At 35.7% G+C, this 144,179-nt stretch overlaps 6 protein-coding genes across 7 annotated transcripts; 2 read left to right on the forward strand and 4 right to left on the reverse strand.

Annotated features, from left to right (window-relative positions):
* The first annotated feature begins 3,872 nt into the window (after nucleotides 1-3,872).
* LOC142349959 (neuronal acetylcholine receptor subunit alpha-7-like) lies at nucleotides 3,873-12,801 on the forward strand. 2 transcript variants are annotated; one of them, XM_075401828.1, is made up of 3 exons: nucleotides 3,873-3,940; nucleotides 12,078-12,230; nucleotides 12,607-12,801. In XM_075401828.1, the coding sequence occupies exons 1-3, from the start codon at nucleotides 3,893-3,895 to the stop codon at nucleotides 12,607-12,609; spliced, it is 204 nt and encodes a 67-aa protein (XP_075257943.1). In that variant the 5' UTR covers nucleotides 3,873-3,892; the 3' UTR covers nucleotides 12,610-12,801. The 2 variants fall into 2 exon arrangements, with proteins under 2 accessions (XP_075257943.1, XP_075257942.1); XM_075401827.1 differs by lacking the exon at nucleotides 12,607-12,801 and having other exon boundaries at nucleotides 12,078-12,247.
* A 6,184-nt stretch (nucleotides 12,802-18,985) lies between these two features.
* Nucleotides 18,986-41,928, forward strand: LOC142349121 (uncharacterized). Its single transcript, XM_075400534.1, has 5 exons — nucleotides 18,986-18,989; nucleotides 20,618-20,749; nucleotides 21,376-21,540; nucleotides 23,408-23,625; nucleotides 41,602-41,928. The coding sequence occupies exons 1-5, from the start codon at nucleotides 18,986-18,988 to the stop codon at nucleotides 41,806-41,808; spliced, it is 726 nt and encodes a 241-aa protein (XP_075256649.1). The 3' UTR covers nucleotides 41,809-41,928.
* Nucleotides 41,929-45,027: 3,099 nt separating this feature from the next.
* Nucleotides 45,028-94,370, reverse strand: LOC142349845 (3-phosphoinositide-dependent protein kinase 1-like). Its single transcript, XM_075401658.1, has 4 exons — nucleotides 94,350-94,370; nucleotides 61,280-61,588; nucleotides 54,887-55,647; nucleotides 45,028-45,945 (listed from the first exon to the last, which is right to left on the reverse strand). Exons 2-4 carry the CDS (start codon nucleotides 61,540-61,542, stop codon nucleotides 45,197-45,199), a joined length of 1,773 nt encoding a protein of 590 aa, XP_075257773.1. The 5' UTR covers nucleotides 61,543-61,588; nucleotides 94,350-94,370; the 3' UTR covers nucleotides 45,028-45,196.
* On the reverse strand, nucleotides 61,827-69,099 carry LOC142349849 (ubiquitin-like protein NEDD8). Its single transcript, XM_075401662.1, has 2 exons — nucleotides 68,827-69,099; nucleotides 61,827-62,401 (listed from the first exon to the last, which is right to left on the reverse strand). Exons 1-2 carry the CDS (start codon nucleotides 68,971-68,973, stop codon nucleotides 62,285-62,287), a joined length of 264 nt encoding a protein of 87 aa, XP_075257777.1. The 5' UTR covers nucleotides 68,974-69,099; the 3' UTR covers nucleotides 61,827-62,284.
* Nucleotides 71,906-80,710, reverse strand: LOC142349239 (synaptosomal-associated protein 23-like). The gene is made up of 2 exons (XM_075400670.1): nucleotides 80,136-80,710; nucleotides 71,906-72,370 (listed from the first exon to the last, which is right to left on the reverse strand). The coding sequence occupies exons 1-2, from the start codon at nucleotides 80,625-80,627 to the stop codon at nucleotides 72,236-72,238; spliced, it is 627 nt and encodes a 208-aa protein (XP_075256785.1). The 5' UTR covers nucleotides 80,628-80,710; the 3' UTR covers nucleotides 71,906-72,235.
* On the reverse strand, nucleotides 81,578-104,080 carry LOC142349846 (actin-related protein 6-like). The gene is made up of 3 exons (XM_075401659.1): nucleotides 103,615-104,080; nucleotides 103,227-103,533; nucleotides 81,578-82,223 (listed from the first exon to the last, which is right to left on the reverse strand). Exons 1-3 carry the CDS (start codon nucleotides 103,896-103,898, stop codon nucleotides 81,627-81,629), a joined length of 1,188 nt encoding a protein of 395 aa, XP_075257774.1. The 5' UTR covers nucleotides 103,899-104,080; the 3' UTR covers nucleotides 81,578-81,626.
* Nucleotides 104,081-144,179: the final 40,099 nt, after the last annotated feature.

Genomic DNA, 144,179 nt, shown 5'->3' on the forward strand with positions numbered 1-144,179 from the left:
GTTGAATTTAGCGTTGATCTTACATAAATTCAACGCATTCAACACTAATCTTACATAATTTTGCGTTGAATTTTCGCGTAGATCTTACATATTTAGCGTTGAATTTTGGCGTTGATCTTACATATTTAGCGTTGAATTTAGCGTTGATCTTACATAAATTCAACGCATTCAACGCTAATCTTACATAATTTTGCGTTGATTTTTGGCGTAGATCTTACATACTTAGCGTTGAATTTTAGCGTAGATCTTACATATTTAGCGTTGAATTTAGCGTTGATCTTTCATAAATTCAACGCATTCAACGCTAATCTTACACAATTTTGCGTTGAATTTTGGCGTAGATCTTACATATTTAGCTTTGAATTTTGGCGTAGATCTTACGTATTTAGCGTTGAATTTTAGCGTTGATCTTACATATTTTCAACGCATTCAACGCTAATCTTACATAAATTTGCGTTGAATTTTGCGTAGATCTTACATGTTTAGCGTTGAATTTTAGCGTAAATCTTACATATTTAGCGTTGAATTTAGCGTTGATCTTACATAAATTCAACGCATTCAACGCTAATCTTACATAATTTTGCGTTGAATTTTGACGTAGATCTTAAATATTTAGCGTTGAATTTTGGCGTTGATCTTACATATTTGGCGTTGAATTTAGCGTTGATCTTACATAAATTCAACGCATTCAATGCTAATCTTACATAATTTTGCATTGAATTTTGGCGTAGATCTTACATATTTAGCGTTGAATTTTGGCGTAGATCTTACGTATTTAGCGTTGAATTTTAGCGTTGATCTTATATAATTTCAACGCATTCAACGCTAATCTTACATAATTTTGCATTGAATTTTGGCGCAGATCGCCGATTTCAAATTTTTTTTTTCAAAAATTAATTTTTTTAATTTTTCGATCCCCTATACTGCACAGGTGAGAAACGTGTAGTCAGCAAAAAATCACTTTTTAGTCCTCTTTTATAGAGCAAAATCAATTTCAGTCCATTTTACGATGTCAGAACTTTTTCAAGTTTTTTTTTCAAAAAATCAATTTTTTTTTCACTGTTTCGAGCCCTATATTGCAAAGATGAGATACATGACGTCAGAAAAAAATCCTTTTTAGTGCTCTTTGATAGTGCAAAATCCAATTCAGACCATTTTACGATTTCAAATTTTTCAAGTTTTTTTTCTTCAAAAGTTAATTTTTTTACTGTTTCGATCCCCTATACTGCACAGGTGAGAAAAGTGCAGTCAGCAAAAAATCACGTTTTAGTCCTCTTTTATAGAGCAAAATCCATTTCAGACCATTTTACGATTTCAGAACTTTTTCAGGTTTTTTTTCAAAAAATTAATTTTTTTTACTGTTTCGACCCCTTATACTGCACAGGTGAAAAAAATGAAGTCAGCAACAAAAAATCACTTTTTAGTGTTCTTTTATAGTGCAAAATCAATTTCAGACCATTTTAGGAATTCAAATTTTTTTTTTCAAAAATTAATTTTTTTAATTTTTCGATCCCCTATACTGCACAGGTGAGAAACGTGTAGTCAGCAAAAAATCACTTTTTAGTCCTCTTTTATAGAGCAAAATCAATTTCAGTCCATTTTACGATGTCAGAACTTTTTCAAGTTTTTTTTTCAAAAAATCAATTTTTTTTCACTGTTTCGAGCCCTATATTGCAAAGATGAGATACATGACGTCAGAAAAAAATCCTTTTTAGTGCTCTTTGATAGTGCAAAATCCAATTCAGACCATTTTACGATTTCAAATTTTTCAAGTTTTTTTTCTTCAAAAGTTAATTTTTTTTACTGTTTCGATCCCCTATACTGCACAGGTGAGAAAAGTGCAGTCAGCAAAAAATCACGTTTTAGTCCTCTTTTATAGAGCAAAATCCATTTCAGACCATTTTACGATTTCAGAACTTTTTCAAGTTTTTTTTCAAAAAATTAATTTTTTTTACTGTTTCGACCCCTTATACTGCACAGGTGAAAAAAATGAAGTCAGCAACAAAAAATCACTTTTTAGTGTTCTTTTATAGTGCAAAATCAATTTCAGACCATTTTAGGAATTCAAATTTTTTTCAAAACTTTTAAAAAAAATTAAAATTTTCCCAGTACGCCTCACATGGTAAATGCGTTGAATATGCTAAGTGAAATACTACGCAAAATCAACGCAAAATATGTAAGATCTACGCTAAATTCAACGCAAAATGTTTAAGATCTACGCTTTATAAGAATTGCGGCTCTTAAGGAAACCAAGGTACTCTGGCACAATGGTAGAAGAGGCGACAAGCAAACAGGAGGTCAGCAGTTCGAGTCCCATACGCAACTGGAGGTAAATAGTTCAAAGGGACGCTTTGTTTTTTTTTGTAAGATCAACGCTAAATTCAACGCTAAATATGTAAGATCTACGCAAAATTAAACGCTACATATGTAATATCTACGCTAAATTCAACGCTAAATATGTAAGATCTACGCTAAATTCAACGCTAAATATGTAAGATCTACGCTAAATTCAACGCTAAATATGTAAGATCTACGCAAAATTAAACGCTACATATGTAATATCTACGCTAAATTCAACGCTAAATATGTAAGATCTACGCTAAATTCAACGCTAAATATGTAAGATCTACGCTAAATTCAACGCTAAATATGTAAGATCTACGCTAAATTCAACGCTAAATATGTAAGATCTTCGCTAAACTCAACGCTAAATATATAAGATCTACGCTAAATTCAACGCTAATTATGTAAGATCAGCGGCAACTAGCGTTGACAAGTCGGAAAATCCACCGCAATTTTCTTACATAATTTTGCGTTGATTGCGTTGAATTTTTGTCCTCAAATTCAACGCATTCAACGCAAAATTATGTAAGAAAATTGCGGTGAATTTTCCGATTTGTCAACGCTAGTTGCCGCTGATCTTACATAATTTTGGCCAAATTCCTCGGCCCGGGTAGCAACAAATGAACAATTATGAGAAATTCTTTTCACCTTGTTTTTTGGTAACTATTTTAACCATAGTGCCGTTTTCCGGTTGCCCGTTTCAAGTTTTTTTTTCACACTTCGTTTCAAATATTTTATTTTTCAGTATATTTTTTCATATATCAATTTTTCTTAGCGGTTTTAACCAAATAACCCCTAAATTTGGTCTTCGGTAGTCTATCTATCAATGGTATCAAATGATATGAGCAGAAAACCCCTAACTACACATTTAACTCTCAATCTTAATTGGCGTTAGTTCTCTTAAAAGTTATTCAAAAAGGTAAGAGCTTCAATGAAACAGTAATGATTACTGTAGGATAAAGGAAAAATTCACAATAAGATTTTCTCTACTTTCAACTGTGCATATTTTTCCTAAGAGGTCACCTGCCCGTTGTTTATTTTGGGAAATTAGTGGGGGAAACCATTTCTTTAGGCAAATTGGTTTCTTTCTATTTACGTTTCTCAATTAAAACGAACAATTGCTTGCTTCAGAACTTTTATTACACACAACTATACCACAATAAGAAATAAATAGTTAAAAATTTTTCAATTTGATCTTTTACAGTCTTTGCTGGATTGATATCCGTTTTTCCTCATTTTCGTTATAACTATTGTTCTACCACGAAATAAATCGAGCCATTACTTCATTATTTATTCTGCTTCACAGTTTATTTAAATTATTCAATACTGTCTCCTATTAAAGATGGTCGCCAGACTATGGTCGAATTTTTATTTAATATTACCTGTGATTTTCCTTCACTTAGCAGTATTTTGTCAAATTTCGGCTGTTGTATGCAAAAGCAATGTTTCATCGCTGTATGTAGAGGAGTGTTCAAATGGAGTAGATGGAGAGATTAGACTGATGAACAAATTGAAGAGAGTTCTTCCTACTGCTTGGCCCCCTCTTGATATGGAAAACAAGACTGTTTATGTCTATATTGATCTGTTCAAACTACAGGTATGTATATAACACACTTGTTCCCCAACTCTCGAGACGGAGACAAAAGTAAGCTTTTTCTGGCAACAATCTTGCAAGATTAATTATTTTGCAAGAATCTTGCAAGATTAATTTTTTGCAAGATTCTTGCAAGATCTTGCCAGATTAACTCTAGGTCTCGACTGGGGCTTCAAAATTTTTGATCAATTGTTTGCCAAGGCTTGGCCAAGACTTGACAAATCTTGAGTCCGGTACTGACCAAGACATGACAAGTCTTGAGTGAAGTCTTGAACAAGACTTGAAAAATCTTAATTTTTGCGCAGTTAGGCAAAGTAGAGTTTTAAGAAGAAACTATTTATAACTAATACATATCAAAGCTAAAATAAGTAAACATTTATAGGGATAAAATTAATAATCTCACCAAGCTATTCCTGAAATGACCATATATCAAGTTCAAATGTCAATTGTCCCATATATTCACCATAAAACCTCATATTTTTCAATGATCCGAAAAAAGTGGCTTCGACTGGTATCTTTAGGCGATATCAGAAATTTTTATTTTCTATCAACGTCAATTTAAAGCCAATTTCATCTTTTTAACTTACCACAGACTAGAAGCAAAAGTAACTGTTCAAAAAAAATTTGAATAAAAGGACTAATTATGTTCAAGCCAATTGCACCCCCCCCCCCGACACCACTAACCATTACGTTGCGGAAATGCATTCGAAGACAACATAAAAACGAAAGAGGAGGTTAATAAACCGCACTTACTAAATGAAAACAATTAAAAACAGATTATCGGTAAAATGAAAATGAAAAATACAGCCAAATATACAGGCTTCTAAATATACAGCACAACAGCGCAGTTGTGAAACCGCGAAAGCGAATCAACGAAGTTTAAGTGGCTACGGTTCGTTTCAAAGTTTGACCAATTTTTTTCGTTTTTGTCCCCTATGTGCCACTTTTTTCTGTCAATAGTACTGTGACATTGCGGCACAAAATAAAGCAAAACAGACCAGTTAACTAACAGAAGGCACAAAAATCGCACAACATAAGGATATGGAGTTCAATCCTCAGCAATGCTTCACCATTTTATCCAATTTTGTTCTCTTATTCGGTGTCAAATTACATCATCTTCTATGTTCACCAATCGAACCAAAGTGTATACGGCCAGCATCACACCCAGTCAATTCAGGGCCTGAAACAACACTCTTAAATCTATCTTACTTCAAATGAGACAACCTTCTTTTCCTCTTTTTCTTTCTTTCTAAATTCGGCCAGCCGCTCTCCTAGTCATTTGGACGAACTGTTCAATTGCAATTAGTACACTGTTAGCATAATCAGAATCAGTATCCGTAATATTCGTTGCCTTCCAATCTTTCCTGTTTAACATTTTTTTTCTACATTCTGTTGATCAATTGAGACCATAAATAATCACCAATAGATCACGAAAACGTGTAATTATGTGCCACGCGCTGTTAGGTTCAGTGGTGTTATGACTCAGGTCATTGCAGCACTTTTAACTAAGCACTTCTTAATTTTGACATCTTTGTTCTGTTTTGAAGTCAAAGGAACGTTTGTTTTATCTTTTCATCTCTATTTTCAGTCACTAATTTTGAGCGTTTGTCCTTCTTAGACTGATTACTATTTCATAATACAAAAAATGGTTACTTTTTAAGTTTTCAGTTGGAAAGCTAAGTATCTGCTTTAAATATGCTGGAACTCAAATCACAATGTAACCCAAAAAGAAAAAACTGGAGATATGCGGCATCCTAGTTTGGTCCACTAACATGTCTACAAAATGTGGTCATCGGTTCGAAACTCATCGTGATGAAAATCCTTCCTTCTGTACTCTTTCCAACGATTCGAAACTCAGAATAACGCAACGATAAAGCGAAAACAACTTCAAATAGAGAGGACAATAGAAAAGTACACTAGTACCGATCAGTTTTCACACATCCATACAATGATGTTCAAGCACCACAAACGTACATCAAACTTTTAATCTCTTAAAATTGTTTCTTTGTTATTTATTTCGCAGTACATTTTACTTAACTTCAATACTGAAATTTCCGCTCACATCCTCTTCTACGATTTAGCCAAGTTATCGGGTCAATATCTTTTTGATATGTCAAGTTCAGTCAGTAGAAGCCCTCCATTGTGCTTGGAATGGCTGAGTGCACCTGAGGCAGGAGAAGAAATATAGTACAACAGGAACAGAAACTCAGGTTTAACAATGAACTTTTTTCTCAACGGTACTTTTAAACTAAAAATCTTTCTAAATGTGTATTAAACTTGTATTGCTGAATGGTTGTGCATTAGTTATCTTGTATATAGGGCTGATTGCATTGTACATAACTTTTTTCATTCCACCGAACTTTGTGGAAGTGCTCGTGTTGTTTCGTGCTTTTTTTCACTTTGAAAGTTGTTTAGGCAGGCCACAGTAATTGGCGGCCTGCTTCTTTCGTTACCATACGAAGGCAAACCAGCAATAAAACTTTCCTCAATAATTGGCAAGTACTTTTCATAATTGGCAAGTAAGTTCAAGTGTACTTTTCATTTTAGAATAAGTTAACTGAAGAAGAAAATGATAACATTGTTAAAACTTTCGCAAATTTGCACACTATAAATACATTGGCAAGTAGTTTTTACTCGCAAAAAATTTTTATTTAAAATCCGCATTTCGCATTTGTGGCCTCTACTTACTTTAATTCGTCGGCGAATCCAAGAAATAAGTCTGAAGCAGGCAAAATCCAGAGCTTGCTTCAAGAACACATTTTTGAAGATATCGAGAAAAAATTCTCGGAATAGTGCTAATTTACAGTTGATATTGATGCTGTAGTTTACTGGCCACTGAAGATGTATTCCATTAATTTGTTGGTCGCACAAAAGAAAGAGAAAAATTGCATATTTGAGTACAAGTTTCTTAAAAATTGGTTTCCCGTGAAGCAGTATTGTGAAAAGTGCCGATAATTGCAAAAATATTCCAATGAACATTTCTCTTCAAATCAAAATTCAGCTCATTGCCTAGAGTTTTTATAACTGATACCTCTGACTGGTAACGTACACAGACATTATTTAAATACTCTTTTTTCCAACTCATTAAGGGCGTCTACTGGTGCCAATTTTTTTGATTAAATTTACTCGTTTTCAATACAAGATTTCACTTTTTTTATGTCAATGCAATGTACGTCTGAAACATACTTTCGAACTTTGCGGACATAAGGCGGTGCCCTATATGGAATTTCCGGTCAGTGTTTTTCACTTTTAAACTGGATTTTGAAAAGCAAAAAATGACATTGACCGAAAAGTAAGGTTGACGGAAGCCCCATCGCAAAGTTTCCCGTGATTGGATTTCACATAAATTAGAACTGCATTTCACGCTTTTGCGGACTGGAAGCAATAATCACTTTTAAAAGAAGCAGCTTTTGATTTTAGTTGATTAGACCTGAAATACCTCCAAAAAATTACTAGATTTTACAAAGTACCGCCTGAATTTTGACCAATCAAGGAAATCATAATCCACTAAACATGAATGCTTAAGGTAAGAAAGTTGGGAACAAAAAAAAACAAAAATTATGCGGCAGAATAATTTTTCAAATAATCCTTATTTAAGTCTTCTATGTTTATTTTTACGTCATAGAGCTTTTAAGGGCGTGTATAGCCAAATCAGCTGCCTTTTTTTGTAAAATGAACATGAAGCAGATAATAGAAATACAGCGTGAAAACAGCAAAAAAATGGAAACAAAAAATCACTTTTAAAAACAGCTGAAATCGCTTTTAAATGAGTTGGCTCGAAATTTTACTAGAGTTCACAAGTTAGCACCAAAATGGTTCACTAAGAAATGAAGCATAGTCCACAAAACATCAAAACATAAGATGACGAAAATTGAGTATTTTGCAATTATTGATAAATATTCAATATGAATTATAAATAAATAAAAAATCTGCAAATAATGAGGAAAAAATATTTTTGCTCTTTATTTTGTTGTTTGGGATGCTGATCAATCAGTGCCCTAATTTTGGGCAATTAAATTATTTAGATGAACTCTGAATTTGAATAAGAGTATCTGATTTTGTTGCTTTTTTGTTTTGTCGCACTTTATTAAGAGAAAGTGACTGAGAGAAAAAAAATAAATTTCAAATTAAAAATGTTGAATTTGTTGTTTTATCGAGCAATTTAAGTAAGAGTTAATGAAAGTTGATCGGGATAGACATTTTCCTTATTGGTATAGAACTATCTAATAGAATGTTTAATCTAGTAAGTTCTCTTTTTGCGAAAAAACACTCGCAATAATTTTTGGTAGGCTAAACTTAATTTTCTCATATTCGACTCCTTTCAAAATGGAACAAAAATTTGTGAAGTTACCTTACAGCCAATTGCTAGTACTTTTCACATTTCTTTTATCCTATGTTTCAATTAAAGGGATTTAATTGCTTTGTCGAAACCACTTTTGCAAAACTTAACCACTTTACCCATTGATCAGATGTCTGCACCTAAAAACGGCAGCCAATTCCTTTGGAAATAGATTGTTTTTCTGTACCAGTAGTTGCTCTTAATGCTGATGAGAGTTCTATATTCTTTTTATTTTGATATGTATCACTAGTCAAAAAGCACGCGACTGCTTGTGAATAAAAATATGTTGAAATTATGAAAGAAAAAAGAAATTTTTGCTCCATTTAGTTTTCCTCGGTCAGTTATTTGCGGCAATTATTTTTGGAGCAATTACTAGAAAAGGCCAGAATGCAGAAAAATTTTGCATTCTGGTCTTTTCACATGAACATAGTTGTAATTTTGTTTCGCAGTTTTCAATTTTTTATTGTTATGCAAGGGTTCATTCTTGTTTCATAATCATTACTTTTTGTAATGCGAAAGCTTCATCTTGTTGAAAAGACTTTTTTCAGACAGTCAGACCAGAAATCTAAACAAAGGCTAATTCAATAAGCTAACAATTTTGTCGGTTGATAAAATATTTTTGTGCTTATTTACCTCAAGAGGTATACTGAATGACAGTTGATCTTTTGTCAACTTCTGAATTTCTGCAAGGCTCAACAGTGAGGGGCCTCTGTCGCCCAGAAGATCGATCAATCAAAATAAACCAAAGGTTTTGAATTGGTGAAGCAAGCGTTAATTTGTTACTGTGCTTTTTCCCCTCTTCCACTCTTGTATGTTGTTACAAATTAGATTGCCTTGAAATAAGTTAATTCACAATAGGGCTCGTAATATCAATTCTAGTTATATGGATAACACAGGTAAGAGAATTAATTGCACGTCAATGGAAAAGACAAATTTAAGACAGTTTATATTAGTAATGAAAAAATAACACCAATATCCGTGTTTCACTTCCCAAATGAATTAAATCAAAAACGCACACAGTATCCCAACTGGTCTTGCGATTGCAAACTTGCAGAATTCAATCTCAATCTCAATCTCTTCTCTGCTTTTGACACTATCTTTGAAAAATTAGTCCCACTAAACCAACTGCTTTTTCTCACGTGTGCGAAAAATCTCTCCTGTGTCCAAACTTCCGAAATTTTCCCAAAATCTCCAAAGTCTGACAAAATTTCTCTGTGTCGCTTCATTTTAAATTCAACCAATAACCTCTGATCTTAAGAAAACAAATTTAATCTCTGAAGTAAACATTGCAACTTACACTTGAAATTGTCACATTCTGTAGGAGGGCTTTGTTTGCTATGCAAACAAACCAAAATCAAGTTATGCTCTGCCATTCAATTGCTTCTAACCCACGACCTTTGGACTTTTATGTAAACAAACCCACTCCGCTTTATCTGATATATGCACTTGACATATCAATGCATAGTAAACATTGAACGTTGCTCTGAAGAGTTCTTATTCTCTATTTCCACCATCAAATTAACTAGCTGCCATCAATCCCTGTCAGAAATCACGTGTTGAATAAATATTAAACTCAAACCTAAACCAAAGAACAATTGTAATTCTGAGTTTTCACAACCTTTCATGCAATTCCCCGTTTAAAAACCACCGAAAACTCTAATACTCCTAAAGGCTCACAATTTGACCTCTAGGGGTCATCCAAATGTCACCTGTCCAAAATGAGGGGTCAAGCTGATAAAACTAATAATTGTCACGGAAAGTTTTCTCATAGTTGCAACTGCCTACAAAATTTCAAGGCCTAACTCTCACTAGAATACGAGCAATGAACGCGCATACTTTTCATTGACCTCCTGGATGACTCCAAAATTCCAAACTTAATAACTCGCGAAGTAGTGGTCAAAACGTGTTCGGATAAATTTTCTGAGTAAATATATGGTGCCACCAACTTGCCTACCAAGTTTCATGACCAACGGATCAGCCGTTGCGAGTTGTTTGTATTTTGAAAATTGTTAAATTGAGTCAAGGGTGCCGAAACCCGAAAAATCCGAGTTCGTCAGAATTGACCGGGATGGGTATTTTTTGTCACTAACTGCCTCATGTTATCACATTATTACCATTTTAAAGTGATTCGGCCGTCCAAAAAGGCCAATTTCCGGTTTTCGGGACTCGGGTTATCCCGAAGCTCCGACTTCCGGTCATACCCGGAAGTTAAAAATAGCACCAATAGAAAGCACTTGAAAAGTTACACTAACCCTCCAAAAATCATAAAGCTGCTACCAATACTCCCCGAGCCATTCTTATCTTACTTTCCGAAGCACCGGCGTGCGATAGTCCCGTGCAGGTTGGGGGGCTAATCTGACGTCAAAATCGGATTCCTCGTACCCAAATTAGTCTATCCTCCAATTTTCAGGTCAATCAGACTTCAACTTTTCGAGAAATTACTATTTCATTTTAGGTACTATCTTCCGGCAAAAACAGCCTATTTACCGCAGAATACCCAAAAACTTATCCTAACTCTTTTCCGTGATAATCTCATACATTGCTCTTGACTTAATATCCATTGCAACCCTTAATTAGCCTTATATCATACTCAAACAGTCATTTTTCTATTTAAAATATCGAAAATCACGCTATTTTAGGTGTTAATAGATCCCGTTGGGCGGTCGGATTGGCCCGAAAAGTATACCAGCTTGAAAGGACCATTAAGTGTACCTGACATTAAAATTTGGCAAACGTCCAATGAATATAACTCTACATGGGGGATGCGGTTTAGATCTGCTAGGTGGTATTTTGAAAAACTGATAAATTGCCTTTTTATTTACTCTAAACCAAAAAAACTCTACTTAATTAACTCAGATCGAAAAAGTGTAACAGACCGTGCATCCCTATTATATATGGACAATCATTACGGGAACATCCCCACAAATTTTCAGAGTCCAACGATGAATATAACTTAAAGAGTTGATAGTACCAGGTTTTGGGTGCCCCTTATTTTGCAAACTCAAAATCGCACTGTTAGTTACTTCAAATTGAAATTCCAATTCTGTTCAAAGTATCTAGTTCACTTCAAATGTTCGCTCTCTATTTTACTTCTAAATTTAAATCACTCATTTCGACTTTGGCCTGATGCACAAATACAATTTTGCTAATTCAACTAAATATTTTGACAGCTCGATATGCTTTTGTTCATCAATTTGTTTGCTTAAGATATATCACTCAACTACCCTCTCTGGTGCCTTCGCAACAATAACCCTTTAAGAAAGAACGCTTATTTCAAACACCTAATTAACTTGTCTAAGTTGACCCAAATTATCTAACTTACTCGCAGTATCCACTCATGACACTTTACTGCATTCTACATCTTTCATAAACTACAATCATAATGAAGGAAAGTTTCGGTAATAAGAAATAAATTAGCTTGTATTAACTCCATTCATTTGCAACTGTTTGCAATTAAAATGTTCACAATTAATCAGCTAGTGCAGAAATGGCTATAGAAAAATCGTGAAATACCATGTTGAGTTTCCTCAGTTTAACTTACCCGCAGCAGGTCTTCTGAGCCGTGATGCAATTTTGTCAAATTTTCTATTTTTTTGTTTGTTTTCGGCAAAAAACAACGGCCAATTTCAAACCAAGTTTTTAGCTTTCAAAAATAATATTTTTCCTCATACAGCACAATCGCTGCTTTCCGAGGCAATTTAAATATTTCTTTCTTTCTCAGAAACAAACTGCGTTTTATAAATCGGATCAACGAAAAACGAAGATAAAATGTGTGTATCTATGAGACTGTGTGGGTTGCAGGAAGTGGACGAGAAAGACGGATTGTGGGTGGCGAAATTGTTCCTCTATTACTATTACTACTCTCACAGTGCTAGATGGAACAGTTCGGACTACAATGACGGAACCCTCACTGCTTTCTTTGTACCACAGGGCACCTTCTGGACACCCGACATCGTATGATTTCATCTGACTTCAAAAATATTTGGACTTTTTTTCTTTTGGTCACATTGATGGCAAAGTATATTTGCACCCTCAGGCGCATTATTTACTTTAGACATAGCAACATAGCAATCAGTTCAGCGCGCAATTTGTTCACAAACTTCGTTTATTACTAGTTGTTTTTATTCTGAAAATAGAACCATTGCCCGGACAAATAACATTTGGAGGGAAAAGGACAAATGGACCTAGGAAAAAATGAATGTTTCAACCAATTTCGCAGGTTTCATTTTACATGTGTAATTCATTATTTTGTAGGAGAAGTGAAATTGTATTTTTTGTATTGTTTTGACTATTTTTTTAATCAAAAATGGGGCAAGAACATTTGTTCTAGTGATACGGGAAGCATCTCTTCTGAAGTACGCGGCATTTGATCACCAAGTGGTCTATGATACGGGACTAGTTTTGGGATGGTCATCTTTAGTACTCTATCAACTGTCTTGTGGTCTAGACGTGTCCGAATTCCCTTACGATGAACAGACTTGCTACATCACCATATCTCCATATGCTTCTACAGAAAATAATTTCTACATTGGTCAGTTGATGCACAACCAGATTGAGGCCGCAGACCGAAGTGACCTCTGTTCCGAAGTGACCATCTAGACCATGTTCACTGGGCATCGTACATAGTCTTCATAAATAATTGAGCAGACGAAAGTCAGGACAACGGTCTGGAACTTCTCTGATCAGAGGTCATTTTAGTCTGGGACAGTCTGATCAATGGTCATTTCCGTCTGGAACATATAATATGGGCAGTCTCAAGAAATTTTTGGGCATATTCTCAAGTAATTGAGCGCGATAGCCAAGAGGTAACACTTCTGCTGGTCACTATACCAATGATTGACGGGTTCAGTTCACTGGGTGAAGCGCGAAACAATCAACGCGACTTTGAGTTCTCATTTAAACAAGGCTCCAGGTTGACCACTGCCTGATCACTCCTGGTTGCAATGGTGCTACTGTAACAACCCAACTGTGGTATTAGCTAACTCCACATACTGCTCTAAAATTAGAGCTTCGATAACTTGAACCTACTATCTCCAGAACTGCGGCCAGGCATGCAAGTAGAAGCTTTGGTAGCTTGATATACCACAGGCTGGATCATTACAGCACCACCATAGTCATCGCTGAACTGAAAAACTTGCAAGCAACTTGGAAGCAATCATGCAAGTGAATGCAAACGGGCACCAAGTTGCTTGCAAGATTCTTGCAAGTTTTTCGATTCACTTGCAAGAATCTTGCAAGCTTATCGATTCACTTGCAAGATTTTTGCAAGCTTTTCGATTCATCTTGCAAGATTACTTGCAAGATTAATCGAAAAGCTTGCAAAATGAATAGAAAAGCTTGCAAGAATCTTGCAAGCTTTTCTATTTAAATGCTGAGGAAAGGGGGCAAAAGCAGAAAGGGTGCAGATTTTTGCAGCAGTAAACTTGTCTTAGCTTTTGCATGAGCCTTTTTAGCTTCTTTACGACTGCAATAAGATCCTCTATTACCGATAGGATAGGTAACAAAATATTCCAACTGGTTGTTTCTTTATAAATATTTTGTTTGATTAAAAAATGAGAGGAAGATTGAAAGTGTTTATTTTTGTCAGTTTCTATAGTAGATTAATTAATCTTAAAAAGACGGATTTGGTTGGCTCAAGATGTCTCTAGCTATTTGTCGATAATTTGTTTTTGAATTCAAAATCTTGCAAGAAACTTGCAAGATTCTTGAAAGATTTCACATTCAAAAGACGTTTACTGAAAAAGTCAATTAGGTTCAGTTTTGCTGATCAGAAATTCTGATATCAGTCATTTCATTTGGTTTTCAGTTAGTTCTAGCTACCAAAAATACAAAGATAAAATTTCCAGTATTCAAAAACTTGCAAGATTCTTGGAAAACTATTGCAAGATTTTGAATCCAGGCTAATTTTTTTTTACTGATTTCGGTTTTGGTAATTCGTTCAGTAAACAATAATTTGCTTCAAAGATGTTTTCTAAAACATTTGTAACCTGATTTATTTTTTTGTCTTGATTGATATCTTGAAAGGTTCTTTCAAGAACCTTGCAAGTTTTGAATCAGCTTGCAAGATTCTTGCAAGCTTTATAATAACTCATCACAAGGGCAAAAAGAAATTTCCGAAAAACAGTAAAAACAGGAAAGGAGTATTCGAGTTGCAATTGTATCCGAAAAGCAATCTTATTGGATTAGTTTATCGGATCTACTTTTTTTTAGTGGAAGTAATGCTTTTTTATTCCGAAGCAATCTCGCTACCAATACAACTGATAGGTATCTAGTTAGAAATACAGAGCGTTTCCATTAACACAACTATAGGGCTCAAACAAGAGACGTTAGAAGAGAATTAAATTTGAAATTAAGTTCGAAGACAAAGAATTTTACAGTTGAGAGGTGGTTTTTGTGAAAACATGACATCCTCCATAGACAGGACGTAAATCATATGAGCAAATAGTAATTCATCGGCGCTTAAGTAGCCATCAAAAATTGGTGGAGATTATCGTCTGTACCACATATCCTCCTATAAAACATATAACCAAGAAATGAACTTAAAAATATATTCAATGGAAAGCTTAAGCGAATGCAAAGAATGATTGAAGATTATAAAGGGCGATAGTTTTGAATAAGTTTTCTTAGGTTAAATTCGATTCTCGGCATTAAAAACCAACAAGATAACTTCCTGTGTACAATCGTCGTACAACGGTTTGATGGGCTTGCAACAGACGAATTTTTGAATCTGGGGGCTGCCTATAGAAAAATTAAAATCTGTCTCTTCCACAGCGGGTCTTGAACTTCCTTCCCAAATTATTGTCGCGATTACCAAAATTTGTTTGCTTCTTCGTCGTTTCAGTGGGTTGTCAGAAAGCTCAATCACACTGCAAAAAAAAGTTAACTATCATAACCGTAGAAATTTTTGTGTTGTCCCGGTAGATGTTGATGTAATCGCAGATTTCAGGGGATCATCTGAAAGAGATGTGCTATTGCGTCAATTACCAATTGAGTTTGGCTTCGAGGCCTTTCTCGAAGACATAAAATTTGAGATGTTTGAATTAGTGGAACTGATTTTGGATGTTTTGTCAGCTTGTTGATGTCCTGTTTTCGTCTCAACTCTGAATTTTTCTTCCGTTCTATAATGTTCTGACTAAGTTTTTCTTCAGTTAGCTTTTCATAAGGGAAATTTCTTTTTTGTGCTTACACCCACTTTGTGCGTTTTTGGGCACTTTCGGCTCCGTTGACAATTTTTGAGATGTCGCTATTGCGAACAATCTCCAATCTCCCGTACAACGGGTTCTTCAATTGCCAAGTCAAAATGTGTCTCCCTTCTGTCGTTACCCAACTATTGTCATCAAGATGATTGACCACGAGAACCAGATAGTTGTCTAAGTAGTGATACAAGACTTCTTCAAATGTTAAATTTGTACATTTAGGTTGTGTAATTACTTTACTGATTGGCGTGTTTGGTGGTCTACCAAGATGAGCTTGGAAAAGTGATGTCGTTTGCTCACAGATGCATAATTGAATTGGTATACTATTGATATAACTGACAATTTTATTGAAAAACTGTACGGTTTACATCCTAGTTTCATGCATGCTAAACGTCTTTTTGATTGTCTGCTTTAGTTTTTCAAATAAAACTACAGCTCTATGATCATTTGCTGGGGCAAGATTTCTTTTATGATAACTATTTTTGCAGAAGGATTTAACTTTTTTTTCCTATTAAACATCTTACTTGATCTAGGTATATGTTCAGAAAATCGGTAACTTTGTATGTAGTCTTCCAATAACTGTACCACACTTGGACCGTTTGTTTTTTCAAATAATTCTATTGTTATTTTTAGATATTCAGAAAATCATTTGATACATACTGACAATTAAATATCTATTCTTTCTCATTTGTAGAGGGACCGTCGATGTCTAATTGAACTTATTTTTTCGGGTCCGAATATCGATCGTGTGGTTTAAAAGGTGACGCTGATATAAGTGATTGACGATTCTTACCTGTGTCAGTGCGAGGTTTGAATTTGGAGGCCGTTATCAAACCCTCGTTGCATGTAATGGCAGAAAGCGTATAGTCTCAGGGAGACCATTCCCCAACTTCCTCAATGAGTTAAATGTAGAGACTCTAAAACGGCCACCCGGATGCACTTGGTAGCCGCGATCCGTTCGTCATTGCGCACACAATTTGAATGGACGTGATGATTGCGTCAATAGGAGTGGAGGTAGCGGTTCAAATTTTTGCCGCTTTGCTCATCGTTTCGTAGTATACACTCGCTCCCCATTTTCAGGGCTGCGTTTTTACCAGCTGAGTTGTTTGGCAACTGAGGGCAGAAAATAAAAAGTAGTGGTTTACTTTGCAGGCATCACTGGCGCTGATGGAATGTAAACAACCAGACCCATTTAGTAATCGGCATGAGTTTAATGTCGAAGAAATGGACATAATCAACCAAAACAACGTGACAATCTGCTACAATAGGGTTTTTTTAAACCAAGTTTTCTCATATTAGACAATAGTGCTCTATGAACTGTAGTAACGGTGAAAAATGGCATTTTTCTAAAGACGATTTAAAATATTTAAAAAATTTATACACGGTACCACTCCTAACACTTCTAATTAGTGGAGGATATATCTCTCTTCATTGCTACTGAGGAAACGTGATTCGAAAGCTTTTAATTACCAAACAATAGGAGAACGGTGTTTTAATGCCGCTCCAAATCTCGACCGTGAAGCGTCGCACTTTATCCACGATTCCTGGTTTCGATTATAGTTTGTATTTTTGGTGGCCTCTGCAACTTCTATTTTAATGTGCTGGAAATGTGATTTTTAATTGTCATTCAATTCAAAAATTTTTGTTCCTTTTCAATAAGGGAACTAACAGTTGACACAATTGTGACAAGTGAGGAAGGATTTTTCACTTACTATTGCACTGAACCTAAGACTGATCGAAACTGTCTTAGTTTTTTAGATACTGATAAGTTTAAGATAGCTGATGTTTTTGATTCAAGTGGGGATATGGCATATTGAGTGAATTTATATCCAAGCCATTTAGGTTCCATTTTTGCAAAACGTCTTTTTGCTAAATTTGACTGTAGATTATCTTCATGCACTTTTTAAGACATTTGTAGACTATCTCTATGTGATCTTCTTGTGATCCTCCTTTAGCACTAATGATATCATCTAGAAATCAACGTGCATTTATTAAATTAGTTATCGATTAGTCCACTGTCTTCTGGAATGCTGATTGCATGTCCTTCAAACAATTAAAACCAGTTAGAAAACGACATTGACCTGTATGTATATTCATCACTTATAATTTATATAATGGCATGGCAGTTCCGGGTCTAAATTTAATTGGCTCAATGCCTATTTTATATCCAAATTCGTGAAAGAAGCTATTTGATCTGTTGGGTTTGAGTTGATATTTTGTTGAATAGTTTCAATTAAATTATCAAATTTGGGAAAATGAATTTTAATTTTATGGATTAAATTGTTTGAAATTTTTGAATCAAGTGCGAGTTTAACTGTTAGGCTTTCTTTACGGTAGTACGAACAGGAGAAACTTTTTTTTAATCAGAACGACTTACTGAAATTACATTTTTTTTCAATCTATCAATTTCATACGTTAACTAACTTTTGTAGATTAGTAGGGACCCGTCGTCTTTTGCGTAGTTGTGAAGTTCCTATGAACTTAGGATTTGACATAGTGTTTGAGGGACTTACCAATACAAGAGCTGAGCTCTGCAAATCATTAGCTATTTGAATTCATATGTGGATTTGATAATGAGAAAATTTAATTATTTAGTTTCATTGTTTCAACGAGTGATTTAACTGCGAAAAAGAGCTCTTACAATGATTATTGGTCTATGTACATCCTCTATCACAATAAAAAATGTTTTTAGTCAAACTATAATCAAAATGGTCCCGACTATTTTGATTATATCATTGGAAAACTTTCTTCGGTTGTTAGTCGCGCGGAAAGTTAGACAATAGCTTCGATCATCACCCATAGTGTTTGCATTTGCCAGATTCTTAAAAATGAGTGTGCAAACGCTACCCAATTTCACCAGAACTCTGGTTTGTATGTAACCGAACTCGACTTGAAGCTAAAGTGGTTGAATCTCTCTTCAATTCCAAGTTTTTATTAAAAGAGCTAGACAATTGTCCTTTGTGTAATCAAAGTCTGCGTAAAAGTTCGCATCGTATAAATTGTGTTGTCTTTTCGAGGATTCGATTTGATTGTCCTGTTTATCCTTTGTCGCTCAGCCTGTTGCATTTTCCGATGCTTTATCTTTAACTGTATTCACTCTTGGTTTGAGTTTCCAATTATTGGCTTTTGGTTTTCCACAAACTTTTGCGAAGTGAGTCCTAGTCCCACAGTTTCGCGTGTTGCCGCATTTTGGACAATGATTCGGTCCTTTGATGGATTGCTGTTTTTGAGATAAAAATTAGATGCGTTGTTGGTGGCTCCATTTTCTTTGGTAGTATTGACTGAAAGATTTGAATCAGAATTGCTTGCTGCAGGTGTACCAGCAATTTCTAACCAATTCTGGATTCCGTCTTGTAATTTTAATGATAATTTTAGCGCTTTTTAGGGGCAATAGTCTCCTTCGACAGTTCCTGTTGACTTTTTCCCTCCAGCTTATTTATTATGAACAATCCCTCGTGATTTCTAAGGTAACAATTTAGTGATAACTCTCGTAAGCAACAATAGAGTTCCGCAATGGGTTTGCCTCTGAGTTGCTTACAAGTGAGGAAAACATATCTCTCGAAAATTATATTACGTTGTTTCGTAAAAATGTCGTCCAATTTATCCCAGACTTCCCGTGTCGTCATTTTAATAAGTTGATAGTTGGATTCCTGTGAACAGAATATTTTTCGTCCCTACGCTCTGAGACTTGAGTACGAGAAGGGAACCGAATTGTTGTCACACAATTGCCAAGGGCGATACCCACAGAGGATTCAATTTGATTCAGCTTTTGAACATTTGTTCAGCCAACTATTTCTGAGCTACTCAATTCTTACACGTAAACTTCTTTTGCTCTCACAGGAGGCTCCAACATAGGTTTTTCCCAGAGCGGTTTCAATTCCAAAAAAGCGCGTTGTTTGGTTGCTGACTGCGCCAAGTATTTTTGTTCTGGTAAGAAGTCTTAGTATTGCAAATCTAGCCGAAAAGCAATCTTATTTGAATGGTGTTACGAATCCTCTTTTTATAGCTATAGAAAAACTATTGCTTTTTTATTCCAAAGCAATCTTGCTACTAATATACTTGACGTTTATCTAGTTGGCAACATTTTCATTAGCCTAGCTTTAAGCCTCAAAAAAGAGACGTCAGAGGAGAGCTAAATCTGAAATTGAATTTGGAGGCAATGAAATTTGCAATTGAAAAGTGGGTTGTTTTGAAATCATAACTCCCTCCCAAGACAGGAGGTAAATCTAAAACAAGTAAACAATTATTAGTTCATCTGCGCTAAAGTCATCAATATAATTTGGTACAGATTCACATCTGTACCACAATGGTATTCAGAAAATTTGCAGCTTCCTCTTGCACTTCTGCACGACCTTTACAAATACTTCACAAAACAATAGTATGTTATTATATTAATTATCTATGCGTGTCATTGAAGTAAACCGATTACAGTCCGTTGCCGTGTTTATATTGTCATGTTTTAGGATATTGGAATTTACGTACCAAAATGGCGTTTAATAGCCTCCTAATTTTCTTAATACACATACTGCTCCGATTTTTCTTTCTTAGAACAATTATTCTTATTTCCTTTATATGGAAATAACTGCTCGATGGCGGGTTTAAGAAATCGAAATGTAAGCGCGAGTCATTCTGAAGCACTCTTACCCATGTGTAAAAATTATAAAACGGATTCCACTTAATAATCCAAGTATATTTATTCGGCTCTTATTTTTGCCAAAATGAAAATAGCAACAAACTGTGATGCCAAATTTTTTCGGTTGCAGCTGTGTAATCAAATGTTTATAAATTGCTTGCATAGAGTTTAACATATTCCCGCAAATTTGGTGCTAAAATTTTTGGGCACACCAAAGACTTTTTGCAATATTCCGAGTCTCTAAATGGGCGAATTTGAGGTTGAACGCATGCTTTGTTTTATAACAATGTTATCTGTTTAGAAACCGGAAAAGCTGTCCATTTAAATATGACATACAATTTTTCTCCAAATAACTGTCAACAAAATTGTACGAAACTTTTAACCTCTGTTTTTATTATTAATCTTTTATTCGCCTTTTTTCTCAGCAAATGAAGTTTGCCGATATTTTTTTGCCTTTTTGAAAAAAATGAAACCATTATTTTAAAATTTTTAACTGTAATTTGTTCTTCCAGATACTGAAGATTTCTATTTTCCACACAACGACACTCACAGGCCACGACTCCCACTACAGTACTACATTGAGAATGAACAGTGGGAACTGATCAGGCCAGTCCAGATTCTTGAGGCCAATTTGACGTTTCACGGTCAGAATAGTCGCCAGAATCTGGTTGTGAAAGTTGGAATGAGAAGACGACCCATGTTCTACCAGATGATATTTGTGTACCCCTCTGTTCTGTTGTATACACTTTCCCTCATCACATTCTTCATTCCACCAGATTCAGGGAAGTTGCTCTCGAATTTCCATTTTCTTTTGTTATAAATATTCGATTTTTCTAGTTTTCACGTGAAGTTTAGGTGTAAGATGTCGTTCAATCCTCGTTCTTTATCTTGTAAATTATAAACTGGAGCGCTCAAGCTATGTTCCCAGACAAAAGCCCATATGTCGAAACCTAAAAAAATGTCGTGCTTTCAAGATTTCACAGTCTTATGTTGCAAGATATTGGCAGCAGATATTCAAATAGCATGGCTAATTCAGGACATAAAAGAATTATGGCAGTTTTTCTGGGTAATTTTGCATGACAGTTGAATATAATTTTTTGTGTGAGGGATCCCTGTTTCTGAAAACTTTCTTTTACCCACATGTACGGTACCAAGCAACTTTATTTCGCCGTCTATAATTGTGCAAAAAATTTTCAACTCTTCTGAAGTTCCGGTTGTTTGCTTTCAGAACATTAACACTTTGGACATTAATGTATAACTTTATTTTTAGGAGAGAAGATCTCGTTCACAGTGACAATTCTGTTGACAGAGATAGTGTCAATTAGTTCTATAGTGGATGTGGTCCCTGCCTCCTCCAACAATGTCCCCCTCATCATATACTTCATTGCAACTGTCACTCTACACCTCTCGTGTACATGCATCGTTGCTGCCACAGGTTTCAATACCATTAATTTACTACTCGATGCACCATTTCGTTCCTTTTTTGCATTTTTGCTCCGAAATTTTGCCGAGATCAATGACAATGCAAATATCACCGACCAAATTGCCGTTCTTTCGTCGCTGATTTTGTCAAGCATCTTTATGCGCAATCTAGCGGCAATAACAATGTGAAAAAACAGCGACATTACCGAGTATATATACTTGAGGAAATGTGCTTTTTGTCATGTAATGACTAATTTAATCTTGACGATGAAACTTTAAAAAGATTTCAGAAGTTGAACCTTTCAACCTATCCGGCGGTCCACAAAAGTCTGTCAACTGTTATGCAGTTAAGTCATGTTTTTTCACAGTATTTTAAGCGCCAGAGGTTTGGCAACCAGGATCAATGTGTTTGAGACGTTTATAGCATCAGTCCTAAAACACGTACACTATAACAAAAAACCCCGAAATTTTAGCCTGAAACTCTGAACGTATGCAGAATGTGTTTAGGAAAATATTTCCTATGATTAATTAACCGATTTTATAAAAAAGTAATTTTGAACCAGTTAAATGACATATTAGGCGATGTTAAAATATCCAATGCCATAACACTTTATTAATACATTGTTTTTCGATTTGGTTTTGCTTTCGAACAACCCAATCACCAAGGTTAATGGATATGAGAAGCTTGATTTTTCATACTTAAGCGGATGATACAGCTTGATCTTATGTTCGATTGCGATATCATATCGCAATCCACGGGCCGCTGAGGCATTACCATGGCCAGCAAAGTATGGCCAATTGCACAGACTAGCCTTACACTCAAAATGGGCACATATAATATTGTAATTTATCACACTAATGTGCTGTGGTGATAATCTTTGTGATAATTTGAACAATGAGATAAAGCATTGGGCATATTTTGAGTGTTTTGGCGTTTATTTACATTTGTCTTGACATCGATTCAACCATAGCGTAACTTTTTGAGTGCTGGTTCAGTTGCGTTGTGTTCATTACTCCGTAATTCATGCAATACTCGTCCATTTATTACACATACATAATTACACAAATGCACACAAATACATACATATACAGTTCAAACAAAATTCAAAAACTCATATCCAAAAGCTGCTAATGTTTATCTGTTTTTTTATTACTGTTGAATACCAAAATTGGCAGTCAGCCAAAATAGTAATTATCGCTATTTAAGGGCCAAAAAAATAGAATTAAGGAAAAATGTCATAGGCAAAGTATTATTGGAATTCGTTGGCCATCACTTATGTCTAGTTTTGCCAAAGATTGTGAAGAGGGGCATCTTTTTGCGATGAACTGTTAGGATAAGTTTTCATTTGACCTTGTGACCTCAAGAAAACATCATTCAGTTGCCTTTTTAAAAACAGATTCCTAAACTGTCAAAAATAGTTTAGATTTTCCCAATTTTTGTTGTGCAAATTTAGTGGCGAATAAATTTGTGCAATGAACCTAAGATTTCCAGGTCAAAATTTTGGCATCAGTAATATAAACAAACTAAAACCTTTGAAATTTCACCAAGGTTCAAAATCTTTTAATTGGGTGGATTGATAATCGAATTGCAGCTTGCTATCATACATATCAATTCATCAAAACCTGCCAAATTATTTTTTCAATTTTTTCCAACAAAACTTACAAGGAATATTAAAAGAAATTAAAATACAAAGTTCAGTTCAATTTTTTAATATTTTTTTCGACAGCTCGTGCGGTGTTTATCTAACTGCTTCGCGTGATTTTGAAATATCATATTTTTGCATATAATATCTGTATGTTTCGATCATCTGTAAACTTTAATCAAATTTGCTTCCCAGTTGTTTAAATTAAAGTACTGAGTGAGTCAATAATCTTTTCAGTTGTAAACATTTACTACAACAGTTCTTTCGTGACGATGTACGGATTCTTGCAAAGAGCCGTCAGCAGTCCCTATGTGTTCCTCCTATTTCTCAAACCATGTCCTGTCCCTCCCAAAACCAGCAGTGAAAGAAAGGGCGAGGCATCAATGAAAGGAACCCATCGCGATACCTCACCAAACATCAGCTCTGTGATTGGGAGCAGGGATACCACGAGAACGGTAAACCAGCCCATTTAAAATAATATTAACTTTAATTCTTTAGCTCAGGAAAAGATTTCAACAGAAGAGATGCGAAATTCTGCAATAGAAATGTTGATAATCAACTCCAAAGATCAGAAAAGGCAAGAACAGATTGCCTAACTTTAATAAAGCAAGCTATGATTATTCGCAGCTTAAAAATTTGAGCCGAGTATGGGACTTTTTCATGTGAACTAAGAACATAAAGTTAATTGACACATAAGCCAGCCACGATGGGTTGGTATGAAACTTTATTTAAAATTTGTTATAAATGTTATCTAAAAGTTTCGAAAAATTTGCATTAATTACTTTATCAGTTACAGGAGCGAGAGGCAAAATAAACCAAATGAGAACAGCACAGATTGTTCTCTCTCTTCCATTTCTGTTCTAGTTGCTCATAAAAATATTTTCAATAACAGGAACTGTAGATTGTCAAGAAGACAGCCTCAATAGCTTCCTAGACATGTAGTCACAAAACAATAATAGTAAAACAAAACCTAAGAAACTAAGACCAAACGAGCCGCGCTGTCTCATCTTGATTTAGACTTAACTTTCTTTTGGAAGCTGCCCTCAAATAACGTTCCCTATCTTTTTTGCAGATGTCCCTATATAAGAAAGGCGGAAAAAGACTAATCAAATGCAGTTTTGCGTAAATTATGCGCCTGTTCCAATTGCAAGGAGAGTGATTTATAACAAGGGGGTTCGATAATGTGCGTACACACATAATGTTCCGACCCCGCTCATCCACATTTTTGACTTAATTGGCAACCAAATGATGAAGAGATAGAAAATTTTCGAAATTATACGTCGTCCAATAAACCACTAATGGAACACAATATTGCCACGCTAGAGGACCGATGAAACTTGTTGTTATTAGGACTACTAGAAAACACAATAATAAAAATCAAAAAACAAACACTAATTATGACCAAAACTCGATGTCAATAACAAAATCAATCTCGCCTCAGAAAAATTCTGAACCAAACAAATTAACCTAAATTTTAATAGAAAAGATATGGGACCTCTCCTCAATGCTACCGGGTAACAGGTCGACAAAAAAGATGAAAAAATTGCGAAGTTCAAAAATACTTTTCTATTTTTGCAAAAAAATATTTGCAAAATCATTATTATCGTTGGATATCAACTAAAACCACTAAAATATTCATTTATATCTTCATTAGAAAAAATTGGGACTTGCCAATAACCCGTGTACGTCTAAATCACTACAAAAAAAGACATATACCGGCAAAATTAAAAGTTTCAATTTAACTTCAGTGTTTGTGTTTGTATTTGTTCCCATTTCTACGTGGTCCTTTTATAAGGAAGACCTCTTGATGATCAGCTGAGAAGCAAGTGATGATACACAGTTCTCTCAAATAATATATTATTATATTGCCTTCAAAACTGTGGTGTCGTGGAACTGTTTGTGAAGTTTTGGCTTCTTTAATTGTGGTTATTTTGTAGTCTAGTGACGTAGTTTCATTTAGAAAAAGCGCAATGGGCTTCTCGAGATGTTGCAAAATGATCCATCTCTTTGAATGTTTATGTCTGTTTTGACTTCTGGAAAGGTTTGTTTTCAAAAATTTAATTTGTTTTTTGGGCTTTGCCAGTTTTTTAAAATCGTTTCTCGGTCGATTCACGGCTTAGACTCTGTAAAGACATGTCACAATTCATTTCCAAGGAGCTCAAATTTAATCTTTATAACAGTTTTGGCTTGAATCAATTAAATGTTGGCTATTACAAAAACTAGGATATTTGGTAAAATGTTTGAGTTTTTATATTTGTATATTTCAAAGGATTCTGATTTTCTTATTAAATTTGAAAAAAATGGTAGATCCCATTGGCTTTGAAATTGATAAAATGCTCAATTGAACATTTTTACGCCCTCAGTGACAATATTATGCGTTTAACAGCTTCACTGCAATTTTTGAAAGCCAATGGGCCTATCAGTTTTGCTATAGTTTATGAAGAAAACCAAAATCCTTTGAAATGTACAAATACATTAAAATCTCAAACATTTTTTTAAATCTCATAGAACAGCAGTAACAGAGCCAACAAACAAATGGTTGAAGCAAAAACCGTTATAAAGATAAATTTATAGCTCACTGGAAAGGTGTCATGACGTGTCTTTACAAAGACTATGCAATAAATCGAACAAAAAAACTGTTTAAGAAATGGCAAATCTCCAAAACCCAATTAAGTTTTTGAAAACAAATATTTTCAGAAAACACAGCAAAAAAGGAGATGGATTAACTTGCAATACCTCAGGAAGCCGATTGCGACTTTTCTTAATTAGACTAATTCACGTGACTACAAAGTAACAACAAATATAGAAGCCAACACTTCACATACAATTTCACGACACCACAGTGTTCAAGGCATTACAATTTTAAATGGTTTTTTTAAAGAACTGTATATCATCACTTGCTCTCTTGATCATCAACTGGTCTTCCTTATAAAAAAGACTACTTAGAAACGACCTCAAATTGAACTCAAAGAATAAACAGAATATAATCTCGAAATTTTTTATGAACCAACAGAAAACATATTGTTTGATTCAAAAAAGTAGTTGAGACTTCTTTTTAGCGAGATCGATTTACTTTGTAACAAAATGAGATCAAAAAAAGACAATTAAATTTCTATGAAAGTCATTAAAACAAAACGCCATAAGCCAAAATTTTAAAATAGGTTCAGTTAAATGTGCTGGGGACGCAATTTAGACCTATCATTATCAGGTATTTGATGTATATCAACAAAAAAAGAAAAATATAGACAAAATTAAAAAAATTACTAAAGTTTGCGAGAGAAATTTTGTTTCAGCAAAAAAGCATTAACGTTTTCAGATACGCTCTTTTGTGCATTTTCCTCACTTTGCTTTCCTTCAATTGGGCCTGACAATAATTTGATAATTCGCCGAGGAATGAAAAAGAAATTTATAAAATTGTGCAATTATGCCTCAAAATCAAAAACAATTTTTGAAAATCGTAGTATCAAAAACAAGATTTCATTTGTTAAAAAACCTGTTACAGATGATAATTGAGAAATTAAGTTTCCTCTTGTTTTTAACGAGACTAAATCAAAAGTTGTGAGAAATCAGATGAAAAAGTGGCGACGTTCAAAAGTTCAACTTCATTTTCTTAAAACAGACATATTCCAAAGTCATAGGAACCATTAGGTAACAACTAAAAGCATTTTTTCTTTCATACCTCTCAATAGAGCCTAATTGAAGTTCTGATTTGGGAGACTAAGTCATTTGACTACAAAAAAAATATAACAAAGGACAGCAAAATGTAACAATCCATAAATATTTAAGAAAACAATTGGTCAGAGCCATAAAAACCATGAGCTTAACTTTGAAACCATATTTATTATTCGTTTGGCCTCAATTTTTATAAATACTGTCTGTCAAAAATTGAGCCCTGAATTCAAATTCTTGTCAGCACATTACTTAAAAACTATAAATGCAGAAATATTTTGGAAAAAAAAGGCCGTGTCCCGCTAAAATCTGAAAAACTTTTACCGTAAGGATCCACGATGATATCAAAATACGCCCTAATTTTCATTTGCGTCTAAAGAAACGCTGAGTTCTTCAAATGCTTGCAAAATAGATCAATTTTTAAATAAATTTTTTCAGCATATCAAAAAACCAATGCATTTTAACTATCGAGCCAAAAGTTGCAAAAACTGACAAAAAGTACAACTCCAGAAGGCTCTTAAAGCCAGTGGGTGTACAACTAGCTCTCTTTTTGAGCGTACAAAGATTGTGACCGCAGTTTTAAGATGTGTACTTCTAGCAAATTTACAGAAATTGGGCTAACTAAAGCATCGGCAATTGCAAAAAATAAGCCTTATCTCTGGCCAAAAAATTCGGAATTCAGCAAACCTCCTATCTTTAAAGATAAAATCAATAACACTACCATAACAATTTTAACATACTTCAGCAAATTTGACTAAAAGTTGATAAAAAAACGGAAAATGTAAATGAAAACAACAAAAAATCGTCTACTATTGACAAAAACTTTAAACCTCCATAACTCCCTGTAAATTGAGTAAAAATGACATTGTTTTTTTTCCATTTTTTACGCTAGAGTGGCTGCCTAATGATATTATTCACAACTTTCTACGAAGACTATATCGATCGGCCAAAATTGACGGACCAAAAACCCACATTCTTGACTTAATTGTCCAACAAATGGCGACTACAGATATACATAAATAGATGTTTGTGTAAAAAAAATTGTTTCAAACCCAAACTACTAAGCTTAATTGTATATTGCCTAGCCGAATCAGAGAGATGATGATACCAGCCATATGTAAGACTACAAGACAACAGAAACGACAAAACAAACAAGAACAAAAGAATCTTTATGGCAAAAACTCAATATCTAATTTTAAAAGCACAAAGTAACTGAAAAAGCTTTCAGCTAAAACCTAAGCCACACCCATGCACTACTTGTCAAATGCAAAACAGATGGTACCTGCTCATAATGTGGCTAGATAACAAGTCGATACTAAAAAAGGGGCGAAGTTCAAAATTCATCAAATTTTATAATATCGAATAATATCAAAATAAACAAAATCAATTAGCGTTTAACTATTAAACTTTATTGTTTCACCAAATAGTCGTCAAGGGCTATATGTTTGGTAGACTACGCCATAGGAGAGGACAAAATATAGCTTCGGTTAAAAAAATAAATAAAAATTTACAAATATTTTAAAAACACATTGTTCAAGCCTTAAGGTTATTAGCTTTTATCTAAAAATTATACGTTTTTATTTTAATTATAACATTTACTGTTTTAGTTATTACATAAACTTTCATATGTTCTCTTGGGTCTCATTAGAAGGTTAATGGCTTGGGTCTCATTTGGCTTGTCACTAACCCGAAATTGTAAAGGAAGAAAAAAAAACAAAGCAAAATTTACCATTCACAAAGTTTTTAATAAAACGCATAGTCACCAAGGTCAGCTGTAATATAAGCCTTATGAAGAGTTCAAAGTTTGAAACACAAGAATATGGAGGGAACCACTCATTGATGAGAATATGCTTCAGGTTGACGAAAAGAAAAACAAAAGAGGAAAAGATCTAAAAAGTTGTAAAAATATTGAAAGCAAATAAAATCAAAATTATCAAAGCCCCTAGCTGAAAATTGACCTTGTTATATAGGTTTAGTAGCCCCATCAAAAGGAGGCTATTAATACCTGTCCTTAATCAGTAAAATCCTTACAACAACGTAGCAAAAAAAACAGTTACAGAGAAAACCAGAGTTTAGAAAAATGCGAGAGAAAAGTGTTGAAGTCATTTGAAAAAAAGTTATTCGGTGACAGATTTTGAATATTCTAATTTGATATCTTTGGGCATTAGAAATGACTATGGGATCTCTCAATATAGTGATCAGAGCCATTAGAACCAGGAACTCTCAACGGAAAGCGTTAAACAGGTTAACTGATACCCGGAAGCTAATGATTGCAAGCCAATGAAATCAATAATTAAACAGAATGTTTCTTAAAAGGAAAAAATAAAAAAAAATAGAAAATTGCTCGAAGAAAGAATCAAAGCCAATTATGTCAACAACCACTATCTGATCATTTTCGTTGTGTTCAACTGAGAGTCTTTTCAACAGCAAAAGGAAACTTCAATATTAAAATGAGGTGACAAGACTTCAAAATGAATCACAAAATTGAACAAATGTTCAAAAATCGAAAAATTTATGAAACCTTGCAGCATCAAAATCATACGACCAAGATCTAGCTGATGAAACTGCATAGTGGAACGAACATTATTTGGACTGACAGACAAGGTCCTCGAACTGAGTTTAAAAACGGTTAATCTTCATTTTTTTAATGAAAATATGTTAAAATTCTGAATAACCATTAGGAAAGCATTCAAAGCATTTGGTAGGCTCACTTATTCCTCCTGAGAAAACCAATTGATTTTATCAATTAACAAGGGTAAAACGTTGGACTCCAAAAATGCAACAAACATGGGCAAAAACAAAATTTCAAAAACACAAAAACTCACTGCCTCGCCTTGGAAACGGAAACATTAGACTTATTGACAACTTTTAAATGCTTCTCCAAATACTCCCAGCCCCCCACTAAACCCCTCATTCCCAGCAACTTTTTGAAAAACAGGAAAAAATTAGAAAATTTGACGAAAACTTCTCGTGTAATAATTCGCAAAACTGTACTCTTATTTCAATTTTAATTAGAGTTTAAACCCCTTTGTACCGTTTTGTTCTCTAAATAAACAAGGCGGCTCGGTAATGTGCAATGGCACATAAGGTTCCGACCCCGCCCATCCACAATTTTGGCATAATTGTCTACCAAATGAGGAACAGATAGAAAAACCCAAAAAATATTTTTGCGAATCCCAAAAAAGCCCAAGTCTTTTTCAAAAAATTCTGTATGAACGATAAGATAACCTCCAAAACAAATAACTCAGTGGAGTAAAAATTGATGCATTAGATTGCTGTAATATGTCAATATTAAGAAAGCGAGTCAAAACGAACAGCAAAATCAAACAACAACAACAACAAACATTAATTACATCAAAAAATTTATGTACCTCTTAAAAACTAAATTTAATAACAAAGTCAACATACCGTCAGATAAACCTGAAACTAAATAAAAATAACTTATAAATCACCAGAAAACATATGCGACCAGTCCATAAAAAGGTTTGGTAACAATTATACAAAAAAGAACAAAAACAGTAAAGTAAAATTTAACTTATTTTTTTGAAACAATTAACTTCAAAGTAATAAACACCATTAGGAATAAATTAATATTACCACAAATTTGCGATTACCACTGCTTTTATAGAAGGGCATTAGGACCTGACCTTATTCATTTTTTAGAGCGGCTAAAAAGAACAACAAAGAACAAACAAAATTTCAATTGAAACTTGCCAGAAAACGCTGTCAAAACCGTCAAGCCAAATTTTGGCAGTCAAAATATATTTGATTGCGCGTTTTTCAAACAGCTATAATGTAGTACGTGGCCATTCATTAGTAAGACTAGGTAACAAGTAGACAAAAAAGCGAAGTGCTAAATTATGTAATACTTCTATTTTTTTTTCGAAATAAAATTACATTCAATGTCATGAAAGGCATTAATTACAAAAAGAGCTATTTAAATATCGTCGTTTATTCATGAAAAGGAAACCCTCGAGACCTGTAATTATCCAGAATATTTCTTGCATCTACAAAAAGAACGTCAAATATGACAAAAATCAAATTAATTTACTTTTTTTGTGTGAAAAAGCGGTGTCGAAGCCAGTAAGGTCATAACAAAATCTTTAAAAAAAAGATTTTGGGACACCAATCCTTTTTATTCCCTTGACACCCATAATGTCATATTTGACCTGTAATCAACTAACGAGATTAGGTAACAAAAAGAAACATAAAAAGAACAAAATTGCGAAGTTAAAAAAGTTTTTTTTTTAATTTTGGAAAACGATGGGTTTAAAAGTCATAAAAGCCATCAGCTATCTGCTAAAATCAGAATATCGGTTTTTCTATTCTTCCATGAAAAGCCAATGAAAGCTATCACTATACAGGAAATTTCATACCACCGAAACGACAAAGTATAAATGACAGTTAAGACAAAATTAAAAAATTCAATTGATTTCTTCAAGAAAGAGGCGTCGAGGCCATTAAAACAATGATTTATATCTTTCAGGATTTTAATATGTTTAATTGTGCTTTAATTTGAATGCCAATAAGGTTACATGAGAACTGTCAATAATGTGATAATGTGACAAAATTAGAAAACGTGAAAAACTGGCAAATATCAAAACAAACAAAAATCTAAAATCTTGTAGTATCAAAGCCAGAAAACAATATTTTCAGGCTTAAAACTGCAACCGAGAATAAATGTTAACTCAGTAGAAAGAAGAAGCAGTCTTTTTTGCTGACACTAAGCTGGAAGTTGAACAAATTAAGAAAAAAATAGAGGAAAAGTTAATTAAGCCATTATTTATTGAAAAGTCATTTATTTTTTAAGAAACGACCATAAACTTTCGATTAAAAAACTAAATGCATTAGCCTGGAGCTGTTTAGCAAGCGAATTGGTTGGACCTATCACTCCTGAGCTTTGATTTGATATGTTCTGTTCTTTATTATTAAAAAAAAGTCTTTTTTTTTTAAAAAAAAGACCGACTGATTACAACCCGATTTTTTTTGGGTTGTAACAGTCCAAGAATGGCCTAAAACTACCCCTGTTAATACTTATTGTCCGTTAAGAACAATTGATTTTTCGAATGTTGTAGATATAGATAATTTCTGAGTTGAAACTCAAAATAAATTTTGCATTTTTGATAATCAACGAGTAAAGTTAGCAAAAAACGGCAAAGTTTTAACTACAAGGCACTCTCTGCGGACTCTGAAGTAGAAATAGCCCCCCTCTGAGTCTACAAAGATTGTATGAGTGTTGTTTGGGGGTGTACTGTAGGCAAATTTAATCAAAGTGGACTAAAGTAGCTTATTTCGTGCTGTTGTTGATGAAAAAGGCTAAATTTTGAAATGTTTATCCAGATTTTTTGACCAAAAAATTAAATCAAAACAATCAACAATGCTTGTTCGTCTTCAAAAATAAAATCAACGACACTATTCTTAAAAATTATAACAAATTTTAGCAAAATTGACGAAAATTTAGGCAAAAATTCCGGAAAATGTGAATAAAAACAACGTGAATTCACTCTTCTTTTCTCAGAAGTTTAAGCCTCGATAACTCCCTGTAGAAAACGAAAATTAAAAAAATCTTTTTAATTCCATATTCTACGCTGGACGAGCTTTCTAATGATACCAGTCTCAACTCTCTACGATGAATATATCGAGCGGCGAAAATTCACGGAACAAAAAAAAACATAGCAGGACAAGTCCTGAAATACAATTCAAAGAATTGAATGAAAAACGCAGACGTACTCTACCTGACCAGCAGATCAATAGAACAATGCCAGCCAAAACACAAAAGTCATCAAAGAATTGAGAAACTAAAAGAATCAAAACTAAACAAAAACAAACTCATTGCTAAAACTCTCGAAGCTTTTAAACCTAAGGCAAAATTTTTTTTCCCTTTAAAAACACCTATTACCAAAAATATCAACAGCAATTTTTGTTTCTGAAATCGGTCCAGTATTATATCTGCAAGACCTGAAAAATATTCATTGGCCCTTGAAGATCGATTAACTCGAAAATGACCAAAAAATTAAAAAAAAAATCAATTGCAAATTAAAAGGAATGTTGCTGAAAATTGTGATATAAAATTCTTCAGAATCATTTTTCTGTCTCTAGAGGCTATCCGGTAACCCAATTGCAAGCTTTAAAAAACTCATTGGCTCATAGATCGATAGGCAATAACTTTTAGAAAAAATTTCAAATTTCAAAAAAAAGCTCTTCGTTCTATTAAAATGTTGAAAGTCATTCAATTGCCCCTAGCAACTATTCAATAACATACTGTTAAACCCTGAATGCGGTTACCTGGCTACTGAGGCAAGAAAAAATAAATAATACAAATGTTTTTAAAAAAAATAGCAAATTCTATCAAAAAATTTCTAAAAGTCGAAAGGTTAAATTGTTGAAAATAAATCCATTGAAACTAAAAACCATGCAGTAACAGTAACTTTTTTATCAGAATGTGCTATAGGTTTTCTTGCACTTGAGAATGGACGAATATCAAAAATTGACAAAAACATTAGGAAACATTAAAAAAAATGAAGATCTTATAAAAAAAAATGCTATAACTCGAGACATTAAAAACTTAAAAAGCATTCCATTGTTACTAGCAACTATGCAGTGCCTTATTCACAAAACTCAAAAGAGATTAACTGGTCCCTGAAACTGGAAAAACTTAAAAAAATGATGAACATTTTCAAAAACTTAAAAAAAATGCAAATTTGTTCAAAAAAATTGCTAAATTTTGTGATATTCAAAAGTTGAAACCTGTTCCATGGCAACTAAAATTTTTTCAGTAACTTATTATCCAACCCCTAATAAAGTTTTCTTGCCCCTGGGACTCAAACAACTTGAATGATGACAATAAATATGTCAAAAAACATGAAAAATTTTTGACTTTTGTCAAAAACTTTTGTCAAAAAATGCTAAAATTCATGATGTCAAAAAGTTGAAAACCGTTCCATTACCACAAGGAACTGTGCAGTAATCTATCATCAAAACCTTTATCAAAACCTAGAGGAGGTTTCGTGACAACTAGGGCTAAAAAACTCAAAAAATGACAAAAATTTTTGAAAAACCTGAAAAAAATTGCAAAAGTTAGTATCATTTTGTGTGTTTGTGTTTGTAGTACCGCGACATATAGCTCATAAATTGGTCATAACAAGCAATTTTGTATCGCAAAAGGCCTTCATCAGCTTTTAAAAACTTCAACCTAAGACTAATCAAACAAAAATCTCAAAAAAATCACAAAAAACATCTAAAATTGCACCATTTTGAGCCGAAAAACTTCTAAAAATGACCTTTTAACCTTAAATTAAGGCCATCCCAGCAGCTGCACCACTATACGCACTTGAAGGACTACTAAAGTCCATTTTGGGCCTCTAATGAAACTTAATGCCCGCTGGGCTTTACCTGTTTATCCCGTTTTGAAAGATCAAAGTCATTGAAAAATGTGTGAACACATCTTAAAAAAAAAAACAGCGCACCAATACAATTCAAATTCTTTGAATTGTAAAAAACCCAGTTGAGTATATAGTTCCTCCCCCCTCAAGAGGGTCGGAACAATTAGCACTTGAATCTTATCCCCCCTCGGGCCTTGTGTCCAGCACTCCTCGTGTCAGGGTACTAAGTCCCTCGGGGCGCTAAGATTCATGAGCTAACATATACCTGTCCATCCACAGTGGCATGATGTGTAGTTAAATTCTTCGTAGCCAAATCAAATAGATATTATCTGACTTCTCTCTAACTTCTCATTAGATACTCATTAGAAAAATCTATCCATAACGCCCAGTTTAATGCACCCATCATTTTTTTGTGCAGATCGAGTCTTGGCTAGTCTCGCATCAATCTATTAGAAAACTTTCAGAGCAGCAGATATTGTTAAGAGATTATGGGTTGCCTTCAACTTATTACGTGCACTGTTTGCCAGCTGTTTTTTATCGAGAGTCAAATTCTTAAAATTTTATCTCGGGCTATGTGGATGTCGATAAAAAATTTGTATCACAGTTGTCGTAGTTGAAGATAAAGTTGACTAGAACCACAAAGCGATAATTAAATACTTGCTCAAAAGTTTTTGTCAAGTTCGAGGTGGGGTAAATTTCTCTAACTAAATTACATGTTCAAGCACACTACTAAGGTCGACCCAGTCTTTTCATAGACGACCCTTGATTTTTTTCATGCCCAATATTGATAGACCGTTGTGATACCTCTTGCTGTGGAGGTATGTAATCGAGCCACGAATGCGCTGTACATTATCTGAATTGGATTCGAGGCGCGAATCTAATGTATTACTAAATTTTTGGATTAATGTAAACTAAAATTAAATGATTGCAAGAAATTATTCAATTTTTAATGACATAGTTTTTTGCAGAGTTTAAATTTGATTCTCGGCGTCAAAGACGCTCAAATTAATCTCTCTTGCATAGTCATCATAATCATATTCCTCCGGGGACCAAGTACCAATCGGTGGAGGTGCGGGAGGACTGACTACTGACAGTTCAGAAGACGTATCGAGCGCAGGTGGTTGAAGCGCTTCTTCTTGGATTACCGTCTCGATGACGGGATTGGTGGATTTGTGCCGCTTTGACGCAGAAACAGAGTCATCGCTGACCGAACACACCGAACTCTCGAGGCCGAAATAATCTGGGGCCTTTCGGGTACGTTTCCATTTAGATGTGGAAGGCGAGGCGGTTGACGATGTGACTGATGACGCAGCAACTGATGAGGCATTGGAGGTGTTTAATGTAATAGATGATTGACGCGATCGATTTCTCCCCGCTTGAGACTTTTTGGGCTTGCAGGAGGACATAACTTTGAGATAACTTTTGAGATAATGCTGTTTGCGGATGAGATCCTAGAAGCAGCGTCAGACTGAGTAGGTCGGTGTCTGATCTTGATTTCTCCCCGATATTTTTTCTTCAAATCTTTTGTGTGCTGAGCGATCTTTTCTTGTCTTATCGTAAGGGAAAGTACGTCGTTGAGCATACTGCCAAAGGTCAGTGTTGCGCTCGGCACGAGTTCCGAACTTGGCAATGTCATTGTTCCTGACTCTAACTTCAGGGACTCCGGGTTCCTTGATGACAGTTGTTGTGGGCGAAGTTCTCACAACAGTGCTACCTGGGGCCATGTCTCCCTAAGTCCTTGTAGGTCCCTTTTTGACTGTTCTGAAGCTCTTCGGGCTAACTTGACTTCTAAGGATCGCTCAGTCCGCAGAATCGGGTTATTCAATTTGGGGTGCATAATAAGTCGTGAGATGGATTTAATTTTGTCCTCATTGTACCTCCGGCCTGCGTCCACTTGAGCTTTTTGCATCGCCTCCTCTATAGGGATGTCACTGGGGTCACCAGTCACCAAGCCATTGTCATCTAGATAGTCCTCCACGGGAACTGGGTCTGCGTCTAAATAGTGGTGTAGAATGTTTTCATATGATAATTTTGACGACTTGGGTATTGTACTAATATTACTTAGTGGTGTGTTTGGCTTTCTTCCAAAATGTGCTTGGAAAGGTGTTACGTTTGTTGTCTTTTGTTTACATGTGCATAATTGATATACTATTGACTTAATTGCTTCTTTAATTGTGAATGTGTTATTTCTACTATCTAATTTCATGCATCTTAGTCGCCTTTTAATTGTTTGTATCAAACGCTCTAGTAATCCAATGGCTCTATGATTGTTAGCAGGAGCAGTGATAATGTTAATGTTATGTTGTTCACAGAATTTCTTTACTTTATATCCAATTAAACAACGTGCTTGATCTAATCTAATGTTTCGAGGATCACCATGTATTTGAATATATTCATCTAAAAATTTAATTACATTAGGCCCATTAGCTTTATCAAAAACTTTTACTGTAAGGTATTTAGAAAAACGGTCAATACATGCGAGGAAAAGTATGTCTTGATCTTTTTCATTCGTAATAGGACCACCGAAGTCAATTTGTATTTCTTCATTAGGTTCTGAAAAACTTAATAAAGGCTTCCATTTCGACGCCGAAACGATGGGTTTGAGGTTCTTACCAATATCAGTACAAGGCTTGCACTGGGCAGCCTTATTAAGGATCTCGCGGTGCATGTATGGCCAGAACGCATATTGCCCAAGGGTAATCAAACCCCAGCAGCCAGGGTGGGTGAGGTGGAGACTTTCTAAAACAGCGTCCTGAATTGAATGTGGCATTGCCACAAGTTCGTCGACGCAGACGCAGCCTGACCTAACATGTAGGACCCTCCAATAGGAAAAAAGATAGGGGTTCACCTCCTTGCATCGTTGGGCGTCGTTTCGAAGACTACAGTCTCGCACTTCTTTGAGCACTGCATCCTTGCTTGTTAGTACAGCTAAGAACACTTTAGTGAACAATTGCGAGCGGTTTGTTCTCAAATATCTCTTCTTTTGAGAGTTCAAGGTGCGGTGAAGTTTGACCAACCTTAGAGGAAAGCGTGGAATTAACTGCCGAATTCGGCGCTGACTGGAAGGTTACCCTACTGTGCGTAGGAGGAGTTTGAGGATTTGAATTCGGGCTACTCATTATTGCGTTAGCGTTTGAGTGTATTTGTGTTGTGTTTGTTTGCAAATTAGAATTTGTTTTGAGTTGTGTTGCGTCTGTTATTAGATTAGATTTGGAGCGGATTTGTTCTGCATTTGCAGTATTATCAGGAAGCAACTGAGTTGTATTACGATTAATCGCAGAAAGCAAATTGGAATAGTTTGTTGAGTGAGGATGTGAGGCACGTGTGGAATGTGTGTGATTGACGCTGCTAAAGTGCTGTGATTGGCAGTTTTGCTGTGTGGTATTTACGAGAAATGCTGCAATAGCGTCACGAATAAAGGTAATTGTTGCTACCGCAAATTCCTCGTCATATTTGTTTAACTTTTGCTTCTTGATTTGGTTGGCGAGAAATGTAATCTACCAGCCCTATTTTTGCGCCTGGTATATGTTCAATATTAAAGTCAAAAGGTAAAAGACGGTCTACTCAACGGGTTAAACGACTATTATATGATTTGTTAGATCGGTGTTTTTTCATAATAGAATGTAGTGCTCGATGATCTGTGATGATTGTGAATGATTTGCCAAAAAAAATATTAAAAGTATTCTACGGACCACACAACCCCTAATAATTCTAGTTCATTGATGCTGTTACGTTCCACGTTTGATTTCAGGAAACGAGACGAAATGCAACCGTATGCCAACCTGTCGGTGAACGCTGTTCTAATGCTGCCCCTAATCCAGCTCCAGATGCATCGCATTTGATCCGGGTTTCCAAATGTGGATTATAATGTGTATTTTCTGTTGCGTTTGCGACTTTATTTTTAATTGATTGGAAATGAGTTTCAATTTCATCATTCCAAACAAATTTCGTATTGTTTTTAAGCAATGGTCGAAGTGTGTGGCATAGTTGAGACAAGTTAGGGATGAATTTACCTAGGTAAGGAACTGAACCTAAGAATGATCGTAATTGTTAAAAAATTTTAGGTGCTGTTAAATTTAAAATTGCTGCTGTTTTAGTTTCAAGTGCTGCGATTCCTGATTGAGTAATTTTATGGGCTAACCATTCTATTACTGGTTTAGCGAAATGACATTTAGGTAAATTTATTCTCAAATTATCGTCGTCCAATTTTTCAAGCATTTGTAAACTAAATTTAAAGGATCGTCTTTAGAGCCGCGGCTGACTATTATAATATCATCTAAGAAACAATGAGTATTACTTAGTCCGACTAGTGTATAGACCATTACTTTTTGGAATGCCGCTGGCATGTCAGTTAACCCGTAAAATCCTGTAATGAAGCGTTATGTACCAGTACCCTCACCACTAATAATATTAAAGTTGCAATGCGTAGCCGTTTCTGGTTCTAAATTAAGTTGGCTGTATGCGTATTTCCAATCCAGTGTTGAAAAGTATGCTGTTTCATGTGACGCGTTTGTGTTTAGATTTTGTTGGATTGCGTCAATTAAGTTGTCTATATTAGGCATTTGATATTTATTTTTATGGATAGATTTATTCAAGATTTTTAAGTCTAGGGCTAGTTTAACTGTTTTATCTCTTTTTACCGTGATAACTATAGGTGAGATGAAATTTTTATCTGAACAACTGTTTAATTTTATGATATGCTTTTCTGCAAGAAGTTTTTAAGTTCGTCATTAACTAAGGGCTGCAGGTCAATTGGGACCCTACGGCCTTTTTGATGAGTAGGTGTAAAGTTTTTATGAACCATAGATTTAACTGAGTGTTTTAATGATTTACCGATTCTTGAGATTAGACCTGGGAAATCAAATGCTATCTGTATCTTGATTAAACATTGATTTTTATCAACATTTGCAACCTGTTTTGTTTGAGTGAGCGAAAGACCAAGTTGTGAGAACAGATCTCGTCCGATTATAGGTCTATGGCCACCTTTACTACTGTCACATTAAAACCCGTAGCTACCCAATCATTACATTTGATTAAAGTCTTGATCACTCCGATAGTTTTGATTGAATGATTAGAGAAATTTTGAGTTTGTGCATCTCTGGTGATTGTACCCAAAAGCTTTCTTTACAATCCGACACTACTGTAGTTGCGAGGCTTTTATTAATTATAGTGCAAACGCTTCCCAAATCCACTAAAGCTTTTGTACTGGCATTCCCGATGCAAATGTTTAAATTCGCTGGCTCCACTTCTCTAGTCTTGTTTGTTATTGATGGAGATTGTTGCAACACAATTGTCATCAGAATCATCGTAATCCGAATCGTAATTTGCATCGTAGATACTATGTTTTTGGAGCAATCTATCGATATGGCTAACTTGCTCTTCGACTGTTGCTGAAGTACCCACCGTTTCTGCCTCGGAAATGGAATCATCAACATTGTTTACTCTGGGTTTCGGCTTAAACGGATGTTTAGGTTTTCTACACACTTCCGCAAAGTGATTGGCAATTCTGCAGTTTTAGCAATTCTTCCAACGGGCAGGACAGTTTTGTCGATGAGCAGCTGACCACTCATAGCCACAGATTGGACAAATTGTAGGTTTTACCAAATGGCTCGTTGAAGGTCGCGATCTGTTCCAAGAACCTTGTATGTTGTTTATAGATGTAGTCGTGATTTCATTTGTAGTCTGATGAATGGTGGTTCCAGATATCTTCGACTGGTTCTGTATGCCCATCTCAATATGGCCACTTCTAATGCCTTCTTAGCCGTTCTTGTTCTTTTAGCAGTTCTCTCTGAATCTCACCGTCTTGCATATTCGCTATGAAAACATCCCGAATGATGGATTCTTCGTGACTTCCTAGATCGCAGTTCAAAGACAGTTCCCGGAGACAACCATAGAACTTTTCCACGGGTTCTCTTTTTAATTGTTTCCTGGTTAGAAGGCACAACGGTCCAAAGTTATATTTCGCTGCTTTGTAAATACCTGATCTAGACTCTCCCAAAGATCCTTTGTAGTTACCCGATCAATCTGGATATTTGGTTTTTTGGGAAACAAATATTCGACTTCCATCCCGAGACTAAGATAAGTCAGAGAAACAGCTTTGTTGTCGCTAAACTTCCAGGGCGTGTCGCCGCACAATATCCCTGCGAGTTCTATTTTCTGACATCTATTTAGCCATGCATTCTTGAGTTGATCGTTCCTAGTTTTTCGATCTCTCTCACTCTGAGTCGTACTATATTCTACATTATCTTCGTAGATGGGTTCGGGAGGAAAAGTAACTTTGTCCGGAGGATCTTCGCGAAGAGTATCGATCGAAAAACCCTCTTTTGCTAGGATAGCCAGTTTCAACATTATCTGCCAACGATCCAATCTTAAGGGTGTTTCTAGAGTTGGTTTCTCCCAAAAGGGTTTGATTCCAAGGAGTGCACGTTCTTTGACTGCTGACTGCGCCATGTGATACCTCTCTCTGTGGAAGTATGTAATCGAGCCACGAATGCGCTGTAGATTATCTGAATTGGATTCGAGGCGCGAATCCAATGTATTACTAAATTGTTGGATATAGTGCTACAAATGTAGTTCTAATGTGACGACGTGGAATTCCTTCTCGAATCCACATAGGATTATTCTGACTGCAAAACTGAGAAGATTAAGAACAACTGAATTATGAGAAATAAGTTTAGCGAATGAATATTAACAAAGTGGGAAGTGTGAACAAACTGAAAACCTGACTTATTAGTCGGCGGTAAAATATACTGAAGTGAAATATGGTTAGAGATGACTTTTACTAGGACAAGGACAAACTTAAACTAATTTAGTACAAATTAACTGAATATGGTACAACCGTACCACAACCATGCTTTTTTCAGAGCCCACCCATGGTCGTTTCTTTCTCGATATTATCCACCGCCGTCTTCCGAAAATCGCCCACGTCTTTTTTTGTTTTATGTCTAGATATTTTATTTTGTATAATGCTACCGACAACACTAAATAAATTTTATGCATTAACGCATAGTTGCTAGTGGTCTATTTGCATAAGCTGACCCATCGTCTATCACAATGATCGGTCACTCAGGTTTATTCCCAATTATCGGTGGACAGTGGTCTCTTCATAGGTCAACTTTTCAGTTATTATTCATCGGAGAATCAGCTGAACCTTTCGGTTTACCTCAGCAAAGCTGACTAATAAGATATGATCTTCAAAATTAATTTTACCAGCCTTATAATGTCGAATTTTAACTACGTTAACCTGTCTGACATCAGCTTAGGCTATTAAATTCATAATCCATGCAAAATATACAATATATTGCAGGCGCAAGAACAGAGAGTAGTTCATGCCGGAAAAAATCAAAATGTGCCTCATTTACTGAAAACTTATAACTTCAGGTTATCAACAATTTCAAAAGCAGCCCTAATAATGCAGTGAGCAGACTTACCTCACCCGACAATTCAGACCCAATCATGGTAGATGACAGTGATGCAATGCTCCAATGGAAGTACCTTGCAACTATGGTCGACAGAATATTCTTCTTCGTTCACCTTTCTGTGATGACAACGCTCCTCCTTACATTCAGAATTCTATACAAGAACTGATAGCAATTATAACGCAGTAAAAATGATCTGGTTGTAATTGGTTAAATAGTTAACTCAAAATATCTTTGTTTGCGATTCACCGAACAAATTATATCAATTTTAATTAAGGTAATGTATGGATAGTGTTTTGGAAGGTGAAACTAGTTTTGTCCGAGGATTTGTTAGATAAGCATAGAATATTTAGATTAGCCTTTGAATATTTTAATTAAAAAACTGAAGTCAGGAAAAGTCTGCAGGAAAAGGCAGGAGAATAACAATCTGCGATATCTAACTTCTCAGCTCCACGATTATCGTTCTTTTTGGTCTGATACACTCATCATTGATCAAAATTGTTTAGGCATGAAAGACCGACAAAAAAGAAGCATGAGAAGACAAAGTGTAAAAGACAGAAAATAAAATCAAATCGGAATAATTGCACAGACGGAAATAACAGAACATTCAAGAAACAACCAAAAGCTCATTGAGACAAAAAAACATGTCTAAACCTTTTTTTGCAACCCGTAAACCTCTTTTGTAAAAGGTTTAGCAAACGTTTTTTTTAAAAATTAATAATCTTGAAAATCATGTTCCCTCCGAACTCAGGGCCTGCCTTTCCGTGATTAAAAGCTCACTTCAAATTTAATGCAGATGACTAGTATGGGCAACCCATGAGAAGATCAATTACACTCTGTCTCCTTGTCAAAATACTTAATTTATATTAGGCAAACAACTTTACTCCGATTAATAAGGAAATTGGAAGAAATGCAATGAAAGGAACATAATAAGAAATTAAGGGCATATTAAGATTAATTCTTCTATAATCAAAATTCATGCTCAACCATATTTTTCAAAAACATTTTCCCCCAAAAATTTTTATGCAAAAGTTCTGCAAACTCCGAGGATTGAATTTCAATTTTGCTTTAAAAAATTAGCTTTTCTATCAGATATTAGGAAAAGTCGGAGGAAATTAATGATGCTTTCAGATTTCAATTGATAATAATTGAGTTTTCAAAAGTAGTGGCAGCCTCACGATAATTAAGGTTCTCTTTAAGCTCTAAAACAATTAGACTTGCACTCGTTTTATTTAAAAGTTGTGTTTATACAAAACGGAAAATATTTCTGAGGCCGTAACAACTGAGGCAACCCGTTCCGCTTTATTGAGCTCTATATTAGTCTACAAAGTAGATGAAGCATCAAAATTTAACAAAAAAAGACTAGCGCTCGCCAGTCGTTTGAATTGCTTTCAAACGACTGACGCGCGGTTGGTTTCGTCAGTAATATCTACGGTTTCGGGAAGCTAGCTCTAGCTTAAATGAAGGGGTGTGCGAGCTGGAAGGCGTGGGGGTCAAACTCTAAGAACCACCCTTCAAACCATGAACTAATGACATTCATAATTTTTCCATTTTGCCTCGTAATTTTGATTGTTTCGATAAATCACTAGATGCTGTGAAATGAAAGCTGTTGAGTTTTTGTGAATATCATAGTTTTTTTAGAATTCTTAACATTACCGCATTGGTTACTTTTTGGAGACTCTTGTAATTCATGCAATTAGTAAACCGAGACATTTTTCCTTTTCTTCTGGGTTTTTCTTCCATGAAAGTAGCAGCGAAACATGATTTTGCGGACTATGGCCACCCTAATTTTCAAAAATCCATTGTGTAAAATTTAATTTCTGATGTTGCCCAAACTACTACCCGTTTTCAATGCTCTTCTTTTGTTTGAGTGTTTCAAATCTTCCTTGTAGATTGAGTGCTTCAAGATATGAATATCGATTACAATGACTAGATCTGTTTTTTTTTCTGAGATTTTAAATGAGATCTCAACTGTTGTCCGCATATCAAGCGTGTTTGTTTCCTTTTCAACATGTTTTTATCAAGACTCGAAGGACAATTTCTTTGAGTTGCATATTTTCCGCTGAGCACATTTTGACTTTGAGAACGCTTGTAAAAAAGAAATAATGTATTTTGATGTTGTACCTAGTTTGTTTCATGCTAGTTCAGTTTATCATTTCACACTTATTACTAGTGTCCTAATTTTAGCCGCGGAATACAAGTACAAACTTAATAACCTATTATTCGCGCGAGTTGTATCACGCATCCACTCAATTTACGTATCAATTTTTCGCACACAATGTAGCTCGATTTCGCATATAATCCACAATTAAGCCTAACTTAATTACTACTTATTTAATTAAGGCTTACATATTACTACTAGTAGTACTTTATTACTACTTATAGTACTTTATTACTACTTATTACTACTTTATTAGTACTATTTATTACTACTTATTAAAATTGGCCAGTCCCACATTGATATACAAAGCCTTTGATGTGCAAGGGATTTTTCGGAAAAAAATCAGTTTTTGTGGTTGCATGTATTTAAAGCACTTTAAAGCTTCAATTAAATCTTTATAAAAGTGCTTATTGCATGCTCAAAATGCTCGCGAATAATAGATACCTAAATTGAGTGGAAACGTACTACAAGATTTGTTACCTACTTTTCGCACCGAATGTTCTTTTATTTCGCAAAATTGGCGGAACCCCTTTTGCGAAAAGTAAGATACAAAGGATGTCATCTAATTTCGTTCATTTTATGTAACTAATTTTCGAGCCAATTTTACTAAGGCGGATACAACATAGTATGTTGTATGAGTTTTCTAATGAAACGATGCTCCAGTTCCCCGACAGCTATAAAGCCTATCTATCGAGTTTAATATCATCCGCCACACCAAATTTTTAGTTTCTTAGTATTGCAAAAAAATTTTCTGTGTGGGTTGCTTTGTCATTTGCTGCTATTATTAAATGTATTTTGTAAAGATGCATTTTTCAATCCGCTTGGGAGCTAATGAAGACGATGTTTACCCTGTGATAATCAGTTTAAATGGAAGGTCTGAACTAGCTGAGCGATTGCCTGAGAAGAATTCCCACCTGAGCTACTGCATTATAAAAATTTGAGCAACTAACCACTTCTCAAACAACAGGCACAGAGGTGGTTTTCAAGCAGCAAGAGGGCTCTACCTTCCTTAGTGGGCTTCCAATTATGCTATTGAAGCTTATTATACTTACAAAATTGAATTATTTTGGTATGAAACCGATTCCAACACACTTTTGATTTTACTACTAGTTCTCTACTGTCACCAATTACGAGCCGCAGCTTAAAATTCTGAAGGAGAGCTAATTATATGCTGAACAAGTGAACAATTCGAAAAAATGTTACTCTCAGCTATAATTTCTACAGCAATTAAAAAGACCAGAAAAAGCTAAATTAATTGTGTGGGACATTAGATGGTCAATTCCTCATTTGACATAAAAGAAATCTCTTTGCAATTGCAGTACAAAATGGAAAATTGAATTAACGAGATTGAACTTAATTTACATTCTGGCTTTTCAGCCCCGATCATCACTTCATTTCATCTGTTCGAAAGAGTTGTTTTCAATTGTTCAGTAGCATTGTTGATTTCTTGCTTAACTCTGTTAATTGTATCCACCCATTCTTTGGCATTCGAGTCCGGACATATCAAGTAATAAACCCTACCAGGCACGTGGATGAAAAATATCTTGTCATTCTTCAGTTCAGGGGTCAAACTGTCACACCACTTAATTTCACCCTTATGTTCTTTGTTTCTAGGGTCAATGTAGAGGAATATAGGTCCCTGTAGGAATAGAAACATTCTCCTCCGGGAGAAATATCCCACACGTTTATCAAGCAGACCCATTTTGATGATTAGCCTGTCTTTTGCAAATACGTCCCAAGGAGTTCCCTCTTTTTGGCTCTTCAGCATTGCGCGATACTGTTCCACTGAAATATTGCCCACACCCTGTTGTTGCAGCCTGAGGTTCGCCGAGGCCAACTGACCACTATCAATACTAACTGGAACCGGGTTTGCAATTTCCGCTGAACTTGTATTGTTATAATTTCGATTTGAGGTTGGTGTCGACGAATGAGCGAAAGAGTCTTCCATGGAATCGTCGAAACCTTTGAAGACATCGATCGGTCTGTCGTGCCAGTGGCTTCCTTGCTCGTCAACTTCTTCCTGGCTTTCGCTGATTTGGTTCAGGTTGCTGTCAGAGTATAGTTCCTCTTCACTTGCACTGACAGCGGGTAGAAACGGACGCAGAATTGGAGGTCGTTGAGTTAATAGAGAGTCGAAATCAATTTCTGTACAAAAAAAAACATACAAATTCCGTCAGTTGAGAGAAATTTTTGGAAGTCACACTTATCGCAATTGCAAAACGAAGGATGTCTCAAACCAGCTTCATCAGAATTCGCAGCAATTTATTGGTAGATTCAGCTAAATATCTCATCCACACAGATTCGATGATATTAAAATTCTTAGCCCACACAAAATAAGTTTCAAGCCGAGAGACTAACAAGAATTCTACCTAACTTTGCGACTGAACATAGGTAGCATAGAGTGGCGGACAACATTTTCAGGTCAAATTCAAAGACTCATGTCTTTCAAGGAATATAGCCTGATAATTGTCTTGTACAGTTGCTCTCTAATCAATTTCAATGAGTTTTCATTCTCAATGTAGATAGAAAAGTGACTGCAGAGGAAAGATTGTTACTGAGGTAAGTCTTTTATTCTCAAAAATTATGGCACGATTGAGCTGAAAACCATTCAAACACAGTAAAAAACGTCACCCACGCTGAAGTCAACGCAAAAATTGCTTATTGATCTCTTCCCGCGTTAAAACAGATGAACGTAAAACAAATTGACGACTACAAATTACCAAACACAGCCAGAAGACTCCTGAATTACAAACTTGACAGAGGTTTCACGTAACTACTCATTTACTTTAGAAAACTCTTTAATCAAGCAATTTAAACATACCCGGCAGATTGCCGGAAAATAGCCGCCGTTGATTCCAATAAGCATGATTGGGATCGAAAGAATAGAAGATATTGAAAAAAAAAGATTTTTGTACAAAAACATTTTTTAAGTCCGATTTATTTTGATGGTATTTCGTAGTTGAACAAAACGTACTTCTGTTTCTTAGAGAGGGGCTACTATCAATACCAATAAGCATTAGAGATGTCAACTAAGACGTATAGGAACGACGTTCAAATAGCGGGCATCTAAAATTGGGCTTTATGGGTTTATCCCGTTTCTACTTCTGACTTCAATTTTTTGTACTGACTCTGTTCATTTTGAATTGCTTTGCTGAGCAACTGATGTTTAAAATCACTTTTAGCAGAATGAGAGAAGAGAGAAACTAGCCTAGAGAAGTCAAAAAGATATCACGCAAAATGTTGAAAAAGCGGCAAAATGAGGTAAAGCGAAACATATTTTTATTCGACGAAGTAAAAAAACATAGCAGGACAAGTCCTGACGTACAATTCAAAGAATTTTCATTGACTAAACAGAAAAACCAGACCTAGAATGGACTAAGAGTGAATTGAGAAAACCATTTTTAAAAAATTCTGATAAAAAAATAAGAAAAAAAAACAGAAAATCAATGTGAAAATGCCGCATGTGAACAAAAAAAACCACTAACGAGAAATGAAATTTAATTCACACAAAAAACTAGGCCTAGAATGAGCTTTGAATGGATTGGGAAAACCATTTAGAAAAAATTCGATCCAAAAAATCGAAAAAACAGTAAAAATCAGAGTGAAATTGCCGCATGTGAACAAAAAACCACTACCGAGAAACCGAATTTTTGTTCAAACATCATTTTCTCACTCTACTTTAAAATTAGAGCGAAAAAAACTCACGCCGCAAAACCACTCGCTTTTTCGCTCCATTTCCTGTTTCGGCGTGACCAAATTCACTACTCCAATTTGACTTCAAAAATCATGAAAATGTGTGAACAGATCTTAAAAAAAAAGACAGCGCCCCAATACAATTCAAATTCTTTGAATTGTAAAAAAATAGGAGCACCATAATAGCCGGCTGAGAAGATGAGGGCGGCTATTAATAAAAAAAACAGAAAAAAACATCATGTCTGATGCCAAATTTTTTGAACTTAAGTTACCACGCCAGAACAAAAAATTCTCAAAACACCAAGTTTTCGCGCGGTCAATGATAGCAGAGACAGGTCAATTTAAAGTGTCATCCCTAATAATGGACAGTCAGATTGGAGCTTCACACAAGAAACCAACCACTCCTTTACTCTTCATTGGTACTCTTCAAGACTGCTCTTTGATTAATTTGAAATCAAAACAAAGAGCAAAATGCAAAATCTAATATGATTCTCAATAAAAATCCGAAGTTACAAAATTTTAACAAGAAAATCAGTGACACCGTTTTTGGTCAATCAGTGAAAAAAACACACAAAAACACTAACATCAAAACTCAGAAGACTAATACAATTTGATCGGGTAAACTCCTTTTAAAACACAGAGATCTAGATCAACAGTTGTATAAACAAAAACATAACCGACCAACGTCGCGCGAATTCCTCTCAAAAAAACGGCAAGCGGTTGACTTAGTCAGTAGCTAGCAACGGTTTAGTGAGGCTAGCTTTAGATTAATTGAAGGGGCGTAACGTGAGCACAGCGGGGGCGCAAAAGTGGCTTGGGTAGACTGATATGGGGGCGGATGTGGGATCAATTTATAAGAACCCCCCTTCACACCATAAGTATAAGTTTCAAAAACAGTTTCTGTTAATCGCAGACTTGAAGACTAGTGAGCTGAACGGCTCCAAGAGAACTTTATGCAAACTGGGCGCTACCTCTTTATCCCGTTTCTGAAGACAAAAGTTAAATGGGTCAGACAAAAAATCGGCCACGCAAAAAATTGCATAAAAGTGACAAACAGGATTAAAATACTTGCTACAAATTGCTTTTGAGAGATGATGACATTACGTCAACAGTAGCTGAAGTCCGGCATCAACACACACACACAGAGAGAGAGAGAGAGAGAGAGAGAGAGAGAGAGAGAAAGAGAGAGAGAGAGAGAGAGCGAGAGAGATAGTCAGAGATAAAACGTGAACGAGAAAGAGAAGGGAAAAACCCAAACCGACAGGGAGAGAAAGAGAGAGATAGTCAGGGATAAAACGTGAACGAGAAACAGAAGGGAAAAACCCAAACCGACAGGGAGAGAAAGAGAGATAGGGATATTTTCCATGATGGGATTCGACTCTGCAACTTCTAGTTTTCAAGCCTTGTTAGTTAAAAAAGTCAATAGAAAAAATTGAAAAAGGCAAAATTATAAACAAAAGTTTTCCAATTAGCAGTAAAACAAACTTTTTTTCGAAACCACTTTTTTTGGCTCGAGAGTTCTGTCAAGTTACCCATCTCAACTACTTACAAAAGTTTCATTGGCCAGAATTGGTCGTTAAAATCAGAAAAGGACAAAATTGAACTTCGAGAACAATTGCAAGTTTTATTAAAATATTGCTAAATTCAAGATATTAATATCTTAGAAACCATTTCATTGTCTCAAGAGACTATCCAGTATCCCTATTTCAAGTCGGAAAAAGTTTCACTGTTTCATAAAGATCCATACACTTGGAACCTGAAAATTTTCCGAAAATCTAAAAATATTTAAACTTTATTTAAACTTTATCCAAAGTTAAATAATATTGATTACCATTCCATTAACTCTATAAACTATGCAGCAGCTTATTATCAAATCTTGGAGAAGGTCCCAGGGCCCCTAGCGTCGAAAAAACATGAAAAAAATTGCATATACTTTAAAAATTGCCTAAATTCGTGATATTAAAATCTTGAAAAACATTTCATTACATCTATAAGCTATGCAGCAACATATTATTAAACCCTAGAGGAGTTTCTGTGGCTCTTGAGGATAGAGAAACCCAAAAAATGACAACAAATTTCAAAAAAACTTAAAAAATTGCAAGCTTTATTTATAAAAAATGCTAAAACTTGTGACATAAAAAAGTTGAAAATTATTCTATGACCAACAACAATTTTCAGTAACTTAATATCAAACCCTAACGGAGTTTTTTTGATTCTTGAAGTTCAAAAAACCTGAATAATGACTATAATTGATAAAAAATGAAAAATGGCAAAAATTGTCAAAAAAGCTTAAATTCGTGATGTTAAAATCTTGCACGACATTCCATTACATCTAAAATTATACAGAATCCTATTTTTGAACCCTGAGGGAGGTTCCTTGGCATTTGAGGCTGAAAAAATCTAAAAACGAAATCTAAAATCTAAAAAAATTTGTGACATTCAAAAGTTGAAAAACTATTCCATGGCCAAAAAAAATTGGCAGTAACTTATCAAACCCCTTAGGAAGTTTTCAGGCCCATGAGTCTGGAAAGACCTGAATAAGGAAAATAAATTTCAAAAAAAGTTGAAAAAAATGCACGTTTTGTCAAAAAAAAATGCTAAAATTCGTGATGTTCAAATGTTGAAACCATTTCATTACTACTAGACAATATGCAGTAACCTATTATTAAAACCTAGAGGAGGTTCCTTGGCACCTACGGCTAACAAAAATCAAAAATGTCAAAAATCTTGAAAAAAATTGTGCAAAATAGTATAAATTTGAGTGTTTTTAGCGAACGGTTGTTCGTCAGTAGCACCGAGGGTTGATGGGGTGGGAGGAAGGGGGGGGGGGGGGGGGTAGGCAACAGTTGGGTGGGGGGTAACAGCGCGGGGGTCAACAGTGCAGGGGTCTTCAACCTCTAAGAGCCGCCTTTCACACCATAAGTATAAGTCTCCAAAACAGTTTGAGCTGAAACAGAGCTAAAAGGCTCTAAGAGAACTTAATGTCCACTGAGCGCTACCTGTTTTTGAGGACGAAAAGTCAAAAGCGTCAGACGAAAAATCGGTCAAGCGAAAAATCGCATAGAAAAAAAGACCGACAGGACTAATATAATTGCTACAAACTTCGTTTGAGAGCAATTAACAAGACGAAAAAAATACAGAAAACTTCAAAAATAAATAATAACAGAGTGATCTGCCTCAATTCAATCAATTCATCAAAATATTCAAGATATTATTTAGATGCCTTCAATTGACCACAACTCTTCCTAAATGAAATGATCGAAAATTAAGTTTTGAGGAAAAATCAATTTGAAAGCGCGATAAGTAACATGTGACTAAAAACTTTTCTCGCAAATGAACGAAAGAATCGCCCCAATAATTATGAAAAATGAAATTCAGTCGAAAGAAGACATGAATGAAAAAATGGTGATTTGAAGTGAGCGTGACATCATATGGCCTTGAAAAAATGTTGACCAAAAAAATAAAAAAACGACTAATTGCGGGCGAATTGCTCTCGATCTAACGACAGGCGTGGTAAACATCTTTACATAAATCAGAGAACTTCTATGGGTGCAGAAAGCTCCGACAGGTGGGGGTCTTAACCGTGATCTCTAAAAACCAGTATAAGTTTTTAACTAATACGATATAACTGCTTCCACACTTTGGGTTCGTACGCACAGTTAATAACATTACAAATACTTGAAAATCAAGACTTCTCCCAAGCGGACAATTTGCTGCGCAGATGCCACACAGGCACAAAAAATGTTTCTCACTCAGCATTTCTCAGATTAATGTCTACACAAAACACCTTTTCTCCCATTTTGAGCTGACTGAATTAAATACTTGTTTTCACGTGCATCAATTACTTTTACATCCGGTGACATGTACGATTTAAAAACCAAGATGAAGACCAAGATGAAAGACTAACAAGGAGGCTCGGTAATGTGCGTTCTCACATAATGTTCCGACCCAGCTCATCCACATTCTTGACTAAATTGGCTACCAAATGAGTAGAGGTAGAAAACTTTCAAAAATATACAAACCGTTCGACAACCACTAATAGAACAAAATAATGCCACTTTAGAGGACCGATGAAACTTGCTGAGAGGACAACTAGAAAAAACAATCATAAAAATCAAATAAACATTAATTAGGATCAAAACTTGCTGTCTATTACAAAAAAACTAAAATCACATCAGATAAAGCCTAAACATAACAAATCATCCTATATTCTATTGGAAAAGATATGGGACCTGCCCTCAATGCGGCTGGGTAACAGGTCGACAAAAAGAGCAAAAACGGGGCGAAGATCAAAAACACGTTTCTTTTTTGGAAAACAATTAATTTCACTGATTAAAATCATTAAAAACTAACTGAAATCACTAAAATGTTCATTTATATCTCCTTAGGAAGCAATTGAGAACTATCATTATCCAGTTTACCTCACAAGATCACAGCCACAAAAAGAGGGACAAAGACCGCAAAACTGAAAAAAATCAAACTGTGCGCGAAAAAGAGTGAAGCCGTTAAAAGAATAAATTTGTCACTGAAAAATAGAAATGTTCAATTGCGCAATTTTTCGAAACCAAAGGAACCTGTCAACAATGTTTTAATCTAAAAAGAAAACAACAATTCTATAAAATGTAAAAATACGTAAAAATCAAATATTTTGAAAATGAAATCTCGTAGTGAAAAAGCCGGGAAACAAATGATTGAAACTATTTCCGTTATAAAGATTAAAGTATAGCTAACTGGAAACGGATTGTGATCTATCTTTACAAAAATTAAGCTACAAATCTAATAAAAAATATTTCAAAAAGCAAAGCTGAAAACTCTAATATGTTTTTGAAAACAAAAATTTATAAAAGTCATAACAGAAATAAAAAATCAATAAAGGGGTGTAACACCTCAGGAAGCCAATTGCACCTGTTAATAATGAGAATAAATCGCAAGATAAACAACAAATACAGGAAGAAGCAAAAACTTCAGAAACAATTTTACGACATCAGTGTTGAAGGCAATATGATAAGCTGAAGGATGTTATCTGCAAGAACAGTTAATCATCCATTGCTTCTCATCTGAATATCAGAGGATCTGCTTTATAAAAAATACCACCTAGAAATGACCCTAAAAAACCCTAAAAATTAACCGAATCGAAATTTCTGATAAAAGTAAAGGAAGCCCTTAGTCACAACATATAAACAACAGAGACATTAATGTTTGAATCAATAAAAGTAGGCAAGACTTCTTGTTAATAAGGTTGTCACACGATGGCAAAAATGAGTAAAAAGAGGACAGTTTATTAGAAAGTCATTAAAACAATTAGCTAAAAACTGAAATCGGTAGCTAAGTTCAATTACACTTCTTCGGGAAGCAATTGAGACCTATCATTATCAGGTATATGTCAAAAAGAAAGAAACAGGCAAAATCAACAAAAATTTGCGAGAGAACTGTCTCAGCCTATAAAAACACTATTCCACGAAACTTATCAACCTATTCAGTAGCCCCTTTTCAACAACGAGCATTCTTACAACACTGCAATCTTTCAATTGTACCTGTCAACAAAGTGACAATTCGGCAAAGAAACAAAACAAACCTATAAAATAAGCAATTATAACTTTTTTTTTAAAAAAACTCGTATTATCAAAACCATGAAACCATTAGTTAAAAACAAAACGGCTCCTAACATTAATTTGAAACCCAACAGAAATGTTTTGTGACCTGTCCTGACTGATACTACGCCAGAAGTTTAGAGAACTAAGATGAAATAAGGGCAATCTTCAAAGGTTCACCTATACTTTATTCCAAGCCATAGAAGACATTAGATAACAACTGAAAGCATTATCTAGGCTCACTTATAGCTCTTAAAGAAGCCCATTGGATCTTTGAATGGGGAGACTAGGTCATTGGCCTACAAAGAGTATAACAAATAAAAACAAAAAGCCTACACCTACAAATGCCGAAATATTTTGAACAAAAAGGCCCCGCTCGAATAAAACATTAACACTTTTACTGTAAGCATCCATGTTGAGATCAATCCCTGATATTGCTGCACGTCTAAGAAAACAATTAATTGTTCAAAAGGTTGCCAAATACATCAGTTTTTAAACAAAATTTTTCAGTATATCAAAAATAAATATTGCATTTTGTATAATTATCGAGTTCATATTTTCAAAAACAATTGATGAATATTACAGAAATTGGCAAAATTATAAATCCAGAAGCTCTTAAAGCCAGCGCGAGTACAATTAGGTCTTTTAGAGCATACGAAAGATATGTACGCAGTTTTAGGTGTCTACGTCCAGCAAGCTCAAAAGAAAAGGGGCTAAAAATGCATATTTTGTCCCATTTTGACGAAAAGGGTCTCAATTTTGAAAACTATAGCCAAAAAACTTGGATCGAACAATTCAGCATTCCTCCTGTATTTTCGAGTATTACACCAATAACACTCTCTTAATCAAAAAACTTAAAATCTTGATAACCTCCTGTAAAAAACGAAAATCAAAACATAGCTGGCAGATTGCCAGAAAAAAGCTACAAAAGCTTCGTAGATCAGCAGTCTTAAAAAACAGTAAAAAAGACAGACAAAAAATTCGTCTTTTCATTGAAGGCTGATACGTTATATTTTGATTAAAAATCTAAGTTTTTGCTGCCTCTATTAGCTGCTCTCTAATAACCTTCATTTAGATTGGCACACACCCATTTGACCTTATCTCTTTGAATTAAAGTAAATAAAAGTCAATTTCAAAGTGAGGAAGTCATTTTTGTGAGTGAGGTAGAACAAGTATGACCAAAAATTTAATCACGCAAATGAACAAAAAAACTCGCTCCACTAAGAGTGAAAAATGACGTCACGCACGCGCTTCAACTTAAATAGCATGAACGAATGAACAAAAAGCGGATTTGAAGTGGTTGTGACGTCATATGGTCGTTACAAAAATCGCGACGACGAAATAAAAAAACCAAGAGGCGGCCAATAATAGCCCAGCTATGACTTTGTGGCTATTAAAAAACTTTTTAATTCCACATGCTACGCTGGACGTGCTTTCTAATGATACCACTCACAACTCTCTACGATGATTATATCTATCGGCCAAATTTGACTGAACAAAAAAAACCCATTTGAGTATATAGTTCCTCCCTTCACTGAAGTTACAGCTCGGAACAATTATAGCTTTGCGGCTATTAAAAAGCCTCTCAAATATAATTCTTGTTCATTTTTCGGTTCGGGAACTTGGAAATCTCCTCCAACTTGTTCTGTTTGGTTCCTCCCGGCTTCATCTCTCTAACCAAGGTAACGTTGAACAAGCAGAGCTTTTCAAACTTATCCATGCACAATTTACACTTGGTTGCTCTTTTTCAATCTTTTCACTGATACTAGGAAGGATATCGGCAAGAAGAACGAAAAACTAACCATTAAAGAACATATGTTGTTTAACTGCCTCACAGCCACCCATCCTCGGATGACCCAGCCTAAGCTCCGGATCCAGCACTAAAAACTTCTCGACCAGATCCTTGGCCACCGGTGGAAACGCCTCGGGGAACGAGTAGTCCAAGTTTAGCACTTTATAAAACATCAAATACTCGGTCTCGTCCGAAAAAGGAGCTTCCCCAGCTAGGAACTGGAATATTATAGAACCCAGGGCAAAGTAGTCACAGGCTTCTGTGACAGGCTTGTTCTGCAATACCTCGGGTGATACGAATTGTGGCGATCCGACAAATGACGACTTCCGACCTCTTTCACCCGATTCGTTCTCGTCATGTTCGACCGTATTCCGCTGATCATCCCTGCCCTCGTTCAGATCTTTCGCCGTCCCGAAGTCAGTTAATAAAATATGATAGTCATGTTTGAGCAAAATATTAACTGGCTTCAGATCTCGGTGTAAAATAGATTGACTATGCAAGTACTGTAATGCGAGAACAACTTCTGCAATGTAGAACTTTGTACAGTTCATGTCGAATGATCCCAAACGTCGAAGAAAAGGTGCCATGTCACCCCTGATTGCAAGTGAGAGGACGAACACGACATCCTCCCCCGTGATGAAGCAGGCAATTAGTTCGGGTATTAAAGGATGACGTAATTTGCTCAGGATGTTCTTTTCACGCCTGAGACGGTCAACGATTTTCTTCTTCATGGCCTCTGCCCTGTTGCACATCTTCATGGCAAAACATTGCCTGAAATAAAAGGATAGAATGCGTTTCCATTTTGAGTTCTTCAACTCCAACAAAATTATGTTAATCGTGGCCAATCTTGTTCCTATTGTCGCATATTAAGTTGATTTAGTCAATTTGTGTGTAGTAGTAGAATAGAGAAAGCAAAAATCATACAACCCACATGTAGTGGGACTATACACCAATTAAAATTGAGAAAACCGAGAGGGCAGAGATTTTGATGTTTCCCAGCCAGTTTATTAGAGAAAGAACGCATTTATCCATCATCCAAATGTTACCTAAAAGATTTTTTATGAGGTTTGAGTTTACAGATGGAAAGGATAAAAAACCGACTAAAGCCGGGCGAAAATTGGCGAGCACTTGGCTTCATCAGTAGCTAGCGGCAGCTTCAGGGCGATAGCATTAGCTCAGCTGAGGGCGTTTCGGTGAGTTAAATAGTTAGAGACTAGTGAGCCATAAAGTTCTAAGAGAACTTAAGGCCCTCCGAGATTTACCTGTTTATCCCGTTTGAGGACGAAAATTCAAATACTCAGACAGAAAAAGGGGGTAGGTAGTTGAACGGGGGTATTAGGGAACAAGAGGAGGTGGATGGGTCCGGGGGTAGCTGGGTGTGTACGTGTGGGGGGGGGGGGGGGTAGGTAAGCGGGGTGACTGTATTTTGATTAGGGAGGACGGAGGGAAGACTGTTATGGGAAGAAAAGTTTCAAAAACATAGCTGGTATATTGTCAGAAAATAGCTGCAAAAGCTTCGGAGATCTGCAGTTTCAAAACGATACAGACAACGACCAAAGAAGAAACTTCTTTTTTTAAAGCTGATATGTTATAATTTGATAAGGAATCTGTTTAACTTTTCTGTTTGTAATTTGATTAGGGAGGACAGAGGGCAGACTGTTATGGGAAGAAAACTTTCAAAAACATAGCTGGTATATTGTCAGAGAATAGCTGCAAAAGCTTCGAAGATCTGCAGTTTCAAAACGATACAGACAAAGCCCAAAGAAGAAACTTCTTTTTTTTTTGAAGCTGATATGTTATAATTTGATAAGGAATCTGTTTAACTTTTCTGTTTGTAATTTGATTAGGGAGGACAGAGGGCAGACTGTTATGGGAAGAAAACTTTCAAAAACATAGCTGGTATATTGTCAGAGAATAGCTGCAAAAGCTTCGAAGATCTGCAGTTTCAAAACGATACAGACAAAGCCCAAAGAAGAAACTTCTTTTTTTTTTGAAGCTGATATGTTATAATTTGATAAGGATTCTGTTTAACTTTTCTGTTTGTAGTTTAATTAGGGAGGACGGAGGGCAGAATGGGAAGAGAAGTCTCAAAAACATAGCTGGTAGATTGTCAGAAAATAGCTGCAAAAGCTTCGAAGTTCTGCAGTCTCAAACAGTTACAGAAACAGACCAAAGAAGAAACTTCTTTTTGAATGCTGATATGTTATATTTTAATAAGGAATCTGTTTAACTTATTGCTGCTTCTATTAGCTGCTCCTATATAACCTAGAATTCGAGACACGCACTGAATTGACCTTATCTCTTTAAATTAAAGTTAAGAAAAGTCAATTTCCAAGAGAGGAAGTAATTATTGAGAGTGAGATAAGTCACGTGTGAAAATCAATCACGCGAATAAAAAATTCTCTCCTCTAAGAGTGATAAAAGCCTTTACAAAGGCAACTCATATGAAATTGCATGAACGAATGAATAAAAGCAGATTTGAAGTGATTGTGACGTCATGTGATCGTAACAAAAACCTTGAAATCTTCACAAAATAAAATAACAGCAGGACAACTCCCGCCCTGTAAGTAAAAAAAAAATTATCGACTAAACAAAACTAGACCTAGAAGAGACTATGAATGCATTGCCAAAACTATTAAAAAATTGACAAAAAAACAGAAAATCAATGTCAAAATACCGCATGTGAGCGAAAAATCAACAGCGAAAAACTAATTTTTGTTCAAACACCATTTTTACTCTGCTTTAAAACTAGAGCAAAAAATTTCAAGTAGCAAAGACACTCGTTTTTTTCTCGACTTCCTGCTTCAGCGTGACCAAAATCATCCCTCCTATTTAACAACAATCATGAAAATGTGTGAACTGATCTTAAAAAAAACATAACCAGAAGACTCAGGAATCTAATCGAGTTAAAAAGTAGTAGTAGCCAACTACTACCAATGAAACTACTAAATTCTTTCTATCATTGAAATTGAAACAACAAACGAAGGAAATTATCAGGGAAAAACAGATTATACAAATATTTTCTTGAAACTGTTTTGAAAAGCTTTTTTTTGGAAAATTTCTCGGAAAGCATTGTGTATAATAGGTCGTGAGTTCATTTTATTGTGTTCAACATATGATAGGGACATATAGCCAACGATACATATCGAAAAAGGAGAAATATACAGACAAAGGAAAAGAAAAGAACTGAAGAACAAAATCCAAAAATTTGAAGGTCAAATTCCAAAATTTTTTGGTTTCTGATGTTTGCTTGCCTAACTCTTCAGTTACTTCTACCTTTCGGAATATTTTTGTTAGGTTCATTTGTATCCTGAGTAAGGTTTTTAGGGTCTTAGGTGTAATTAGGGTCCTGGGTAGACTTTTTGTTACTAAGTGAAATCAAAGGTTTGATAACACATAATTTCATAAATTTAGTAATAATCTATAAAAAAAACAGTAAAAACCAGTTAAACGTTTTAGTAATATTCTCTAAAAAGAGCAGAGTCTCAGAATTTGTTCTCAACCCACTTTACGAAACAGTTACTGTTGATTAATTGAGCCACCAAAATTCTCGGGAAAATTGGAGCAAGAATTAGAAAAATTCAGATGATCATTTTATAAAAAAATGTGTTATCAAACCTTTCATTGATTTCACTTAGTAACAAACGGTCTACCCAGGCACCTAATTACTCAAATGAACCTAACAAAACTATTCCGAGAGGGAGAAAAAATTGAAGAAATAGGCAAGAAAACAACCTTCAAATGATATTAACAAAAAAAGGCAATTAAAACCCAAAGGAAAACTAATTTCAGCCACAAAAATTAACGCAGTCACTAAAAAAATGAAATAGAGTACAAAAACCGATTAGAAGGCTCATAAAACGGCGAAATCACAAACAGCTCAAGATTGTGAATAACACCAAAAACTTCATTTTACATAAGAATTTATCAAGGAAAACGACAGCGCGAACCACAAAATTGAAGAAATGAGCAAAAATTCAAAAAACAGACAATAACAGACAAAAATTTGCTCAATTTACTCGACTTTCAATTTAAACCGCGAAACACCCCAAATGCTATTCAAATATGAAGAATAGAAAGATTGCTGAAAGCTTAAAACAAGGCAAAATCATAAAAATGCCTAAAATCCACACCAGAAGTGTAAACGTCGCTTCAAATAGTTAAAAAAGCTTTCAAACGCACTATTATCGAATAAAAGAATTGAGCAAAACACTTTTGACTGAAAAAGTTGGAGTTAAAGCTATAAGCACTGCTTTCAAAAATTTCCGCTCGCTCGGTGAAGATTTTTTCACACCTAATTTTCTCGCTCTCTCTCTCACTCAAATAATCGACATGAACAAAAAAACCACTCTATTCTCTCAGCTCAAGAATTTGACCTAAACACTGTTTTCACGCATTTCACTTCCTGTTTCAAATACAATTCAACAAAAATACCGATCAAACACTTTAAAAAACGCTCCACCAATACTCCTATTCGAGTCGTAAAAATAGACGGCACCCCAATACAATTCAAATTCTTTGAATTGTCAAAAAACAAGAGAACGCCAATAATAGCTGCAGCTATCGCTTTGAGGCTATTTATAACCTTCTTGCAGTTGAATTTGAGCAGCAGTGGCTAATTACCACACTAAGTCACTAAGAGGTTAGAAACTATGTCACTTACAGTACAATGTTCGAAAACAAAGAACTCAAAGCCCAAGTCACATACAAACTTTCTTCAGCTAAAAAAACATGTAGAACACCAATACGCTTCTTCGAGTCAAGAAGAGCATTAAAACATAGCCGGAAAATTGCCGGAATAGCTGCGAAAGAATAGACTTGTGCCGTAAAATACAGATAGAAACAGATATGGAAAAAAGTTGTTGCGGCCAACTTTTATTCAAAGGCGGTGTATATTTGAGAACAATTTTGGGTGCAACAACTTTTTGGCGGATCAGAGGTTCGAACCCCAAATCCCCGGTGAAAGAACCAGCTGCATATACCACTAGGCTACACGTCCCTTATTTCTTATATTACAAACAAGGTATTTTAGCAAAAGACATAAACTCTGAATGCGAGCAATTCACGCAAAAAGCAAGAAATCGAGCGCGAAAAAGTGACTGAAAACGTGAAGCGACAGATTTTTCCAGAACAAAAGGTAAAACTAAAAAGAGCGTCACATGACGAAACAAAAACATAGCCGCAGAATTCAGGAAACCACCTGAAGAGTCGTCTTTGTGAAAGAATTACCATTAAAATCAACTGGTTCCTACTAAAGTTACCACTAAAAACAAAAACGAATTCAGTCAAAAAATGAAGATAGCCCATAAAACAAAGTGAACTAAAAAATTACATTACACCTATATATAAAATTTAATTTGTTGTATGCAATTGAAAATAAACCCGGCAGATTGCCGGAAAATAGCCGCCGTTGATTCCCATAACTACGATTGGGATTGAGAGAAAAAAAATAAAGAATGATCTTTGTAGGAAAACAATTTTAAAGTGCAAACCATTTTGTTATTAGGTAGTTGCACATACTCATGTTTTATAGTGAGAATACACGGGCTAGTATCAAAACAAATAAGCATTAGAGATGGTAAGTAAGACTTAACAGAACAAAGGTCGAGAAACGGGCATCTAAAACTGGGCTTCATAGGTTTAACCCGTTAAATTTTTAGTTCGACGAAGTGAAAAAAATAGGTGCGCTATAATAGCCGGCTGAAAAGCTGACGCGGCTATTAATCATCAAAGCACACGCGCAGCAAAAGTCTAGCCATGTTAGGCTACCAAAACTTTTGAGAATTTTGCAGTTGAAACCCATTATTAAGCTGTCCGAAACATTGTGCTATCAATTTAAGATTGTTGTATATTCATGCAGCATCGATTAAAATTTACTTCTACAAAAAACCCAGTTACAATAAAAAAATGGGCCGAATGGACAAAAACACGGCTAAAAACTGCCATCTATATGCGCCAATCTCTCAAAAATTTTTCAAAGTCAAAAAGTCATTCACTAAACGCAGCGCACGAACAATAAAACGTCTCTCGCTCAGAAGTTAGTTCACACGGCAATTTTACTCACTTTCACTATTAGGTCAAAACGCCGCTTGAACAAATAGTACTTCCGGTAAAAAAACCTTAAGAAAACCAATACTCCTCTTCCAGTCGTAACAAAAAACAAGAGCACGCAATATAGCTCCGCTCAGCTTACAGCTTTGCTATAACAATGGTTAAAGCAATTAAACGAGATACTCGGTCTTATTTTCAGTTTGCCCGTAGATTGTAACAATCATTTGAATATCGTGATATCACAAGGGCGCACACACGCTCGAAATACTGATAACGTGGATTATAACACGGGAAAGCTGGATAATAGCGGCCAAAATACCATCTCGTTAAGATTTTAGAGAAGTACTCTTACCCTGTAGTGCGTTCTCTAACTAATAGCACCGTTGAAAAAGCACCTTCGCCCAAAATTTTTCCATACTGGTAGCCGGACAAGCTCATCAGATTCATAGCCGGACGCGCCTCCTCTGGTGTCACGGGCGGGTTGGGGAGATTGGCGAAGGCATGCGGGGGGTTTTGAATGGGAGACAGCTCCGGCTCGGGTGCACTGACGGTGCCAGACTGGGGCGCTGTCTGGACTGTTGGCGGAGAACGAAAGTGTCTGTTTGACACACTCATAAGGATTTCAAGCTCCAGAAATTTCTTCCAAAGAGATCATTAAAACCTGAAATAGTTTATAAATTAATTCCACCAGGACTCAGTTCGATATTTCATAGTATACGCCATTTGTGTTTTAAAATTACCCGCACACACTTGTTAAGCATATTGCAATCTTTCCCACTACATCTAAGCCAATTAAGTAGGGCCAGAACCTACAGCCCTCAACCTCAACAATTAAAGGGGCTACAATTTGAGATGGGGTTATATTGCGAACGACCCGCTGTAATTTTTTTGAGAAAAAATTAACTGAGCCAACGGATTTCATGGTTTCATACTTACTGCAACAATTTATCATAAGCATTAACAAATCAGATCGCAACTAAATAAACATCTAGTCATCAAGTGTCTTTCCCATTAGAGCACTTACATAAAACTATAGCTCTCCATTACAGTACATTTATGGTATTTTGGGGGCTGTACGTTATGAGACCACTAAGCTTGGAGGGGTGGGTGGCCATTATGCGGAAAGACCCGTCATCAATTGTATATAACTATTGACGTTCAATTCGTTTGTAACAAGCCAAATAGATCACTTTCAAAATTCCACGGCGAGTGCTTGTAAATTGAACAGGTTTAAACTGATAAAGAATTTACTTGTTCATATATTTAGATTACACAGTAAAAGCGCACATCTACAGTTTCAGTCTGAACTATCAAATTGCATCAATACATATCTCTCAATGCCACTTTCAAAGGATGATCACGAGTAATGGTTGTTGAGTTCTGTTTGGGGTGAGCCTCCTCTAAGAGCAAGCACCAAATGCAGCACTGACCCACCCACGATTCTGTAGTACTCGGCTGTCTTGTCATCATTCATCTATCCAAAAACAAATATACGCCAGTACACAAAATAAATTCGATTATTTTCGGGCACTTTTCTCTTCTAACGATGATGTCGGATTTAAAACAATACATGCATGCATTAGGACGATTAGTTAGCAGATTGCCGGATAAAAGCAGCGATTGTCCGCGGTGACCTCCAGTCGGATAGAAATATGGATCTGTTTCGTTTACCCCGTGGATTTACCTTATGTTCACAACCATAGGTGGGCAAACTAATACGTTTTAAACACTTTTAATGTTTTTAAATTAAGAAAAGATGGAAAATTGAATTAAGAAGAAATGAAAAATTCAGCCACGTAATAAAACCTAAATTTGAAGAGATTGAACTATGCCTCACAAATCAAATATTTTTGGGAATAATGGTTCTCAAGTCTAAAAATTATTAGCTGTCCATTGAAGATCTCAAACAGGCGCAATTATGAACAATTAGAACACGTGTACCAACTTTTGAACAGCTGTTGTGAAAAAATCAATTTGTGAAAAAAACAGTGTGAACAGAGGTCAAACAGCCCTTTTTGCCCTCTTTGATAAAAAAAACACTTCCGAAAACGGGAAATTCTTTAATTTAGTAGGCTGAGAGTTTCACCTTTTCGACCACTATATTTCTCGCTCTTTTTATTGTTTCAAGGTGACTAAAATCACTACTCAAATTGGGTATTAAAATCCAAAATTGGATGAATACATTTTATAAATAAAACCGAGGACCAAACAATCGATACTCTTTCTATTGCATAAAAACATTGCAAGTCAGATCCTAAGCATCAGTTCAAAAGTTCATAACCACATTATTAGGTAAAACAGAAAAATCCACATTCACAAAAATTTGATTGAGAAGCTCAAAAAAAAATTAAATTAAACAAGAACAAAAAAATTGAAATCTGTTGCCTGATTCTGCTTCAAGGTATGAAAAAATTAACGCATAAAAATTGCTGGCTCATTTGCTCCCTTAAATGCTCCGTGCCTATAACTACCTGTAGCTTTACAAAGATGATAAAAATAAAAAAAAGCTGGAACCAAATCAAAGACGGCGAGAAAGCACCGGAAACAACTTGAAGATGGAAAAAAAAAAAAACTAAAACCACGAAAAAATCCCCAAGTGAGCGTGGAAAAACACACTTTAACTGATCATTGAGGAGATAAATACCACTAAGTTTGTCAACAAATAAAGAACGTAAGAAATTACTCAAAACAAGACCAATCTCGTAAATAATTAAAAATTCTGAGAAATTAGTAGTATTTGGAAAAATTTTCTTCCACTCTTCAAAGATAAAAAAGAAACTATGGAAGAAGCAGTCAACTGTAAAATAAACGAATTAAAAGGAACAAGAAAAATACCAACCATATTTTTAATACGAGAAATTATAAAAACGTATATGAGTTGAGAACAAATTGAAACAAAATAATGCAAGGATGGAATAAACATTTCACAACATACTAATTCTGCCTCTTAACAGCGAGAACAGTAACAGACTCATCGAATTTTCCAAACAACACAAGTTCAATTTAAAACCAATAGATCGAATTAAATCCGACTAACGTCAGGCAAAGTGCTCTTGAACGACAGGCGGCACAATTTAATTCAGAGGGGGCCGCAACCTAGATAAGAGGGTCTGCTTATAAGACACTGAATCATTAACCACTCGTGGTTAACGATTCAGTCTATTGTGCCCGAGGTGTGGGTTTTTGACCATCAGGTCTTTGTAATAGCTTATCTTCACAAAGTTGTTTTAGCAGCACATTTAATTTCAGAAAAAAAAACAATTTAGGTCACGCAAAGATCAAGTCAAGCTTGAAAAAGCCAATCAAAAAGTGAAAACGAAAGAATGTTTCAGGAAAAAACGGCCAGGCGCAAATTTTGCATTAAAAACAAGTTTACAATGATTGCTTCGAACTCCGTTCGAAAGCAATTAAAAATAAGAAGGAACTGCAGCAGAAAAATTTAGAAATAAACTAAATTTTGAGCTAATATTATAATGATGATGCAACACCGTAAGAAATTGTAAACCGACTATAGAACAGGGAGAAGTTCTCGTTTTCGTTAGCAGTTATCATACGTTGCAAACTGCTGGAAAATAAATTTTAATAATTCAGAACGCAATTAGAAAGAACATCATTTTTTTCGCAACAGTAACGGACTTTTAAAAATTCTGCGATATCGCCTGCAAAGTGCCAGATACTTTGCCGAGTTGACAATATTGTTTCCAGAAAAATTAACACATGTAAGCTATATATTTTTTTTATAATCATAAGAATTAACAATTAACTTGGTTACCATGACTAGGTTTATAAAACAGCACATCACCAGTTTAATAAATCAATTTTCAACAGTTCATTTCAGTTTTCCAGATATGAAATATATGTTTCTATTTTCCCCACTTTGGTCAGGTAAGAATAAAAAATTCATATTTAATTAAATTTAATCAATCGTGTTTTCATTTGGAATAGTAAAACCCACACAATCGGTTATTTAACTAGGATAGTGGAACCCACACTATTTGGTTTGCAAATGGGATACTGAAACCCACACAATCGAAGGTCAGGAGACATTAAGGAGGTTTCTTTTCCTTGCAGCTGGCTCACAGTTCTGCGCTTCCTGCTATCAACATTATAGCGTTTCCTCGCATTAGTGTGGCCGAAACCGATTGCTCAAGCCTGCTGAAAGCAACTGACACACCAGCTGAGTACAAACTTCTGTTGTCAGTGAGCAGAGCTATTCGCTTCAATGTCTTTCTGATCAATTCAGAGAGTCCTCCAAATGATTCAAAAGCCATGGGAATAAATTGAACACCTATGTTGGCACATTGTTGGGAATATTGCTCCAACTTCCTGTCTTCCGCAGCTCTCAGGGCAAAACCAGACTTCCTCGCCGCATTCGAAATAATACTGGGTTGCAGTGGGGATGTAATGGTTATATCCAGAGCTGCCGGTTGCCCAACAGACCAAAACGGTAAATACACATCTCCAGGTCGACAATTTGTTTCTGGTATCAGGTTTTTCTGCTCGCAAACTGGTGACAGGTTGGCAGCGCTGCAAGCGGAAAAAAAATTGTCCCTAAGTCGGTCGTGTCGCGAAATCATATCACCCCGCCCATGACAAGCAACAGCATGATAACCGAGTGTATCCAAAGATCCTGTTTTACAATATGGACACTTCCTTTCTATTTCATATATGGGAGCTCCCAGTCTGTACTTCACAGTTGCACGAAAATCGTTGGAAAAGAGATGGAGGCCGAGAGCCGGTATGGGAGCTTCCGATAACCATGCTCTTGATTGAGGCATAGAGAGTGACAAAAAACGAGCTTTTTCTGATGTTTGATTTTCAATTAATTTATTGAGAGCAATTTTGTCTAGGACTTCCTGTATTTTGCTTTGAGTAAGCTGCGATATTGACAAAACCATTTATTTCTTCAATCATTTTGGTAAAAGTGTGACCTGTTGTCGTACTTTGGCCAGTTATAAGCTCCACTAATGTAGCAGACTGCGATATCGAACCAATATAGGCTGCTTTTATCTGAGACGCTCGTCGGATTCCAATTCCAGTCTTATTGATAGACAAACGTGCTTGATGCCATGATTCATTGGACAAGACTGTTCCCAGTATATTCTCGAAAGTTGTCCTTTGAAGCGAGTCAAATTCCTCAAAAAGATTTACAGCTTCCACTGATGGTGTATTGCAGCGCAGTGAATACACCATTTTTGGTGCAACCAGCCAAATACGTAAATGCCAAGAGCACAATGTGGGTCCTTTATGTACTCGAGGTTCTCCAGTAATTTTTCGATCTTTTGGACACGTTTCTGTATCGAGGAAGCAACGAATCGGAGTTATCCAACAACAGAACCCAGTATTTCAAGTCCCTCTCTACTGTTTTCTAATTCTGCTATCGATCGTGTTCAGAGCTCCTTTTGACCAGACTTCACATTTGTCTCTTCTGAGTTCTAGGCCGCAAGTTTTGCCCGGGACAGTCAATATATCTACAGCCTCGTTCAGTTCGTGTTTTGTTCCAGCAATAATACCATCGTCAAGGTACCAATCAACGGTGCTGGGTAAGATTAGTTATTATTGATTCAATCTCTTCTATTATAGGCCACAAGGTTAGGGAGAACAAGAGAACACAAGGGATCTCCTTGTTGCACTCCAGATTGACTCGTTACAGATTTGTTACTATAAGAAAGATGACTGTGCTGTGAGTAGCAATATATGGCAAATAATGCAAGACTCGGCATTAATGTAACAGCTGCATTTGGAATTTGACTTCGTTTAAAGGAATTGAAGGCGTTTTTAAAATTGATCTGTAATATTCCTGCATCCTGTGAAAGCTGCAATTTCTCAAATGTAATTTTGGCCGCGTGTATGATACTTCCGGCTCCACCCTTTACACCTACACCAAGTTGTTTAGATGAGAACAGTTCGGCCGACTCCGTTTGTGTTTGTTTGGCTATGCATTTTGCAAACGAACGTCGCAAGACCTCGCCCACAGCTATCGGACGTACACCACCCTTTATTTCTTTAAAGCAGCTAAAGAAGCACTGCAGAAAACTGGTGCCACTGACACAGGGAGCTGACCTCTGCTGGCCAAATTCACAAGCTTTGTTATGCTTGTAATAGCTTTTTTAGATTGATCAGAAGCAGCGCAATTAACTGCGTGCAAAAGGTGTTCAGGGTACATTTTCGATGAACAGCAGCTGAGAAATTGGGGAAGGCTTCTATTTGGCCAAACACAGTTGGCTCATCAAACTGATGAGCTTGGGAGCTGTAATCTTGATATTGCAGCCGAGGTTGTTCTTCCAGAGGGTGTAGAGTTTTGGGCTCTGAATGTTTGGATAGTATCTGGCGCTACGCCATAGGTTGACAGAATTTTTGCTGTTCTCCCGAATTGGCCTTGGAGGCACAGCGCCTTGGCACGAGCTGCAAGTGCTTCTATGGTTTCAGTAACGGTTTTTCCTGATTGCCTCATCGATGCAGCTTCATACCAAAGTCCGGCGTAGTCCCCCGCTTTCCTGCGCTCAAACCGTTTTGACAATAAGTTTTCCTGATTTTGTTTGTTTCTTTCCACCGCTATTAGATGCTCGTAATATGCATCTACTAATGGCAAACGGCTTCTTCCAGTTTTGTGTGAAGTTTGGCTGTGAGATACATACCTCGATAGTTTTGGTGAGAACGTCAGACCAACTGAGTCGAAATTTGACCGGTATGTAACGTAGTGTGGGAATCTGTTTCTTGCAAATTGTTTCCAAGTCTGGCAGTCTAATAGGATCCATGTTTGATGCACCAGGACTGACCTCTGTGCTACTTAAACTTGTTTCTGTTTCGCCAGTCAAAACTATCTCGTCAATGCGGGCTGCTATATCACGTGGAATCTTTTTTGAGTTTGACAGTAAGGAGCTAAATTGAGCGTTTGACCTAATGGATCGTGAGCACACCCATTCATCAATTTGTGGTCCCCAACTTGAATAACTGATTTTAGTTCTGTTGTTTTTGTGGCTTTTCACAGTTAACAGTTATTTTAAAAAGTCTGTCTTTTCTATCAGGATAAAACAGCACTGTATTAAAAGGAACTTGAAAACGGGGTGTCAGAGTCTTCAACTGTCAAGTTGCTCATTGACTGTGTTAATCCAGAGGATTGGTCTCCTTCACTTAAGCTATAAAACAGTTTCTCCTTAACTGGATGTTAATATTCCAGAGCCTCAACAAGTAATGGGGGAGGTATCTCTCATAAAGTAGCGCTTAAAACTTGAGAAATGATCTACCGACTGAATTCCCAAAATCGAACAAAACCTTTGTCCACGACTAAATTAAAAGTGGAATTTTTTAACTTATTTTCTGACAACGTAAACAAGTATAAAAACGACTGACACAATTCGCGAGCTGCCAAATAGACTTGCCAGGTCCCAATATCAAGATGGTAGAACCAGTGCGAAAACAACGACAAAAATTTAAAAACGAAGAAGAAACAACGAATATTAAGGATTCATGCACCTCAGAACAAAGTCAAAGTAAAAAAGTGTTTGAAAAATTTTGAGTTTGAAAAAATCGGGACCGGAACAGAAACCAATGGCAAATAAGAGAATCGCCCAAATCGATAGCTTGAGCGAAAAATCATCTCTGTCATGTAATCATCTTTGGCTAAGAAATCACAGAAGAGACAAAACAAAAGAGCACGTCGAAGTACTGGAGTTTGATGAGTTAAAACTTCCGAGCAGTGATTCCGCTTATATCCCACCCAAATGATAGGATTTTATTTTTATAGCTTTTTACTGTCGCTTTTTATTTTTTAAAAACTGTACGAAGACAGAATATCCAACAGTTAGTTCATATAATCTGGTGAAAAAGCTCGTGATGCCGTTGGGCGAGACTACTTGATGAAGTACAAAAACATAAGCGATGTGTACGTGAATATACCTGTTTTCCTGCAAAAATGAGTCTCTGCTGTGGGGGTGGGATGCCTTCCTTTTCCTCGACCCTCTCCTTTATTCTTTCCACTTTGTCATTGGGCTCTATGTCAATCTCGATCTCCTTGCCAGTCAACGTCTTCACTTTTATCAACATTCTTTAAAGATTTTTCTCTCCTTTTTCTTCTTATCGATGATGGTTAGTCAGAAATTGTTTTAACTGCACGAAACCCGAATTTCGGTTGACAAGATCAATTTGTTTCAATGACAACCAATCAGACGCTATCTGAAATAAATAAAATTTTTAGTAATAATTGTTAAATAATGGCTGCCGTTATAGCAAACACTTCTTCCGGTGTCTCTCAGCTCAAGAAATCTCAATTCTTCAAGCCTCTGATTACTCAACTGGTCAAAAAATGACTGGCAGATATTTTTAATTATAGATTTAGGTCAAAAATTCAATTTATGCAAAGCGAAATACAACAAAACTATCCAGTTGACTATCATCTCAGCACCTAATTGCAGTGCCTATTGACATAAACGTTCCAAAACTGAAACCAGTGGCTCCTACAGTTTTCATAGACTGGGCGGCTATTTTGGCAGGTGTGAATCCGGCCTTAATCAGACCAGGTACTCCGAATAGACTGAAAAGGACCCCGGCAGCCGAGCCAACTCCCAGTCCCATGATGAAGCCCATTTGGACCCTCTGGAAACAAGACCCCTGCTGCTGTGCAGGTCTTCTCTGACCTCCACCGACTGGCATCAATCTAATTAAAATCTGAAAGTTCACTTGTCAAGTTACTATGATCAATCTTCTATATTGTGGTTGTTTGGATCTATTTCTTTGTCCGAGCAATATTTGTGCAATTTTTGGTTTAATTATCACATTGGCAAAATTGTCCTGACACGCTAATACCAATGTCAGCTAGCAAACACTCAATAAACTTTATAAAACCTAAAGAAATATGACTATCGGTTCAACCCGCTTCTTTTGATTTTGCTCTTCTGACTTTGACCGTATTCACTACATTGCGTAATTCAATGCTTGAAAGAATTTAAAATCCATTCAGTTGAATGAGTGAGAAGTAAGTCGGAAGTCAAACGTGAAAATCGTGTTATATGTAAATCGAAAAACGTGATGTAAAGGTAAAGCAAATTAAAAAACATAGCCGGACAAGTCCTGACGTACAATTCAAAGAATTTTCATTGACTAAACAAAAACTAGACCTAGAACGGACTATGAGTGACTTGGAAAAACCATTTCTAAAAATGAGAAAAAACAAAATTTCTAGCGGGAACAAAAACCACTAGCGAGAAATGCAAATTTGATTCTAACAAAAACTAGGCCTAGAATGAACTATGAATGGATTGGGAAAACCATTTAGAAAAAAGTCCGATCCAAAAGATTGAAAAAACAGTAAAAACCAAAGTGAATAAAAGCCGCATGTGAATAAAAAACCACTCGCGAGAAAGCGAATTTTTGTTCAAACACCGTTTTTTCTCACTTTATTTTAAAATTAGAGTGAAAAAATTTTGCGCCGCAAAACCACTCGCTTTTTCGCACCATTTCCTGTTTCGGCGTGACCAAAATCACTACTCCAATTTGACTTCAAAAATCATGAAAATGTGTGAACAGATCTTTAAAAAAGACAGCGCCCCACGCCCCAATACAATCCAAATTCTTTGAATTGTAAAAAGGAGAGCGGCTAAACAATAGCCGTTGAGAGGCAGACGGCGGCCATTAATCAAGTTCTTTAATATTCGAAAAGCGCCGATAACTGTGCGCAGTTAAGTTCAGAACAACGTTAATTTCATTAAAAAAATCATTGCAGTGATTAAATTGGTTCTCATTTGATTGGCGTCCAGTCAAAATACGGAGAGCAGTAGTACGAAGCGGCGATTCTTTATTTTCGCGAGAGAAAGCAAACATTTATTGCAATTTTCAAATAAGCAGATTGGTATTCAAAATAATACGTTTCGTTTTTCTACTGAAGAAAAAATGAGCAAAAGCTTAGGGTGAAAGACGGCAATTTTTTTGAAAATATTTGCTGCTTTGTTACAAAACTAAATTCGTACAAATCTTTAATCTTCATCAAAAGATTTTAGCCTTACATTCGTTTACAATTTCTAATTTGGATGTCTTCGAATTCAAAAAATCTACTTCTTGCGAACTGAAGCAAATACACCGCAAACAATCTACCTTCTTTCCTACCTAAGCGTTTGCTCATTTGCTCATCAATCGAAAACCCAACGCATTATATTCAATACCATTTTTTTACTTTGAAACTAGCAACAGAAGTTCGCTTTTTCTAATGAAACCAAACATCGCTCTGTTCTACTGCTCTCTATGTTTTCACTGGATGCCAATCAACTGATAACTAATTTCATTTGAACTGAACTTTATTTCTAATCAAATGTTTGGATACCGAAGTGTCGTGTTCTTTTTTTTCCATGAGTCGAAATCCTAATACAATTATCCAGAAAAAAAGAAGACTGACATACTAAATTATGTAAGAATGGAGCGCCTGAAGGCGTGAAAAGGCAGAGGAAATGGAAAAAAAACTTAAGAGCATTTATCTTCGCGAAAACAAAAAGGTACTAGTATCTGTTCAAGGATTGATTCAGTTCTCATAAGCTGTCGAACAGGAACAGTATCCCATTCATATCAAAATTATCAGTCCCACAAAATTGACATTCGATCGGACAAACTTGACATGTTCTTAATAATTAGAAAGTTAGAACAATTTGAAATACAGAAAAAGTTTTGCAAAAGCGCCATGTTCCTCAATACTCCCCGTTCCATTTTGATGACATAATCAAAAATCTCATCATTTTTAAAAGTATATCTCAATAATTTTATACATTTAGAGGTCATATCTTGGTTTAAATTCATTGATTGGATTCAATTTGTGAGCAGCATTCCATAAACGAGAACGTTAACACTTGATTTCGCTACATTGCTCTCGTTGGAGTGATCTCGATTGCTTTGAAAGCTGGATTCAGTGTGTTGAACTTTTATACCTTAGCCAATCTATCAATATCTTAACAGTATCAATACTAGGGTTCAGATTGTCTCAAAGTTGAAAAAGTTACCAAAAATATGAAATTTATATCATGTACAAACAAAATAGATTTCAAATAGAGAAGAAAAAGGCAACCATGTAAGTGATTAACATTCTGATGATAGTCTGAGCAACAATAAGGCACATTAATTGAAGATGAAGTTGCTAAAAGAACCCGCACCTGTTTCATCTAAGAGGGTGAAAATATATAATCTTATCACCACACAAGATTGCTGTTACGTAATTACTATTCTATATCCAATAACTTCCAATCATAATCCAATTAATTTTTATTTTTATAATAGCAACTGAAATTAGATATTAGCTCTTCTTCAGCTGATATTGGTTCTTGATATGCTATCTGCTCAAAACATTGGCAGCGTGTCTGTCCGATAGTTCGACATTCTCTTTATTTTTCGCCGCTTTCACATTCACCCGATCAATCATCTCGTTTTGGGTTTCGATCTCATTGCCCATTACTTTTGCTTTCACCTAAAAGTCAACGTTTATAGCTGCTTAACATTTGAAATACTGCCTGGCACACTTTTTCACTGCAACAAAAATTTAATCGCCGACTTTTGTATTACCACTCACCGCGACTACGAAAATTCATGTAACTGTTTATTCGATCTTGTCTGAAAAAAATTATCTGCAGCCCCTTTAAAATAACTTAAAACCGTGCCTACAAATGACTTATACAGACACTCGGTAATGGGGACGAAACATGAGCTTAGCGGCTATTCTTGTTCAGCCACATTTGATAGATTGTTTTAATTCACATAAAAAGCTGTAGATAAAAGCTTTAATCCATAGATCCAAGCGTGGAATTTTTTAATCTGCTATTACGGCGAACAATTGTTTAGCGATTTCAAAATTCTTATCTTTTAAAAAGATAGGAAGTGGGAAATTACCAAACAACATTTTTTATTCAACTAAATTGAAAGCCCCTGCTCAAGCTCGTTTCACTGCAAAAATACTATTTACCTTTTCAAGAAAATTTCTATCAATTTACATTCTTATATACTTTTATAACTCCATTGCATGAATAAAAGCGCCCGAAAACATAGGTTTCAAATTTACTAATTAGTGTACAAAGAATGTTTCAAGTTCTTTCCAAAATTGGTCCCTTATCATCTTGGACACTTCTTCAGATAGGTTTCCTTAAAAACAAAAACATAGCCGGCAGATTGCCGGAAAATAGCCGCCTGTGACCTAACAAGAATTGAAACAACTAAAGAAATAAGATTGACAGATCGACCACCAGCTTTTTAATAGACCACTAGACTTTTTGGGTTAGATTCGGACTGTCATTTTTATGAGACACATTTGCTCTACAAGGAAAAAGCCCTAATGGAGCCTTTTCAAAATTAATATTCGATATTAAAACTCAAGACTCTATTACTCAGGAATTAGGGCATATAAATTTGGCACTACTTAGATGCACACAATTGACCTTTAATTAGTAAATGTTCTAAAATTTAAAGTTCCATAAGTGAGTTGAAAAATCATTTTTTAGTGAGTTAAGTCACGCAATTGACCTAAAAGCAGAAATGACGTCACGATCACAAATTTTAACTGTAAAGCAGAAGTCACTGAAGTCATTGAAAAAGTCAATTCCAAGAAGTCAGGGTAAGACGAAACAAAAATCTGTTAGAAGAAATAAAAATCCGACCCAAAAAATTGAAAAAACAATAAAAACCAAACTGAAATTGCCGCATGTGAACAAAAACCACTAGCGAGAAAGTGAACTTATGTTCAAACACCGTTTTCTCACTCTACCATAAAATTAGAGCGAAAAATTTTCACGCCGCAAAACCACTCGCTTTTTCGCACCATTTCCTGTTTCGGCGTGACCAAAATCACTACTCCAATTTGACTTCAAAAATCATGAAAATGTGTGAACAAACTTGAAAAAAAGACAGTGCCCCAATACAATTCAAATTCTTTGATTTCTTAAAAAAAACCAGGAGCGCAATAATAGCCACCTGGAATTGCTGACACGGCTTTTAATAATAAAAGAACGAGAAAACTTCCTCAGTGACTCAAAAGGCAAGCGACAATGACACGTTTCATTCACAAGCAATCGTTAATACAAAGTGAGCATAGGATTTTCATTGTCTTCCACACAACAAATTCGTTGATAAAATCTTTTATCATTGTTTCTCTGTTCTACAGAAACAAAATATTTTTCCCACAAATCTGAGAAGTGAAGTAAAAAACGGGAAGTTTTCTAAATGAGTTCAAAAGAAAAAATTTGAAGTTTGAAATTTGAACTTTAAGAAGCGTTTAGTTGCATTCCCAAAACAGAAAAACCTGTTATATGAATTTATGAGCAAATTCAATTCATTCCGAAATTTAATAACATCAGAATAAAAGATGTTTTGGCAGGGTTGCGTCTTCTGGAGTTTATCTAAGCTGCCCACAGAGGTGATTTCTGTCGACCAAGATTTTAAAATCATGAAGAGTACTTCTTTTTAATTATCGCTATTTTCCCTCCTCACTTTTATCTCCTGTTAAAACCCTTTCCAAATTGTCTAAAGAGAAATTCCGAAACATTAGCCCTAGTTATAGTAACCCAATCAGTATGATATATCTGATAAATGTTCGTACTATTGATATCACAACTTAAGACAAATAAGAACAAAATAACAGTTCCGTGCTTTACTAACCAGAAAATTTAACCGAGTTGCCAACAGAACCCTTTTTGTGATCTTACAGCAAAATAACAATCTCAAAATGCCTAGTTCCACTAGACAGCGTACTTCTGCATCAAAAAAAAACTCTACACCAAAGGTCCGCTACAACAGTGGTTGCTATTTTGCTGTTGAATCGACAATTACTTCATTTGTTTGCCTATGCGAACATACTTTATCCTTAAATTTAAAGGTCATCTTTGGTACTTATTCAACAGTCAAATACCAAGGAAGAAGGATTTTTTAGGTTAAACAATCTGATGTCAAAATAAATAAAATAAACTAATATAACGCGTTCCTAAAGTAAGCAAATTGGATCCATAGCCAATTTAAACTATCAGCAAAAATACCTTTCTAAACCACCCAAAAACTATTAAATCGCATGCAGTAGGTAAACGTTAAAGATCTTCCAACATTCCCCGTACTAAAATTCAACAGAACCACAATTTTTCAGAGGTCAAAAATTTGAGCTCAAAGGTTTTTTCGGGGGGTCAATATATCATTCGGAAGTGTTCAGGGTTGTTATAAAAATATTGTCGCGCAATACGCTTTTATAGGTGCACTTAACTACCAAATTTTGCAGCCCAACTCCAATTATCACACAAGCAGTTCATGCACAACCTTCTAGTGGTTATTCAGCAGGTGACAAAACATCAAAAAGGTCATAGCTCGTAATCAAAGAAAATCAAAGAAAAACCATAACACAAAAATTGAGAACGATGTGCCCATTTTTCATTTGAAATGCATTGTCAGACTCTTAAAAACAGTGGTATCAATTTCAGGAACTTAAAATTAACACAGCATCAACTAAAAACTATTTCTACAAAAACCAAATTACAAACAAGAAAACTGTGACAATTGGACGAAAAACGGTAAAAACTCATGTACGCGCCATTCTGTCAAAAACACTTTTCAAAGTCAAAAAGCCATTCAAGAACGCAGCGCATGATCAAAAACCAGAAAAAATTAGTTCACACTTCAACTTTACAATTTTCGCTAAAAGTCAAAACACTGTCTGAACAAATAGTACTTCCGGTAAACAAAGCATAGCCCAAAGAATTCCGGACCCGACTCAAAGCATCGGAAATTTCCAAAAAAAACACTAATTGCAGCCGGAAGCATCTTTTAACTGAAAACAATTATTCTTTGCCTCGAAAGATTTAACTGAAATTAATCGGTAGAAATTTCAACCCCCGCGTAACAATAAAAATTTCAGTATTGACATCATCGATGCAAGATAACATAAAGACAATTTTATTCGCAATCAGAATTCATGCAAAAAATCACAAAATTAAATCATGGAGAGATTTTGATTAAAGGAAGCCCGAAAAATTTGTATGCTTAGGAACATCTGGTAACGTTGAAAAACAACCACAAAATATGAGACGAGAAAAACCAATACGCTCAAAAAACCGACCGAGCTAATAACCTTGCAGCAAAAAATGGCATCAAGAGCTCTAAATTATTCAATTAACTCTGCAACTCTGATGACCCTATGGAAAAACATGACGCCGAGAGCATTCTCATAAACTGAAATTTGTTTTAAAAGATTAAAACCAAAATTTAGGTCTACAAAAAACAGAACTTTTCGTTGTGGCGTCAGAGCATTTCAAAAAATTCAATGATTCTGTGGTGCTGGAGTTATTTTGCTTTCAAATTGAATTCAAACTATTGCAAACAAAAAGAAAACGTCAAGAAAACATAAAAAGTTTAAAACTCAAAGGCAAAAAATATCTATTATGATCAGAATATAGCCACTAGTAGAAAATCATTAAAAACAGGCATAGGTCAATTGATTCACAAAAAATTCAAAAACTAATAGTATTTCCAAAAAAATTTCTGAACTGCATCGTATTAAAAAAATCAACTGCAAACAAAAGCGGGAAAATCAATAAATTTGTTACATATTTTAAACAATTTATATAGGCACAACAAATACAACACATTTCACGTCAAAACTCAAGCCATATGCCAGAAATTAAAGGTTAGGATCACATTGTAAAAATAGTAAAAAGGCAACTTTGAAGTTGAAAACCAAATTGATAAAATGTAACAAGAAAGTACAATTCATTTAGAATTGATAACTCAGTAAAATTACATAATCATCCTACCTAAAAATCGGATTAGTACGTGTACGATGTCATGAAACAAAAACATTTAATTTCAAAAAGAGATTTTCAAGGCATGTACTATTAAAGTGACTCTGCCATAAACATTGAATACAGTGGAGTTCCCTCACTGCTCCAAAAACAAAAAATTTTAAAAAGCCAAAAATTAAGTAAAAAATTGAATATGAGCCAATTTTGTTCTTGAAACTCAATATCAGGCGCTCAAAAACACTGATAAAAAATTCCATGTCCTTAAATATTGATGCAGATTTGCCCAAAAAACATTCGGCAAAAAACAGCCAATTAGACAAAAAAACGGCTAAAACCAGCTATTTGAACGCGCTATTCTCTCAAGTACAGCTTCAAAGTCCAAAAGTCATTCACTCGACGCTGCATATGAACAAAAAACTATCGATCAGAAAAATTTAATTCAAACATCAATTTTTCGCACTTTCGCTTTTAAGTCAAAACTCCGTCTGAATAAATAGTACTTCCGGTAAAAGCAAACATAGCAAGACAAGTCCTAACCTAGAATTCAAAAAAATTCATGGACCAAACAAACAATAGACCTAGAATGCGCTATTAATGGACTGGCAAAACCATTTAGAAAAAAAATCTCTTCGAATCGAGAAAACAATGATTGTCAAAATGCAACGTGTGATCAAAAACCACCAGCAGGGAAGCGAATTTTTGTTCAAACACCGTTTCATTACTCTGCTTTAAAATTAGAGTGCAAACATTTCACGCTGCAAAACCAATCGCTTTTTCGCTGCACTTCATGTTTCGGCGTGACAAATCATTGCCCTAATTTCACCTGAAAATCATGAAAATGGGTGAGCAGATCTTAAACATAGCCGGGGAAAACGGGGAAATGACCCGAAGTAGAAGACTGACCACCCGTACTGATTAAATGATCCTCCTAATTAATTATACAAAGCATTTTGAAACAACAGGCAAATTATTAATATAAAATCTCTGACAACCAAAAATTAATCCATCTGATTTCTTTACACAATGTGACTCCAAAAGAACTACTGGGAAAACACTTTGCGAGACGATGATTTGTTGTACAAGTAAAGATTACCAATTCACAGTAAAACCAACAAAAACATCACAGCAAACTGGTGGAAGGGAGAAATGAAGGACAAAAAAAATCGCTAAAAAATTCTTGAAAAAAGTATCCATAAAATGCTACGAAGCTACTTCCCACCAATATTTTGAGAAAAACTTCTTATTACTTCTGCTCAGTCACTTACGCATCAAACACCTGGAAAACATTGAACAACAACAAAAGCAAAGAGCGAAAAAAAATTGTTTTAGGCGCAAAAACATACGAAACAGGCCAAAATTTGCATTAAATTACTCAATAATGTTTAAACATAGCCACCAGATTGCCGGAATAGCTGCGAAAGAATAGACTTGCGTGCCGTATAATAGATAGAATATAATAGAGATAGAAACAGATACAGATATGTAGAAAAATTCATCAAGTTGAAAAATTTATCGACGCCGCTCAAAAAACTATAGAAAAAACATTTAGCGATAAATTATTAAAGCTTGTTAAAAATCATTGCGCAGAAGCCATTTCAGTAGGAGCTTTATTACTCATATGAGTTCCTTTGACCTTATTCAAATTTGAACTAATTCAAGTTAATCTTGTGTTTTAAAGTGCAAAAGTCATTTTATTGAGTGTGTAAGTCACGTGTGATCAAAATCTAATCACGCAAATGACCTAAAAACTCATTCTAGAGAGAGAGAGAGAGAGAGAGAAATGACGTCACGCGCGCAAGTGCCGTTAGTGAGATGAAGAAGTCATTCAGAAAATTTGACTTTTTCAGCCTTGCTGTGTGAACAAATCTAAAACGAAAAAGAGCGTCAGACGACGAAACAAAAACCAAGGTTTATTGCAATATAGTTCCGCTTAGCTTACAGCTTTGCAGCTATAATAAAAACAACTCAAAATTAATAAATTACATCTACAGGCAGCCAGGTCAACTAAAACAGCTAATTTGAACCGTAGAACTCAAAATGCAATAAAAATCGGAAGAAGAATACAGAAACAGCTAAACATATCCGGCAGATTGTCGGAAAATAGACGCCGTTGACGCACATTGGGATTGAAACAGAAAAACGAAGAGATAAAAATTAAATTCTTTTGTTTCCTAAGTTTCAAAAAAATGTTCTTAATCGGTGTGCAATTTCAGATTCTAAACTACATAATTCAGCTAAACTGAAAGCGACTAAGCTGAATAATAAAGTCAGCTAGCAATCTCTCTAATGAACTTTGATAACCTAATGCTCTATGACTTACTGACCGGGCTTTATCTGTTCATCCCTTTTCTCTTGATTTGCTCTTTTGACTTTGACTGTATTCACTACAATGTGTTTTTAATGCGTGAAAGAATTTAAAATCCATTCAGTTGAAACAGTGAGTGAGGTAAGTCAGAAGTCAAGCGTGAAAATCGTGACTTATGTAGCGAAAAATGTTATCAAAAGGTAAAGCGAATTTTAAAAAAGGAGAGCGCCTAAATAATAGCCGCTGAGAGGCTGACGGCGGCAATTAAAAACCGTCCAACATGGCAAAATGTTAAAAACAGTCAAAATTCAATCTTTTAAGTTTATTTGTTACTTCAGATGGTCAATGCTTTCAAACGGACTATTACTAATTTGGGTGAACTATACGCTTTGGGTGAACTATGGGTGGACAGCTTTAATTGAAAATTGGAGTTTAAAGTAAAAACAACTGCTTTGAAAATGCCGCACGTGATCAAAACAATAGCTCGCTTGACGATTTTTTTCACACCTTTTATCGCTCCGACTCGAAAAAGAGACATGAACAGAAAACGACTCTCTCTACTCTGTTCTTCGGCAGTCTGACCTAAACGCTTGCTTTCACGCATGTCACTTCCTGTTTCAAATACACTCCAACAAAATTACGGATCAAAAAAGACGCTCCACCAACACTCACTCTTCGAGTCGTAAAAAAGACAGCGCCCCGATACAATTCAATTTTTTAAAATTGTAAAAGTCCTTTAAAAAACCATTACTTCTCTTAGAATCGTAAAACCTAACAAACCTTCGAAAAACAACTACTGCTTTTCGCGTGGTAATAAAAAGACGCATGTTTATAATATTTAAACTGCGTTCGGGGGCAATCAATTCCAAAGAATGCTCCAGAATACAATTTTGACGAAAACTGTTGCAATCAGTTTGATAATAGTTGAACTTCATAGAATCACATGCATAATTCAAGGAGTATGCTTCTTTATTGGTGTGAATGTGTTCTGGCGTTCTTTATTGGTGTGAATGCAATCTGATGGTGTGCTAAATATATTTTGCTATTTGGGACTGTTTTGCCCTGGCTATTTTGCCAAGGACTGTTTTGTTAGTTCACCATTTTCCGTTGATTGTTCTTTTAAATTATAGACAGATTTAGTAAACTATAACTGTTGTTACCTTCAGATCTTTCAAATAGGATGAAATATCTTCCATATTTGCTTCCATTTCGTCTTCCCGTTCATCTCCTGTTATTTTCTCAATGTATCGACCATTAGCTTCTTTACCGTGGCTAAATTTGTTATTTGAAACGTTTGTCGATTTTGGACTCTTCGTGCTTTTACTGCTCGAAGATCCACGATTTTTAGCTTTGGTGTAATTAATCTCAACCGTGTCTGCCGAATATGTTTTCAGACTTTTCTTCCGTCTACATGGACATAAACACAATCCACAAAATTTGTCCATCTGTGTAAGATTCCGTTCTGCAACTCTGATTTCTTGGTCTATTTTGTCCAGATTGTTCTCAACTCGATTGAGTTGTTCACGTTGAGTTTCTAGATTGGCCATCGTGTCAATAGCAGCCGAGTCAGCATTTGAGAGGTATGCTTTCATCCTGTTCGTACTGGCCAACGACTCGTCTGTCACGTTATCTATTCTAGTATTGTAGTCCATTTCAATTAGTTAGATAGATGTACAAAAAGACTATTACGAAGGATTAGAGATTCACTGATTGTTGATGATTGTCGGAGACATAAGGCACTGAAAATAATTAGGACTTCAAACATTTACCTGCAGATAATTTGACATTGTTTTATAAGCACGCGTGAATAAACAAAGTGAATGCGTTTTTACGCGTGCAATGCTGCTGCAATTTATAATTAACATAACCGACTAACGTCGGGCGAATTGCTCTCAAACAACCGGCGAGCGGTTGGCGTCGTCACTAAGCAAGCCACGTGATGTTAAAATCTTGAAAAACATTCCATTACATTTACAAACTATACAGCAACCTATTATCAAACCCTAGAGGAGGCTCCTTGACACCTAGGGCTGGAAAAACACAAAATGACCAAAAATTTCAAAAAGCTTGAAAACAATGTGAAAATTAGTATAATTTGCGTGTTTCTGTTTGGATTACCAAAACATATAGCTCTTAAAACGGTCATAAAAAGTACTAGTGTCTTGCAAACTATCTTTATCAACTGTAACCAGCCTCAGTTTTAGACTGGTCCAACAAAAATTCGAAAAATGACGGAAAACGCGAAAAAATGCAACATTTTGGGTTCACAAACTCCTGAAAAGGACCCTTTAACCTTAAACTATGGTCTTCCCAGTAGCTTGACCACACTAAGCACTTGAAGGACTACTGAACGCGGCTATGGGCCTCTAATGCCCGCTGGGCGCTACCTGTTTATCCCGTTATTAAAGAAGAAAAGTCAAATGGGTCAGACACAAAATCGGTCAAGCGAAAAATCGCATAAAAAAAGACCGACAGGACTAATATAATTTCTACAAACTTCGTTTGAGAGCAAATAATAAGGATGTAACAATATCATTTATGAATGATTACATTCTCCATCGTGGAAGAGGTATAGTTCTGATATCTTTAAGCTATGGAAAACTTTTCTATGTTTTAGCATTTATTAAAACACAAATTCATCGAAAACAATCTCAAATATTAAACTTTTCATTGCAATAGTCACTACCTTTTTCTAAGTACTCTTTTCTAGATATTAATTTAGTCGAGAATTCCGGCGAAGCTGCCAGCACTTTTGCACCTTGCCAGGCGTAACTAACAGGATCAGTAGGCGTGTGAACACTCACACTCATATGGCAATCAGCCAAATGTCTCACTTCTGTTTCAACCCGTTTTTTGAACCCAGGTAAACAAGCATTGCCTCCTATAAGGACAACATTAGACAATAAATCTGGATGGAATACGTGATCAACTTTGGACACTGAGTGCATAATACATTCTGAAACGCCCATTTGTTTAATTCCGATGTCGGCAGGGCTGAACAAAATCTCGGGAACTGAAAATCGTTCGTTGTTCATTCTGATTACCTGTTTTCCTTGAACAGATTCGTCCTTCTTTCGAATGTAGCCTCTTCTCACGTCCAGATAGTCTGGTAAAATATAGTCTCTAGATATAGTGTTTTGAGCCCCTTTCAATCCAGCTGTTTTCATGTCGCCGTAAAAATCGCTACTGACAAAGCAACAATCTTCTTTACATTGATTCATGACGAAAGTCTCGTCTAGAACGTGCAGCTAAAACAGAATTTATTTCATTTTTCACATTTTTCTGTTCTAAATACTTGGAATCATCTGTCGAAAATAGCTGACGTTAAATCAGCTGTCGTTAAATCAGAAGTCATTACTATTATTGGTTTAAGCACTAATTAAATACTCAAAAACGCTGTGCAGTAGATTTCTGATAAAAAAAAAGTTTAGCTTCTTTCAGAAGCCATATTCGTTTGGTAGTTTTATTTCTAAAGATATTGTATTCCACTCGCGAGGTACTGCAAAACTGAATGACCTTTTCCCGAAAGCAGTCTCCATAGAGTGAGTTTTGACGTTGTAAATGTAGTGAGATCTCGTCATTTTGCGATTTCGAGATACCAGCTAACTCATATAGCCTGGAATTAACTTCATTTTTCACATTTTTCTGTTCTAATTAGTTGTAATCATCTGTCGAAAATTGATAATGTTTGAACAAGGTTTCTTAGCAAAAACAATTCAAAACAGCTTTAAGGCATCCTTTGACTAGGCTTTTCATATCTATCGATGATATGGAACAACTAAGTGATATGTTCGTATTTATTTCAATGTCCTTTGAATTAATAACTAACAAGGCGGCTCGGTAATGTGCGATCGCACATAAGGTTCCGATCCCGCTCATCCACAATTTTGGCATAATTGTCTACCAAATGAGGAACAGATAGAAAAACACAAAAAATTCAAGTATTTTTCAAAAAAAACTGGTGTATGAACGAAAAGATAGCCTCCAAAACAAATAACTCAGTGGAGTGAAAAACGATGCATTAGATTGATGAGATATGCCGATATTAAGAAAGCGAGCGAAAACGAACGGCAAAATCAAACAACAACAAACAAACATTAATTACATCAAAAAATTTATGTCCGTTTTAAAAAAGAAAACTTAATAACAAAGTCAAAACAGCGTCAGATAAAACAGAAAATAAACAATCAACTGGTAATTCACCAGAAAAAAGTTATTCACCAGTTCATAATAAAGCTTGGAAACAATTAGACAAAAAAGAACAAACTTTGAAGTTAGAAAATTCGCAGAATTTAAAAAAAAACAATCAAATTCAAAGTAATGAAAACCATTAGGAATCAACTGAAATATCCCATAGGTTTAAAATTACCAATCCTTCTATAGAAGGGAATTAAGAACTCTTGGTATTCAATTTTTTATGCGGCAACAAAAAGAACAACAAACAGACAACAAAAAAAATAAAAGAAAACTTGCCAGAAAATGCTTTGGAAGCCGTAAAGCCATACTTTGGCCCACAAAATTTGTTCGATTGCACCTTCATCGAACACCACTAATGTATTATGTGGCCGCTCATTGCTGAAAATAAGCAACAATTAGACAAAAAAGAAAAAAAACGCAAAATTATGTAATACTTGTTGTTTTTCGAAAAAAATTTATTTCCGAAGACATGAAAGCGATTAATTACAAAATGAAAAAGTTGAATAGGTTCGTCCATTCTTCCAAAAGAAGCCCTTGAGAACTGCAATTATTCAGAATATGTCTTAAGTCTACAAAAAGAACGTCAAATATGACAAAAATCAGAAATTCATTCTTTTTTTTTTGTGAAAAACCCGTGTGGAAGCCAGTAAAGTCATAACGAATTGTCTTAAAACAATAGATTTTGTGACACCAATCCTTTTTGACACTTTCCCTTGAAATGTAGTGTGTGACCTCTCATTAATGAAACTAGGTAACAATTAGACCAAAAAGAAAAAAGCAAGATTATGTAAAACTTGTTTTTATCGAAAAAAATTTAATTCCAAAGACATGAAAGCCATTAATTACAAAATGAAAAACTGAATAGGTTCACTTAATCTTCCAAAGGAAGCCCTCGAGACATGCAAATATCCAGAACATGTCTCTTCTACAAAAAGAACGTCAAATATGACAAAAATCAAAACTTAATTTACTTTTTTGTGAAAAACCCGTGTCGAAGGCAGTAAATTCAAAACGAATTCTTTAAAAACACTAAATTTTGCGACACCAATCCCTTTTGACAACTTCCCTTGACAAAAAAATGTCACCTTTAACCTTTAATTAACGAGGCCAGGTAACAGACAATAAAAGGAACAATGTTGCGAAGTTGAAGTTTTTTTTTTCATTTTGGAAAACAATTGTTTTCAAAGTCATGAAAGCCATTGTCTATCTTCTAATATCAGAATATCGGCTCATCTACTCTTCCAGGAAAAGCCAATCAAACCGGGTCATTGTACAGGAAACTAAATACGACTAAAAAGACAGAGTAAAAACGACAGTTATTGACAAAATTAAAAAAAAATTCAATTATATTCTTCGAGAAACTATTGTCGACGCGGTAAAGAACCACAATCTATATCTTTAAGAATATAAATATTATCAATTGTGCGTTATTTTGAATGCAAAAAATGTTATATATGAACTAACAATAACGTGATAATTTGACAAAATTAGAAAACATGAAAAATGGGCCAATACCTAAAAAATAAAAAAAAATTGTGAAATCTAGTAGTATCAAATTCAGAACACCATAACTTAAGGCGTAAAACCGCAATAAAGACTAAAATTAAATTCAGCAGAAAAAAGACGCACTCTTTGATTGCTGACACTAAGCTACAAGTTGAACAAATAAGAGAAAAATGGAGGCAAAGTTCAATAAGCCATTTTTTATTTAAAAATCAAATATTTTAAAAGTCAAAGCGACCATGAGCTTTCAAGCAATCAACTAGATAAATTAATTTTGAGCTACTTAGGAAGCCAATAGGACCTATCACTAGAGAGCTTTGATTTGAAATGTTCTGTTATTTAATTAATATAAAAAGATCGATTTTTTTTTAATGAAAAACCGACTGATGAGAATCCAAAATATTTTTGGATTGTAACGGTCCGAGATTGGTACAAAAGTAGTCCTGATAACGTTGAGTGTCCATGGGGAATATTTAATTATTGGAATGTCATTGATTTAGATATTTTGTTTGTTAAAAAATCAAAAGTAAATCAAAAGTTTTACTTATAGAGGACTCTCAACGGACGTTGAAGTGGAATCAGCCCTCTTTTCAGTCTACAAAGATTGTGTTAGTGGTGTTTGGGTGTGCACTTCCTGCAAATTTAATCAGAGTGGACTAAGGAAAACTTATTTCGTGCTGTTTTTCATGAAAAAGTCTGAAATTTGTGAAATTTTTAGCTGAATTTGTGACAAAAATTCAATGAAAACCGCCGACAAGGTATTTTGTCTATAAACGTAAAATCAACAACATTTTAATGAAAAATTTTATTAAATTTTATCAAATTTAGCGAAATTTTTGTCAAAAATTCCGAAAAAAGGTGAATGAAATCAAAGGAATGCACTCTATTTTCTCGAAAGTTTAAACCTCGATATCTCCCTGTCAAAAACAAAAATCAAAAAAATCTTTTTAATCACATCTTCTACGCTGGACAAGCCTTCTAATGATACCAGTCTCAACTCTCTACGATGAATATATCGATCGGCCAAAATTGACTGAACAAAAAAAACCCAGTTGAGTATATAGTTCCTCCCCCCCCCCCCTCTCAAGAGGGGTCGGAACAATTAAATATTAGATCAACTACATGCAGATATGACCAACATACAATTAAAACTGTTGCTTTCTAATCCAGGTTAACTATCAACAAAACTTTAGGAGCTAGCTGAGCACAAGGAAAAACATGTTCAGAGAACACAAACACTATCAGTAAGTAATTTGATTTAATAATATTATTATAGGTTTCTGCAACATTTACCAATTCAAAATGGTCTTCTCCAAATGCAGTCCTGACATCAGGAATCTTCAAATTGTATGCATATTGACATCTAGTCACTTTATCATTTCGGAACTCTAATGCACAAAGATACACGGGAACTCTCCACGGATGGTGAACAAAACTGTGACCAAAAAGTAAAATTTTTTAGAGGACACTTTTCATGGGTACCATTGAAGCTGTTTGATATAATTTGCTGTTGGTGGACCAGGAAAAAGTCTAAATATAGACGACATGCTGAGTTGATTATACGCTGTAATTTCTGTATACTATCCACAGGTAGTCAGTCCATAGTACAGCGAGTTGCAGTAATCTAGTCGCGAGAGAATCATTACCCAAACTAACTCGATCAACAACTTTCTGTCAACTGTATTTCTGAAGGAATAAATTGTTCGCAGGAAAAAATAACATCTACCACACACAGAACTGACTTGCTTTGTATATTAAAGTCTGTAATCAAAGTTGAAGCCCAGCAAAGGAACATTAATAGAAATGGCGTCGGCTGGAAGTTCAATATCGCAATTTAAATTATTCTTTCTACTAATACACATGTACAGTTTTATTCATGTTAAATCGGAGCTTAGCACCACTGAACCACTTTTGCAGGGTCTTAAATATAAAATCAAAAGCCCCCTGATTTATCGAAGCGTGGTAAACAAAATAGATAACAGTGTCATAGGCAAAAAAATAATTGGCATCATGACGTTCATTCAAACAGAACTTGGACATCTACTACTCAGATAACTATTGAAAAAGCTAAGTACTTTATCTTTGAAACCTCAACTCGCCAGTATCAAAAGAGTCTGACAGATCAACTCCAAAATAAAAAGTGCTTTTTGTCTTGTCTAAACTCAGGAGCAAATCATTCGTCACCTTAACGAGGGCTGTTTCTGTAGAAAAAATTTCCTGTAGGCGCTTTGGTATTTACTAAAAAGACTAATCTTTCAATTTGTTCACACATCTGCATAAAAGCCGCCCGTTCTAATAGTTTCGAAACGTAACTAAGGTTTGAGATAAGTCGATAATTTGAAAAATCTTCGTTATCAGAATTTGCTTTCTTCAAGTGGCGCTCTTAACAATGGCCATTTTATAGGACTGGGGAAAACATCCCACCTTCAGCGAAAGATTAAAAGGTTTCAGGTAGTCGGGAAAATAATAATCTGGAAATGACTGAACAAGATGTGTCCGAATTAAGTCCAGTGCAGGGGTATCTTTTGACGACGCAGAAATCAAATCTCTAAACTGACTTATCGACAACTCTGTGGACGAACCCATTGAGTTAATTTCGGCTTTCAGAATTTCAGGACCAATCGCAGTGGGAATCGATGCAATAATAGTTTACACGTTTGATATAAAGAAATCGTTGAAGTCGTCTGCAAGCTGTTTCCTTAATTTCATATTTCGGGAGCTGTTCTACATCTTGACCAGGAAACAATTTTAAGGTGGCAGACTTTTTACAACTACAATTTTCTATCAGGGTATTCTCAATGTACAGTCTGAGCTTCTCTAGGAATTTTTCAAAATACATATGGGCAACAATTTGTTTCAAATTTTAGTACAGATGTTTTGACTTTCTATATTTACGCTCTGCTCTTCTCTTCTTTTGTTTCAAACTCAAAAAGCTCGCCCTTAAAAAATGGGCATTGATGTTTAGTAAATGGGCATTGATATTTAGTAAATAATAACATCTACGATACACAGAACTAACTTGTTTTGTATATGAAAGTCTGGAATTAAATTTGAAGCCCAGAAAATTAACATTATTAGAGAAGCTGGCTTCAGCTGGAAGTTCAATATCGCAATTAAAATTAATTTTTCTACTAATACAAATGTCAGTTTTATGCGAGTCTAATCGGAGCTTAGCACCCATGAACCACTTTTGCAGAGTCTAAGGATAAAATCAAAAGCCCCCTGATTTATCGAAGCGTGGTAAACAAAATAGATAACAGTGTCATAGGCAAAAAATAATTGGCATCATGACGTTCATTCAAACAGAACTTTGACATCTACTACTCAGATAACTATTGAAAAAGCTAAGTACGTTATCTTTGAAACCTCAACTCGCCACTATCAAAAGAGTCTGACAGATCAACTCCAAAATAAAAAGTGCTTTTTGTCTTGTCTAAACTCAGGAGCAAATCATTCGTCACCTTAACGAGGGCTGTTTCTGTAGAAAAAATTTCCTGTAGGCGCTTTGAGATTTACTAAAAAGACTAATCTTTTCAATTTGTTCACACATCTGCATAAAAGCCGCCCGTTCTAATAGTTTCGAAACGTAACTAAGGTTTGAGATAAGTCGATAATTTGAAAAATCTTCGTTATCAGAATTTGCGTTCTTCAAGTGGCGCTCTTAACAATGGCCATTTTATAGGACTGGGGAAAACATCCCACCTTCAGCGAAAGATTAAAAGGTTTCAGGTAGTCGGGAAAATAATAATCTGGAAATGACTGAACAAGATGTGTCCGAATTAAGTCCAGTGCAGGGGTATCTTTTGACGACGCAGAAATCAAATCTCTAAACTGACTTATCGACAACTCTGTGGACGAACCCATTGAGTTAATTTCGGCTTTCAGAATTTCAGGACCAATCGCAGTGGGAATCGATGCAATAATAGTTTACACGTTTGATATAAAGAAATCGTTGAAGTCGTCTGCAAGCTGTTTCCTTAATTTCATATTTCGGGAGCTGTTCTACATCTTGACCAGGAAACAATTTTAAGGTGGCAGACTTTTTACAACTACAATTTTCTATCAGGGTATTCTCAATGTACAGTCTGAGCTTCTCTAGGAATTTTTCAAAATACATATGGGCAACAATTTGTTTCAAATTTTAGTACAGATGTTTTGACTTTCTATATTTACGCTCTGCTCTTCTCTTCTTTTGTTTCAAACTCAAAAAGCTCGCCCTTAAAAAATGGGCATTGATGTTTAGTAAATGGGCATTGATATTTAGTAAATAATAACATCTACGATACACAGAACTAACTTGTTTTGTATATGAAAGTCTGGAATTAAATTTGAAGCCCAGAAAATTAACATTATTAGAGAAGCTGGCTTCTGCTGGAAGTTCAATATCGCAATTAAAATTAATTTTTCTACTAATACAAATGTCAGTTTTATGCGAGTCTAATCGGAGCTTAGCACCCATGAACCACTTTTGCAGAGTCTAAGGATAAAATCAAAAGCCCCCTGATTTATCGAAGCGTGGTAAACAAAATAGATAACAGTGTCATAGGCAAAAAATAATTGGCATCATGACGTTCATTCAAACAGAACTTTGACATCTACTACTCAGATAACTATTGAAAAAGCTAAGTACGTTATCTTTGAAACCTCAACTCGCCACTATCAAAAGAGTCTGACAGATCAACTCCAAAATAAAAAGTGCTTTTTGTCTTGTCTAAACTCAGGAGCAAATCATTCGTCACCTTAACGAGGGCTGTTTCTGTAGAAAAAATTTCCTGTAGGCGCTTTGGTATTTACTAAAAAGACTAATCTTTTCAATTTGTTCACACATCTGCATAAACGCCGCCCGTTCTAATAGTTTCGAAACGTAACTAAGGTTTGAGATAAGTCGATAATTTGAAAAATCTTCGTTATCAGAATTTGCTTTCTTCAAGTGGCGCTCTTAACAATGGCCATTTTATAGGACTGGGGAAAACATCCCACCTTCAGCGAAAGATTAAAAGGTTTCAGGTAGTCGGGAAAATAATAATCTGGAAATGACTGAACAAGATGTGTCCGAATTAAGTCCAGTGCAGGGGTATCTTTTGACGACGCAGAAATCAAATCTCTAAACTGACTTATCGACAACTCTGTGGACGAACCCATTGAGTTAATTTCGGCTTTCAGAATTTCAGGACCAATCGCAGTGGGAATCGATGCAATAATAGTTTACACGTTTGATATAAAGAAATCGTTGAAGTCGTCTGCAAGCTGTTTCCTTAATTTCATATTTCGGGAGCTGTTCTACATCTTGACCAGGAAACAATTTTAAGGTGGCAGACTTTTTACAACTACAATTTTCTATCAGGGTATTCTCAATGTACAGTCTGAGCTTCTCTAGAAATTTTTCAAAATACATATGGGCAACAATTTGTTTCAAATTTTAGTACAGATGTTTTGACTTTCTATATTTACGCTCTGCTCTTCTCTTCTTTTGTTTCAAACTCAAAAAGCTCGCCCTTAAAAAATGGGCATTGATGTTTAGTAAATGGGTATTGATATTTAGTAAATAATAACATCTACGATACACAGAACTAACTTGTTTTGTATATGAAAGTCTGGAATCAAATTTGAAGCCCAGAAAATTAACATTATTAGAGAAGTTGGCTTCTGCTGGAAGTTCAAAATCGCAATTAAAATTATTTTTTCTACTAATACAAATGTCAGTTTTATGCGAGTTTAATCGGAGCTTAGCACCCATGAACCACTTTTGCAGAGTCTAAGTATAAAATCAAAAGCCCCCCGATTTATCGAACCGTAGTAAACAAAATAGAGAGTGTCGTCGGCATAAAAACGATAATTGACATCATGACGTTGAACAAAACTTCCAGAGGAAAAGAATAGCACGAAAAAAGAACGCGACATAGAAGATATCCTCGGCGAGCACCCGTTTTTATAGTTCTTGGCATCGAATATACACCATCAATCAACACTTTTTGATATTTACTACTCAGATAACTATATAAAAAACTAAGCACTTAATCTTTGAAACCCCAACCTCTTTGAAACCCTATTTCAAGAATCGAAAGTATTAATTCATGAGCGAGAGTATCAAAAGCAGCTGATAGATCAACTACAAAATAAAAAGTGCTTTTTGTCTTGTCTAAACTGAGGAGCAAATCATTCGTCACATTAACAAGGCCTGTTTCTGTAGAAAAGCCTCCTGTAGGCACTTTTGTATTTATTAAATACACTATTCTTTTCAAGGTGTTCACACATTGGCACAAAAGCCGCCCGTTCTAATAGTTTCGAAATCTTAGGTTTGATATATGTCGACAATATGAAAACTCTTTATAATAAAATGCTTTTTTTCAAGTACAATTTTCTATCAGGGCATTCTCAATGTACAGTCTGAGCTTCTCTAGGAATTTTTCAAAATACATATGGGCAACAATTTGGTTCAAATTTTAGTACAGATGTTTTGACTTTCTATATTTACGCTCTGCTCTTCTCTTCTTTTGTTTCAAACTCAAAAAGCTCGCCCTTAAAAAATGGGCATTGATGATTACTAAATGGGCATTGATATTTAGTAAATAATAACATCTACGATACACAGAACTAACTTGTTTTGTATATGAAAGTCTGGAATCAAATTTGAAGCCCAGAAAATTAACATTATTAGAGAAGTTGGCTTCTGCTGGAAGTTCAATATCGCAATTAAAATTATTTTTTCTACCAATACACATGTCAGTTTTATGCGAGTTTAATCGGAGCTTAGCACCCATGAACCACTTTTGCAGAGTCTAAGTATAAAATCAAAAGCCCCCTGATTTATCGAACCGTAGTAAACAAAATAGAGTGTCGTCGGCATAAAAACGATAATTGACATCATGACGTTCGAACAAAACTTCCAGAGGAAAAGAATAGCACGAAAAAAGAACGCGACATAGAAGATATCCTCGGCGAGCACCCGTTTTTATAGTTCTTGGCATCGAAAATTCACCATCAATCAACAGTTTTTGACATTTACTACTCAGATAACTATATAAAAAACTAAGCACTTTATCTTTGAAACCCCAACCTCTTTGAAACCCTATTTCAAGAATCGAAAGTATTAAATCATGAGCGAGAGTATCGAAAGCAGCTGATAGATCAACTACAAAATAAAAAGTGCTTTTTGTCTTGTCTAAACTGAGGAGCAAATCATTCGTCACATTAACAAGGCCTGTTTCTGTAGAAAAAGCCTCCTGTAGGCACTTTGGTATTTGCTAAATACACTATTCTTTTCAAGGTGTTCACACATTTGCATAAAAGCCGCCCGTTCTAATAGTTTCGAAATCTTAGGTTTGATATATGTCGACAATTTGAAAACTCTTTATCATAATATGCTTTTTTTCAAGTGGCGCCTAACAATGGCCATTTCAAAGAACTGGGGAAAACATCCCGCCTTCAGCGAAAAATTAAGATGTTTCAGGAGGTCGAGAAAATAATAATCTGGAAATGACAAAACGATGTGTCGAAATGATGTCAAGTGGAGAGGTACTGTTTGACAACGTCGAAATCAAATCTCTAAACTGACTTATCGACAACTCGGAATTCGACAACTGACTTATCGACAACTCGGACTTATCGACGACAAATTCAGGACCTATCGCAGGACCTTCTACATCCTTGACAAGAAGCAACTTTTAAGGTGGCAAACTTTTTACGGCTACAATTTTCCACTAGCGCATTCTCAATGCACAGTCTGAGCTTCTTTAAGAATGCTTCAAAATGCATATGAACAGTTTCATGTTCAAATTATAGTACAGATGTTTTCGACTTTCTATATTTACGCTCTGCTCTTCTTTTTTTTTGTTTCAAACTCAGAAGCTCGTCGTTCAAAAATGGTCATTAATGTTTAGTAAATGTCTTCAATTTGAGTGGTAGAAAGGAATCCGAAAAATTCGCCTCAAACCTGAGATATCTCATGCTTCATCAATACTTCAGACAAATTCAAACTTTAAGTATGGCTTCAATAACTTAACAAAGCCTTCATCGTCAAACTTCTTCTAATTTCTATATATCAACTGGTGCTGAGATTTGCGTTGTTTAACATTGCAGAGCAAGAAGCAAATAAACAAATGACCCGAAGATGTATTGAAGCTATTTAATTTAACATTGAAGTATTGACGCAAAAACATGGTCAAGAAACCGACCACTTCTACGCACAGACGTACTGAGTCAGGCCGAAATCTTCAAAAAATTAGTTCCACATTTTCGATGCATTGTTATTTACATTCAGTGAAATGTCAAAATCACCAAGGCGAACAATCTTGTCGAATTGAAGCCCTTTTCTTCAAAAAGAGTAGTAAAGCGGTCAACAAAAAATTTAGCATTTAATCTAGGTGTTCGATAAACAGCGATTATTAAATAAGTGGTAGCCGCAGTTGAAGAGAGATAATAGCATTTAAAAAATCAGGCCAAATTTTCAACAATTTCTAAATGGAGAACATCTTTAAAAGAGGAAAAATCCACCACATTTATTCGTAATCCACGAGTTGCTCGACGATTCTATTAACACTTCAAAACTAACTTCATTTACTTCCAAGAGGGCGTTTACATTTTTTGTTTTGTTCCTGAAAGATTACATGTAGACGAATATTTAGTCTTGTTGATCTTGGTTTCGTCTTTTGTTTGAATTGAGGAAAGACTAGTAACCAATTTTGATCCACTTTTTTAGCCAATCACGGGCAGCTTCATTCAAGTAAAATCTTGACACCGTAACAATTTCAGGCCATAAATCAAGTAACTCAACTTTCTCCTCGTCAAACTTAAATAAACAATGGACAGCTTCCAAGTGAGCTTCTGACTTCGAAATATGAAGAAGATGGAGTAGTTCAACGTTATTTTCTGCACACTACTCCTGCATTTCTGATGCTGTCCAGTTCTGACACAATCGACCTATATATAAATGACGACGCTTCGGGGATTTTTTGACACCCTTGATGACTGCTGAATTGGTGTTCGTTCCTGTTTTCACCTGTTTGGTTGATCTTACTTTCCTCTGTGCAGTTTCAATTCAAAATCCATCCGCATTTCTCTTTTTGCTTACTCTGTGAAAACTGGATGAGTTGTCATTTCGACTTTTTGCAGCTTTTAGAAAAGCGAATTCCGGCTTCTTTAGCAACGCTATCCCATTGCATAGCAATGTCACTTAGCGGATCAGAGATTCAACACAATCGAGACTTTTCTTAACGGCCCTAATTCCGTCCAGCGATTTTGCAGTAAAGATAGGAGTAAAACCAGCACATGAACAGTAGAACCTATATTTTCTTACATTTGACACAAAAGGCAGTCATTTGCACGTTACAAGGCTCGTTATAAATATTGCAGATGTTCGGGCGGTGGTGGGGGTACCATTGTAACGTGGGATGGGGACTGAGGGAAGTGGCCAATAGGGGCCTAAACTAATTAGTCCAACAAATGTGGAGATCACTCACACCAAATGTTTGACTAAGAACAATATTTAGTATGCCAAAAATGCAGGGAAACTATCAAGCAGATGCGGAGAACTATCACCAAAAGCTCGATACCAAATATGCAATCGTAGATAACTCTTGTATAAATTTTTCTGCCGGAATCTGAAATCGCGGTAATTGGGGCTACCCAAACAAAGTCCAGCCTCTGATACCACAGTAAATAACTACAATCAAGAGCTATTTAATAAGTTTATCACAACAATTAGGCTAAGTTGTAAATGTGGTAAGATTTTGTTAGTTTGCGATTTCGAGATATCAGCTAACTCAGATAGCCTGGAATCGTCTGCAGATGGAAAACCAGACGATGAGCCCAAAGACGAAATTTGCAAAAAAAATGTTTTTGTACAAGTAACCAGTGCAACTGTTTAATAAAATTTGAAGTTGGTGTGCTAGGTGCGTCGAAAAAATGATCTGTACGCATAGTTCACGTAAGACAAAGTATCAACCAGCACAGATTGAACAAGTTACTTGAAAAGTTGTATCATCTAAAACAAAAACTTAAAATTCTCTTATAATTTAGAATCTATGGGAAGTTTGACACCACAGACTACAGAGCTCTTACTCACAAGGCTAACAGGGATTTTAGTGAATTTACGTTTCTCCGATTAAATTGAACGCATGAGCTGATAATAATCAAAACCTAATAAAACGACATTTCTGACAAACAAAACTTCTTTAGGTTTTTAAAACTTGAATTGATTAGTAGTGCAATTTTTATTGGTGACCTGTCCTCAGCGTCAGGGAAAGAACCAATAGTAATAGCAAAACTTGCAAAAAGATGTCAGGTTAAGTTAGAGCTTTCTTTATATTTAAGATACTTAAATTACATCTGTCAAATAAATTTGGACTGTTTCTTCATGTTGAGCAGATAACTTGCCCGAAACACTCATGAGCGGTGGATAAGCGTCTGTCGTGCTCTGCAATGACGATTAAACTTCGAAGGTTGGGACAGAATACTGAAGTTTGGGGGTTTTAACATAAATAAATTTTGAGTGCAACCTAATTTGGAGTAAAGTTAGGTTAAAAAAAGTAGAGATGCAAAGAAAACAGTGTGAGAAAATCATTGCATTAACTTCGTCTCGCTTAGACGCTTGTCGATAATTTTAGAACACGAAAACTCAAAAACACAATATCACGATGAGTTAATTTTTCTTACGAAACCTTGTATTCACAAAAACTTGAGGTTAGATTCTCAATTACAAACATGATATTCAACTTTCGCAAAATCTGTAGTCAGTAAAGACAAAGACTGGTTTTGGCGCCAAAGATGCCAAAACGTCTATTTTCAATGGAACCTGCGTGTTGCCGTTTCAAATGACAAAGCCTACGTTGGAGAACGAGCATCAAGTAATTGGTTTTGATAAAACAATAGAACATAGCCGGCAAATTGCCGGAAAAAAAGCCGCCGTTGACCCGCTTGACGCAGATTGGGATTGAAACAGAAAGACAAAAAAATAAGAGATAGAAATTGACAAAATTTTTCTAAGCAGCAAAATTTTTAAATTGGTGTGTAAATTCTGCATATTCGGTTAGATTCTAAAATTACACTTAATTCAGCTTCTAAACTGAACACTATTAAACATGATACTAATGCCAGCAAGCAATCGCCTAATGAACCTTTAATGAACTTTGATAACCTAATGTACTACGACTTAATGACCGGGATTTATATGCTTATCCCGTTTCTTTTCATCTTTTGACTGCGAACGTATTCACTACATTGCGTAATCTAATGCGTGGAAGAATTTAAACTCCATTCAGTTGAAACAGGGAGTGAGGTAAGTCAGAAGTCAAACGTGAAAATCGTGGCGCATGTAAAACGAAAAACGTAAAGATAAAGCGAATTAAAAACACAGCAGGACAAGTCCTGACGTACAATTCATAAGAAAAATCCACTGGCGAGGAAAATATAGTTTAAAAAATAGGCCTAGAATGAACTATGAATGGATTGGGCAAAACAATAAGAAAAAAATCGGAAAATGTTTGAACAGATCTTAAAAAAGCATAGCCGGAAGAATTCCGGAAAAGATTCGAAGATACCTCCCCAAAAAGCAACCTGTCGAATTTCAAGTTTCTGATTGCAGTGAGCATCAAAGAAGGGAAATACTATCTTATTGAATAATGAAAAACAAAATTAAACTAACAATTAATCCAAACTAAAAATAACCGACTAACGTCGGGCGAATTGCTCTCAAATGACCGGCGAGCGGTTGGCTTCGTCAGTAGCTAGCCACGGGGGGGGGGGGGGGGGGGTGCACTGGGGGCTGATGGGGGCAACACTGGGTTGCGGGGGGCAACAGCGCAGTGGGGATGGGGGTCAACGGGGGGGGGGGGTTTCTCAACATTTCAGAACCGCCCTTCACACCATAAGTATAAGTCTCCAAAACAGTTTGAGCTGAAACAGAGCTGAAAGGCTCTAAGAGCACTTAATGCCCGCTGGGCGCTACCTGTTTATCCCGTTTTTGAGGACGAAAAGTCAAAAGCGTCAGACGAAAAATCGGTCAAGCGAAAAATCGCATTAAAAAAAGACCAACAGGACTAATATAATTGCTAGAAACTTCGTTTGAGAGCAATTAAACAAACAATCAATTAATTTTTTCAATTTGCGCAAGTACAAATACAAAGGCAAAATAATACTTCAAGTAAATTAATGCTGACACAAATTTGGGCTAACCGAAAAAAACACGAACACATCTCTAATTTTGAAAAACCCGCAAAAAACTAGGAAATTTAAGAATTTTTCGCATTTCTTTATCAAATGAAAAATCCCACGAGCATAAAGTTCAAATTCTGTGACAAGTAAATATAATACAATACAATAACAGGTCAGAAATTGCTAAAATAGCCTTAAAACCTTAGAATTAGTTGAAAAACCATTAAATAAACGTAAAACTCACAATAATGACCGAAAACCTTTGAAATGCTATCACAACCTTAAAACTATAAATTTAGTCTGAAATAACCTCTTTGACGACATAGAAATTTCAAAAAACAAAAAAAGCTTGAAAAAGCCGCACATAAACAAAAAAATTTGCTCGCTGAGCGAAAAATTTTTCACACCTACAACTCTCGCTCTGTTTCAAAAAAAGCTTAAGAAAAGAACCATTCTCGCTTCTCTCTGCTCTTCGAATTCGTTCACTGAACACAACTCTTACAAACTTTATTTACTCCCTGAACTACTCCCTATTTACTCCTCGGTTTTCTTGCTCGCTCACTTATCAAAAAAAAACAGAAAACCATAAAGCCTCTTCGAGTCTTAAAAAGTCAGAGCCCCAGTACAATTCAAATTCTCTGAATTGTAAAAAAGGAGAGCGCTCAAATAATAGCCGCTGAGAGGCTGACGGCGGATATTAAAAAAGCTGATATTAAAAAATTGTTTGAATATTAAAAAAAGCGGATATTAAAAAATTGTTTGAAAAACGGAAAAATTAGTTTAGCGTAAAAGAACAGAAAAAGATTGAATCCGATATCCAAATCATGAAGATAACTTCAAAAAATTTATCTGTTGCACATGTTATCTAAATTGTGGTGGTAATTATAAATACATCATGCAATACAGGAACTTTCTGAACAAAAAAGTTTCAAAATGACATCACATATTCGCAAAATTTCAGATAAATTTAAAATCCACATCTGATTTTACAAGGACCTTAATCAATTTAGGTATTTACGCTCCAAAAAAGTCGAAGATATGAGCACACAATGAAAGACAGCGATAATATACAAAATGTGCAAAACGTTTTTTAGTCCTATTTTAAGTTTATAACAGATGGCTCTGGTTTTTCTGAGCCGACCACGAAATCAGAGTTTTCATTAGAAGCTATTACATTGTTTCAGGATGAGGATAAATGGTGGTAAACAACTTGTGTACATGCAAAAACAGTTCGGAAAGAAGTGGGCTTTCAGAATAGTTTGAGCTTAGTTTTGTCTTAAAAAGGTTGTTCTGTTTCTCCTATTCAATCCAAAAAAATAAGGAGTGTTTGATTCCAACTTCTGTCACGCTTTTCACTGACAATAAAGTTAGAATATTTCGACAGATAAGAATCTTGGGTGAGCTGCCTCAAATTTATTCTAATTTTTCTTAAGTCTTATTTAAAAATATGAAAACTAAACAAAAATAGATGCTATCGTAAGCAAAACTAATGAGGGCCATTTCAACCCAGAAAGCGCGAGAGATAAAGTAATTAATAATAGCTTGCAATGGCTGAAAATCAATGGAAATTAATTCAACAAAAATCGACAAAATTTATTCCAGATTACTCTATTGAAAACAAACAGTCCTCTTTTCCGTTAAGAAGAACTTACCATCAGCTTATATAGTCATTACTTTCGAACCAATTCGGAGATCATCTTTTATCTCTTCAAGCAAAATAAACACAACTATAATAATTTTTTTAACATTTTAAAACAATTTGATGATAAGTAATATAAAAGTGAACAAAAACTTGAAAATCACAACAATTAAAACCTCGTTAATTCCTCAAAAAAGACTAAATTAAAAAAAAACCTCCCGTTGAAACATTCGACAGGTTTCCTGATGACTTCAATCATGTCTGCTTTTTGGTCAAATATTTCAATCGACCAAAAATGATTGAAGGCGAAACAGTTGACCGTATAGTTTCCCCCCCCCCCCCCAAAAAAAAATTGTGACTCAGAACAAAGTAATGTGGTAACTTCTATGAAAATATCAAGCTTTTGAAGTGCTAGTAGAACTTATTACAATTAGCAAACACTGTTGAACAACTCGGTAGAAAATTTGAAAAAAATCTGTATTTAGTAAAATAAGAGCAAAACTCAGCTACAGACAACAAAGCGAATGTTTGGTCAATGGCAATATTAGCATAAAAGTCACAACGACAGTACTGGGATAACTGTTTCAAACTCTGCGTAAATGTAATAAGCAAGCAAGCAAATAGACAAATCGCGCAACACAGATGCCAACGAAACATATCAGCTCAAAAAAGCACAATAAATTTGGTAGTCAAATTTATGTCGTGACAATTATCGACGAAACTCGGTGTTTTTCGTGTTTGCAAATCACGATACACAAAAAAAAGATTACAATGAGCTGAAACAATCGACTACAATCGGACGAATTGCTCTAGGACAACTGACAAGAGGTTGGTTTTGGTATAAGCTATTTGAACATTAGCCTGAGTCAACAGTACACTTAGAGCCTATGAAGGTTACACAGCAATTTCCGATTTCTTTTGAGGGGGGGGGGGGGGGGGGGGACAAAGAGGGTTCAAATCGCCAACATATTTCAATAAAAATAATTGGGTTTTCAAAAGCAGCGGCTGCTGACAAAAATTAAGGTTCTCATTGAGCTCTAAAACAATTAGAACATAGCAGAGAGGGGGGCTCATGGGGGGGATCAACCCTTAAGAACCGACCTTCACATGATAAGTTAAAGTCTCCAAAGCACTGTGAATCTCACACTTGGAGACTAGTGAGCTGAAAGGCTCTAAGAACACTTAATGCCCACTGGGCCCTACATGTTTATCCCGTTTTTGAGGACAAAAAGTCAAATAAGTCGGACGAAAAATCGGTCAAGCAAAAAAATCACATAAAAAAGACCGACAGGATCAATATAAATGCTACAAACTTAGCTTGAGAGCAATTAATATCTACTTGCGCTCTTATATTTAAAAGTTGTGTTCATACAAAATGCAAAATCATTTTGAGGCCGTAATAACTGAGGCGACCAGTTCAGCTCTATATTAGTCTACAAAGTAGACAAAACATCAAAATTGAACATAAACGGCTAGCGCCGGGCGAATTGCTTTCAAACAACTGAAGAGCGGTTGGTTTCGTCAGTAGCTAGCTATGGTATAGAGATTTCCGTGAATCGCAAAAGCGTAGAGTCTAGTAAGCCGAAAGACTCTAAGGGAACTTAATGCCCTCCGGACGTTACCTATTTATCCCATTTTTGAGGACAAAATGTCAAATGAGTCAGACAAAAAATCGGCACACAAAGACCACAGGATGTTCGAGAGCAATTAAAAACATTAAAGGTTAATCAAAAATTACTGCATGGAAGATTTACATGACAATAGGTGCTTTAAACACAGTCCGAGAGCAAATAAATGCGTTCTGAACATTAGGAAATCTATAGAATCTGCAACAAGCGAGACTAAGTGTTAACAAGAAAAACACAAAAACTCAAAAATTACAGGCAAAACTCAAATTGTCTATCATTCTATAAAAACGCAGTGGTAATGTCGAAACAACTATTAGCTTTCAATTAAAAAATTCAGAAAACAGCAACTATGCCTTAAAAAAACACAAGTGTCACTTGTAGTGGCTTCACGAAAAAAATGAGAACAGCAAAGCGCAAATCAAATTGCCGCATCTGAAAAATCTCATTACATTCGTTCCAACGCAAAACTATCTCTCCCCTTTAGCAGCAATCTGACAACTTTATAATTTCGCGTTTTTTTTGCTGATTCACTATTGCCGCGTTACTTAAATCACCGTTTTAGATTGAATTGTCATTGGCTTCAAAAAGTCAAAAAAAGCCCAAAGAGCATTACAGAAAGACCGATTCAGCACCAGCAGTAGTACTTACGCGTTATACTAATAATACAGGTTACATTACATGTTGCAAGATAGGCAATACCATATGAAGAGGTATATATGGGGACATGTGGGACATTTCCTACAAAAACTTTCAATTAATCGAAAAAAAATTATGCACTCAATTTTTGTTTCACCTCCCATAACCCCAGGAATGATATCCAAAAATTTCGGCGAAAAAGTCAATGTCCCCCTCCCCTGTATCAATTTTTTTTAAAGAAAAGGCCAAATTAAGAAATACCCCTACCCAACACTGGGTGAATATTGGCTGGTCCGGGTCTCTCCCAGCACTACATCTTCATAAAGCAATTCATATTGTTTAAATCTATCAATAAAATGATAATATATACAAACATCAGCTGAGAAAAAAGTAACACAAAAGACAACATTAGAAAACAAACAACTAATAGCGAAAGAAGATAAGTCAAACTAACAGCCTCCTTTCTTAAACCACGGCTCCCATTGAAACATCGACATTTTCGCGCCGCCTAAGCGTCCTTGAGCCTCGAATGCAGAATAATAACGCGTAAGTGTACTACTATCATCCAAATCCTTTGAATGTAGAGAACGCCAGCATGAGAGCAATAAGGGCCTCGCTATTTATTCACCGCAAATCAAATTTATTTTTCTTACTGCTCAGAAAATATCCAATTTACAAACTACGCAAACATAGCTGGCAGATTGCCAGAAAATAGACGCAATAGCTTTGCAGATCTACAGTCTCAAAAAAAACAGTAAAATAGACAGACAAAAAAATTAGTCTTTTCATTGAAGGCTGATATGTTATATTTTGATTAAAAATCTGTATAAGTTTTTCCTGCCTCTATTAGCTTCTCTCAAATAACCTACATTTAGAGTGACACACACCCATTTGACCTTATCACTTTGAATTTAAAAATAAAAGTCAACTTCAAAGTGAGGAAGTCATTTTTGAGAGTGAGGAAAGTCACTTGTGACCAAACCTTTAATCACGCGAATGAACAAAAAAACTAGCTCTACTAAGAGCGAAAAATGACGTCACGCACGCACTTCAACTGAAATTGCATGAACGAACGAACAAAACGCAGATTTGAAGTGGCTGTGACGTCATTTGGTCGTAACAAAAATAGCGACGACCAAATAAAAAAAAACATAGCAGGACAAGTCTTGACGTACAATTCAAAGAATTTTCATTCACTGAGCAGAAAAATAGACCTAGAACGGACTATGAATGATTTGGGAAAAACCATTTAGAAAACAATCCAATCCAAAAAATCAAAAAAACTGTAAAAATCAAAGTGAAATTGCCGCATGTGAACAAAAAACCACAATCGAGAAAAAGAATTTTTGTTCAAACACAGTTTTGTCACTCTACTTTAAAATTAGAGAGAAAAAATTTTACGCCGCAAAAACATTTGCTTTTTCGCTCCACTTCCTGTTTCGGCGTGACCAAAATCACTACTCCAATTTGACTCCAAAAATCATGAAAATGTGTGAAGAGATCTTAAAAAAACATAGCAGGACAAGTCTTGATGTACAATTCAAAGAATTTTCATTGACTAGACAAACAATTAGACCGAAAACAGACAATGAGTGAATTGGGAAAACCATTTCTAAAAAAATCAGTTAAAATAATTAAAAAAACGAAAATCAATGTCAAACTGCCGCATGTGAACAAATAAACCATAAGCGAGAAATAGAAATCTGGTTCAAACAAAAAACTAGGCCTAGAATGAACTGTTAATGGATTGGAAAAACCACTTAGAAAAAAATTCGATCCAAAAAATCGAAGAAAACAGTAAAAATCAGAGTGAAATTGCCGCATGTGAACAAAAAACCACTACCGAGAAACCGAATTTTTGTTCAAACATCATTTTCTCACTCTACTTTAAAATTAGAGCGAAAAAAACTCACGCCGCAAAACCACTCGCTTTTTCGCTCCATTTCCTGTTTCGGCGTGACCAAAATCACTACTCAAATTTGACTTCAAAAATCATGAAGAGATCTTAAAGGCAGCGCCCCATTACAATTCAAATTCTTTGAATTGTAAAAAACCAAGAGAAGGCCATTAATAGCCCTAGCTATCGCTGTGCGGCTATTAATATAACTCTTTTGCTCCGAAAATTCAGCTCCAATCAAAATTGTGACGAGACGTGGTGCACAGGATGTGTAGTTGAAAAAGATAAGACAAAATTCAATTGAAAATCCCCAAAAGAACAAGACAAAAGCCGCACCAATGATATCGATGCCTGATATAAAAAGCACAACTTAAAATGTACAACAATTAACTTAAATTGAAAAAAAAGCTCCTCCCCTAAAAGGGATACGGTCAATCAGGTGCGTCAAGTCAACTCCTATAAATTTAAAGTTTTGTCAGCAACAGTATCAAAAGAAGGGATAGGTTTGAATTTTCCGCATATCACAGAATTTGCGAAAAAAAGTTCATAAAACAGTACGTAAATCTTGGATTTTTGAGCAATCGCAAAAAAGTTTACTCACCTGACGATATGAAATGACATCTTTGAGATAATTTGTCAACATTTTCCCCCCAACATCGAGGCGTAAAACAGCTTCTTTACATTTTACTCCGCCTAGATATGGCACTGAATGAGAAAATGAATACCCAGTGTCGAGAACAATGCAGCTGTTTTCTCGATTGTCATGGCAAAATTTCAAAGCTGCTAAATCAGTTGCAGTTGTACGCAGAATGAATGCCAGCTGATATTGCTCAAAAAAGATTTCATTTAGAGAATGCTGGACTGAAGCAAAATTGAAATGAGGCTCTGTGAATATAAGTGACGTTTCACTAAAACAAAAGTCAACGCATCTTTGTCTCATATGCGAACTCATTAATAAAGCACCGTCAAACTTTAGAAACGATTATCACCTGAAGTCCACATTTATCAACTTATGATTGAAAAGGTGCTCCCAAACTGTCCTCTGAGTGTCCCAATTAACCAGAAAACCTTTTTGCATTGGTAATTGGTAAAATAGGCCTGACATATCCCGACAATTGTCAATTTCATTCGCAACAAAACTCTTTCCCCGTTCAGCTTTTGCTTTCATTACGCTATTATACGCAACCAATGGTGTAGCCTGAGTTGTGTAACCGATCTTGCACTGCCACCCTCCATTGTCAATTACCAGCACACGATTTAAGTCACTGCTCATTTCATCGATATCTTGAAAATGGACAAAGAAAGCTCATATCATTGAAATTGTCCTCAAGACGACCAGTTTTTTAAAAACAAGCGTGGAGTGTTTCCCGCTTAATGTACAAAAAGTCTCTGCACAGCCATTCAAAAATTATTAGATTATGGGTATTCTATGCCCCCTCCAAAGGTACAGAGTACGTGTCATTACAGTGTAATTCTTACTGTAAAAAAACTGGCACGTACCCTTGGGGATTGCAAAAAAATCATGCGCACACTAGGCCGAGGCGGCCTAAACGACAAAGATCGTGATTGTGTCACATTTTTTCCGGACTCCCTAGCTCAATGTGTGCAGATTACTGGCAGCCCCAAGAGCACGTAATATCTTTTTGCAAGAAAAACTTTAATATATACTGCGGGGAGGGAGGAGTCAACTTAAAATATCCCGTGAAAATATGTGAAGCTCGCAATGCTCATTTTTATTTATAGCCTATTCGGATGCTAGCTGGAAATAGCCACAGAAAAGAATTCAACGACAATCACAGTTAAATATATCACTGAGACCGTTGTTCGATTGTTATGACCAAATTGTGGCCATCATGAGTGGTCAACGTTTTGTAAGCAACATTTCCCTCTTGCAGCGGTTTTAAGACGAGGTTCGACCTCGACACCATGAGGGACAGCAAGACTCAAAAAACAGCAAATGCAAAAGTTTTTATGTGAATGTAAACGTAAATGTGAGCAGCAAAAGTAATATCACCTGTCATAGGTATCAAAAACCAACTGACACTAGAATAATACTGAATTTTCGCAGCTGTGCACCGCCTCAGCATAAGAAAAATGTGATTCAAGGGACGGTTCACAGGGTTTTCAATGCAATATCTAATTGGCTGGCCTTCGATCAGGCTCTTGAAGAGAACAAACTTGCTCGAACAACACCAAAGGAACATCAAAAAAGCAAGACTAGATCTCATGATAAGCCAACTATTTTTCTACAATACGGATGCAACCTTAATCAAAACTTTTCAAGCAAATTGAACAAACTATGTAAATTTCAAGTGGTTTTTATAACACGAAAATTAAGATCGAGCCTCCCCACCCTGCAACCATCTTTCGATAGAGACCTAAAATCCCACGCGGTATATGAGATAAAATGTAATGGATGCGGATCCATCTATGTTGGGCAAACCAGCCGGCATGTTACCACAAGGATATCAGCAAAAGAAGGATTCACAGGTGGGTCAGCATCTGGTTGAATGTTGTGGCGCCACGAATGACATTGAATGGAAAATTCTGGATGCCTGTCGGGCAGTAGAAACATTTTGTGCATGACAAAACAAAATTTGCAAAAACTCCATAAGAGTAATACTTAGGGTTAGGGCAGATTTGAAAAAAAACCTAGAAATACACAAACATGGCCAAAATCGAAAAATCCGTAATAGGAATGGGTTTTAAGAAATTGATAACAGATTAAAAAAATTAGTAAATAGGCTTAATATTGTAAATAGGAAAAAATTTTCGATTTATTTTTTAGACTAGTTCCTAGAATTATTTGAATGGTGGTCTCAGACAAATGTGAATACATATTCATTTTATCCTTTAACAATTTGTGAGACAATTTTAAACTGACGATGAACGTAAAGTTCGAAAACCTTTGTTTTAAATATCGGAAGTAATTTTAATTTGACAAATTGGTTTCCTTTATATTGAAAGTTTTTTGGTGTGGCTTCGTAGCTGTTGCTGCAGGGCATTATTCATTCCCGAACAATAGTTTAGAAATTTTCCTTTTGTTTCTATCATAGTAGTAGTTCTGGCTTATGTGCTCGCCTGGTTAATGATGTGTGAAGTCTCCTTAATGGCTGAAACTCGACGTTTCGTTAATTTAAACAGTGTTGTTAAAAAGCTAAGTAAACTATAAAATTTAATGTACAAACGTTTTCGCTATATCCAGCAAAATCAGTCAATTAGTAAACATTAGGTTAGTAAAGTTAGTAAACGTTAAGCAATTCTATTTGCAAATAAAATGACTTCAATTCAAATAATAAACAAAACAGTAGAATTAGAGGTTTTGGAATATTTTTTATCGCTAAAGCAATAATTTCTGAAATTACGTTTTCCAATTCGTTTTTAAAATTTTTTATTCAAGATCTTTGAACTTAGATTTTTTAAGTTTGTGACTTTCTTCTGTTTTGGTAACATTTCAATGTTTTGATTCGCTTTAATGTAATTTTCGAATTGAGAAACATGACATTTGGGACTAGTATTTCAATATCAACTCCTGGCTTCGGTACTCATCTCACGTTTTCAGCAATGTCTTCCTTTGCTATATATATATATATATATATATATATTATATATATATATATATATATATATATATATATATATATATATATATATATATATATATAGCTTTGAGTGCCATGAGTTTTTGACGCACATTGCACTGATCTATTATACGGCAAGCAAGCTTGAGTGGTATGCCACAACATTCGCTTAAGCTGACCTACCGGTGAGTGCTTTCTTGACGCTTCGTCAACTGCAAGTTTGCTCGACACAGTTGGAATTGCATCCACTACATGTTATTTCAGACAACTTCAGATGCTGGTCAAAACTAGACTCTAAAAATGGTAAGCAGGTTTTAAGTTTCTGAGTGGTGTAGATCAATTTAAGATGCGTTATCTTTTGTAGCTTTTCTGTAATTCTAATGCTTAATAGGCCTCGAGACTCTAGAAAAGTGTGGCTATGTCCTTCTGCTTTGGTTTATCGTTTGACTAGCATTCCGCTGTTGTTTTTTGGTCTTCTTAGGAACATCTAATTTTTTTTTATTGTCCGATTAACAATGTCTGACGACCACTTCTCCGGATATTCATTTTTTGCCATATATACTCGTTGATTTTTAGGGCTTCATCAAAATATTGGCTGTTGCTTGTAGATCGAAAAAGTCTATGAATAGAACCCTCTACAATATATTTTTTGTGCGGGAGGAGAGATCAGCTACGGAAAATTTAAAATGTTCCAGTGTTTGTTAGTCTTTGGTTCCATTCCGAAGGGACTTTCATTTGTCCATCAACATAGACTCTCATATCTTTGAAAGCTAGATTATGTTTTTCATTCAAATTTTTCAATGTAAACTATGCAATTATGACATCTACATATCATTCAAATAGATTTCGTTTTCGATTTTGTTTATCAGTTGATGAGTTTTCACATTCAAAGCCGTTCCGGAAAACATCCACCATTTTTTGTTGTGCTCCTTACTCACATGTTTTTGCATCGTCGTTTTAGTGTAAATAGTGTCTATTGAAATTAGTACGTCATTAACACTGCTCACTGAAGAGTTTTCACATTCAAAGCCGTTCCAGAAAACATCCACCATTTTTTGTTGTGCTCCTTACTCACATGTTTTTGCACTCGACGGCCCTGCTATTCGAAATTAATTTTTTATGACAGATGGGGAAACTCTTGAGAATTCCCTGATCCTCGCGAGCCCATATCATCCTCACCACTTAGTTTTTCTTCAAAAGTTTGCATCCAAACACTGTCCACAATAATTTCCAGGGAAGCCACCATTTCTCAGCCGTCTTTTTGACAGTCCAGTTAACGTTACTTCTAAAATTATCTTTTTTGTCACTGATAGTTTGAGTAGGACCTTAAGTGCCGATCGTTCGAAATCGAGTTGTCACTGGAGTAAAAACGTCGCACAGCAACTTCAATAGCTTCCGAGACGAGGACATTGTTGTATTAACTTTTGACAACTAGAGATACAATCTGCTCATTCTTCTCAAGCTCCAGAGTTTCAAGTTTTTGTCTATCTATAGAGCTCGACGTTTCGATGTTTGCTCCCGAAATGTTTAAATAGTGGTATGAGCTCCCAGGAATAGAAAAAATAGGGCGCATTGGCCTGTTTTCTTTGTGAATTTTTGCCAAAACACAGTCGCGCTAGTTTTTTGATATAACTTTTCTGTAATGAGATATTTTTTTCTTCATTACAAGTATAATTCCGTTAATGTCTTTTTCTATTTTAAGATTATCTTGTGTTCTGTTGTTTTCAATCTCGCAAATTGGGGGCATTCGAGTATTGTGTTCATTTTAGATTGACATGCTGCTTTCTTCATGACACAAAATCCGTTACCCTTAGCAAAAGGTTTAGCTAAGAATTCTTTCTCTTTAAGATATTTTGACAGCCCTGATAGCCTTCTATCCACTGGTGTTTCTGTTATTTTTTAGCTTATCATTTGGCGGATGCCTCTATCTCACAAAGCTTTTCAACGCAAACACTTTTTTCTCTTACACTACTCACTAATTTGTTAATGTCTGCCAAAAACGCCTTCCATTCATAATTGGGTGTTTTTGCACTTAAGATAGAAGTTCTTTGACAAATACTGGTACCTCTTTTCCAACTAGGGTTTTGACTGCGTCGTCGTTTTGGTGCAAATAGTGTCTATTGAAATTAGTACGTCATTAACACTGCTCACTGAAGAATTCACTGCTCATTGCTAACTCCCAAGCCAGACATCTAACGTTTGAAAGCATCAATATACTATCTTTGCCTGGAGCATAATCTACACACGTAAGAGGACATTGCTCAACAAAGGAAGAAGAAAACCTAAATTGCGTAGGAACCAATGTAGAACGAGGCAGCAGCGTCTTGAGAAGGAAGCAAACTTAATTTTTACGGACCTATTTGTCCAAAAATTGAGTGAAATCTCTAATCATGGCACTATTGTCCCACAAATTCCTGCCCCTCAGTTGGCTACGCCAAAAGTACAGTTGAATTATTTGTGTATGGCAACTGGTTTTTGAATATGTCAAAAACTTAGAAGGGCATTTCTTCATTATAATGCCTGGAGAAATGTTGTTGTTGGGTTGCGCAACTGTCTGCAGGGATAATTAAATTGCCTTTATTTAAGGAATTATTCACGTGTTTCTGCACAAACGACAGTCGCAGAAGAATTGCCACGCACAGTGATTTTGTTCATCAGATCTTTCATTGACAGATTTTCACATAAAATTTAGCAATCGGTTTCTTAGACCCCGCTGAACTTGTTATGCTGACTTGTCTCGATATTCGATTTACTAATCGTGTCTTTCGGTAGTAAAGATCCGGTCCTGTGTTTTCTGTTTGTCTTTTTAGAACTTTGAAGATGTTGCTCGAGTGTACGTTCGGGAAATTGCTCTTCGTATTGGTCCTTTTGGGTTATAACGCAAAGCAAATTATTTAGCTGCTAGAAGATTGGAAGGGGTACGATGTTTAACAATCTTAATTAACTAACATAAGATGCCGCTTGGTTACCAGTTATCCATCTAACTTTTGAAAACGTTCAACCATATGCATGACTGATCGTGTTGTTGCCACACAAGAATAACCGGAAAGAAGAGCTTAAATTAGAAACTTGTAGAAGTCTAATATTGTGACTGTTCTTATTGAGCACGCAGCTTTTTTCTGAACACGTACAACACTTTGTTTGATTTCTTTAGTTTCTCTCTTCAATTTAAGTTCGCCATAGGTCCCAAGTTATGTGAACTCCTAAGTCCTCTAATCTATCATTTTTTGGAGCATAGTTCCCATCAAGGTGAAAATTTAATCTATTCTTCTGAAAAATAGTTTTTGCACATTTGTTCATCGCTAACTCCATCTTGTCTTTTCTGGCCCAGATTTCAATGGCATCTAAGTCCTTCTATGTTTCCTAGGAATTCCTTTTGCTCAAGAGAGTTTTTAGATCTGCAAAAATAAATGGTTTAGCAAAGACAAGAGAGTCTCGCAAATCATTTAGGAGGATGAAAAGCAGGAGATGTCCAAGCAGTGAACCTTATGGGGCTCCACTTGTGACGTTCAATGTTGTGGAAGTAACGTTTTTGACACCCAAAAACTGTGTCCTATCATGCATCCATCCACTAATATATCAGCAATTTTCGGATAAAAGTAGAAAATGATTTCGTTCCTGATTTTCTGAATGTTTGTGTTCCAAATAACGTTGTCTTCTTGGAGCTGGCAGTACATAATTTTCAACTTTCCTTAAACCAGTTTTCGGACAACCAATTGAAAAACATATCAAATAAGAAGTAGTTTGCATAAAAATAAGGAGTTCACGATGGAAATAAATTGAAGAACGAACTAGCTTTCCGCAATGTGGCCTTCTCGTTGAGAATCAGAGGAGTATCTTGTAAACGGTACCAAAACCAAGAGAAACAAACGGGAACCATTCTGACTTTCCGTGGCTCCATACCACTCCAGCGCAAAAAAATGTTGAGGGTACTCTCAATAGGAGTTTTCAAATCTACAAGCAAATGGGCAAAACATGATGAAAGCTTTAAGTTCAACGAAAACATTTGGCTAAACCGTAGGGAGATGCCAACACTTTTTCTACAGTGTAGATGCCAATTGAGCATTAGGCTAAAACAAAAGCTAGAGTTAGTAGCGGATATTAGATTGATGTACCTGCTTAAAATGATAAAGTTTAGTTTTGATCAGCATTTATTATCAAACGTTGTATGCTAATTAAATTTTTGTGGATGCAATACAACATATATCGGACAAATTTGCAGACATATAACCATGCAGATGACAGAGCATCAAAAAAGTGACTCGCCTTTCGGTCAGCTTGTAAGCAAATGTTGAGGCACCTCGCGCGTTTTATTGAGCTTATGATTATCGAAGCTTTATAATTACCGAAGCCAGGAGCTTACATGAAAATAATGTTTAACAGTAGTCATGTTGCTTCATTATAATATTACATTCTATCGAATTGAAAAACTGAAACGTTACGAGGCCTTACCAAAACGGTGGAAAGTCATAAAAAAACTTTCAAACGACAAAAGACAAGATCATGAATCTAAACTTAAGATTTGAACTCAAACGAAACTTCGCAAGTTTTCAATCTTCAGAGATACTTTTAATTTACCGTTTTTTCATAATTTATTTGTAATCATTTTAATATAAATTAAAATGAGTTTAAGTTGTATTTTACCTCTGTGATTCTAGATATAGCTTTAACGTTTGTAAATTTACATTTCTAATTGACCTAACCATATAACAAGTACACGCGTAAGCCAATTTGACAACCACAAGTTAAATACGCTCTATCTTACTATTTATTTGTGGCAATGATCTTTACGATTGCTGTCACCCATCAGCAGGTAGCGCGGACACCGTTGCGCTTCGAATTGCGGTATGGACAGAACGGCAGGTAACCGTTACGAAAAACATATACATGATTGGTGTCCTGACAGTACCCCGTAAACGAAAGGAATTTTTTTTCAGTACCACGAGCTAACTCTCAACTTGTATATCAACCAGAAATTTGAAACGTATGCTACCAAAAGCTCGCTGGAACCGTCGGGCTCTCTATGAACTTGTTTACGCATGAACTCATGTTGACGATTGGGACAACGTGGATTTTAATGAACGAGGTATCAGTCAAATCCGAGTAAGTCTGAAAACATAATTTGTAAGATTAAATACTCGGATCAGCTTGCAATCAATGTTCATCCACATGTGTACGAATGCAACAGAGCCAATGATTGCCATTGTTCTGCATTTGTTGCCTGACAATAAGTTATGAAAATACCTTTCTGTGTTTAATAGAATAAACTTAAAAAAAGGCTCCGGGCGAGGACCCGCCTGGTTAACAATTCATTCCAATCTTAAACTCAAAATAAACCAAAAAGTTCATGACGAGATTCACTAAGCTTACTGTTCACTAAGCTTACTGAATAGACTAACCAAAAGCCTGCTTGAGAGGAGCCAACTGCTTGCAGTTAAAACTCTAGCAGACCGCAGGAGACTATTTAATAAAATTGAGCTCAATCACAATTAAAGAAAACCCTTCCCGAACAATCTACACAAAATAATACAAATTTACAAAAATGACAAAACCCAGAAAAATTGTAAAGACTGTAAGGAGCCGGATAAGAAAACGGGACAATGTTGGTATTTGTTATTTTGTGGCAAATCATTGCATATGACAAAAAAATGCACAAAATTAGTGGAAGCAACCATCACTGTTATGAAAAAATTGAGTCTGAAAATTCTCCTCATCTGTCAAAATTTTGTAAATCGCAATCAGAGAGGGAGAGAGAAAGCATGCTAAGAACCTGTACTTAAAAAGTATTCGTCAGCAAAGAAATAAATCCTATAAATTTTCTACTTGAAAGTCAAAAAGATCATATCAATAGTAGTTTACGTATGAAATGTTTAAAGCTCCAAAAACTGGATGGCTTAATAGTGGTCGAATTAACTGACTCCGATCGCAATACAGAATGACAACCAATCATTTCGAGATTCAAACGATTCCTTCTTAACTCGCAAAGTCTAATAGAAATCTCCAGAAGATCATGCTTGTGTAATGTCATTACTATGCAAAACTCTCATGATATCTTATGCTTGACAGAAACTTCGAAGCTCTCTTTCTAAATAAAAATTTAATATACCGACAGCGAATTACAGCAACAAACACGACGGAGCTGTCATTGCAATCAGAAACCAAATAATCAATTATTATCTAGAAAACCGATTAAAAAAGGCTTGCAGCACTCATCGTCTCTGATGAAAACAAAAATTCCATCCTCTGTTGCACTTTCCACCCGCAAAAAACTTCCCAAATAGTCACAACCTCAAAAGTTTTTTGACGTAATGAATATACTATTCTTGCAAACTTCGCTTGAATTTAGAACAGCTAATATCATCTTAACAGTCAATCTAAGTTTTGTGAGCTCAAACTGGAGTACTGGCTTGGCGTTTTTATTGGTTTCAATATTAAGCAAGTGACTGCCTCAGAAAAAAAATCCAAGCATAGTCCTGAAATATGAGCAACATAGTTTTATCTTAGCTAAAAAAGCAGCGATTTTTTCAAAACAAAACAGCATTAACGTGAAACATCTTTGTGACCATGAGGCTTGCGAAAACAAAATTAGATTTGGCATCAAATCAAAAAATATGTGGACTAGAAAAAAAGAACGAAATGTGCATTGATGAAAGCGGACTGGCACTCTACTAGCAATTCCATTAATGAAAACCTGTTCAATTCCTTTTGTCACAGTAATTGTGATGTTCCGGTACAGCAGTGGTACGAATAGATATGAGAAAAAAAGTTTGTAGCTAGGGTATTTGCTCACAGCGCTTCGATACCACGGCTGAAAGTGGCGAACAATCTCTGTAGGAAAATGGCAAAAATCAACTAAGAAGCATTAAAAAGCAAATTGGCAAATCACGAAAAACCTAGAAACAACAACCGAGAGAGACCTAAAATCATTTGAAAAGATTTAATAAATAATAGGCGCATGCAATTTGAGTTAAATATATTAGTCTTCCCCTTACCCTAAATCTTGAAACTCAATCAACCTCCTGGCCAATTAAATCACAAGCTCCCGGCAAATTAAATCAACCTGGAAAAAACAAATCAATCGGTTCAAAATAAATCAAAAAAATGTAACAAATAGTGGTCGATCTTGACGTCAACAAAGCAACAGGTTCTGACGTTCTTGTTAATCAATTCTTTAAAACTCTTTCAGAATCTCTATCAAATTTTTAAATTTTTTCAAACATTCCTAAATAAGGACGTATTCCTCAACGACTGAAAAGTACTCCAGTCTTTAGAGATTGAAGTAAGACTGAAATAAATTGATACCAACCCATCAGTCTGGTCTTTTGCATATCAATAAGTTTCTAAAAAATAGGTTTTGATTACATATACAACAACGTGAAAGAAAAACTACGTTCATCACGTTTCGACTTTTTGAAAGAAGAGGTTGGCCGTTATACAACTCAAAATATACATTCAGAAAATGCACGAACATTTTGAAAATCCAGATCTAAAACACCTAACTGCCTTCTTTATAGATTTTTGAAACAGCATTTGATTGAGTACGTCATGAACTTCTCTTGCGAAAACCAAAACACTATAGTTTGGGAGGCTAAAAACTAACTCACTGCCTTGTACAAAAAAGCCACAGACAGCAGTAGGTACGAGTCAATGACAAAAAATTCCAAAAATTTTGTTTAACCAGCAGGGTAATCCTTGGACCACCAGTGTTTATTCTCTGTAGAAATGAAAACTGAAAGCAAATAATCTCAAATTATGAACTCTTGTTAACTTAGAAAAGCCCATTTAAGACAAAATTGAATCAGCTAGTACTACTTAAAATGACAAAAAATTCCAAAATCTTTGTTTAACAAGCAGGGTAATCTTTGATCCACCATTGTTTTTTCTCTGTAGAAAAGAAAACTGTAAGAAATTAATCTCGAAAAAGAACTCTTGTTAACTTACAAAAGCTCCTTTAAGAAAAAATGAATCAGACAGAACTACTTAAAATTAATATTAAAAAAAAATTGACAGTGCAGTTAACTCTAATCTAAACTGGAATGCTAACATAGAGAGAAAATACAAAAAGTTGCTCTTGGCGAAATCATCCAAAAATTTCAACGAATTTCACAAAAGCTGAACGCCTGCTGAGGTTAGTAGTAGTAGTAGTAGTAGGAGAGTCTTTAGGGTCGGAGCCCTCGGGTGTGGAACCCTTCAGTTTTCGTTTGGCACGAGTTTTTTCATTGGATTGCAGATTCCACAGTTGCATAGAAGTCTCCAAGTGCAGCTGTCGAGTTCGTTGTAGCTTCTGTGGAAATAGTTTTGGTACATCTCTGTCAGAAGTTTCTTCGTCATTGGCTTCTCCGTTGTCCTACTGATGATGTTGAATAGCTTTGCGGCTCTGAAGAAGAAGTTTTCGTCTGATTTATGTAGTCGGTGTTTGGGGAGTTCAAATTCCTGCTTTTGTCTTGTTTCGTTTTCTTTTCGCTTTGGCAGTTTGTCTTCGGGGACGTAGTAATTGCCTTCTAGGATTGAGAGATAGAGGACATCGTGCATTTCCATGTACATGGAGAGTGGGAGTATTTTCAGTGTTTCGAGTCTTTGATGGTATTCGTCGTTTCCACCGCATATCCACTTTGTTGCCTTTTGCTGGATCTTCTCGATTGATTTCATGTCAGTCTTCGAAGGGTACCAGACTTGGGAGGCGTAAGTGAGTACGGGCACTACGTATGCTATGTAAGCGTGCAGTTTCGTTTCCATTGAGGTTCTGCTCGAAACATTTCGTTTGAATGTGTAGAAGGCTTTATGTAGTAAAAATAGCGGGTAATGGATATCAGGCTGCCTGCTTAACAAATACCAATCTGAGAACAAACAAAAGTGCAAAAATTGCAACCAAGTTGATGCTCAGTTCCGCGTTAGTCTGTAAGTTTGAATGGCAAAAACTCAGGCTTTTGCAATTTTCCATGTATATCGAAACGTACTGCCTAATAATATCAATATGAATGGTATAGAAAAAACATGATGTAACAATTCCCAACTTGATTAAACAGGTCAACAACACAACAATAATAGAAACGCGAAATGAGTTTCGAATACCAAAAAACAGATAGAAAGAAACTGACACAACTTCCTTGCGATAACTACAACATTATGTAACTAAATACGCCATGTGATCAATAAAGACAATAATTAATAAATCCTTAGCTGACATGAAAAGATATACTGGAGAGCGCTCAAAAACCACTCAGAAAAAAACACATTGTCTACGCTTAGAAACGCGAAATTGTGAAAAATCGACGCTTAGAACCGTCAAATACATGTGCAAAAACTTGTAATTACGGACAGGTTTGAAAATTAACCGGAACTCTACTACAAATTTCCGAGGGAATTGCCATTAATTTTTGTCTTCAAATTCACCTCAAAAATACCTTAGAAAAGTGCAGCGAGTTTTCCAACGTTTCTACGCTAGTTCTTGCCAATCACAAATTATTTTATGACAAAAGTGCATATTGTTGTCGTTCTGTTTGATTGGAAAACACAGCTTGAACACAAAATTTGTCGTACTATTTCATAAATGTAGGCGCTAACTAAGCAAAAACACAGTCAGTTTAATGGAAAACTTTAAGTCAGTTTGAAAGTACTGAGAAAAATTTGGTTTGCCGGTTCTGTAATGAATAAGTTGTAGCGTCACTGAAATTTTCTGTTTCAAAGAGCGAGATTGTTCAGGGTAGAATTGTAGGTCAATGCCTAGTAGTATTATGCATAGCTGTATAGTAACCTCTACGGGGGTGGGACATTTTGAATTTTGACGAAAAATCTCTTTTCTGAATCGGAAAAAAGATTTTTCTGTCAAAAATTCCAAATGTCCCCCCCCGTAGAGGTTTATACGCACATATAGTAGAGAATTGACTTTTCAGCTAAACAATTGATTTAGCTGTAGACAATTGATTAAGCTATGTAAAATTTACTACGGGGGACATTATATGCTTCAAGATAGGTAATACCATAGAAAGAAGAATAGAGGGGACATGGGGGACATTTCCTACAGCAACTATAAACATGTCCAGTTATACCATTCAAGATGAGAGATCGAGCATGAACGGATGAGTCATCAACAAAAATTTAGACCAATCAGGTTTTAGAATTAGAAGGTTTATATTTATAGCTCTAAATTAATTGAGCCATTCGTTTCTATATTAGAAACTGTCTACAGCAGTAACCCTCTTAATGACTAGCCGAGTTGTGAAGGATGAAATTGATGGTGGCGTGAACAATTTAGTTTTCGACAAAAGTAATAAAGAGAGACCACAATGGCGTTGCTGTTCTAATACTGTAGATCCGAGATAAGATGTTATATTCTTTGTCCAAGTTGGCATTATTGTGCTCATGATAAGCCGTTGCTTTTCAATGCTCTTTTTGATATCAGAGTGCTGTGAAGAAAAGTCAATTTGGATAGCACTGCTTTCAAGTCTAGTTAGTTACATCCTGCCAAATCCTAAACTATGAATAAAGTGGTTCTCGCTCATGACAGGGTTTTTATGGCAATTGTGGGACCCATAGGATGTGGAAAAACTAAACTCATGTTCGACATGTTACGAGGGTTAACATTCTATCCCCGTTTTACAAAAGTCGACTACTTTTTTAAGGTGTTCCAAGATCTATTCACGGATGTACAACGTCAGCTTCCACATGTCGAGTTTATTAAATTTTCTGGATTTGAAATAGCGAAAAAATATTGGACTGTTTATTGATTTTTGATGGTTCTTGCCAAGAAATATTAAACGATAAAAAATTCGTCAAAATTGCAACATCTGGCCTACACCGAAAATTGCATGTCTTTTGTGTTAAACACAATCTTTTCACCAGAGCAAGTGGTCTCGCACAATTGACCTAAACACGACTCAGATTGTTCTCTTCAAGTCGCTACGTGACATTCAGCAGATAGAATATCTCGGGAAACAGTTGAATTGTCCCCAACTGCTGACAGAAGCTTATAAATTCGCCGCGGCTGAGCCGAACGGGCATTTGGTAATTGGTCTGGATCACAAAACAACTGAAATTTCACATCGAACCCTTTTCATTGAACCTCGTTGGACCCAAACCAACGATCTTCTACGTTCCTTCGCAGGAAACAGTTATAACACCATTAGCAAATGAAAAACATTGCGTATGCTAAAGCTTTGGTGCGTTAGTAGTAACTCGAAATCAAAAACTAAAAGACTATTCTGACGATCGATTTTGACTTCAATTGGCCTCTCATTAACTGTGTTATGAATGTGCTCTTTGGCGTGGTAACTTTAAACAAGAATACAATCGAAAAATTTGAGACCAAGCTACGACAGTTATTGAACAGGAAATTTAGCGCATATTCGAGAAGTAAGCTATCCCAAGCAGAAAAATGTCATCGTCTGATTCAGCTTTTAGCTAAACATTGTCTACAATATTAACAGGAACATGAAGAACCTATGTTGATTCCGCACCAAATGTTTATACAAGAACAACGACAAGTCTCACAAATTTTGAAGAATCCGAAAATTCAGAGTCCCGCCAAGCAATTGTCACTCCTGCAAAGGAACTCAAAACGACCAGAAACACCATCTACAATCCATTTCGGTTCAAAACAGCAAACTGAAAACGTAACCACCTCTGACAAAGAAAACCAATCGATGGCTAACGACATCAGCAGCAAGGTTCTATATGATATCGATTTCCTGCAAGACGAAAAGTGCCAAAAAGCAAAGAAAATTTTAGAAACAATTAACGAGTCTCAATTAATTTCCATTGACAACAAAGGCAACCTAATTTTCTCAAACCAAGAGACTGAATTTTCGGCATCCACATTTCTGTACGCATAACAGCAGACCTCGTGAAAATCAACAGATGTACATTATCATATATTCTATCATCTAAACATTCTCACACAATTTACCTGTAACAAGTACGCAAAAAAAGTCCTGGAGAAAAATTCCATTCTAAAGAACAAAAGAAAAAATAGCTTTAAAATGAATCTACGGACAAGAAACAGAAGACTGCTGTCAAGACAGCAGAAGAAACAGAGTCTGCTAGCTTTGATGAGGAAGGCTTAGCAAATGCAGAAGAAGAATTCAAACCACCGTCAAACTGGAAAAAATTTCGGATGAAAACGATAAACTTAGTAAAATCTATACAACTAGCAAAGCATCATTTGGAAACTTCGCCAATCCGCAGTAAAAGAGTGGATGACAAAAGAAAGAAGTTGAAAAATTCTTGCAAACAAAAAGCTCATATACCAAATACGGACAATTCAGAAAAAAAATTCCACGACTAAATTTTATTGCTCACAGAATCAATGAAATATGGTCTGTTGACGTGACATATATGGACAAGTTGGCCCAACAAAACAAAGTATTAAATATCTGTTGATCGCTGTTGATATTTTATCCAGATACTTACGTGTCCAACCCATGAAATCTTTATATGCAAAAAATGCAGTTGAAGCATTCAAAAGAATGATCAAGAAGAAACAGCCAGAGAAGGTATGAACAGACATAGGCTCGGAATTCAAAATAGAATTAAAAAGTTTTCCGAAAAAAGGGAATTCATTCCTATACAACAGAAAACGAAACCAAGTCGGCATTTGCTGAGAGGAATATTCGATAGCTCAAAAACTTTATTTATCGAATTCTGGAGGAAAAGTTGTCATGGTTATACATCACAGAACTATGTTTGTAAATAATATTAACAGTCGCGTAAACCGTGTTACTAAATTAACACCAAACAAAATTTTCAAAAAACATGAACCTCTTTGATCTCGCTTTCACTTGACAACAATAAATATACACCACGTTTCAAAGCAGACAATTTCATTCGAATTGCCAAACCAAATGAATCGTTTCGCAAAGGCTACACACAAAGTTACACAAACGAAGTTTTCACAATAACCAAAAAGTTGCTACACTCAGTCCGACCACATACAACCTTGTGGATGCAAACAAGGAAAAAATCTTGGGAAAATTCTAAGAGCCTGAAATTGTGAAAGTAGACGTTCAATAAAAGCAGCCAATCATGACACTTACATCCAACGATGAATTCACTTTAGACTTAATATCAAACGCGTCAATGGAAATTTTTCGAGCGAACACAATGGCACCTTTTCGAAAACAGCTATCTCAGCCGATACAGCTAGAAGGACAGTGGAAAGTTGCTTTAACAACTATATCCTTCTCATCAAGTATCAACAATGTCGACTCAGCAGAAATCATTGTTGATATCAACTCCAGATCTGAACTTGATGCTTCACACCATCGATCCGGCCAACTCAGGAAAATTCGAAAAGGTATTTACAAAAGCTGGGAAGATATTTTTCAGGAAATTAGACGGGTGGCTCATTTGACACAGTTTAACTAGAATTTTGATTTCGTAACAGGAAAGCTCATTTTGACATTTGGTAAAAACGAAGGAATCTCGTTACAAGGCAAAGAAATTCCCAGCATTCTTGGTTTCCAAGGGAAACCTGATCCTACACATGAGGGATTATATCATATTGGTTATAAATTAGAGAACAATTCAAACAGACACACAGGCGACTTTCCTGTTGACGTAACTTATGGATCACAATTAATTTTTGTCTACATTGATGTCATTGAATATCAGCATGTTATTGACTCACGTGCCCCAGTCCTCAAGACCATTAAGTCAGAAAGGCGTTTGAAAAAAGGCAGCTTGAACACTGTTACTCCTGTTCATCATAAATCTTACACATACTTAGATTTTAAAAAAAAATAAATTTCTTTCAAACGATATTCAAACCATCAAAATTGGGCTGGGGACTGAGACTGGGTTATTCCTTTTACTGGTAGTGGTAAAATTGTCGTTAGTCTCAGGTTCCAGAAAATCAAACAGATAGTGTAGGCGTACTACATTAGCCAAGCATCCAATTTGATGCCTCCTATCTCATGACATTACAGGAAAGAGGAAGCGGTTTTGGAGCATTGGCTGCTGGTATTCGACGCGTGGCTTTACCTTTGGCTAGACGCATTATTTGGCCAACCTCAAAAAGACTAGGAAGAGAGTTCTTGTACAAGAAGCTCCAATGATAGCTGATTTTGCAACAAAAAAGAAGATAGCAAACCCGGCACTGAAAAGTTCAGCAGCAAAAACATTTAAAAAACAATTAAGAGGATCACACCAAATTGGTCGGCGCATCATCAGATAAAACAAATGGAAAGGAGGCAAAGCTTACAGGACCGACATTCACCAATTAAACGCGCCATTTCATTAAAAACCAAGCTACAAAGAAGTCGATCAGATTTCTTCTCTAAGGTCAAAAATGCGCGCTAACATTTTAATCCCCTCTGTTGCAACACATAGTTCAATGGACTTGCTCGAGAAACCTCCGCTGCTTGTTACATTTGACCAAGTTTTCGCGCAGAAAACAGGTCCTCTTTATTTTCCTACTGGATTTTCACTGGAAATCGAAATTGTTGGAGACCGAAACAATTTCATCGACTTACAAAAAAACTATCTTGAGGTAAAGTGTCGCATTGTTCAAAGCAATGGAAAGAATTTACGTTATACTGCTGGAGACGCCAATGCGAATGATACACCCTACTTCGTTAATAATACTTTACACTCTTTATTCGCTGATTGTACAGTGTGAGCAAACGTTATCAATATTTCATCAACTAATGGACACTACGCATACAAATGCTTCATTGAAACTGAATTTTCTCATGGCTCAGACACTAAAAGCACTTGGTTGAAGTGTCAAGGATATGAATACGAATCTGATCCAAACGCAATTCCAAACGCTGCTATTACACAACGGGAAATACTTGTTCGAAGATCGACTCAACTTATATTAAACGGTACAGTCGCCGTCGACTTTTTCTCATTTGAAAAGCACCTAACAATTGGAGTTAAGTTGCGAATCTCTTTCCGAAGATCCCAAGACGACTTTGATATGATGAGTGAAGACGGTGTGAAGCATTATAAAATGAAAATAATTGCAACTAATTAGTTTCCTCGAAAAATGACAGTAACGGATAATGTGGTGGGAGCAATTGAAAAAACTCTTCTGAAAACCCCAGCCATGTATCAATACAATGAAGTTAAATCGAAAGCCTTTCTTGCAACTGCTGGACAACAAAGCTGGATAAAAGAAGATATTTTCACAAGAGAACCCATTCGAAGACTTAATAATGCAATGTCTGCAAGTGCCGCTTTCATTGGAACAACTAATCAAAATCCGGTTTCATATCAAAAGTTTGGTCTGAATGAGATAACTGTTTACCGCAATGGATTTGCAACTGCTGGCACGCAACTGCAATTTCGACCAGAGACGATAAGAAGCTATACTTCAATTCTTTGGCAGCCTTGGTTTTCATTGAAAACGGTCACGGTATATCATTGGCTGATTTCCCACACAATTATATAAAGGTGTTTGATCTTACTAGTACCCATGAAGCCACACACAATTGTTTTCATCCCGAATTAACAAACTCATCATTATCAGTCGAACTCAAGTTCAGTGCAGCATTACCAAACAACATTGAAAAATTACTCTTGGGAGAAAAATGTTCAACAGTATACATCGATTCTGCGAGAAACGTTTGGTTCCAAAACGTTCTTCCTATGAGCTAATGGATGAAGGTCAGATATTCAAGTTGATATAGCAATGCAAACACTTGAAGCATAAGTTCAACGTGTCTATGCCGCGGACAACTTTCCCCTGAAAATGTCACCGAACTCTTTTCACTATCGTCAACGCTTCACCCGCTGCATCATTTGGCACACATTGTGATGTGTTAGCAAAAAGAAATGCGTATCCAATTATCTACTTTGTAGATCCATTGGCTTTTCAAATTTGTTCTTATAAAGATATTTCTGACCGCCTAAGAAGCATCAGTGCAGACACTATATTTGTAGACTTTATTGAGGACAGACGAGAAGACGGTTGCAATGCGCAAACTCTTAAATGTGCGGATTTTTTTGCATATACATTTCTCACTATATTCTGAGTGATTACTTTCTTTTCATTCCTTATGTAAATGAGATGCAGTTGATGTCTCTTGTTAAACATATGAACTGAATGTTCCTCCGAAATATTTTGAGTTTTCCTTATAGTCATGATTTAGCTAACCCAATTGCAGAACCCAAAAACAGAAGAACAGATCAAACTTAATATCTATTAAACATATTTTAAATCTCTGTAAATACAAACAAAACTTTGTCTAGAAGCTCAAAAGTTTCCAGACAGAAAACTCTGGGATATGTTGACATTAATGATTTCAGACAAACTCCAATCTCAGCAGCTGGGTCTAGTTAAATTTTGTCAGGGAACAATCACACACAATGTCAATAAGTTGTCCAGGTGACAAAATATTTCGACGCTGATTGTGGTTCAAGCTTGTTTGAACAAACAAAGTGAGTTCGCTTTAATATGATTGGTCTAAGATAATTGAAAAATAATGACTGCCGAAAGTGGAACTTCTCTCATTGCTTTTTGCCTTCGTTTCTATTGATCAGACTAAAATTTTTATTTTGTTTTTACATTTAAAATTCATTTTCTTTGCCTTTAACCCTGCTCTCTTCTTCACAATTGAAGACTAAAACGCGCTGGAGAAAAAATTCTACAAAGTGAGTCTCGTAGTTTGTGAAATTTGTCAAAAACATCTTTCCTGCAAAAAAAATTCTAGGACGGCATCAAAAAACAGTTCATAAAATCTACGCCCCCAGCAACTCGTTCCAGTTTCATGACTGTGGTTATGAAGCCAAAACTTTGCGTGAAATGACAGGTCATATGACTTTTCAACATGCAAAGACCAGTCCTCAATATTGTCTGTACTGTAACAAAATTTTCAGCCGATACATTGACTACATGGAAAATATGAGTGGTGTCCATAGTTTGCCAACATCGAATGTTGACGCAGATAAGCTTCATGAAAACGAACTACTACCAATTGAAAAAGCCTTTGGTAACTCTATGAAGGAGTACCAAGTAAAAGTAGGTGGCCGCGAAATTGACTTGCTGCACGCCATGCAGGTGAAACGTGAGGAGATTAATAACAAAACGTTTTTCCTATGAGCTAATGGATGAATATCAGATATTCAAGTTGATACAGCATTGCAAACACTTGAAGCATAAGTTCAACGTGTCTATGCCGCGGACAACTTTCCCCTAAAAATGTCACCGAACTCTTTTTACTATCGTCAACGCTTTACCCGCTGCATCAATTGGCACACATTGGGATGTGTTAGCAAAAAGAAATGCGTATCCAATTATCTACTTTGTAGATCCATTGGCTTTTCCAATTTGTTCTTATAAAGATATTTCTGACCGCCTAGGAAGCATCAGTGCAGACACTATATTTGTAGACTTTATTGAGGACAGACGAGAAGACGGTTGCAATGCGCAAACTCTTAAATATGCGGATTTTTTTGCATATACATTTCTCACTATATTCTGAGTGATTACTTTCTTTTCATTCCTTATGTAAATGAGATGCAGTTGATGTCTCTTGTTAAACATATGAACTGAATGTTCCTCCGAAATATTTTGAGTTTTCCTTATAGTCATGATTTAGCTAACCCAACTGCAGAACCCAAAAACAGAAGAACAGATCAACCTTAATATCTATTAAACTTATTTTAAATCTCTATAAATACAAACAGAACTTTGTCTAGAAGCTCAAAAGTTTCCAGACAGAAAACCCTGGGATATGTTGACATTAATGCTTTCAGACAAACTCCAATCTCAGCAGCTGGGTCTAGTTAAATTTTGTCAGGGAACAATCACACACAATGTCAATAAGTCGTCCAGGTGACAAAATATTTTGACGCTGATTGTGGTTCAAGCTTTTTTGAACAAACAAAGTGAGTTCGCTTTAAACTGATTGGTCTAAGATAATTGAAAAACAATGACTACCGAAAGTGGAACTTCTCTCATTGCTTTTTGCCTTCGTTTCTATTGATCAGACTAAAATTTATATTTTGTTTTCACATTTCAAAATTTATTTTCACTGCCTTTAACCCGGCTCTCCTCTTCACAATTGAAGACTAAAACGCGCTGGAGAAAAAATTCTACAAAGTGAGTCTCGTAGTTTGTGAAATTTGTCAAAAACATCTTTCCTGCAAAAAAATTCTACGACGGCATCAAAAAACAGTTCATAAAATCTACGCCCCCAGCAACTCGTTCCAGGTTCATGACTGTGGTTATGAAGCCAAAAGTTTTCGTGAAATGACAGGTCATATGACTTTTCAACATGCAAAGACCAGCCCTCAATATTGTCTGTACTGTAACAAAATTTTTAGCCGATACATTGACTACATGGAAAAAATGAGTGTTGTCCATGGTTTGCCAACATCGAATGTTGACGCAGATAAGCTTCATGAAAACGAACTACTACCAAATGAAAAAGCTTTTGGTAACTCTATGAAGGTGTACGAAGTAAAAGTAGGTGGCCGCGAGATTGACTTGCTGCACGTCGTGCAGGTGAAACGTGAGGAAATTAATAACATCGTTCGACAAAGCGTGCAACAAAATCCTGAAAAAATACAATTTGGAGCTACAGTTCAACTCAGAAAACCGGTGGACACAGAAGACTCATCTGAGAAATCAGACAAGATAACAATCCATGTACAGTCGAAAATGGAACGAATCGATTTCAAAGGTATTGCCGACAAGAGTTTCCACCAAATGGTTGAACAGGTGCTCATGTCAATTAACAGCTTTACATCTAACGATAGCGGCTGGACAATGGATCAGATAACGAAAATCGAAATCCGTACAGTAAAATGGAAGCCGATCACATGCTCGTCTTCTTTGGCTTCGCCACAAAGGCTCTCCCGTACGTCAGCTCCCCTTAATATCAGAAACAGAGAAGATGAAAACTGTTTTTTATATTGCTTCACCGCTGCATACCGTTTGAAGTATGGACCAGAACTTGTACAATCTGGTAGCTCAACACGACAAACAACTAACCCTTATACATATGGACCACAAAATAAAATTGCCAAGCAGCCAATTGGACAGTATAACATGCCCATGTTGTTTCACTAGATGACTCGATCTGAGGAGATGAACGTGTGAATGTATTTCGGTAAGACAAGCATTTTCCCCATATTCAAAAATGATAGTTGAGACGACAAATGAATGCAATGGTTGTATACTTCTCTAGATCCATTAGAACATTTTTTTAAAAAACGCATTTCACTTTAGGTACTCCGACCAACAACTGATCCCCTTCCGTGTCTCAAAAAAGGCCAATTGTGAATTCAATCTTGATTTACTTCTGCTAGGCGATGGATCGATGCATCAATACGTTTTTATCAGAAATTTAAAGAGCTTGGTTCATAAAGTGCGCAAAAGAGTTCCTCCAACTGATAATCATCCGTACAGGAATTGTTTCCATGTCTGTAGTTCAAAAGCAAGATACGAAAAACATGTGTCTTGTTGTCAACAGAAAAAGCCAGCTATTGTGAGAATGCCAGATAAAAACAAAAACTCATTCACATTTAGAAAGGTTAAAGCTCGCTGGTTTGCGCCAGTGGATGTCTTTTTTGATCTCCAGTCAATCATTGAACCAGTCATGGGTTGTGGAAACGATCCACAGTTTTCCAAAACGAGGACAAAAGAATTGCATAAACTATGCAGCTAAGCCATACTGTTCATAGCACAAGGTCAAGATGAACCATTTTACTTTGAATGTGAACGGGGTCCTGGAGTACTGTAGCAATTTGTGGAGTCGCTCGAGAAGATGGCCAAGACAATATATGTCAAGAAACAGCAAAACAGATACTTTGACGGTGTACCAACAATTGCAAGACCTAACGTTGAAAATTCTTTGATTTGCGAATCTCCATTGGATCAATCGATCGATAACCCGACAGTGCTTGACCATTGACACTTCACGGGTGACTTCCTTGGCTGGGCCTACAATGCATGTAACATCAACTGAAACTTTAAAACTTTACCCCAATTTTTGCGCATAATGTTTCTAACTATGATCTCCACCACGTAATACTTGCATTTCAAGGAAGCAATATGCGAGACAAAAACAGTAAGAAACGACCTGTATACAAGAACATAAAACTGCTAAACTTTTTTCGCTTCATGCCATCGTCGCTTGACTCATTGGCTAAAAACTTGCCATCAGAAGAGTGCAAGTTGCTGGAGCAGCACTTCAACAGATGGCCAGAAAGTTTTGTCGACAAGTTGAAGCAAAAAGTTTTCTTCCCTTACGGCTACATTGACAACTTCGACAAAACTGGCAGAGTCTGAGCTTCCTCCGCGTTCTGTCTGGACCAACAGTTTACGTCAGTTTGAACTCGCTGTAACAGAGGAGGAATACGAGCATGCAGTAGATGTATTCAAACTCTTCCAATGTAGATCAATCGGCGAATACTACGATATTTATCTCCAAACAGACGTTTTTTGTTTGCAGCCGTTGTACTGTGTTTCCGGAATATTTTGTGACGAAACATATGGTTTGGATTGTTTTCAGTACTACATTGCGTCTAATCTATCAGGCGACGCAATGTTGAGAAGTTGCAAAGCCCCGATAGAGTTGCTTACTGAGCGCGAGCACCTAGACATGGTAGAAAAATTGATCCGCGGAGGGATCAGTTCCGTTTACAATAAAAGATTTGCAGTGGCCAACAACAAATATCTCGGAAATTTTGATGCACAGAAGCCGTCAACATTCATTATAATTATCGACGATAACAATCTATATCGCGGAGTGATCGAAAATTTCTGCTTGCCGCTCAATGATTTTGATTATTTCGATTAATTATGGGATTCGGAAATTGAACCCGAACTAATCAACAAAATTCTAGAGACTGAAGATGAAAGTGATGTTGGCTACATCGTGGAAGTGGACCTGGACTATCCCGATGACCTTAGCGAACTATACTCTGACTTCCCTTTAGCACCAACAAAGGTCAAAATTGATGCATATTGGCTGAGTGACTACCAAGAGGAACTACTTGAGCAGATGCAGGTGAACGCCCCTCCTTCGAGTATAAAACTCATTCAAAGTCTATACCCGAAAACTAAATATACTCTGCATTATCAGAGACTCAAGTTGTACGCTGAGCTAGGCCTGAAAGTAACCAAAGTTCATCGAGCACTTGCGGTCAAGCGGTCCAAATGGCTGGCTCCATACGTTCAGCTGAACACTAGAAAGCTCAAGGAAACTAGGAACAAAAGAAAATTTGTTTAAACTTATGGTAAACAGCGCGTTCGGAAAAACATGTGAAGGTAAACGTAACCGGATCAAAGTCAAGCGGGTACGTGATGAACAAGAAACATTGAAATGGACTAGCAGGCCTGAGCTGAAAACCTTTCAAATCATTGCCAATGGTTTGGCTACAGTAAGTCTCAACCAGACCGAAATCCTATGGGACAAACCTACAATCGTTTGAGCATGTATCCTCGACCTCTCGAAAAAACTCATGTTTGAGTTTCACTACAAAACCATGAAACACAACTTTGATTGCAAGCTCCTATATTCTGACACGGATTCCTTGGTTTACGAGGTGCAAACACAGGATTTTATTGTGGATACAGAATCAAAACAATTGAACGAGATGCTTGACTTCTCCAACTTTCCAAAGAACCATCAGCAATGCGACGAAACCAACGCAAAATTGACGCTCAAGTTCAAGGATAAGATGGCTGGTCTAACAGTGTCTGAATTTGTAGGTCTTGAGCCCACGCTTTACTTGATGAAACTTTCGGAAGGTAAGCATTTGTTTTTTTTATTCGCTAGCTTTTTGCTTCGCAGGCGTCGAGAAAAATCAGTGAGGCGACGTGATCGTTGGTCCACTTTTTTCTCTGCTTTTTCTTTAGTAGCAATAATTTAAATCAGATGTCTAAAATCGGTATTTTTTTCACAGGTGATACGAAACACTCAGCTAAAGGTGTCACCAGAGACGCGCGCCAGAAAATGACTCATGATTTGTACAAGCAAGTTTTCATGGGTGGAGAAATGGTACTTCTGGTAAATACAAGAATTGCATCAAGCAAACATGAGCTGATAACAGTTGTCACCAACAAAAAAGCGTTGTCCGGATACGACGACATGCGCTATTTTTGCCAGGACAAAAAAACAATACTACCTTTCGGACATAAGCGGTTGCGAGATGAAATGTTTGCAAAACAGATTACTTGCAACCCAGAGTGAGGTTCAAGCGATGAGAGTGACAAAGAAGTCCTGGCAGAGTCTTCCATGGAACAAAGACCACCACCTACTCAGTACACTCCACAACCAGAGCTGCAAGGGTTTTGGTCTCCTCCTGACCCAGGTCTCAATCAACGATAGTACAGCGATGATGAACTCGAAGAAGACCTGATTGACTTTGAACTGTTGAGAGTACAAGAAGACAATTCCGACCACGACAGGTGCTTATTTATAGACAATAAAACCGAGGATTCAGATCGAAGTGAAAGTAATCTCGACAATTGCTATTCCTCAGAAGTGTTTTCTTTCGAAAACCCTCCTGATGCGCCGAGAAAAAAAACAAAAAAGCAGGTCAGACTCAAATTTGGACAAGAACAGCATCTTAAATAATATACCAAACATACCAAAGGTAACTCTCAAAAGCCCAAAAGAGTTTGGAAATGTTTCCGACGACGACAATGATATTCTTCAGAAGATCAGGAAGCCGTCAGTAATTGAACTGGACTTTGATAGAGCTGGTCCACTATAAACTCATGACTCTATCTGCCGTTTATGACAATCAAATATATGGTAATGTGGTTGTACCCCTTGGGGTTGAGCCTACATACCGTAAAACAACTTTTCACTTCAACTCCCAGTGAAGACAAAAATTTTTCTACAAAGAAGACACACTATCCCAATAATTACACAGTAGGATATGAAAAAACGGATGTCTTTTTTCAGATTTGAAAAAATTCTATAGAAAACTAGGTTTAATAGCTTGGCTCCTGGTAGCTAGGATTGAATGTATGTCTTTTTGCCATTAAGGTTACTACAGAACACGCTAACCCTTGAATAGATCGGATTTCGTTAGGCTAGGATTGAGAGTCTTTTTTGACCTTTAGGACACTACAGAACACGCTAAAAACCAATAAAACAAATTTAAGTGTGACCAGGTATGAAAAAAGAAGTTTTTAACCCCCTATACTCTTTTTGAGAAATGTTAAGTATTGATTAGGTAGGCTGCAGGGGAACATGTATGAATGAATATGTTTGTTTACACCCATACGCCTTTTGAGAAACGCTAAGTATCGCTTAGGTAGGCTGCAGGGGACCAAGTATGATTGAATAAGTTATTTTTACCCACTATACCCCTTTTGAGAAACGTTAAGTATCAATTAGGTAGGCTGCAGGGGGACCAGGTATGAATGAATAAGTTTTTTTACCCCCTATGTCCCTTTTGAGAAACGTTAAGTACTGATTAGTTAGGCTGCAGGGGGACCCGGTATGATGGAATAAGTTTTTTACCCCCTACAACCCATTTTGAGAAATGTTAAGTATCGATTAGGTAGGCTGCAGGGGGATCAGTTATGACTGAATAAGTTTTTTTTAACCCCCTATACCCTTTTTGAGAAACGCTAAGTATCGATTAGGTAGGCTGCAGGGGGACCAGGTATGAGTGACTAAGTTTTTTACCCCCTATACCCCTTTTGAGAAACGTTAAGTATCGATTAGTTAGGATGCAGGGGGACCAAGTATGAATGAATAGGTTTTTTTACCCCCTATACCCCCTTTTGAGAAACGTTAAGTATTGATTATGTAGCCTGCAAGGGGACCAGGTATGAATGAAAAAGTTTTTTTTAACCAACTATACGCCTTTCGAGAAACGCCAAGTATCGATTAGGTAGGCTGCAGGGGGACCAGGTATGAATGAATAAGTTTTTTTATACCCCCTATACCCCTTTTGAGAAATGTTATGTATCGATTAGGTAGGCTGCAGGGGGACCAGGTATGAATGATTAAGTTTTTTTAACCCCTATAACCCTTTTGAGAACCGTTAATTATTAATTAGGTAGGCTGCAGGAGGACCAGGTATGAATGAATACGTTTTAACCCCCTATACCCCTATTGAGAAATGTTAAGTATCGAATAGGTAGGCTGCAGGGGAATGGATTAATAAGTTTTACACCGTAAAAATTTGCGCGAAAAAAGTGCGCGTTGAGAATCAAGAGAAAAAAGGTTTTTGCTCGTTGTCATGGAATAAAAGTACAAGTTCATAGTTACCCCCGGAGATCATCTGTGTTGATTGTAGCAATCTGTCAGAATCTACCCTACAACCGATCTAAGTGTCTAAGTGAGCTCAGTGGGTGTTTCTGATTGGTGGTGCGTGTTAAAAGTTTGTGAGCCAGTGTCGTCTAATTTTCGCAATAGGGTTTCTCTAAACCAGCAAAGCCCGCTTCCTGATCATTGGGGTTGCCAAAGTCAAGAAGGCAAAGAGTTTACTGGCCTCAAGCGAGTACAGTTCCTGCTACTCTTTAGACTGTTTATCTCAATACTTGTTTCTCCGGACAAAACTTTATAATAAATTCTCAAATATATAGAAATCATGAACAATTAATGGTACAAATAAGAGAGGCATCTAATGAAGTGGAAAGAATAATTCCTTCCGAGGAGATTGGAAAAAGATTTAGAAAAAAGGTTGACTTGAAAAAAATAGAAAGTTTTAACAGAACTAGCCATAGCAGCCTTTTCTTTTCCCCTTGCTCCCATCTTCTGCTCACATACCCATCCTGCTCCCTACTTGATCTTAGCTTTGCTCTCCGTCCTCCTCTACCCTCGCTCCCAGGTTTGATCCACCGCTCTGCTCCCTCCTTGCTCTCGGACATGCTCTTTCCGGATTGCTCTCCGCTTCGCTCACCCTTTTGCTTCAAACACTGCTCTAGGACGTAGCTTAAGACCCAATACACATGATATTTTCACCAATACTCTTTATATGTTCATGTTAAAAATCGCTTAGGTAACCAGCAGGTAGCTTAGGATCCAATGCACAAGTTACTTTTCACCAATACTCTTCATATGTACAAGTTAAAAATCGCTTAGGTAACCAGCAGGTACCTTAGGATCCAATACACAAGTTATTTTTCACCAATACTCTTTATATTTACAAGCTAAAACTCGCTTAGGCAACCAGCAGGTAGCTAAGGATCCAATGCCCAAGTTATTTTTCACCAATACTCTTCATATGTACAAGTTAAAACTCGCTTAGGTATCCAGTAGGTAGCTTAGGATCCAATACGCAAGTTTTTTTACTAATACTCTTTACCTGTTCGAGTTAAAACTCGCTTAGATAACCAGCAGTTAGCTTAGGATTCATTACACAAGTTATTTTTGACCAGTACTCTTTACATTTACAGTTAAAACTCGCTTAGTTGACCACCAGCAGGCTTAGGATCCATTCCAAACGTTTTTTTTCGCTTTACGATTTTTAAGTTAGGGTTTTGTTATGTGCACCGCTTGCAGGCTTAATTATTGACTCATCATCCAAAAATTTGGAAAAGTAATAAGAGAAAGAAGAACTTTTATAAGCCAGATTGAGTAACAAATTAAACAATTCGAGTACAATCTCAGATTTTATATTTGTTTTTCATTTTTCTGCTTCTTGAGAGCAGCACGAGCCTTGATAGATGCCTGCCGCTCTGGCACGCCTATGTTCGTGACGTTCGTGTTTCCTTCTTTGCTCACAAGGGTTTTCTCCAGTTTTCTTGATAAGACTGTATAGTACTTTTTTGCATCCTGCCCGCATACTCCTGGCATGTTTCAACATCAAGGACGCAGCATTGTAAAAAAAAGCCTTGCTTGCTCTCTGAGATTCCTAGCTTCGTCGAGCCTCTCAACCAACACATCATCTGTCATCTCTGGATATGAAAGTGGTTCCTGTATTGTCCTCAATTCATTTCCCAATCCTTGTTCGTTCGCAGACCCCGTCAGATTGTTTCTCGGCTAAAAGTAAGCATCAAGAACTCCGAGATGTTGGATGGGTAATTTTACCTTATCTAACATCCACATTATCAAATCAGAGTTACCAGGATAAGTTCAACTCAATTTAACAAGGTTAAATTTTTTATAAAGGAAAGCCTGTAAAATGATTAGTTAGCTTTGGTTGATCAACGATAGAAAATTTGCTTTTACCCTCCAGAAGTATTTCATCTGCATCTTCAGGGGGTCATTAACAGCGGCGTCAGACTGATTCATTCGACTCAGAAGATGGTCTGAAGGAAGCTTCAAATGAATAAGAAGTTCTTAATCAAGGGGGGTGAATTATTTTCATTGAAGTTATTCCAAACACTTAATATTACCCTTTTATCAATTATTGTCGTTACCATACGACACATTTCATTTAAGCAGTTCTACATTTCTGCGCTACTGGTAGAAAGCAGAAATATAATAAGTAATGGATTAGTTCATCTAAGTGGGACCGTGGTCTAGTGGAAGAACCTCGGGCTCCCATGCAAGAGACCCGGGTTCAATTCCCTCTAGAGTCCAAACGTTTTTGGTTATCTGAAACTTAGAATGTCCCCCCGTAGCAGTCACTACACAGCTATTTGTTTTACTCCTAGTCTAAACCTGGATTTATGAAAAAATGTCCTCGAGCCGTTTGAGCTATAAAAAGACAATGTCCTCTACCATGTATTTAATTCAATATTTATCCCCCACCTCAAAATATTAAGTCGTTTCACAAATTCTAGGTGTAGACTAGGGTCTTTAACCTACAAGGACTGTGATTGCTCTATTCTAAAGCCAACAGTTACGGGATTTGGGCTCAAATACTGAGTGGTCCTCAACCGCCCGCTTTATTTTAAATGCCACGTTGTATTTTTAGCAACACAACAAATCAAGGCTGAATCAAAATAATTTCAAGTCTTTATTTTTAGTGGGAACATATCATGGTCGTGTCACTTTTTACTATGAAAAGACTATTCTCAGAAAACGAAAAATACGGTCTCTAAAAATACTATAAACAGTTTTCTCTTATTTGACAGTAAAAAGTTTCACTATATCAGTACTGCTCAGCAAAAATGTTATGCTAAAAGAAGGAAAAAGCGAAACAAGAACACAAGATGGATCCTAAGCTTCTGTAACAAAAAACCAAAGTAGGAAATATGATTTGAGAACTTATAAATTTAATGAAAAATTGGTCATATATCACTTTCAATTATTTCACAGTTTGGTTCACGCTCAATTTCACACTCAAAAAGCTCAGAATTCCCACTCAAAGAGTCAACAACTACTTGCGAGAATATCCCTCCGATAGATCTCTCTACTAGCAAAAATTGGATGACAAGGATATCAGTTTGAGTATTTTCATAACCAAATGAATAGCGAAGGCAAACTGGGGCTAATCTGGCGATTGATGCGTAACATCTCTTACAGCATCAATGCAATTATCAACGTAGGAGACGTCTAACAAGAAATTATTTTAACTAACAAGAAATTCTTTTCTCGCATTTAATTTTATTGTCGAGTCTAGAAGTTTGAAAGAAATTTTTTTTCGTTTTACATGCTCCTGGAATTTTCCGTAGTTTGAATATATCTCTTACTGGACGCGTTCGATCCTGTTTTTGCGACTGTTTATTACTGCATTGGTCTTCGTTCGAAAGTTTGAAATGGAGAAAACTAATGAATGGCTGTGTTCTCAAGTGAGTAGCCAGCCCAAACTCAGGCTTTGTCAAGGGTGAACCCCCCGGATGATGATCCGTGAAGTAACTTTTTAATGTTGAAAATATTTCTTTCTCAATTTTTCTCTAGGGACCAGAATTTTTAATTTGATTGTCATCAAAATGTTTAAAACTTATATGAAAATTGGGCAGCGACACAAAAAGTTTTGAAATTGCCTGTGCTAAAACGTACAATTAAGCGGGAAAACAAATAACGCTGAAACTATTTAAGAAAAAAAATTGGGGATAATTAATCTCTTTTCCTCCTTTCATTAAAAAAATCACTCTGTCTCTCAATCTATGACCGAAATGAAACAAGTTGGGAGAATTTTTGATGCTAACTGAAAAATAAATCAAAATTTGAGAATGAGCAAAATGCCTACGGCAAAAGGAGGCGCTTATCAGAATCCAGATCAGTAGAAAAAAGCTCAAAGTTAAAATTGCAAATTCAAAATCTCAACGAAATCCGCCATGAGCGATGAAGAAAGCTAAACAGGACAAGAAAAAAAACGCAAAAAAGCTTGACACAAGATTTTAACTAACCGCTGAATAATTTTTACAGTGACATAAAAATTTTCGATATTTTGTTTGCAATAGTGAGCCTCTATACGATTCCAGGTTGACAAAAAGTCGCATACTCCCAACACAATAAAGAAGAAAATTGTCAAGTCATTGCTGATGTTGATCATCTACCACAATCTTCTAAGGATGCTTCCTCCCAGATTTTAGCCAGTACCCTGTCTCGTCTCACATTTTTCAACTGCTCATCCAGGGCTCTTCTCAATCTGTTTTTTGGCGAAGTGTTGAAAAAATATCAAGAAGTGGTCATATACAACGAGCAGCATAAACTAAGGTTTTCAGGTACAAAGAAAAAAATAAAGTTATTGCACCCCTGGCTTTAAAAAGACGCGTTACTATTTCAAAATAAATTATTCGTTACTTTATATTTTTTGCTAAGCGTAACAAATAATTTTTATTCGTGTGAAAATTTTGGTTACACGAATGATCATGATTATTCGCGCAACCAACCATTATTATTCGTGTACTTGTATTATTATCTTTATTTTTTTCAATCTGGTAGAGGTTTAAAAATCTGGAAGATCTCAATGTAAAACTACAAAGGCCTCAAAACGATGTGAACAATTTTTCTGATTTTTGCATAAGAGTAACTGGTGTGCTCCAGAGGATGTTGAAACTGATGCAATTACAATAGCCAAACAACTTGATTCATTTTGATTCATTTTCGGCAAAATTTCTGGGCCAATTACTTCATAATATTTATACATTAAACAAAAACGCTTGTTCAAAAGCAAATAAAATCCAAATTATACATCAGCTAGTCTAAAACTTCGAGAGTGCTAAAGCAAAGGCTTCGTTAATCCTCGTAGACATGGGAGTTCGTACAATTGACGATGCGTTTCTGTAAATAACAATGTGCTTGATTCGTTGCCATTGACCGAGTCATTCTTCTTTAGAAGAACATATTGCAGCCTCTAGCTTCTTATTCCAGGTGTTGCCAGACAAAATTTGCGGCAAAGATTCTGTGTATCTGTAATCTGCAGTTGTTGAGTAATGTTTTCGCATTGCACGCATTGTAGTTACATGGAACGCCACCATCATTTTTCTCACATAAAGGTTTGCTTCAAAAATTGTCAGATTGTAATTCTCGTTCGCTTCTGATAAAAAGCGAAAACATTGCTCTCTCTTCTGAGACAAATACTAAGGTGGCCCCTGTGACACCTTTGTGACAACTTAGTAAATGGCTTTTTCATGAAAGTATATCACTGGTTGTTTTTAAATAAAATTCTATTGCACTTTTGCCACAGAGGTTTTCCTTGCACCAATATCCTATGCTCTGCTGTCCGTGTAATCAATTTATCTGCTGGCTCGTCTTCATAATGATACCCCTGACGAATTAGCCAATTTTTCTTGGCCGTCTTTCTAGATGTGACCCCTGCCTCAATAAATGCTTTATGTGCATGGAAACTGTTTTTGTTTGAGGTCTTCTCACCATTTGCTGAAAGATTGCATTCAAGAAAAATGAATGAAAGCGAATTGTTGCTAAATTAGGGCAAGTCAGTTGATTTTGCAGATTTCTAGTATCTCAGAGCAGCATCATTGTTCCCAGTAAACCTGCTTTTGATTTCAAGTTAGTAGTTTTGCAGATCACCAATGACGTAAAATTTACGCCTAGGTCCGTCTGGTGTTTATGAGGGACCAATTGTTGGTAAAAAATCTTACCAGAAGATACAGGTTGGTTTTGTTTCTCTAATAAATCTATTGCATTATATGTTGCTTTTGGTGGATGGTGGATAAAAACAAAGTTTATTTTGTACTTTCAGAAAAATTTGATCAATTTCTTTGTGATCCACTACTTTCGAGTTTTTTTGCTGAGATCTTAGAACAATGTTTTTTTCTTCCAAATAAAATCCCGTAAACCAATAATTTGTTTCTTGACGTTTTTTAACAATGGGTTTGATTATTTCTGTCGGAATTTTTTTCTTTTTTATCACTGCAACCAGCTTGGATGGTGCCAGCATCTGCAAGTAGTCTAATTTCTTGAAATTTAGGGCTATCATCATTTTTACTGCAAGAGATTGGAAGTCTTCCGACGGTAGTGTTTTGTATTCTGAGTTACTAAAATCAGACGCATGATTTCGTTCATTTTCGCTTAAGCTGCGGTTTGTCGTCCTTTCTTTGAATCAATGACGCATATTAGAGGGGGTTTTTGAGTCTTCGACAAAAAAAAGTCAATGGTATATGCGTTTACAAAAATCGACTGTTTCCGGCCAGCATGTCATATAGATAGTCTGTAACGTAGGCCTCGGCCTCATCATTATCCATCATGTGCAGGTTTTCTTTGTAATCCAGTAATGTACAGTCAATGTCAGTTCCGTTACTGTCCAATATTTTTTGGAACCAAGATTACTTGGCTTTTTTGTAAGAAACGTGATTTCTCTATTGTTTCCGAAAATTAAAACACAGATTGCGGCGATTTCGTTGTATTAAAAAGTGAAATAGGAAAGTATGGTTGCCTTCTTTAAATATATGACTATATGCTTCAGATTGTCATTGCTATCCATATTTTTAAGGGCTCTCTGTGCTTTTGTTATGCTTGGAAACAATTCTTTCTGGTTTATTCATATCATAAAACTTGAAATCCAGCGCAGAGAACTTGAAAACATGATTGTTGTTAGCGTACTTCATTATCGAGCGTAATTTATTATTTCATTGAGATCTAATTTCTAATTGCCTTCTAAATTGATATGTTCATTGAAATTAGCTCTGAAGTTTGCCAAACTGTTATCATAGACGCTCATGAAACGAGATGAGCGGTAAACTCAATTAAGCGTTGTTCTTTACCAGCTATTTTCCACAACTGTTACCAATTCTAATTAAAAAAATACTCTCAAAATGTTTTCTAATGGAATCTATCAGATTGTAAGTGGGACGATTTTTAGTCGGTGTATCGTAACTCTCAAAAATTTCGTTCCCTGAATTCACACTTCTTCTGGTTGCTTGTATTAACCTTTTTGTTGGGGATTTGAGATGTTGTTATAGCATATTTGGAATTCATATGTCCAAAACGCAAAAGCGTGACAAACATTCAAATGCTATTATCAAATAATTCGCAACCAGTTATTTTCTGATGACTTATTGACATGCCCTACGTCTAAAGACCATCTAACGTTGATATCGTAAGCAACTACTCTCAGTCGGCGAAATGGTTTTTGATTTTTTTAATTGTTTTTATGGGCATTTTCTTTCAAACAATTTCTAAGTTTTTTAGTTTCAGATTAGTACTTTTTGCAATCGTTTTTCACTTCCAAATGAGTCTACGCTTCTTGTGCTTAACTTTAACCGTTCAACCTCAGGCGTCAAATAATCCCTGTTTATTTCCGGTTCCATCGCTTTGTTGCCTATAGGGGTTCCAAAACGTCTATGAGACGTTCTTTTCCATCATTGAGATTTTCGCTTTCTTTAGTAAGATGTCCAGTTGTCGTTTGACTAGACTTGACTTTTTGTCAGTTGATTATATTTTTGGTTTCGCTCTCTTTTTTTGCAGAAGATGTTGGAGTTATTTTCTGGACCGCAGCTTTGAAGTTCCTGTTGAATACCAGTTCCTCTTTCAAAAAAAGATGCTTCAAAAACTGGAAAATTCGGAATTTTGTGGCTTTTTGGTTGCCTGTTACCAATCGTACAAAATGAAGATGCGTATATGTTGAGGCAACAATAACAGAATGTCAACTTTGGCATTCACCATTTAAAACTCTTTTTAATTTTTTTTTTAAAAATATCAACATTTTCTTTAGTCCTATTGTACTTGAAACACGTACAAATGAGCAAATTTCTAATAGTTTTGTTGGTGTGCCTGATTGCTTCAAATTGTTGTTCCATTTACCTCAGACCTGAATAAATTTTTCGTGTGTCTTCTTTTTAACTTTTTTGCAGTACTTTATTCCCAATAGATATTTTGTGTTTCCAGATCATTCAATATCTGTGCGATTAGTGGCTGTTTTTTTATTTCTAGAATTTCGTAGACTAGAAGAACCTTTTCGGTAGTTGTAATTTTACGCTTAAATTATTGCATGTTGTGTAACTTAGCTCTAATATTTCCCTGATTACATTGTCAAAACACGCAAACAGCGCAAAAATTTATTTGTGATCCGAATTACTCAGGAATTGTTAAAATTTATTGTGTGGCAATTTAACAATTCCCATATGAACTACTTTTGGCCTTTCTTGTTAAGTGGTGTGATTTCTCTGTGTTATATCGAATATAACAGACTGAATGACCTTGCTCTGCTATGCATAAACAAATTTGCAAACAGTCAGACGTTTTGGGATCAAAGTCTATGATTATATGTCCAAAAATTCTTAGTTGCTAATTCTTAACAGTTTTGTAAACAGCTGGATTTTTTGTTTCATTTAAAGTCAGTCGCTTAATGTCGCGCGATGACAAGAAGATGTTTGTTATGCTTAAATCTATTGTTCTTGTCCATTTGTTCGGGCGATTATAGGTTGAGTTTCACAAAATTATGAGTTATGTTTTTGTGACCTGCTGCAGCTAACTTTACAACCCTTTGTCTGTAAAGACTTCTTCACAAGAGTGGTCAAAAATGAGAAGACCGTTCTCAATATTGTACCCAAAATCTAAATGGGTGTTTTTTTGAAAGATATTGGTAATTATTTGGGCAGTCTCTGCCTTTATTGGTAGAGTTTCTCTGTAAAGAAACAAAATTGATACAAATTTTGGAAGAAAAATTTTCCCGGTAAGCATTTCTTGTGACCTCCCTAGTTCCGAGGGCCCTATCACTGCCATGAAAGCTCAATACCACAACTTGCTTGGTAATATCTTATTCAGAGTTTGTGTTAGTTAACATATAACCAAATAAATTTGATAAATTGGCTATCTAAGCTGAATTGTTTTCGCAACTGGGATCCTAAACTTTTTCCATCTCAAAAAAATGAAAATGCGGAAACGTGTAAAGTGCTAATGAACAAACAGTTTGAGAGAAATGAATTAAATAGTTCTTTTGGGTTGTTTTCTTTATAAGTTTAGGTGTGATAATTGGCTAAAACTGTGCACTACGCAGACTTTACTGAAAATAGATTGGATTTTGGTTTTCTACCAATCAAACAACATTTACGCTGTTAGCCTTGTGCCAGCTAAACTGGAAAATAGGTGAAGTAGAAACTGTAAGGGAAAATGAAATTCGTTGTTCCAATCCTACGATATTGGAGAGATATTGGACAGATGAAGCCAACCACATGCAATTATCAAAAGAGCTCTTTCTAAAAGTGCCTAATCGACAAGAATTTCTAGTCAGTGAGCTAGTATGCCTGATTTTTTTTAGAGTGACAAAATGTTATTTCTTTTCAAGATTTAAGGTTTCTAAAAATAACAGGTTTTCAGAAATAAAATTCTCTGGTTATTTACTTTAAAAACAGTTCATTTTTTTTAGTTTAAATAATCTAGCTTGCGTTTTGATCAACCAGTTGTGTCCACAAATTTTTGAAAAATATTCAAGAAAAATATTTATCCTTTTCCACTTATTACCATGAAAAATCAGAAACAAGAAAAATTTCTTGACTGCAATTGAATGTTTGTGAGTTGGCATATTTTGATCATGACATTGCTCTCATGTTACTTCTCCATGGATGTCTGATTAGAGTAGATAATGCCATACTAGACAAGTACCTGAAGGAAATAAAAAACTTCATTCCTCTTGCCATATTGCCTCATGTGTTTGGCTTCATCCAACAACTACAAAACGTGGGACCCGTTTTTGCATATTTGCTCCCATATAAAATCGGGATTTGTTTCAAAACAATCTTTTTGGAAAAACATTGCTTGTACAATAATCCTTTTCACACGAAAAATTCTCTGTCCACTAGAATGTTGAGTTGAAAGTCAACTGTGGTAGAGAGCATTCGTCATAAAATGATGATTAGTTTTGTCAAAGAACTTTGTGTTTTTAGGATAAACTACAAACACTCACAAAACTACCAGTTTGTTTGAAAAATCAACAGACAGTTTTTTACAAAAAAGCGAAAAAAGTTCAATTTTTGTCTCACCTGCAAGACACTGCCGTTGTTGATTTGAACTCATTAGACCGCCTGATAAAGATTGGTTTGCTACAGGAAAAAATCGTTAGACATTTGCAAGAAAAATAGTTTTTTGATTGGCTAAATTATTAGAAAAGAAATGACGAAATTGACAGCACAATAGTTGCTTAGGGCAAAAGTTTGTGCGTTGATAAAGCCGGAGGGGATACTGAAATTTTTTTTTCCGAAGGAGAAAACATTAGATATCGGGAAACAATTTCTGCAAGGAAATGCTAAGGCTTTGCTGATGGAGGAAGCACTCAACACATTCACTCACCCTATTTACAAAATTTATTACTTTCTTCAGTAGAAAAATAGAATGTCAGTGTTTCACTTCACTATAACTCCAATAAAAATACTTTTGATTCTCAAACGCCCAATTGGTAAAAAACAAGAAAAGAATTGACTCAAAATTGCGTGAGAAAACAAAAAATACTGAGAGCAGACCAAGTACACAAATTAGTTCACTATGAAAACACTGACGAATTCTTGAGTGCTTTGTGTTTAATTTAAAAGTCTTCTTGTGTGATTAGAACTGTTATGAACTTTTTTATTTGAGAGATTGACTTATTTAATTTTTTGTACACATTATTTTTTTGAGAAGGAAAAGGTTGTGGATCAAGTTGTCACTCTATTTGAAAAATATTTTGGAAAAATAGAGCTTTGCTAAATGGTCTTATACCCAGCTGCTACCAATATAAGCAAAGACTGCCCAAAAAACTACCAATAATTTTCAAAAAAACACCCATTTAGATTTTGAGTACAATATTGAGAACGGTCTCCTCTATTTTGACAACTCTTGTGAAGAAATCTTTAGAGACAAAGTTAGCTGTTGCAGGTCACAAAAACATAATTCAAATTTTTCTGAAACTCAACCTATATTCGCCCGAACATTTGGACAAGAACAAAAGATTTAAGCATTACAAACATCTTCTTGTCATCCCACGGCATTCAGCAACTGACTTCTAATGAAACAAATAAATCTAGCTCCGTTTTACGAATTAGCAACAAACAATTTTCGGACATATAATCTTAGACATTGATCCCAAAAACGTCTGACTCTTTGTAAATCTGTTTATGTATATTTGAGCACGGTCATTCATTCATTCATATTTCAAATGGCAGAGCAGAAATAACACCACTTAACACGAAAGGACAAAAATTTGTTCACAGGCAAATTGTTAAATTGCCACACATTTTTTTTGACAATTCCAAGGTAAATCGGATCACCAATGATTTCTTGCGCTGTTTGGGTGTCTTGACGATGTAATCAGGGAAATGTTAAGGTTCAATTACAAAACAATAATTAAACATAAAATTACAAATGCCTACAAGTTTCTTCTAGTCTACGAAGATCTAGAAATAAAAAACAACCCATTAAGCGCACAAATTTTGAATGTTTTTGAAACACAAAAAAAATCTCAGTTGTTCACTTTGAATAGTGTACTGCAAAAAAATTATAAAGAAGACGCTTCAAAAAATTATGCAGGTCAGAGTCAGGAGGAGAAAAATGAAGCAATCGGAAAGACCGACAAAACTTGGGCATTTTTGGGCATTTTTACGTGTTTCAAAAACAACAGGACCAAAAAAAAGGTTCATATTCAAAAAGTTTCAGAAAGAGTTTTAATTGCTGAAAGCTTTATGGTCTGTTATTTTCGCTATTGTCGTTATATTTCAGTATCTTCACTTTTACGATTGGAAACAGACAACCAGAAAACCACAAAATTCCAATTTTTTCCAAGTTTTGAAGTATTCAAATTTACAATTGGAACTGGTATTCAACAGAATTGCCAATGCTGCGGTCCAGAAAAGAATTCCAAAACGTTCTGCGTAAAAGAGAGCCAAATCAAATATCCAGTCTAGTCCACGACAACCAGACATCTTACTGAAGAAAGCCAAACTCTCACTGACGGAAAAGAATGGTTTAGAACCCCTGTTGGTACCAAAGCGCCGGATTAAAAAAAACAGTGAAATTTTGACGACTGAGATTGAACTGATAGAATCAAGGTACACGAGAAGCGCAGCCACAAGTGGCAGTGAGACATTATTACAAAAAATACTGATCTGAAACTAAAATAGATAGAAAATGTTTGAAAATCAAAAAAAGCTCATACATGACATAAAAAAACAGAAAACCAATTCGCTGACTGAAAGTAATTTCTTACAAAACCAACATGACTTGGTCTTTTGACCTAGAGCATGTCGAAAAGTCATCATAAAAACGTGGTGTTAATTATTTGATAACAGCATTGGACTGTTTGTCAAGCTGTTTGCGTTTTGTACAATTAAAATTCAAATATGCGGAAACATCATCCCATATCTCCAATAAATAGATAAAAACTAGCAACCCGAAATAACTTGAATTGATTGAACGAAGTTTTTGTGCGTTGCGATACACCGACTAAAAATCGTTCCACTTACACTCTGAGAGATTCCACTAAAGAGATTTTTCAGGAAATTTTTTTGAATTAAAATTGGTAAAAGTTGTGAGCACTGTTAAAGAACAAAGCTTGATTGAGTTTACCGCTCATTTAGTTTCATGAGCTTCTAGGAAATTATTCCATGGTAACAAATTGTCAAACTTCAGAGCCCGTTTCAATGAACAAACTAATTTAGAAGGCGATTAGAGATTAGATCTGAGTGAGATGACCTTTCCCTCGATAGTAGATTAAAATAACAACAATCATGTTTTCAAGTTCTCTGCGCTGGATTACTTACCAGTTTTATGATATGATTAAACCAGAAGGAGCTGTTTTCAAGCATAACAAAGTACAGAGAGTCCCTGAAAATACGGATAGCAGTGAAAATCAGGAGCATATAGTAAAATTTTGAAAAACGGCAACCGCAGTTTCCAACTTCAGTTATTAATACAACAAAACCGCCGCAATCTATGCTTTATTGTTTGGAAACAATAAATAAATCACGTTTCTTACAAAAAATTATTAAGGAACATCGGTTGTAAAAAATTTAGGACTAAAACAGAACTCACATTGACTGTAAACTGCTGAAATACTCGAAAAACTTGCATGAAAAATGATAATGAGACCAAAGCCTGTATTACAGACTATCCATTTGACATGCTGGCCGGAAACAGTCGATTTTTGTAAACGCCTATTACCATTGAGTTTTTTACGTCGAAGACTCAAAACGCCCTCTATTATGCGTCATTGATTCAAAGAAAAAAAAGAAAAAACGGCAACTGAAGCGAAAATGAACAAACTCATTGAATCGGTTTTAGGAACTAAGTATACAAAAAACTACCATCGAAAAACTTCAAATCTCCTAAAGTAAAATTGATGATAGCCCTAAATTACTTGAAACTAGAATAAATGCAGGGGTATTATCAGCAGCAAGCAGTATTTTTCTATTTCTTGGGGAATTATTGGCAGGGTAGCTCGTTTGTTGCTTCAGCTGCAGTCACCAGCCAAGCCAGTTGAAGTGATAAAAAGAAAAACTTCGAAAAAAGTACTCAAATCTATTGTTAAAAAAAACGTGAAGAAGCAAATTAATGGTTCACGGGGTTTTATTTGCAAGAAAGAAAACAGTGTTCTAAGATCTCAACAAAAAACTCAAAAGTAGTTGATCACAAAGAAGTTGATTAAATTTTTCTCAAAGTACAAAATAAATTCTGTTTTTTATCCAGCGGAAGCAGCAAATACTTCTATTAATTTATTAGAGAAACAAAACCATCTTGTAAATTTTGTTAAGGCTTTTACCAAAAATTGGCCCCTCATAAACAACAGATGGACAA

This window comes from Convolutriloba macropyga, chromosome 11 (assembly GCF_964194025.1).
Source record: "Convolutriloba macropyga chromosome 11, txConMacr16.3, whole genome shotgun sequence".
In the NCBI taxonomy this organism is placed as follows: domain Eukaryota; kingdom Metazoa; phylum Xenacoelomorpha; order Acoela; family Convolutidae; genus Convolutriloba; species Convolutriloba macropyga.

Coding starts and splice junctions, on each gene's coding strand:
- LOC142349959 (XM_075401827.1), top strand. CDS start 3,893: ATGGAAAACAAGACTGTTTATGTCTATATTGATCTGTTCAAACTACAG. Junction 3,941..12,077: donor TTGATCTGTTCAAACTACAG/GTATGTATATAA, acceptor TGTGGGTTGCAG/GAAGTGGACGAGAAAGACGG.
- LOC142349121 (XM_075400534.1), top strand. Junction 21,541..23,407: donor ATGCATCGTTGCTGCCACAG/GTTTCAATACCA, acceptor TAATCTTTTCAG/TTGTAAACATTTACTACAAC. Junction 23,626..41,601: donor GCAGGGATACCACGAGAACG/GTAAACCAGCCC, acceptor TTATAACTTCAG/GTTATCAACAATTTCAAAAG.
- LOC142349845 (XM_075401658.1), bottom strand. CDS start 61,542: ATGAGTGTGTCAAACAGACACTTTCGTTCTCCGCCAACAGTCCAGACA. Junction 55,648..61,279: donor GTTAGAGAACGCACTACAGG/GTAAGAGTACTT, acceptor CTTTTATTTCAG/GCAATGTTTTGCCATGAAGA. Junction 45,946..54,886: donor ACAACATATGTTCTTTAATG/GTTAGTTTTTCG, acceptor TTTTTTGTACAG/AAATTGATTTCGACTCTCTA.
- LOC142349849 (XM_075401662.1), bottom strand. CDS start 68,973: ATGTTGATAAAAGTGAAGACGTTGACTGGCAAGGAGATCGAGATTGAC. Junction 62,402..68,826: donor TCATTTTTGCAGGAAAACAG/GTATATTCACGT, acceptor GTTTTTGGATAG/ATGAATGATGACAAGACAGC.
- LOC142349239 (XM_075400670.1), bottom strand. CDS start 80,627: ATGGACTACAATACTAGAATAGATAACGTGACAGACGAGTCGTTGGCC. Junction 72,371..80,135: donor CCTATTTGAAAGATCTGAAG/GTAACAACAGTT, acceptor GTTGACTTTTAG/GTGAAAGCAAAAGTAATGGG.
- LOC142349846 (XM_075401659.1), bottom strand. CDS start 103,898: ATGAGCAGTGACTTAAATCGTGTGCTGGTAATTGACAATGGAGGGTGG. Junction 103,534..103,614: donor TTGATAAATGTGGACTTCAG/GTGATAATCGTT, acceptor CTTTTGTTTTAG/TGAAACGTCACTTATATTCA. Junction 82,224..103,226: donor ATGTCATTTCATATCGTCAG/GTGAGTAAACTT, acceptor ATTCTGTTTTAG/CTGCACGTTCTAGACGAGAC.